Source organism: Vipera ursinii, assembly GCF_947247035.1.
Source record: "Vipera ursinii genome assembly, chromosome: 13".
NCBI lineage: Eukaryota > Metazoa > Chordata > Lepidosauria > Squamata > Viperidae > Vipera > Vipera ursinii.
In genome coordinates, this window is record NC_139526.1 from 19,477,729 (window position 1) to 19,589,471 (window position 111,743).

The following is a 111,743-nucleotide window of genomic DNA, read 5'->3' on the forward strand; positions in this document are numbered from 1 at the left end:
TGAATCACTTTCTTGGTGTTTTCTGTCTTGCCTGCGCCCGATTCTCCCCTGGGGGGGAAGGAGGAGGAGAAAGACTGTTAGGCCCCCTGCCCTTCACAAAGCAGTGGGGGCTCCTGTGGAGCCAACCCCCTCCTCACCCGAAAGCTGTGGGAGGGAGGGGAAAGCAAGGGAGCTTCAGGGGCCCTTAGGCTGCAACCGAAGCGCAGCTCCTCTCAGCCGCCCGGCCACTTCGGGAATCCCCCGGGGCCCTCTGCTCTCCCAAGGAGGCCGGCCGCTGAGGTGGCCTTCCGCTCACGTCTCCCAGGGGGCTGCTGGCCACTCAGGTGCCCCCACGCATGTTCCCACCTTGCCCGTTAGGGGAGCCTTGGTCAGCCCTCCCTGGAGGGGCTAGTGGGCACTTTTAGCTCACCGGGTGGTCGGCAGCCTGACACCCCTGCCCAGCGGAAAACTCTCCCAAGGAGGGAAGGACTCCCTGCACGAAGCCGCCACCCGAGATGCCCCTTGCCAGCCCCTCATTATGCTCCATGTGGACCAGAATGGCGGCAGAAGGACTGAAGCTGGGGGGCTCGTCCCTCTTCTGGCTGCCCACCTACGCCTGGCACTCTGGGCAGGAACAGAGAGGCCCCCAAAGAGGCTGACACCTCTCCCTCTCTGCCTTCCGTGGCGCCATTCTGGAAGTGGAGCGCATCGGTCTTAAGAGAATGCTTTGGGATCTTTTGAGGGGGCAAGTTATGAGTCGGTAACGGAAACATCAAGTCTCCAGTTGAGGAAGGCCGAGTGGCTCAGGTCAAGGAAGGGGCTGGCTTGGCCTGAGGGCCAGAGGAGCTCCTGGGTGGAGGATCCAGCCCCTTGCTAAGGCTGGGGGGGGAGGGACCTCCAGGAGAGGTTTGGCTAAGCAGCCGAGGCCTCCCACTCACACCGCCTTGCCGATTCTTCTTCCTAATTTGGAGGCGCCTTTTCTCCCCCATGATGGATGGGGTGAGTCAGGACAGGCCCAGGTGGAGGGAAGCCTTAAAAGGCCTGGGGCTGCTTCCTGTGGGACTCCTTGTTCTTCCAGATGACCCCCCTCTGATTCTCCCCCCCCCCTGCCGAAGATGCTCAGGCAGCAGTGGAGATTTTGAGGAGCTTTGCTTTGTGTGCAAGTGTTGCAGATCCGCTTGTGCGTGGAGTGGGGGCCCTCCAAGACTGCCCTTTGTCCCCCAGCCCAACCTAGAGCATCCTGAGCTTTGCAGGAAGCTCACGGGGCCAGAGGAAGTCCTTCACTCTGCCACTCGGCACTTGGGTCCTGAGGCTGGGTTGATGGGCTGTCGGTCTGTGCCAGCCGGTCTTTCTCAGCCCCTTCAAAGGATGGGGTGAGCTTCCCTTCCCTGCCAAGGCCAGAGGGCAGATGCTTCTCCTGGGCTCTGGGTGGAGCTGGACCAGCATCTGCGAAGGGCCCCTTTGGCTGCAGGAGGCCGATCCCCGGCTGTGCTTCCCTGCTCAGAAGCCCAAAGAGGGCCGTGATTTGTATAGATAAAAATTAAGTGTTCCGGGAAGAGCTCCAGAACAAACACGTCAGTGGGAGGCCAATGATGGAGAAAGATTTCCCCAAAATTCCAACCCAGCCCTCCCTGCACACTCTTGGGAAAAGAAGAGCTGGCCTTTGGGCTTTCATACCCCCATCCAAAATCCTTTGAACTTTTCTGTCCATCCTCCTCCTGTTGCATTTCTTTTCCCCAATGGCAGGAACAAGCCACCATCTTTCCAAGCATGCCTCTCCTGGATGTGCTGGACTACAGCCCCCATCACTCCCTGCCATCACAGGCTCCTGGGAGCTTTCGTCGCACCTGGGCAGGAGCTGCTGTATCAGATCTGCCCCTTCCAAGGCCAGCTGTTACCTAAGCCCAGTGCAGATGTTCCCGAAAACAAAGGGGCTTTGTCTCCCAAGGTGTTTCACTCTGGGGAGAAGGGATCGGATGGAGAGCAGGGCTGGGCTGGGGCTGGGCGAGGGAAGGTTGCCTTGGCCTGCTGGCATTGCCATGAGGACAGCACCTGGAGGCTGCCCAGTTGTTCTCCACAGCAGGTGGGGGGGGCTGCTGTGATGGGATCTAAAGCAGTCCTTACCCAACTTAGAATGGCCCCCGCCCTGCACACCATCCATCCCCCCTGCCAGCTGGGCAACCTCCAACTCATCAGCAGGATGCCCAGGGCGTGCTTAGAAGTCCTTAAAAGGCCACGAGAAATGGAGCTGCAGGGGCCGACCAGGGAGCATGCCGACTCTTCTGGCTCTACTTACGTGCAGAGGATGGACTGATCCTCCCGGTCTGTGGACAGAAGAGAAAGCCATGAGATCCCGGCCCCCGGAGCCCAGCTTTGTCTCGCCCTGGGAGGGCACCGTCCACCACCAGGCGCCCGCTCCTTTTCGACATTGGCAGCGCTGGGGATGAACTGGGACACTCGGCGTGCCAGGCAGTGGGAGACTCTTCCCATCTGGCACAGACAGACCAGGACTGGCGCCCCTCGTCCCCATGACCCATCACCGCTGTATTTATTTTTATCCCATTTTCCAGACTGGGTGGGCAGTCTCCTGCTTTTATGTCCAGAGGGAAAGAATTGAGGAAATGGGACTGGAGATGCAAACAGTTCTGTTTACAGATGAGATCCCGACAAAGAGTCCCAAGCTGTCCTCTGTGGGCCACTGAGGTGCATTCCAGGCAGAGCTTCAGGGGCTCCAAAGTCCGCAGGGGAAAAGCCAGAGAAAAGGTGGCATTGGAGGCAGCTGGCAAAGGCCGAGGAAGGCAGCAGAGCAGCCCCGGGACAGGAAGGCATCGGTGTCTCTACTTCCTAGCCTCAGCCGCCTCCTGGAACACCAGTGCGCCTAAGCGGAGCATCCATGGGAGACGCTACAGCCCAAAAGCCAGAGGTGAAATTGGAGCAGGAAGCCCAGGACTTCCAACTGATCTGCCACCGTGAAAGAACCACACAGCTGGTGCAGGGGAAGGAGGCAGTTTGGCAATTCCAGTTTTTTCCATGCAAACCCTTAGAGGAATTCACATTTTTGCTGCTCCAACTTTCCCCAAATCCATCCCAATGGCAAGCCACAGAAAAGGCTGTGGGCCCCTTTTTTAATTTCCAGATTGTCAATCAAAGCATTTTAGGACATTCTTGACACCCCTGGTCAGTGACTGCAAGAAACATATCTTTTAGTTTTATTTGTGGAGCTTCCCTTTCACTTAGCTGAAGGTCGTGTAGGCTGGAAGCAACTGGAATTCGGGGTTCCTACTTTAGCACTCCCTCCCTCTTGGGCCTCCTGCAAAGAGAGGCCGACCCCTGTGCCTGTGGAACTGAGACCCCCATCCGCACTTCTTCCCCCGGGAGGAGGGGGCCTCTGCTCCCATCCCAGAGAGCGGCTTGTTCCGCTTCGGCAGTGCTTGTGGCTTTCCTGCCAAGAGCAGCTTGGCCATAAAAGGAGAAAGGGAGAGCGAGGAGAAGCTGGGAAGGAGCCTCGGCAGCTTCCTCGGCTCGGATGGCCAGCTAGTGGCCCCAGGGCTCCTCCCTCCCCAGGTGGGTCTGGAGAGGAGCCGAGGGGGGGGGGAAGGAGAGGGAGCTGCAGAAAAGCCAGAGAGGCCACTCAGCTGTGATGGGCAACTGACCCCCTTCCTTTGCCTCGGCTCCTGGAGCTGCCCTATGGCTGAGTCAGGCAAAGGTTCCTCAACGGCTCTTTAGCCTGCCCGAGGCTGCCAGGAACCACCAGCTCTCCGTACCATACTCTCCTTCCTTCCTCTCTCTCCCTGTTATTTCCAAAGATAAACTTTTAATCAATGCAATTGATTTATAGCAGCAACTGGAAGCCCATAAGTGGAGAACCGACAAATGGGGCGGGAGCCGAACAGTATTATTTGCTGGTAAATCAGCAGGAAGACATTTTCTGGACCTGCTTGAGCAAAGCACGCATTGGCTGGTAAAGGATCTTAACTTATAGGTTGGCTGCCCTTTTGGCATCTGATCAGGCAGGGAGCTCTAACGGAAGACTCTGGCAGTGCTGCAAAGCAGACTAACCTGCAGCAGATTCTCACAAGCCCCAACAAGGCAGCGGTGCCTGGTAGGAACCCTCCCGATGATTCCTTCGCTCCCCATCCACACCAGAAGCCCCCCCCAAGAGCGGAGGCCTCTCCCCATGCTGCTCCTCTAATGGGAGGTCTGGCAGAAAGAGCTCTCTGACGCTCCCCGGACAAACAGGTCAGACTTTGGGCAAAAGCGTTGATGGAGACCCTTCTGACCTTAGACTGGAAGCCAGGACAAAGTAATTCGGAGCATTTGGACCTCCCACCACAGCCCACCACAGATCTGAAGGGAGCTGTTCCTGAGCTCACAAACGTGGCAAGTCTCAACAAAAGCACCTTGGTCCTTTGACACTTTAGAATGATATAAGGCACCCGTACCCTCCCCCACAGAAGCTTTCCCTGCAGAGCCAAGCTCTTCTCCTGCCAGTGGACTTAAGTACTAGATTACTCCATGCATCTCTTCACATCAGCCAGCAAAGGTGCTGCTAAATGATCTGGGCCTGCCAGAGCCGACATGGTCTCCAGCCACGATGCCCAACAGGGAGCTGCGCTTGTCAGAAGGAGCACCCGGAAGGGGAAACCACAGATGCCAGCTATCGCTTCTGCCCAGGGACAGGGGCCCTCCAGCCCCGCTCTCCGTGTGGCTCACCGGCTGGTTAGGACAGAAACCACAAGCCATTGTGCGATGGCCGCATCCTCTCTGTGTCACACAGCAGCCTCCACCACAAAGCCACCCACGAGTCTAACTCCTGTCCAGCCAGCCAGAAGCCCTTTTGCAAAGGACGGAGGTGATTTAGGGGTCCAATTCCAGGCAACCCGCTGCATAAGTCAAAGCATTGGCACAAGCGTGCCACTCGAGCCAGTAGCAGAATGTTTGATTGGGGCAAAGGTTCCAGGAGAAGAAATTCCATCTCCCTGGCGAAGGATGGCGTGGCAGCCCCTTCCTTCCTGCCTGCCCTTCCTTCTCCCTGCCCCTATTTGCCAAACTATGCTCTGGATTTCTCTCTGGCCACATGCCCTGGCACGGGTGGGTGGAAGGAGAGCTTTTCCTTTTTGAGTCACAAGCTGGTGGAGGATGGCAAACGCCGGTGCCAAAGGCCCGCGCGGAATGCTCTGGCATCCCTGCTCCGTGATGGAGGACCCAAGAAGGGCCACCAGCCAGACGGAGCCCCCGGGTGGCAGAAACAGTCGGCCAGTGCCCATTGGAAGGGCATGCAGCCTTACCCTGCAACATGCTGCGGTAGGCGGTATCAGCAATGGCGTAGATGTGGGGCGGCATCTCGTGGCGCTTCTTCCCCTTGTACATGTCCACGATCTTCTCCGAGTAGATGGGCAGCTGCTTGTAGGGGTTGACGACCACACAGAAGAGCCCTGAGTACGTCTGCAAGGAAATCCCCCCCCCAACCAGTCAGACTTGGCCTCCTCGCCTGGGACCACCGTATCTCTGGCGCCTGAAACCTTGGGAGGAGGCTGTCTCTTTGCAGGGAACTCTGGCACTTGACTGGGGGAGGAAGGAAGCCGACATGTCAGAGGGAGCTCTCCTTCCCAGGGTCTGGCATCCAGGGATGGACTGCTTCTGAACAGGGAGGCTCCATCACAGCCTTGATAGCCATAGCTAGAAACCCCTCCCCGACCTGCTCAAGTCTTGGGCACCTTCTCTGCAGCCCCCCCACCTCGTACCCCTCCTATTCACTGGCCTCATAGGAGAAAGAGGGGAATGCCTCAGATTCAAAGTTCCCTCTAGATGGGAACGTTCAGAAAGAGAAGGGCTGGGAAAGTGGGGTGCTTCTGGATCCGTCCGGCCCTTTGCACACTAACACCCCATTTTCAAGGGTGGTGTCAGTCGTCCCCTCCCCCGATGCCTCTGCTCAAGATCTGGGGCCAAGGCATCCGAAGCAGCATCTGTAAGGGTGTTTTCGGCTGCCTGTTCCTCCCCCCCAACCCCCCCCCCCATTTGTTATTAAAGCTCCCAAGTCCACAATTGCAAAGATGCATCCGGGCTGCCCTTCCAATCCAGCCAGGCTTGGAGGCGAAATCTGCAGCCTGATATCTCCTCTTCTTGGCCATGTTAGGAAAGGTCCAAAAGGTTTCACCCCAGGTGGTGCCCAGAGTGTCGCTCAGCCGGCCCAGGGAAGTCAGGGTCCCGGCTGCTCCGGCAATGGGCCTCTTGCGGGGGCTGAGCCGGGCTTTCCAGCAGGGAACTGCTGGCTGGATCGTGGGGTGCCTTTGGGCACCTGGGGGAGCTCATGGGAAGCTTCCCAGGGAGTCCGGCCAGGCAGAGGGCCTCCCTATTTGGGGTCACAGGTGAAGGAGAAGCCCTGAGGACTTGCCACGGTTGGGGGGGCACTTTCTCCTCTTTGCCATCTTGGCTCCCTCGGTCTGCCTCTGCCAACGGGCAGCCCTGCATTCAGCCTCTTGCCCAGGGCTGCCTTTCGAAACTCTGCCAGGGAACTCCCGGAGCCTCACCCATCGTCACGATGAGTGGGAAGAACAGACTTCCTGGCAAGGCCTGCCCAAGGACCATAAATGTGGGGAAGGAGCTTTTACGATGTCCCACTTGTGGATATGTGTTTGTGGCTCACAGATTTACAAGGACATAAACCTTTCTCTCCCTGCACAATCTCACACAGCCCTTCCGCCCTCTCCCTTCCCCTGCCTTCAGCCACAACACCTCGAAAGGGGCTGGGGGGGGGCTGGGGGTGGAAATCAGTGCAGGCGAATTGTTAACAAGAGAAGGCTCAGCCGGGTGTGCTTCCCCAATCTGCACCTAGCAGCCCAGAGCCAAATCTCTGGCTTCTCCAGCCGGGAGACTCACATAAATGAGGCCTGAGAAGTATCTCTCCCGGAGGTTGTGCAGCACGGAGGCTTCATTGAGGCAGGTGAGCTCGGCCATGTCCTCCACCTTGGAGAACTTGGGCGGGTTCATCTTCTGGATGTCGTCCTTGCTGAAAGTCGCTTTCTTCCCATTCTCAGCCAGCTCCACCAGCACCTCGTCCCCCTTCTCGTCCTTGATGCTTGCGGCTTCGAAGCCATGCTTCTCCGAAGGGACCCAGACCAGCTTCTTGGCTGACCAGTCGGCCTGGGCCACCGTGCTGCTGAGGAGGTTCTTGTCCACAAAGAGGAATTTCTCATCGTCGCTTAGTTGGCTCTTCTGTGCCATTTTGGCTCAAAGGGCACCTGGGGGGAGAGAACACCAGTTACTTGAGTGCCACTCTGTTGCCCATGAAGCCCTGAGTTGGCACAATATCTCCCTTTGGATTGGAATGAAGGCTGTGCGCTCACTTGTCGCCCTTTTGAACCACGGCTGGCAGAATAACATACAGCTTACAGTTTGTGCATCACATTAAGCCATCAACAGAAAGCTGGCACCAAAGAAGGCCACACATAGCCCTGTTTCTAAAGCTACTCCTTCCACAAGGATGCAGGACTCAGCCAGCCATCACCCAGGGCCACGTTTTAAGCAAACCCTGGGATAAAAGAGTTGGGGGGGGAGGGACATCTGGCAGAGAGATCAGGATACTGCTTTGATAAACAGGATGGTTGCAAGAATTGCTGCTGATTGGACAAGACAAGCCTCCCGGCAGTTAGGGGAGGGGGCCTTCCAAGCAGACCCACCACTTACAAAAAGCATCACTACCTTTGGGATTTTGTTTTAATTCTTACATCAAGCTATATTAAAGTTCACACTTTTTGCAGTGAAAAATACCTTCAGGACACCTTTTAACAATGAAGTCCAGGATAGGCATCAGGTAATGATCAATATCTCATCTTTTCAAGAGAAACTTTAATTAATTTATTCCTGGCTAAACAAGAAAAAACAGACCGCCTTCTGCCAGCTCCCAGCATCTGGAGTCAAAGATTTGCTGCCTCAGCAGTCCCACTGCTGGCTTCTCACCCAAACAAGCCTCCCTGGCCTATTTGCTGGTGGCTGGTGGCAACTCAAACTTTTCTCCAGGAAAACAGCCTGGAAACTTTTCACAGATTGCACAGAGGGCCTCTTTTTCCCTGCGCTACCAATGGATTAGGGCTACAAACTCTTGTCACTTGTTTGACAAGACTGGCTGGCCTTTGGTCAAGATATTTTAGGACATAATCACAGGTCAGCTGAGTCCACGGAGAAGGCCCTGCTCAGCCACCAATGTCCAGCAGAACTGCAAACGTGGCCTTCTCGGGGTTGGCCCAGCTTTGGCATGCCTCAGGCCTTGTCTCCACACATTGCCTCCTCTTTTGCTGAGCTGATGAAGCATTTTCCTCACTGAGGTTGTTTTGACAGCATCAGTTGAGTTATATTGTTTTTTATTGCTGTGTTTGGAATTGGCATTTCTCAGCTGCTTTGGAGGTCCCGCACTGCCGAGTGGAAGGCAGGATCTAAACATTTGCAGACAATATAAATACTGTTGCCTGCATCTGCCGATGGGCTGCTAAGCTCAAGAGACAGGAATTCATCAACACGATGAAAGCAGAGAGGTTTGGGGCTTTCTGCTCCATTTCCCAATCCTTCCCCTTTTAAGCCAGAGTGCAGATGTTTGAAAACTTCCCAGAATCTTTAAGGGGCAGAAAGGACCGGTTCCAAGCGCCGTTTCATTCACCTGGGACTCTCTGCTCATTTGCTTTTTTAAAAAAAATCCTTAGCTTCCTCTCATTTACAGAATAAAGGGGCGCTTTGGGGAGAAGGCAGAAGAGCTCCCTTGACCTCGTGTAGAGCTTCAAAAGGATCCAAGCCTCCGAAGGCAGAGAGGCTGGCCGTTTGCAAAGCTCTCTGCTTGCACAAATGCAGGCAGGCTACCATATATGGCCACGTTCTTCTCATTATGAGCAGATCCAGCCAAAAAAAAAAGGGAGGCAGAAAAAAATACCCTAATGATAACAAGTTCAAAACAAATACCTTTTAGGGCATAACAGAATCCTTTCCAAAGACAATAATTAAAAGAAGTTGCCATTTACATCCAACGGCTCTGCGAGGAAGGCCAGATCCACCACAATCCCTGCAGAGGAGAGAGGCCGGCAGGAGCTGTCCGCACCAGCCACCTCTGGGCTGAAGGCTGCCTGCGGCTTCTAGGGTGGGAATTTAGCAGCCTGCAATCGAGACCCTCCTACAAAGCCTGCCTTGGCGGGCAGCCTCCCCTGGGCTCCTTGAGAGAGACTTTCTCCTTTCACCTGCATGGGAGGCTCTCTTTGTTTCACAGGAAAAAGAGACGGGGACACAGTCAAGGAGGGGCTGTCAAAACAAATGATTTAGGGAACTTCTAAATATGGAACGTGCAAAGAGGACAGATTTTGGTTCAAAAGCCTGCAGGGCTACTGCTGGTTCTCAGCGCTGAGCTCAGCTGACATCCAGGTTTGCCGGTAAGAAGACCCTTGTTTTGAGTGGTTTACAGCAGGCACTGAACCTCGGGGCTGGGGACCGAAAGAAGGCGCGTGTGTTGCCCTCTGCTGATTTCTCCCTTTACTCACAGCAGCCGAGTCTCCTCTTAAGGCATCCGTGTCTTTTCCAGGAGAATATAAGGCCAAGCTGGGTAACAAAGCTATTGAGGCAGCACCAAGCCAGCTCCCCTCGCTTCTTTTTAAAATCAGGATGTTGCCGCAAGTGGCCCCAAACTTCTCAGCCCTGAGCGGGTGAGCAGCTGGCCCGGCTCTTCCGCCCCAGGATGGACCCTGAGGTTCTTGGGGGGAACAGCGACCGACCGCAGGGAGGCCAGAAAAAGTATTTTAAGTGCCAGCAAGTAATCACATTCAGGAATTCACGGAGGCAAGTTGAAAAGATGCCTTAAAAGTGAGTCTGTTATAGTATATACCAGCAATAAAAAAACGTTTGAAAGAAATGATCTTGGGTCTTTTCATCAGTGGATCGGTCCTATTTGGGATTGTCTTCAGGGCAAATTTATTCTGGTGCTGAAAGCGGCATCGGCTTCTTAGAGGTTTTAGCTCTGCTTTGCCTTTTCACCTCATTTCCATGCTTTCTGGCAGTGAGATCCAAACTGCAGCAGAAGGGGTCCACCTATGGGGGTATCCATCTCCGGAATTACTAAGACGACCCACTTCCCAGGGGAGTGGAATAGGTGCTCCTGCAGAAAGTTGGACTAGCTGATCCTTGGGGTCCCCTCCACCTCAAACGCTGCGATGCACAGCTCCTGCACTGGCCCCTCTCCCCAGGCCTCTGCCTCCTGGGTGCTCAGGCGGCCATCCCAGCAAGGCTGTTCCAAGCCCTCCCTCCCAGCCTGAGGTTACCCAGGCAGTGCTTAGAAGCTGCCACCAGCTCGCCTGTGCCCCAGGGGGGAGCGCCTGCTTCACTGCCTTCCCCAAGAGGGGCAATTAGCCTGCAGGGGGGCAGCTCTTGGCAGGAGGGTCCTCGGCCAGCCAGGGTACTTACAGAAGTCCAGGAGGAAAGCCAAGGATGCAGGCGCGTCCGGATGGGTGCTTGCTAGCAGCTGGGCAGACCGAGCCTGATGCGGTCTGGCCCCTCTATATAGAGATGATGGGCTCAGGGGAGGGGCCACAGATTCCTCCCCCCCCCAGCAGAATCTCCGGGGCTCAGATATGAAGACTTGTGCAAGGGGGGTGAGGAGAGGGAGGGGGCTCAAGCGATGGCTTTGCAGGCAGAGTTCACCCCCAGCTAAGAGGCATTCTCTCCCTCTCCTTTTCTCCCCTAATAATTCTTGTCATGGCATTATGGGGTGGCTCAGAAATTATCTCCCTTCCCATTGCAACACTATTTCCCAAAATGGAGCTTTCTTTCATCTGCTCCAGAGATATGAGCAACTGCTTAGCTCTTCCGGATTTCTCATGCGCTGGAGGGCTAGCAAAGGGGACATGCGTGAGGGGGGGGGGCAGATAAGAGGCAGCTCCCCCATTTCTCCCCAGCCATCAGCAGCTCTTATCTGGCCCCGGCTTTGATGCAGAGCTCAAGCCAGAGGCCCCTCTCTCTGGGGGTGGCCGTTCCCAAGGAGGAAGGCGCTGTGTGGTGTCCCTGGCCTGTTTATGTAACATTTGGGGACCTTGGGCTGTTTTGGGCTGTCCCGTCTCTGGGGAATGGAAGGGCTCGCTTTTTCCCAGCTGATGCCCGGCTGTTTCTGCAGAAACCCTGCCTGGTGCTCCCTTCCTGGGAAGCTCTGCAAATCTCCCCAATGCCTCCCTGTCCTTAAATGGCAAAAAGCAGCTCTTAAAAAGCCCAGGGGCACTGGGGAGAAGGGGCGGAGTGGGTCCCCTCGGCCCAGCAGAGGAGGAGGAGGCAAGAGGTCCCACTGGAGGAGGTTGACCTTCCCCGAGCCCCCTAACATCTCAGGCCCTTCCCTCCCTCCCTGTGCAGCTCCAGCCCCGCATGCTGTCTGGCCCAGGCTTCTCAGACATCCCAAATAGGGAACACCAGGATCCTCCAGCAATTCCTGTCCACATTCCAGATGCAAACATGCCTCTGCAGATGTGCAGCATGACAGCAGCAGCCTAAATATGGAGCCCAAGGCAGGCAGGAAAGGCCAAGCTGAGGGACGCTCACGAGGCCACCTTCCCAAGCAGGAAAGGAGGGGGAGGCAGGAGGTGGGAGGCCGGGCGGCCCACTTACTGCTCTGTGGCCAAGACCCACTCAGGGCCCCTTGCCCTCCAGCTGTGCAACTCGTGCCCCTCCCAAGCTTTGGGCTCTGTCAGGGGAGCAGCCACTCAGCTTTTACAGGACATCAGACTTTGCCCAGTGGGCAGCTTGCCTCTTGCCCACCCTTCACAAAGAAAGGTGGTGCACAGCTGGTAGGGATTATCCTAGAGGGGTGCAAATGCCTGACTGCCCCATGTGTGAACCTGGTTTCTCTTTGTGTCCCACAAGCCAAGCCAGATGTTGTCAGGCAGCGGGCCCCACTGGGCTGAGTTCGGGTCCTACGGTATCCAACCATTCAAGCTTGGCAGTGATGAGCAAGTTCTCTTGATCAGCCAAAGTCTGAGACAGACCCTGCAGGGAAAATCGAGGGATCCAGAGAATCGGCAGCAGCCTCCACCTCGCACGGGCGCTACTTTTGAGGATCTGTGGGCTCACATCACACACCTTTCGGAAGATGGGCAGCCGACCCGGTTGGAAGAGTTGTGAAGCTGTTTTATAAATATCTGCACCTCTCAATGGCAACAGCTTAAAAAGGAGTGGAAATCCTTTCCCTGCCTTTACGGGGCTGGCTGACAAGCAAGAATCCCCAGCAGGGGATGATTTATGGGCAGGAGGGCCAAGCTGGAACGGGGAAAGAAGGGCGGCTTCAGGACACCTTGCAGAAGCTAAGCAGGCCGCTTGGTGGACAGAAACTGCAGTGGGGGCTCCTCCTTGTCTTGAAGGGAAACATACTAAAGAAACCAACATGCATCACAGAAGTCAACCAGACTCTGATTACATCAGGAATAAGCTGAAAACTTGAAGCTATCAAAGGAGACTCTCCTCCAGCTGAAGTAGCAGATCACAAGGCCAAGCCGCTCTGTCCTGTCCTGGAGGCAGTTCTGGACAGGCAGTGACCACTACCTCATGGCCAGAAAGGAAAAGCCAGCTGCTGGTTGTGTTTACTATCCCAGGATAGCTGCAGATTCGCCTTCCTTGCATTGTGAGCGTGCCAGATCTGTTAGTTGAGTTGCAACAGATTAATGCCTGGGAAATCAGTTTGGCCTTGACTGTCACATGCTTCTCAAAAGAAGTCTTACATTGCTGATTGCCAAGGCAGACTGAGGGGTTTCCCCCTCCCTTACAAAGCTTATTTGTGCCTTCCTCTAAAAGGAGGAACTAGCACAGCCTGTTTGAAGGTTTACTGTGCATTGTTATTTTACTGTGCTGTTCAATGCCCAGATTACTTAAGTGCCATTGACTCAACTTTTACCTATTACACAGATCTTCTGTGGGGTGATCTGAAAGAAACATTGAATGTATAAATGATTGTTGCCCTTCTGAATCAACCATTTTTATCGGTCCAAACAGATTACCACAGTAATAAATGTAAACAGCTGCTACTCATAAAAAATGCAGTTAATTTATTTATGAATGCGTCAACCCCATGTATCTTCAAAAGCCTCACACCATGTTCCGAGTCTGCAAGAGTTTCTGAAATTTAAGATAAAGCCGTTAACACATTAGTATCCAAGCACAAACTGCAATATGTCACTCAAAGAAAAACAAGTGCTGTATAAAAGAGCCTTGAAGAAGACTTGGCTCTTCACCCAGGTCTTTTGTGAGGAAGATCCATTGTTTTTTAAATTAGTTTTACAAAAAAAGATTTTACAATACATATCCCCAAAACCCATCCACCCCAAACTACCCCCCTTCCCCCCCACTTCCCAGAGCTAAATACAGGGTTATAGATATAATAATCATATTCTAACTAAAAATTATCCATAATATAAAATTAACCAAATTCATAATGTGCTTTAACTCCCCTTTAAAATAAATACATACAAAGTACTAACACTAAAATTAATAACAATATCCCTCTAAAATCTACTCATAAGCTAAATGGAACTTTTTAGTCCCATATTTATTCTGAATATAATCTATCCATCTCCTCCAAACTGAAATATATCTTTCTTGTGAATGATCCTTCAAATAAGCAGAAATCTTAGACATTTCTGCAAGATTCGATACTTTAAACACCCATTCTTGTATAGTAGGCAAAAGGAAGACCCATTGTTGATTGATTTTTTCTGTGAGCTGCCCAAAGTCACTGGGAGTCAGGCAGCACAGATGTTAGTTATTATCATTATTATATTATTATTATTATATTTTTCACACGTCTGTGGGTGCTGTACCCATTTGGCTGCTTTAATTAGATGGCTTGCTGGTAGTCCACTTTGAAGGTGCCAATGAGGGGGCTCTGGGGAACGTGTGTGTGGGGGGCTTCTCTTCATTGCCTTGCAACAACCGAGTGAGAATTCCATACAAAAGTGGCCTGTTAGAGAGAAAGAAAAAGAACCCGATGCTTAAAACGGAGTGAGCCGGAGTGGAGACTCTGTGAAGGGGTTCCTTTGTAGGTGCCTACTTCAGCGGGGTCTGCAGAGAGGGACCCCAGGAGGGGAAATAAAGGCACAAGATAGAGTCACCGATCAATCGGGCCGAGTTCATTGCACAAGAATGACATTAGGGTGGGTTTAACATCCTCTGCTACCGCCCACCGGGCACTTGCATCAACAAACTTCAGAAATACCGCCTGCAGATGGGAAAAGGGTTACTTTTATCCAAGAGCACAAAAATGGCCACCGCCCGCCTGCAAACGCTTTGGGATTTGGACTGGGAGGCGGCCAACGTTGGGACGAGGGAGCGAAATCTCGGGAGAGCCGGTCGCCTTACACGGATCTGCTGCTGGGGTCCTCAACCACGCGCAGCTCCTTGGCGAGGAACTCCCGGTCCAGGGGCACTTCGGGCTGGCCGGACTCTGCAGCACACAAGGGGGGGGGCTCAGCTGCGCGGGCGGAGGAAGGGGGGACGCCGGGGGTCCCCCAGCCGGAGAAGGACGGGGGGTCCCGCCCGCCAGGCTCTCCCCGGGGCCCCTCTCGGCGAAGGCGGCTCGGGCTTCCGAGCGGACGGCCTCCCGGACCTCCGCTCCCCCGGGCCCCTCACCGGCCAGGAAGACGGAGGCGCTGGCGTTGTGCCGGTGGAAGCGCAGGTACTCGCGGATGAGCTCGTTCAGCAGGAGGGTCTCGCGGGGGGCGGCGGGGCGCGGCTCGCCCGGGTCGTCCAGCGCGGCGAAGACCTCGGCCCGAACGCGGGCCCGCACCTGCTCCAGCGCCCCGCGCCGCGCCAGCGCCTCCTTCAGGGCTGCGCCGAGACAGAGCGGCGCCCATCAACACGGCGGCCCCGGCGCCGACCGACCCCTCCCCCCTCCCAGCGACCCCGGCCAGGAGGGCTCCGGACGCCCCGCCCCGCCCCGCCGCCGTTACCCGCTTTCAGCTCGGCGACGGTCGCCATCTTGGGAGGGGCGGGGCCGGAAACCCGCGAGAGACCGGGACGGCGGCGCCCGGAGCGACCGAAGCCCGCCCTTCGCCCCCATTGGCCCGCACCCGGCCAATCGCAGCGCGGGCTGACTCAGCAGCGGCGGCGGCGGCGGGAACGCTGAGTCAGTGTGCGCGGGCTCGCTGGAGGGCGCCCTCTGGCGGCGCTGCCCGGGCTCTTCGTGCACACGCGCGGCGCTGCCCGTATGGCGGCCGGGGGCTGCTCGGGCGGCGGGAGGGGCGGACCGGTGCCGGGCGCTCCCTCGGCAGGCGAAGCGGCTTCCCACGGGCCCCTCCGGGCCGTCCCCGCAGGGAAGGGGGCGCCCGCGCAGCGCCTCCCCCGCCGGGGTCCGCGGGCGCTCCCGGGCGGGCGGGCGGGGGGCTGCGGGTCCCAGGGCAGCGGGGCGGCAGAGCGGGGCGGCGGGCGAGGAGGCTCGCGCGGGGAAGCCCCGGGAAGAGACGCGGCGGGGCGAGCGGGGCTTCCCGCGCCCCCCGCCGACGTGCCGGGCATCCCTCCCGCCTCTCCGCGGCCGCCGCGCCCAATCAGCGCCCGCCCCCGGCGCCGTCCCCTTCCCGCCCTCCGCCGACCCTCCGCCGCGCTGCCAGCGGCTCGGAGCTGGCCGGGAGCAACCCGCGCGGCCGCCTCGCCGCCCCTGCCGCCCCTGCCGCCCGGCCCCCGCCTCCATGGGCGCCCCCTGGCTCTGCGACGGCCCCGCCGGCTCCGCGCCCTTCTGGGTAAGAGTGGCGGGCGGGCCGGGCCACGCGCCGGGATGCGCTGCCTCGAGCGGGGCCAAGGCGGGCCGGGCTGCGAGCCACCGGAGCCGGTCGGGCTTCCGCTCGGCCGCCGGCGGGAGTGGCGCTGTAGCCGGCACTCCTTTGCTCCGGGCGCGCGGGGCCCCTCGGGGCGGCTTCCTGGGGAGGGCGCGGGGGAGGCCGCCGCCCCGCGCATCCTCCGAGGCGCGCGCAGAGCCCGGGCTGGCCTCCGCGAGCGGGGCGGGTGGGCGCTGTCGGCCGGCGGGGACGCCCTTCGGCGCGCTTAGCCCGTGGCCCGGCCGGGCGCCTCCCGAGAGGTCGCCCGGGCGAGCTGAGCGCGCCCTTCCTCCCCCGCAGAGGCGCTCGTGTAACGGGCGGGCCCCAGGAGAGCCGCGGCCGGAAAAGCCGCTTTCGGGCACCGCTCGGGTTACCAGGGCTGTTTTGGGTGGGAGGGAGAGCGCTTCCCAAGGCGGCCTCTTTCTCTTTGGCCGGGCTGCTTCGCGGGGAGCCCGGTCCTCCCAAGGAGCGGGCCTGTTTCGGCTGGGATCGCTGGGGTGCGTGTGTGAAAGGACGAAGCACCGGCTGGCCTCCCGGTGCAAATGGGGAAGACCCTGCAAGGACGGGGCCAGAGGCTGGGGCCGGATCTGAGACTTGCTCACCAGTTTCCCACCCCCACCCGACCAGTTTGAGGAGTGGGCAGACCCAGCCTGCTTCCCACCCACCCCCTGCAGCCTTGGTGTCCTGTTCAGGTCTGGAAAGGGACCCGGGATGGCGCTTGTGCACCCTGAGTCTGGGGGGAAAGGTGGTCTCTCCCTGCTGCTTCCTGGATGCGGGCATCAAGTCTGGATCCTCCTGTGAGGCCTCCCCCCAGGGCTGCTGCTCTCGTCCCAGGGCCTTCCTTGCCTTCCCACCGCGGCGGCCTTTAAGCTGGTCAGGACTGTTAGCAACTCCTTGATTTGCAGGCAGCCGCGCAATCAATATAAGTTTGGGTGTCTAGCTGCTCGGTTTTCACCTTCAGAGAATGCACCGCTGCATATTTCCCCCTCCAGCAGACCTGTTGCGTCTTTCCAGCCACCCTGACGGTTTTCCCAATGCCCAGTTTCCCCACCCCCATATGGTTAGCCGCTGCTGCGGGCGTTGAATGTAGCACATCTAGCCAGGCCTCTGCAACGGCTCAGAAAGCAGCTGGCATTCACAGTCCTGCATGCCTCGACCTGCAAGGATTCCCTTTGCTTGAAGCAAGAGAGTAGATGGTTGCCAGGGAATTGTGCCCACTCTTTGTTTATGGCAAGAGAGCTAGCGGGAACAAAAAGGTCGCTGCTCCCAGACCACCTTAAAAAGGTCTGCCTGGGCCAGTTTTGGTCCAAGACGTGACCAAATGGCCTGAGAGATGGAAGTGAAAAGGTTTCAGACTGAGGTTTTCTGATGGGAAACGTTGTTTGGAAGTTCTGCTTGCCTGAGGGCTCAGTTTTTCCTCTGGTCCCGGATCCCCATCTCATTGCGGAAGGATCCTTCTTGGTCAAAGTTGCTTTCCTGGGACTTTGAATGGAGAGCCAGGCTGCGGGAGAGAAAATCCTACCCCCCTCTGCGCCCATTTTGCACTGTTCAGAAAAAAAGCAATTTACGGGTTGTGGGAAGGGGTACAGAACAGGTTTCTCTTTCGTGGGCTGTTGAAGATTGTACAGCAAAGAATCTGTGAGACCCTTCCCTTCTCTGCATGGGGCAGCCTAGATGGCTCCAGCCAGGCTCATTGTAGGTTGGACCCTTGTGGAAACGAGAGCTGTTATGTGGTGCTGATTTCTGGACAGAACAGGTTTTCAAGTGTTTTGTTTTGCTTGGCCTCACCTAATGATTGAGCTCCCTGCCTTCTGACTTGCTTGGGAAAACGGTTTCATTTTCAAAGCATCCAAGCAAATACTTTCATGCTTCTGAAGTCTGCCAACAATTGCAGAATCTTGGCTTTGCAGTGTAATAGCCACATTCTGAGTCCCACATTCTGAGAAATCTGGGGAGGGTGGGCAATTGGTTGACTTTCATAGTGGCAGTTGAACTCCCAGTATTAAAAGTGAGAGGTAGAGAAACAGGATCTTGGTTATCAAATAATCAGTGATTCAGAAACGTCGACTGTCCTCAACTTGTAGGCATGTGCTTTATTAAGCGGCACAAAATCGCACATTGTCAATATGAGAAAATGATTTCCATTAATCTCATGCTACTTGAAAAGTTTTGCCAGACGTTCCTGCCTGTTTTTCACACTTAGACTTGTTTTGTCTGCAAAATACGGTATTTCAGTAAATTGTAGCTCTGACTAACCAGAGTTGAATTCCAGCAGCACCACTTTTGTTTAGTACATTTTAAGCAAAACGGTAGAGGACAGGAAGGCCTGGAGGAACGCTGTCCATAGGGTCGCGATGGGTCGGACACGAGTTCGCAGCTAACAACAGCAACAAGCGAAACGGATTCAGGCCAAACAGCCCATGAATGGCCACTGCTTGCTTGGGGCTTTAGTTAAGAGGCTTTTGCAAAACGAAACTGAATTGGCATACGTGGTCAGTAGATCTGATGATTTGTAATATTTTTAGGGATTGCCCATTTGAAACCCGGAGAGCTCTGCAATCAGCAGAATTTGTTTTGTTTGCTTCTCTTGTGTGGCTTTGGAGCTGCCCTCCACTAATTCAGTGGGAGAGGGCCCGCAGGAAGAGCGGTGGAGCTGCTGGTGCTTAAAAGGTGCTGTCAGTCCTGGCTTTGCCACGGGGGGGGGGAGAAACTTGTTGTGCTGTGGGTTTGTTGTGGTCAGGTTGGGGCATGAAAGCTGCTGGAGTGTCCGTGGGTGTTTGTGGCTGGGTGGGCGGAGGGAGTGGCCCCACTGCCTCCTGACTCATCTTTGCCTTAACTTTGAAGCAGGAGCCGGGCAGGGCGAGGAGCAGCTGGGTGCAAAATGCTTTGCTAAATTTGGCAGCTGGAAAGTTAAGCGAGTCACCTCAGGTCATCCCCGAAAAGCCGGCCAGTGTAACAACGCACTTTCTCCTTGTTATGGTCGATTTCTCCAAGCATTTCCTCCCTTCGCACTGTGCAGACCCCGGGTTGGGCCGAGGTTCCTTGGCATTCCTGCTCTGCCCTTCTGTGCTTCGACCTATCTTTAAAATCTCTCTCCTTTAAAGACATTTTGGTCATCATCCCCACCAGCCTCAGTTTTGGGATGAAGAATCACGCAAGGTCCCCAGGATGGCTCAGGGCTTTTCCCAAAGAGTCTGACTTCGGCCCCTTCCCCGTCGCTTGACTTGGTTGGTGGGCGATTCCAAATCGTGTGAAAGGCCCCCAGCCAGACATGATGCTCAGAACAGCCATGTTTTGGCTTAGAAACATTTTTTAGTTCGGGGGGGCTTTCATAAGGCCCCCTTGACAGGCCTCCCCCTTCCCTTGGCTGATTCCTAAGTTGGTGGGAACTTTTGCCACTATAGTAGCTCCCCCATTGCCACCCTCCTTTCCCAATTAAAAATAGCCGTTAATCTCTCTGCTGGGGATCTGGAGAGGCCACCAAGAGAAAGCTGAGTTAATCTTCTTACCGCATTTTTGGGATTGCTGAAAAGAAAAGGAAGAAGTGGGAGTGTTAAAAATGCAGGTGATGCTTTTGAACGGAGGCAACAAGGAGGCGTCCTCCACCCCCACCCCTGCACACCAAGCTTTTTCCCTCCCCTCCTGTGGGGGGGGGCACAACCTGGCCCTTTGAAAGGGGCGGCCCTGCAGGATGCACCTGTGGAATTGCCCGGGCATTGGGTGAGCCGGTATTTCTTCGGAAGTGAAGCTAGGTGGGAGAGATCCTGAGTGACCCTCTAGTCAGGACCCCCCCAAAAAAGGTTTGGGCTTCTGGAACAAGGCGGACTTCAAGGCTGCCGCATGAGTTTCTCCTTGACGGTGGGGCTGAATTGATTTGCATTCCCGGCTGGAGGGGTCTAATTGAAATACGTTTGAGAATGCATTAACCCCCTCCCCAAAATCTAGGCAAAGCGAGCAAGTCCTCCAGATGAAAAAGGGAAATCGGTGAGCCAGCCTGGCCTCACCTCCCTTCCCCACCCGATCTCTCCACTTCTGCACAGGACTGGAACCTGACGTGGCACACGGAGCGCCCGGACTTCACACCCTGCTTCCAGAACACGGTCCTTGCCTGGACCCCCTGCCTTTACCTCTGGGTGGGCTTCCCCATCTACTTCGCCTACCTCCGCTGCCATGATCGGGGCTACATCCAAATGTCTCACCTCAATAAAGCCAAAACGGTGAGTCGGGGCTGGGCCAGCCCGTTGCAGCTGGAAAGCCAGACCACCACCCCCTCCCAGCCCTGTGGCTTGGCCCACCGGCTTCTTCTTCTTCTCTAGTGCTGGTGGCGGGGGGGGGGGTTTCTGGAGGAGGTGGGGCTTCAGGGGAGTGAGGGTGGCTCACTCACACATCCTTCCTCAGCCCATGGAAGCCTGCAAAGAGGGGCCTCTCCCGTGAGACTGTGTTGCCCAGGGGAATGTGGGAAGGGTGGATTTTAATGCAGGTTTTTCCTTTCTCCGTTTTTTAGACTCGGTTTGCCTGCAATTCTGTTGGCCTCTGCATCCTTGCTTGGGGATTTCAGCAGATAAATAGTCTGTCCCTTGAAAAACGCCTCTCTTGTCTTGCAGACCTTGGGCCTCGTCCTGTGGCTGGTCTGCTGGACAGACCTTTTCTACTCTTTCTGGGAAAGGAATCATCACGTAGTACGAGCTCCAGTTTTTCTAATTAGCCCCACCATTTTGGGCATAACAATGGTAAGCGAGAGTAACTTGGATTATTGGTCTTTGTGCATTTTTTTATCCATCAGACTTTCTCTCTTACAACCGCTAGTGTGGCCAATGGCGACTGCGATGCCCAGAATAGCACCTGGGAAGCAGATCCCGCCTTGCAAACCTTGGGTCTCGCCTGTTCCAGGGCGGAGTGAGCAGCTGTGATCCCGGGAGAGCTCTGGCTCTGCGAGCCTCCATTGGCAGTAACAGTCTATCCTTTTGACTTCCCTATCTGTAGCTGCTTGCCACGTTTTTGATACAGTACGAGAGGATCAAAGGAGTCCAGTCCTCAGGAGCGATGCTGCTTTTCTGGCTGATTGCATTGCTGTGTGCGGTCATCGTGTTCAGATCCAAAACGATGCACGTCTTGTGCCCGGTGAGCGCCAGCTTCTTGTGGGCAGATTCCTTGGGGAGCTGGAGGGACAGATGAACGAGGGGGCCTGCGGTTAACGGGGTGTCGAATGCCTGATGGTCTTGTGGCTTTAGAGGCCCTGAATGGACCTCTTGGGGTGTCATTGGAGGCCAACCCAAGCCTTGCTTTGAGCTGACCTGTCCTCTGGGAAGAAAGACCCCTATGCCCACCCTGTGGCCGGGTTTGAGGGCAGAGCTCGGGGTGGGGGTCCTTCCTTGGTGATCTTTCGAAGACTTTCCCTTGGGGCTTCTCCAATTGAAACGCTCAGTGTGGTGAGGCAAGCACAATTTGCATCTCGTAGCAGTGAGTTTCCTCCGTTAATTCAGTCCCGGGGCAGGTCCAACCGGAATTTCCTCTTGGACAACGGTGAGCCCTCTTATTAGGAAAAAAGGTGCTGATATTCCCAAATCAGGGCAACTTCATGAACTTCACTAAGTGGCATTTTGATTCCCAGGATGCGGAAATTGACGTCTTTCGCTATTCCACTTTCTGCATCTACTTCGCTTTGGTGCTAATTCAGTTTATTCTGTCCTGTTTCCCGGAACGTCCACCTTTATTTTCCGAAAACGTTTGTGGCCCGGTAAGTGTTATCGCAGCAATCGACCAAGTGAGTCATACTTGGGTGTTTAAGTAATGTGTTTGCTTAACTAAACTCCTTTTAATCTTTTGCTCAATTGCACATAAACAACTTTTAGCTATTCACGATCGCTTGTCCAACCTCAGTTGCTTGAATTTCCAGCCTGCACTACCATTGTTGACTGTGGTTTGTGTTAGTGACTTGTTTTTTAAAAGATTGTTCTGTTCCTTTTCATTTGTGCACATAGTCAAAGTTTTGTATTGAGTATGAATGAGGCTCCCAAATTAGAGAGACGATTTTGGGGAAGAGTCAAGAATTTTATTTTATTTTATTTTATTTATTTTAATTCCATTTATATCCCGTCCTTCTCCGAAGACTCAGGGCGGCTTACAAGCTTAGCAGTAGGGTTGTTTAGTGACTTTTCTGTGCAAAAGTGATCTCTTCCTCCCATTGTGAAGTATTTGGAGAGAGTGGATGCCTGTCTTGAGGAATGCTACAAAGGCAGGAGGGTCTGGCCAACCTCCTTGCATAATCTCTCAGATTGTGGCCTTGAACCCCTAATTCTGCTCCCAGTTGTGGACTATTTTTAGAGTGTGATGCAGCTGGTGGCTATTCGGCCCTGAATTCTGCCTTTGCTGTGCTGGGCTCCAACTGCAGCTGCAAAACCAGAAGGGAGATGGATAACTGGCTGAACGTGGCCCCACTGGGATCATACCTTGACAATAAACAAATCGTGGGCAGAATTTGTCCCAGGGTCTCTGAGGGCACGTTCCCTTCTTGGGATAACCAGCTTTCTGCTTCATGAACCAGTTACGTTTTTTGATCTTGTTGACTCCTTCAAGCAGTTAAAGAGTTAGCCACGTCTCTGCAGCAGGGGCAGAAAAAATCCCCTTTCCCATTTTTTATGTTCCCCCACCTCCCGCTCAAGCAGTTGACTGGATCAGCTCCCATACCAGAGATTTGCAGAGAGACTCACAAAGCTTGGTTTGCTGCTGAGCAGGTCAAGGAAGAGGATTCTGGGGAATTCTCCGCAGCGGGTGGAGAAACTATTTTTGCAAAGGGGCATTTTTAAGGACTGCCTGAAGCAGGATTAGCATGGCAGGGGCTTCAGAGAGTTGTAGTCCTACCAGGGTGCAGAAGGCTGGTCTGAATGAGGAAAGTGTGTGGTCTCTTGCAGTGCCCCCACCCCACCCCGAGTCTCCTTCGCATCTGGAGGGGAGGGGTTGAACCTTGAATCTGATTCTGCTTTAAATGGGCTCTGAGAGACTGAGCTGGGGATGTGGACACGGCTGCCCTGCTTTGTGCTTGCAAAAGCACCCCCTCAGCTGTCTGAAGGCCATTAGAGAGCCGGTGACTCGATAACCAGCTGAATCCTTTCTCTCCTCCCCCCCACCCCCGCAGAATCCCTGCCCGGAGTCCGGGGCTTCCTTCCTCTCCAGGATCACGTTTTGGTGGATCTCAGGGTAAGGAAACAGTTGTTTCTATAGACATGAGATGCTTCTTGATTCTTCAGTCATGGCAGGGGCTGAGAGGGGACTACACCTCCTCATTGGCTGGAGATTCTGTGGGTAGGTCCCACTTACCTGAAGGGCACCAGGCCGGAGAAACCTGGCTGAGCCGACTAGCCCCTTGGAAGGCAAAGCCGTGCGCAGCTCAGTGGCCCTCTGGATCCGTGGGGAGTCTCGGGGTGCCCTGATGCGGTTTCTCTGAATGGGTGCCCTTGCTGCGGGTGGTCAGAGCACCCAGCCCAGTGGGGGGGGGGTTGCAGCCCTTCTGTGTGACTCTGACGGCAGAACTTCCTCTTCCCCTCAGGCTGATGATTCACGGGTACCGGCAGCCGCTGGAAGCCAAAGATTTATGGTCTCTAAACAAGGAAGACTCCTCGGAGGAGGTGGTGCCCGGCTTGGTTGCCAACTGGGCCCGGGAGTATGCCCGGGCCAGGAGGTGCGTGTTGGTTACAGTGCTTGGCGCTGGTTTGAAAATGCTGGGGCTTCGGGAGGGACCCCTTTTGTGCGATGCTAGTCAAACGTTCACAAAAGCATTTTTGGTTTGTTACCTTACTCCTTTCACGGAGAAGGCAAACGTGGGAGGCGGGAATGAATCCTGCCTCTGCCCGTCATTTGGTTTGGGGCCTTTAAATAAAGTTGGTGATGTCCGACAGCTCTCCGGCTCTCCCAATGCTAACTGGGGGCAAGGGGGTCCCTCATCCTTCCACAGCACAAACAAACTTGTGGCTGCTTTTCCCAGCCGACGCTTTCGGGGTGCCTTGAGATGCAGCTCCTGTCCCGGCTGGCCATTCTGAGAGTTCTTGCTCTGATCAGCCGGGCTGTGATGTGCTGGCTCTGCTCCAGAAGTGTGGTGGTGCTGAAGGGGTCCGGATCCTAAATCCACCCCGAGGACCACTTTTGGAGGCTGAGGATGACACGAGTGGGTGTTTGGGTAATGATCCCGAAGAAGCCTCCACGCCCGCGTCCTTCTGCCCCCGCAGGCTTCCGAGCCCCATTCTCTACTCACCCAAGAAGCCGGCCAGAGGGAGCGGTTCCAGCTCGGACGTGGCGGAGGAGGCAGAGGCTCTGATCCTCGGACCCCCCACCAGGAGCAGGGATCCCTCGCTCTTCCGGGTCCTCTACAAGACCTTCGGCCCCTATTTCCTGATGAGCTTCCTCTTCAAGGCCTTCCATGACCTCATGATGTTCACAGGACCCGAACTCTTGAAGTGAGTGCTGGACCCCCGCCCTGCCCTTCACCTCTTGGTCGCTTGTCAGTTGGTCCACGGCTTGACTGCTTCGTCGCTCCCTTGCCGGGGCTCCTCCTGGGTGACAAGGCTGAGCCTGGGATTCCAGCCATTGAATCCCCTCCCCCCGGTGTTACAGACTTCTCTGGCCTTTGATGTCGTGAATTGGAAGCTGTTTTCTGTTGTGTTTCCTTTGCTGCTTTGAACCTTGCAGGTGTGTTTGTTTTCGTCTCAAGAGGTTCTCAGCGCCCAGCAGTCTCCCAGCTTGGGGGGGAGAGGAGGAGTTCTGGGCCGGCAAGTCCCGGCCTGTGGTTCCTTCCTCCAACCCCTCCGCCTTCTCCTTCCTAGGCTGCTCATTAATTTTGTCAATGACAAAAGCGCCCCCATCTGGCAGGGCCTCCTCTACACCGCCCTCCTCTTCGTCGCCGCCTGCCTGCAGACGCTGGTCCTGCACCAGTACTTCCACATCTGCTTTGTGACGGGCATGAGGCTCAAGACCGCCGTCATCGGGGCCATCTACCGAAAGGTGCGGGGACGATAGGGACACACGCCTTGCCTTCTGCTTGGGGTGGGGCCGCCTTGGTCCTTGGCCGGACGAGGGGATGGGGAGCTGCAGCCTGCAACGACCGTCCCTCGTGCGATTGCCGCCCCAGAAGTAAAGGGGCAGCCACTTGCCTGCCGAGACGGGAATGCTCAAGCGACCAAGTGCCGGAAGGAGGAAGCGCAAGGCGGGGGCTTTCCTCCCTCTTCTATTTGCAGCTATTTTAAAAGACGCCTTTCCTGAAACAGAGAAGGGGGGTTGTTTGGAGGACGGGGGGCATTTCATAGTCGTGGCTTGCCCAAATCACTGGGAGCTGAGCTGGCAACTCATTAGCTGCAGAAGCGTTTGATGACTGTCTCTTAAAGGCTCTGTGGGCATCAGACTCTTTCTCCGATGCTCACAGTGGGCCCGATTGGCACATAACTGGGTTGTGACCTCCCCAAAGAGAGACCCCCGGCTCTGTCTGCCCTCTCCCCGTCTCCTCTAGGCTGGCCCTGAGACGAAGCTGAGGGAATTTCATCATATCCAAGCCACAACTCACGGTTAATGTTAACTCTGTTGAAAATGTAGCAAAATTTAATTAGGATGAAATGTCACACTTGCCCCAATTTCCCCCCCCCAAAAGAGCAAAGGGAATTTGGTGTAGCCCTCACAGGGATTATAAGATGCCCTCCTAAGGCTTGTTTTGGCTAATAGGGCCTCCAACTCAAAATCCACATTAGGCTTCCGAGTTCTCATTCTTGTTGTGGGGAACTGCCTTGATGCTTAAGCCTACCCCCACACACATACACCCTTGTCTGCTGTCTCTGCTGCCAAGGCCCTGGTCATCACCAATTCAGCACGGAAGACCTCTACGGTGGGGGAGATCGTCAATCTGATGTCAGTGGATGCTCAGCGCTTCATGGACCTGGCGACGTACATCAACATGGTGTGGTCGGCCCCCTTTCAAGTGATGCTCGCTCTCTATTTGCTCTGGCAGGTACGAAGAGCCCCCAGGTCCCTGTGGAAGGAGCTCCCCGAGGTCTGGGAGGGGCATCCCACAAGGCCCTTCTGGTTTGTGAGGCCTGTTGATCCTCTGATGGTCTCTTCAGAATTTAGGTCCCTCCGTGTTGGCTGGTGTGGCAATCATGCTGCTTCTGGTGCCCGTGAATGCTGTGATAGCAATGAAGACCAAGACCTACCAGGTGGGGGGCCCTGCCATAACTGTCGAGTGGACTCTGCCTCACTGCACTGAAGGTGTGGCCGTCTCTCCCCAACCTGGCCACAGTCCTTGGCCAAGAGGTGGCATTGCCTGTTTCCCCTTAGGTTTTGATCTGTCTAGGTCAGTGTTCCTCAACCTTGGCAAGGTTAAGATGGCTGGAATTCCCCAGCCAGCAGTTGAAGTACACTTCCATTAAAGTTGCTGAAGTTGAGAAATGCTGGCTTAGATCGCTCAAAGCTGCCCTTTTAAATGCAAGAACAGCCAAATCGCCAAACGCCAATGGAATGCAGCCATCCCCCGACTGAGCTGATTGAAAATCGGCTCCCAGAATCCCAGTTAACTGCACCGAGGTTATGGGGATTGGAATCTAGCCCGGCCCAAAGATCGTGGTCCAGGCTTCTCAGTGGTCCAGCCCAGAGCTGCACAACTGCAGCTGCAGTCAAACCAGGATTTGGGCCACTGTGAGGCGTGTCCTGACAGACCTCCATGGCCACCACCGGTTCCAGGTGGCTCACATGAAGAGCAAGGACAGCCGGATCAAGCTGATGAACGAAATCCTCAACGGCATCAAAGTGCTGAAGCTTTACGCCTGGGAGCTGGCCTTCAAGCGGAAAGTCCTGGAGATCCGGCAGGATGAGCTGAAGGTCCTCAAGAAATCTGCATACCTGGCGGCCATGGGCACCTTCACCTGGGTGTGCGCCCCGTTCCTGGTGAGTGTTTCCAGGATTCCTTAGCAGCTTCCCGGCTCCCGTCGGGTGCATCTCCCTCTGTACGTGACTCCCCCTGGCCTGCTTATTCCTAGGTTGCTTTGTCCACCTTCGCTGTTTATGTGTCCACTTCGGAAAAGAACATCCTGGATGCCCAGAAAGCATTTGTGTCTCTGGCACTGTTCAACATCCTGCGGTTCCCCCTCAACATCCTTCCAATGGTCGTCAGCAGCATTGTGCAAGTGAGAGTCTTTGGGCTCTGCCATCTGTGAGGGTGGGGGCCAACCAGGGCTTGAGACTCAGCGGGGGCAGGAGCTTCCTGGGGGGGGGGAAACGAATGTCAACCAGCAGAACAGGCTGAGTCCTCCTTGGTTGGAGGTCTCTAGTGAGTGAGCCCTGCACTGAGCAGGGGGGCATTAAAATCTCCAAATCCCTCCCAACTCTGCAATTCTAGGACTCGGCCTTTCTGGGGTGGGCAGCCCACTGCGCCCCTTCCTTGTTGGCCTCAGAATTTCAGGGCTCAGGATGTACCTATCTATTGGGTTGTGCCTGATGGGGGAGGAAAAGAGACACTGAAGGGTTGGCTTGCAGTTGGCCTTCTGTAAGGCTGAGCTTCGGTGGCCGCTGGGAATGGGGTGGGGCCTTCATTGGGCAGACCGGCCTCCTGCTTCCAAGCAGGCAGAGCAGAGGGCAAACCCTCAGATCTCCTGGGGCACAGCAAGCGCTGAATTTCGCACTTGAGTTTAGGCACTTTGTGGGAAGGGGGAAGGATTGGATGGAGGGGGGGCAGGGACATTTGTCTGCTCTCACCATCATGGGATCGACCATCCAGGCTAGCGTGTCCCTGAAGCGTCTCCGGGTCTTCCTGTCCCACGAAGAGCTGGATCCTGACAGTGTCGTCCGGGGCACCCTCAAGAATGGTGAGTTTGGCATTATCAGCAAAGGGGTCACTCGGGATCCAGAGCAGCTGCCAGATTCCCCCCCCCTTTAAATTCAGCATTGCTCATTGGAAACTTCAACATCTGCACCGTCACCAAAGTTCCCAGTTTGTGATGTTCAGCTAGGTTGGCCTTGTAGAGTCTGGAGGTGGAAGGTGGGCAGGGAAGCCCAGAAAAGCACCCCTTGGGCAGGGCTGGGGGGGTCCCCACCTCTGGCAGCTGCCACCCTCGGCCATCTCCATCCCGCTCAAGGGCCCCTTTCCTTTTGTAACCCACTAGCGGGCAGTAACAGCATCAGCGTGAAGAGCGCCTCCTTCAGCTGGTCACGAACGGAGCCCCCCGTGCTGAGCAAGTAAGGCTCCGGATTGCACCCCCTGCCCGCCCCCCTTTTTGGCTTTTGGCTGTCCGGCTGCTCTCCCAGAGATGGGCCTCTCGGGGGCCCTGGAAGTGTCTGCCCTTTCTGAGCTCCCCCTTTTGCCCCAGCGGTCAAGGCTGCCCTGGCCTTCCGGGGGTCGAAGCTGAACTGGCCGCTCATTTCTTCCAGCATCAGCTTTGCCATCCCGGACCCTTCTCTGGTGGCTGTGGTGGGCCAGGTGGGGTGTGGCAAATCTTCCCTCCTGTCGGCTCTTCTGGGAGAAATGGAGAAGCAGGACGGACACGTCTCTCTTAGGGTGCGTGGGATCGGTGGGGCGCCCCCAGGCAGGCAGAAGAGCTTGGGGGCGCTGTCTGATGCTCCGGCAGAGGGAGGGGCAACTCTGACACGTGGCCCATCGGCAGCCCGTTGGCCCCCTCCTGCCTTGAATGGAGTGGCTCCCTCCCTCGCGGCGGCCAAAGGGAATTCTGGAGGAGGGGTGGGCAAACAGAGTTCTCCTGCAGGGGCTTCCCGTGGGGCTGCAGCCGCTCTCCCCTGGTGGAAGATGTGGGATTTCGGGGCAGCAGCATCGGGCCAGCTGTGGGCTGCCTGGAAGGGAAATTTAAGGGGGGATTTCTCCTCTCGGCAGGGCTCCGTGGCTTTCGTCCCTCAGCAAGCCTGGATCCAGAACGCGACCTTGCAGGAGAACATCCTGTTTGGGCGGGAGCTGAACGGGAGGCACTACCGGCGGGTGGTCGAGGCCTGCGCGTTGCTGCCCGACCTGGAGTTGTTCCCTTCGGGAGACCAGACAGAGATTGGAGAGAAGGTACTTGACGGGGCACCACTCGTGGGCGCTCACACAAAGCCTAAAATCTCTGTGTGGTGCCATTTCTTCCACACGTCCTCTTCTGTGGCTCCCGCCTGGCCCTGAGAACGCTGCTCTCTCTTCCTCAGGGGGTAAACCTGTCGGGTGGGCAGAAGCAGAGAGTCAGCCTGGCCCGGGCCGTCTATGCCGACGCTGACGTTTACCTGCTGGATGACCCCTTGTCGGCCGTGGATGCCCATGTCGGGAAGCACATTTTCGACAAAGTCCTCGGGCCAAAGGGCCTCCTGAAAAACAAAGTAGGTGTTCAGAAAGCTTGTGCCTCATCTTTTTGCACCCTCTGGGAACTCGAGGGCAGTGGGGAGGTCGTCACCGACCTTTTCGCCGTCTCTTGGATATTAAATTGCATTTTCTGCCTTCGATGGGTACAGCAGACCCTTTGACCTCCCTGGTTTTGCTTCTTCCTTCCTGCCCCAGACTCGGATTCTGGTGACCCACGGGGTCAGCTACCTGCCACTGATGGACACCATCATTGTGCTGTCCGAAGGGAAAATATCTGAGATGGGGTCGTACCAAGAGCTGCTGAAGCAAGACCGGGCCTTTGCAGAGTTCCTGCGCACATATGCCGGGGCGGATCACAACCTGGCTGGCGAAGGCACGGAAGGGGCACTGGCGGATGTAGATGTAGCCACTGTCCCACTATTGTATTGGTGGTCTCTCCCCCCCCCCCCCGCCCTCCGTTAGCACCTTTTGCCCTCTGGGTTTCTAAGGTTGGAAAGATCTCGGCAGATGTTGCTGTTCTCTAATTCCTGCAGAAACACCTGGTCTGGTCACAAAGGAAGAGAAGCTGCTGGAGAATGGGGTACTTGCCAGCGAAAACTCGGTCCCAGTGAAGAGGTGGGCAAGGCAGGCGGCCACTGGGGCATGTCTGCTTCCTTTGCTCCCAGAGACTTTGAGTTCCACCTAAGCCAGGAACAATGCCCCCCCCCCCGCATCTGCTGCTCCCCTCCTCTCCTGGCCTCAGCAGGTGCCTCACCTCCAGCTGGGGCCCCTGTTCAGTTGCTGGCTGTGGGGGCTCCCACAGGGAGGGCAGGGGGTGTTCTGTGTCCTGGAGGCAGACTCTGCTCCAGCACAGGGAGGAGATGCCTGATCGGCCTGGATCTTTGGCCCGGTTTTTCCTGCCCTCCCTGCTGCCAGAGATGCAGGGAAGCCTTTGGGGGAAGCCCCCTTCCGTGGGCAGGGGTGGCTTCTCAGCGGCCTCTGCTCTTGGAGGGGCAGAGCGCGCAGCCCAGAGGCCCCCGCCACGGTCCCAGGCCTTTGCAAGCAGACTCTTGGATTGGAGCCAAAGTGATGCCTGCATGATGGGGGTCTTTGCAGGCTGGGGGAGGGGGGGACCTGTGGAAGCCGGTCTGGGTTCAAGAGCGGTGTGTGGACCTTCCAGGCAGCTCAGCAACTCCTCGACCTACAGCAGTGAGACAGAGACGCCCCTGGTGCAGAACAGCCTGGCCCAGAGCCAGAAGGCGTCGGATGGAAAGAACGCCTGGAAGCTAACCGAAGCGGACACTGCCCAGACGGGGAAGGTAAGGACCCAGCTACCGCCTGCTCTGTCTTTCCCTGTTTGTTCCCAGTTAGCCCAGTAAAATTGGCTCCCCTGACAGCAGCAGCGGCAGAAGGCCACAAAAGAGGAGCTGTTCCCCTTGAAAAGCCCCTTGGTGGGAACAGTGAGGGCTGACCCTGGTGAACGGGGAACTGCCTTCCGCCCCCAGAGAAGGAGACTCAGACGGCCCTGCCGTAAACCGGGGCAGAGAGGCCCTTCCAAGGTTCAGCTAATGTGTCCGAGAGCGGTCCAGGGGCCTTGCTGCCATCCCTGGCCGGCCCTTTATTGGGCGATTCAGTTCAGGGATTAAATGCATTCCTTTATTCAGGGATAAAGTTTTTCCATCGGTATTTATGTCAACAATAACTTGGCGCTGTTGGCTACCTGCTGATCAGAAGCGCTTCACAGTTGAACGCAGCTGGCTGGGTGTAAACAGTGAATTGCTGGGGGTTGAATTGGCTGTTTTCTCTCTGGAAAAGGCTCCCGGCTGGAATTCGGACAGCTGGCCCCAGGCCAGGTTCCAGTGTCAAGTTCAGGCCTTAATTCCTCCCTGCCAAGGTCGCGTTTGTTTGCCTTTCCTCACTGGGAGATTGTGAAGTGGCCAGCGGGAGCAGCAACTCGCGGCTGCCCTCGCCCTGCCCGGCCCCGTCTCGAGCCCCCCCCCCCGGTCAGGGACATTGGCACTCGTCGCAGACATGGTTGCCGCCAGGGGCAGCGCTGCCTTTGTCCTCCGATCAGCCGCCACAGAGTGTGGGCCAGGCGTCGCCTCCTTGGTTGAGTCAGGATCTTTTGGGGGACCCAAAAGGAGGGGAGGCTGTGAGAGCGGCAACCGCCTCTTGTGCTGGCCGTCCAGGAGGGAGCCTGGATGGGCCGAGGACGACAGTGGGAATTACGGGGGGGGGGGGGGTGGAGCAGCAGGAAACCCCTCCCTCCAAGCCTTCTGTGACCAGAGAAGAGGGGAGCCACTTGTTGGGGATTGCAGAATACTTGCAGATTCCCAGGCTTGGGGGCTGGAAGGGCCCTGGTGGAGCCAGGGGTCCTCCCTGTGATGGCCACTCGTGTGTCGCAGGTGAAGACGACCGTCTACGGGGAGTACATGAAGGCCATCGGGCTGGGCATCTCCTTCCTGAGCATCTTCCTCTTCCTCTGCAATCACGTGGCCTCCCTGGCGTCCAACTACTGGCTCAGCCTGTGGACCGACGACCCCGTCCTCAACGGGACGCAGCAGCACACCAGACTGCGCCTGGGGGTGTATGGTGCCCTGGGAATCTCTCAAGGTTGCCCCTCCCCCCCCCGATCCCTGGCCTGTCTGACAGGGCTCCAATGTGGCCCTGGGGTTTGGTTCCCTCCTGGCCTGCAGCTCCTCTGGGCACATCCCCGGGAGGGAGGGAGGGGCTCCCCTCCCCCCAGGTGGGAAACCTGTATTTTGCTGGCACAGAACTCACGAGACTTCCAGATCTGTATCATCTTTCGAAAGGGAAGGTCTGTTGTGGAGCACGATGAGATGGACGGGACGGGGGCAGAATTGAGGGGAGGCTGCTACGTGCCAGGCGCTTGCCTCGTCTTCTCTGCTCCAGGCTCCTTGCAGCCTGTCCAGCGAGTAATTTCTGTGGGCCCTGATCTGGGGCTGGCGGTGCAGCATCCTCACAGCTGGCACAGGGCTGGGTGCCCAAAGCTGATATGTGCCTTTCGCCCTGCATGGGGTATTTCTATGGTTGGGAAGCAGGTCTGAGGCACATCGGCAATGCTGGGGCAAGAGGCTGGCGCTCTTAAAGGCATCCTCTGCAGGCCAGATGGCCAGGGCAGCCTCTTTCGTTGGGATGGGCGACAACGTGCAGCCGTGGGAACTTTCCAGAATGCTCTTGGGCCCCGAGATCTCATTGTTAGGCCGGGTTGACCTTCATGGGTGCTTTGGCCTCTCGCTTCCCACAGGCGTGGCTGTGTTTGGCTACTCCATGGCGGTTTCTGTGGGAGGGATCTTTGCTTCCCGACGCCTCCACCTCGACCTGCTGCACAACATCCTGCGGTGCCCTGTGAGCTTCTTCGAGCAGACGCCCAGCGGGAACCTGGTCAACCGCTTCTCCAAGGAGATGGACATCATCGACTCCACCCTGCCGCAGATCATCAAGATGTTCATGGGCTCACTCTTCAACGTTCTGGGCGCCTGCGTCATCATCCTGCTGGCCACGCCAGTTGCCGCCGTGGTCATCCCTCCCCTGGGACTCATCTACTTCTTCGTGCAGGTAGGGGCTGCTCCTGGCCCTTCCTGGGGCTCCTTTCCTGCTTCCGGGGTCCCTTCTGACCGCCGGACCTGTTTGTGCGTCCCCAGCGGTTCTACGTTGCCACCTCGCGCCAGCTGAAGCGCCTGGAGTCGGTCAGCCGCTCTCCAGTCTACTCGCACTTCAACGAGACGCTCCTGGGTGTCAGCGTCATCCGCGCCTTTGGCGAGCAGCAACGGTTCATTGGGCAGAGTGACCTGAAAGTGGACGAAAACCAGAAGGCCTACTACCCAAGCATCGTGGCCAACCGGTAATCCTGATGCGGGCAGGACTGGAAAGCGGTGGACACGGTGTTCTCTGCCGGGCTTTGACCCCGCCCTCTCTGGCCCGCGCAGGTGGCTGGCCGTCCGGCTGGAGTCGGTGGGCAACTGCATCGTACTCTTTGCAGCCCTGTTTGCCGTCATCGCTCGCCACGACCTGAGTCCGGGGCTGGTGGGCCTCTCCATCTCCTACTCGCTGCAGGTGGGATGGCTGTGGGGTGCCTTTTCGTGAGCCGAACCTCCTCGGGTGGGAAAATGCATCCTGCTTTGGGAGAGATTCTGGAAAAGGGGGGAATGTCACAAATATAATCGCACGTAGGTGCCTCTCGCACAAGTGATGGGGGGGTCCTCCTAGGATTGGCTGACCAGGAGGAGGGAGCCCCTGCGCCGAAGGAGCAGCCTGGTTCTTCTGGCCCCTGAGAACCTGTCCGGCCATCGTCTGGTCTGGAGGTCTGCCTTGGGCCAGGAGCCCTTCCCTGCAATCTTGCGGGGCTGCGTTCACCTTAAATTCCGGCCCTTGTCCACGAACCCCTGCTGGCGGCTGGCTCAAAGATGGAGCTTCTCGCGCCTCCCCGAAGGTGCTGCCTGCTTCTGCCCTTCGGGGGATCAGACTCCTCTGGGGTTGAGGGGTTCACCAGCAGCGGCGCCCTTCTTTTGCAGATCACCACTTACTTAAACTGGCTGGTCCGTATGTCATCCGAGATGGAGACCAACATTGTAGCTGTGGAAAGAGTCAAGGAATACTCGGAGAAGGAAAAAGAGGCAAGTCTCTGCTCACAGCCGGGATTGTGTTCTTTGGGCACAGAAACCTGAAGGGCCCCCCTGGGACATGCCAGTGTTGGCATTCCTCATTCTCCCAGGAGCAGCTGCAAAGGGGTGGGGGGCAAATGCAGCCTCACAGAGCTGCTCAAATGCTGGTCAGCCCCCTGAGGCGAGCACCTCTAATTGGCTGGACTTCAACCTCCATCATTGCAACTCCAGCCAAGCTGAAGGCCAGATGAGCGGTCCACGACCCCCTCAGTCTTAGGCCAGTCCAGGAACAGATTCTGTGCCCCCCCACTCTCTGTGGTCCCCAACTAAGAAAGACCTGCACCCTTTCCCATCCTCACTTCCTGGTAGATGGTTCCTTGAGATAGATTGCCCCTAAAGAGGAAGGTTCCATTTGGCTGATGCTTAGGAACCATCTGCAGTTGGCGGAATCCTCTCTTTCAAAGTCTCTCAAAATAAAACCTCAGACTCCCGTGGCTTTGTCACTCAGCATGAGCCTGGGCCACGTCCACGCAGGAGTAAAGGAGCCGCATCCCAAGTCTCCCCTGCATGCAACTTGCAGAGCAGCAGCACGCTCTGGTGGCCAAGAGAGGCAGCACTGTGCCTTGGTCCATTTGTTGGGAAACCCCTGTCATTTCATTTGCATCCTCCAGAAAAATATCCAGTGGGTGGTGAGAGGCCGAGTGTTGGGCAGGGGGATTGGGACTGTGGTTTGAGCCAGTGGGTGGTCTTGGGAAAGCCCCTGGACCGCAGAATGGCTGGGGCGCGTGAGAGCCTGATTGCTCCCTCTTTCAGGCCGAGTGGACCTCTGAGCGAGCTGCTGCCTGGCCTGGCTGGCCTCAGAAAGGACGGGTGGAGTTCCGGGGCTACAGCCTTCGCTACCGGAGTGACATGGACCCCGTGCTGCGGGACGTCTCCATCGTGGTGCACGGTGGGGAGAAAGTGAGTCCCAGGCAGCTGTGTCTCTGCAGTATGGAGGGTGGGGGAGAAGGCGCCTCCTGGCACGTGCGAGGGAGAGGGCAGCAGAGGAGCTGGTGGAGGCAGGAGCTCCTTCCGCACTCACCTGGACCATGGGAAGCAGCATAGATAGCATGCCCCCCCGAGGGGCTCCTATGTGGCAAGACATTGTCTCTGCCTGCAGGGGTTGGGATGGTCCGTCCCGTGCTGCCCAAAAATGTGCTTAATTCATCTTGGGAAGGGCTGGGCCCCGTTTCTGCCCCAGCTCCAGCCGTTGTAGCTGCTTCTGCTGCAGCCATTCTGACTGCTTTCTGGCCCCGACAGGTGGGCATCGTCGGAAGGACCGGGGCCGGGAAGTCCTCCCTGATGCTTGGCTTGTTTCGGATCAAAGAGGCAGCAGAAGGAGAGATCCTCATTGACGGGGTTAACATTGCCAAAATCGGACTCCACGACCTTCGCTTCAAGATCACCATCATCCCCCAGGTTTGGAGTTGCTGCCATGGGACCTGACCTTCTCTGCAAGGTCCCTTCCCCCCCCTCCCCAAATTGGAGTCCCATTTAATGGAATCAGTTAGGAGCAGTGAATGCATCCAAGCAAAGACTTGATTTGAGCCGGTGGAAAATGCAAAATCCAGCTGTCCCTTAGTGGTGCTTTTGCAGCGTCAGACCGCTTTGAAGATTTTAAGCTTGGGCCAGTTTTAGAAAGAGGGGAGGAGCTGCCCCATGAAACAGCTGAGGAGCTTTGAAGGAGCGATGACCCCTGGAACACGGTCTGTACTCCACGATGTCCTCCAGAACCATTCCTGGGGTGGGAGGGTTCTCTGCTGCTGCAAAACTCTGCTGTCCTCTCTCGCCTACCTAGGATCCCATCCTGTTTTCTGGCTCCTTGCGCATGAATCTTGACCCTTTTGACCAGTATTCTGATGACGACGTCTGGATGTCATTGGAACTTGCTCACCTGAAAGCCTTCGTCTCCTCCCTTCCTGATAAGCTCCTCCACGAGTGTTCAGAAGGTGGAGAAAACCTCAGGTAAGCTGAGCAACAAGGCTCCAAAGCCCCCAGGGATTTTTCCACGCACAAGGACGCGGGTGTGTTAGGCGTGTGTTTAAGAGCACGGTGCTGAGCTTGGCGAAGTTTGTTTGCCTCCAAACTCTGGCTCTGCCAGCCGTTCGTTAAACTGGCAGTGCCAAGAAAGGATCTGCTCGCATTGCTCGTTTTAGCTGGTCTCTGGCCGTGTGCCCAGCCCTCCACCCAGGACTGATTTACAGGCTGAAGAATCAGGTGAGATTCTGGCTGTTTGAGAAGCTAGGAAGAAGCAGGCGGCCTTGCCTGCTGGCGAGAAGCTTAGCCTTCCAAAGCAGCCTTGTCTTGACACGGCGCCAGGAGGAAAACAGTGCCTGGTGCTTACCTGGTTGAGTCTCTTTCCTGAGGGGAGGGGAGGCGCGCAGTCCTCCACCCACTTGAGTTTCAACTCAAGGACAGGCTGACTCAAGAGTCGTTAGAGACAGTTGTGTTCTCTTCATCGTGTTGTTATGGAGGATCTCACACCACACTGATAAAAGATAACCTTTATATATTGTACCAATTTAATACTTCTGGTAGGATAACAGAATGCTTTACTTTTTTTTCTTAAGATATTTAGTTCTCTTTTTTCTTTGATGCTCCTTTTTTCCAGGGGATCTTTTTCTGGTTTTTTTGGTCCCATTCTGAAATTTAATTGCCAAAAGGGGGACAGAGAGAAATGGAGTTGCCCATTTCTGGCTGCAGCCTTTTTGTAAATGGAGGATGCAGTGAATGTCTTAAGTATTCCAGGAAATTGATGAGCTGTAATCGGGGGCAATTTTTGCTACTGCCCGGAAAATGCCAACTTGAGCTGTGCCTTACAGCTGAAATGATCTGAGTGCAGCAGATCCAGGCAAACATCCCCACCCTTTTAGGAGCAGCTGTGAAAAGCCACTTTTGAGATAAACAGAAGCCATTTTCTGAACACACATACACACACACACACACACACACACACACAGAGATAGCACCATATCTCGACCTGTGACTGGGAGAGAGGCACAAGGACGCACTCGGCCTCTGTTTACAAAACCCTTCTTGTGTCTAAAAGGGCGGAGCACGCGGCAGGTGGGTCCTTTGGCCTCTAATGTGGCCTTCTCTGTCTCCCAGCGTGGGTCAGCGGCAGCTGGTGTGCCTCGCTCGGGCCCTGCTGCGCAAATCCAAAATCCTGGTTTTGGACGAAGCCACCGCAGCGGTAGACCTCGAGACGGACAGCCTGATCCAGTCGACCATACGGACGCAGTTTGAGGGCTGCACTGTCCTGACAATCGCACATCGCTTGAACACCATCATGGACTATACAAGGTAAGGCTCCACGGATTGGCCCGGGGCGGCCCTTGTGGAGGGAAGGGAAGAGCAGCACCAGGTGATGGACAGGCTGTTGTCCTTTTAGGGTGATCGTCCTTGAGAAAGGCAGAATCGTGGAGTGCGGAGCTCCTGCTGACCTCATTGAGAGCAGAGGCCTCTTCTACGACATGGCCAAAGATGCCGGCTTGGTTTGACCAGGTGAAGCCGGCCTTCTTCACACACACACACACACACACACACACACACACACACACACACACGGCCAGGGAGAAACACAGGCAGGCTGGCAACATCTGCCAGGAGCCGAGATGTCCCCATTTTGCACAAAGAGTGGCCCCTGGACAGTAAAGCAGCTGCTCCCTCTCCCTCCTCCTCCTTCGAAGGGGAGGGGCAGGGCTGCCTGCCGCGCAGAAAGGGCTCCCCTGATTTGAAGGACCATCTTGCCTGATTTATCTGTATTTTCTTTTATTCTGGTGATGGGAGAATGGATCAGAGAAGCTGAGATTTTCAGAAGCAGCCTTTCAGTTTTTTAACAGCTTCATTCAAGAGTTGCAGCAGGTTAGATACTGTTATAATGCAAAAAAGCAAAATTGTTATTTCCTCCTTAGGGCTGGTTCAGCCCCAGGCGCTGCTCATCTCTCCTGATGTTGCCTTGTCACATTTTAAGTGAAGGAAAGTCCTTCGCCAGCTCTGGAGTTCAGAACCATCCATTTGAATAATGTGGAACTTTTTTTAAGGGAAAACAGCCCAGACATCTCTTTTCATAGAAGATATTTAATTTTTGTAAATAAATTTCTCTAAAATTGAGCAGACTGAAACTTTCTTTGGTACTTTTGTAGTAAATTCTTTTTGGTTGGAGAGTGGCCCTTTCTGTTCCTTCTCAAGCAGCTTGGTGGTCGCGGGGGGGGGGGCACATTTCCAGCCGTTTGTTTGCAGGCAAAGTTGTGCGCCAGAACTGGAGGCCCACCCAGCTGGAAAATGCTTTAAACTTTCAACAACCACAACTCTCCAGGCCTGCAAAGCCCTTCCTCACTTCAAGCTGAGAGAGGAAGGCAGATGGGCTTTGTGTTGCGAATCGTGGATTGGATCACAATTTCCATAACACCTGTTGCGTGGGCTCTGGTGCTGCAGGTTGCAGCCTCCTCGTCTTGGCAGTGCCCCTCTTGATGGGCGGACAATGGCCAAGAAGTGCGGCTGCCACCACAGCTGGCCTTGCCGCCACCCAAGGAAGGCCACGTGCCTCAGAGGCCACGTTGGCTGGCCCCGAGGGACGACCGTGGGCCTGCCCTGCCAGGATGGACCACCTTTTCCCCAACGCAGGTCAGCCCAGCCCTGGTTGTCTGCAGGCTCCCCCATCTAGGGGCACCTCTGTCGCTGCTGAGGAAGGCTGCCTGGCCCCGGTTCCTCCCTGAAGGGCCCTGGCCCCACAGATGCCCCGAGAGCTGGGCCAGGCTCCCGGGAGAGACCCCTGCCCCTCCTGGCGGTCACCCTGGCATTTTTCCCACAGGAAAAAGGAGGGCTGGGCCGGATCGCTCCCTTTGGAAAAACTAGGATGGCCTCCAGCTCTTTTTGAAAGACAGTTTTATTTCGAAGGCTGAAAAAGAATTAAGTTCAGAAGCAAATCAGAATAAAGTTGGACTTGCAAAGCCAACAACTTCAAAGGGCTGTAGAGATTCACCTCCCTCTCCAGCTACTCTGGCCCCTGTTTCCCCCCCCCAATCCGCGGGACAAAAGTCCCTTCTTCCGGGGGGCAGAAAGCCCCTTGAACGCCCAAGTACGCAGCTGAGCCTCGGCCGTGGTGCCCTGTGCCAGCAGCACCGGCTCTGCTTTTCAAGGCACAGGGCCTCTCTTCCCCCGTTGAGAGCTGGGGGAGAGGGATGAGGCTCCCCAAACTGGGAACCCTCAGATCGGGGGAACATCCCGCTCTGCCCTCACAGCAGACGCTTCTGCTGCCCACCTCGGCGGCTCTGTTAGCGGGCATGTGCCACGGTGGAAAAGATGGGAGACAGCTAGAGCCCTGAAGAGCTTGGGTCAAATACTGGAAGTTGCCTCCTTTCAGCCTTCGTACGTTGTGCCGCAAACTCCCCCTGCAGAGGAGGCCTGGCACCGAGGGGCAGCAGGAGCAGCAGCCTCCGTGTGGGTCTTTCGCTCCTTCGCAAGAAGCCGGGACCCACTCTTCCCCCAGGCAGCGGTGCAGGTCACAGCAGGCCGAAGTTTGGGAGAAAGACTCCAGAAGTGGTCGGCACTGTTCCAAAGGGTGAGTCTTGAAGAGGCACTGGACGGGCACCGCAAGGCATGGCCCAGAAGGACTTGAGCATACAAAAGGGGACCTTGCACTTCCCGGCATCGGGGCCCAGATCCGCTCAGAGGCGCTTGTGGACCCCCAGGAAGGCGTTGCAGCAGGGGCAGAAGTGTTGGACGTCCTGCATGGCATCCACGCAGAAGGGGATCAGGCAGCAGCCCAGCCAGCACCTGCGAGAGACAGCAAAGCTGCAGCGGGTGCAAGCAGAGCACGGCCGGTTCATTCCAGCTGCGCAAGGGAGGAGGAGCTGCCCTGGGCAGGCTGGGACCAACTTACCCCACCAGGGCGAGGCCCCCACAGGAGAGCCAGGCCAGAGCTCCAGGCTGGTATGAGATCCGGGTCACAATCATCTGGTTGCAGGAAGGACAGTGGATCTGCATGGGGTGCTCAAGAAAAATCAGCGGGCCCGGGATGTAAACGGTGTGGACGGGCACTGGCGAGAGAGGGAGAGGCCGGAGGTTCTGAGGTGCCCATTACAGACACCCCGAGAGCAGCTCCCAAGACCAGCCCAGCTGCAGCCGGACCTCGTCCTGGGGGAAGGTGTCCCCACCCCAGGCTGGGACTCACCTGGAGGTATCGCTGGAGCTGGCTGGGGTTGCATGCCATAGGACTGGGGTGGGAATGGAGGCTGGGCCTGGACTGGGCAAGGGGCCGGTGCCCCCTTCACAGGAATTCCCCCTGCAGGAGGGTAGGGACACGGAGCTGGATTACTGGTGCTGGTTGATTCTTCGTAAGATGGAGGAGGAGCTGAGAAAGGAGCAGCCATGTTTCTAGGAGAGAGGCCAAAAGGAGGCTGAGGGACTTGGCCAGCTCCTTGGAGAAGCAGCCCTGCCAGGAAGAGGAGCTGGCATCTGCTCTTGGACCAACAGTGCTGCCCGAAAGGGGAAAGGAGCTGGCAGTTGCCCAGAGGAGCTCCACTCTCGGACGTCTCCCTCTGGCCCACTTCCTCTCTGGGGCTCTTTGCCTGCTTGCCCAGAAAACGGAAGTTTCCTCCTGCAGGGCTGTTCCTGGAATTAAACTTCTCCCCCCTCCCCCCCAGCAATACTCACAGATCAGGTCCTTGGGGAGGCTGTGAGTCAGCTGTTAAGATTACACAGCCAAGAGATGCGGGGAAGGGGTGTGTGAGAAAGACACTCAAGGTAACTCCACCTTGAGCTCCTTTAGTACCAGATGGGAGAGAGCAGGGAATTGGGACTGGCTTTAAGAGTCTGTTTTCACAACCTACAACAATCAGTTGGCTTTCCTGGAATCTCTGCACTGCCAGTTTCTAAGCCTGGCTAAGAGATCTTAACCCTTAACCCTTAACCCGAGATCTCAGGAGAAGGCTGGTGAAACCAGGTGAGGTCACCAGGTGCGTGTCACTCAGACCAGGGTCCCCACTAGGACCCCACTAGTGCTCCTTGGGGGTTTTTCTAATGACTCAGAAGAGAGAGGAAGAGCTTCAGAGAAAGATACACACAGACACACACAAACACACCATCTTGGTCTCAAACGTTTCAAAACCACATTTGGGGAAATGGATTCTGTAATGTCTGAACAGCGATAACAAATCCCAAATAGCTAGGGGTGGGTAACAGGAGACTCCTTGCTTGACTTCCTTCCCTGGCAGGATGGGGGCAAGCTCAGAGCAATGCCCTTGCCGGCTCAGACCCCACCAGCCCTGGAAGGGGCTCCAGGAGGAGTTTGCGAAGAGTGTGCAAACATGCCCGGTCCAAGCAGCCTGCTCTCAGCAAGGGGCAGCCCCCCAACTGCACTGCCTTCCTCTTAGTGACTGACCTTGGCTGCCCCCCTCGTGCAGGGCTTCGCAGGCTTCCCAGGCGTCAGAGAGCCAGGCAGGGGCCGAGGGACAAATGGTCAAGACCTACCAAACCGGACCTTTGGCCAGGCAGCCCTAGCCTCTCTGTTTTCCAAGGCTCCTTAGGAAAAGCTGTTTTCTGACTGCCTCTTTTTATGACTTCCGTCACACTGCCAAGAAGACGGCAGGGCTTCCAGCTCCAGCTCCCTACAGCTGTGAACTCACTACCAAGCCCCCACCTTCGACAAAGCCAGGAACTGCCTCTCCCCAGGCTGCTAATCTGCAATGTTTCTGGTTGCACAACTTTCAGCCTAATTTTCAACACTTCCACGAATGAAGGAAGGAAAGCCACTGCCCCTCCCTGCTCCCACTGACAGTGCAGTTGCCTGCAGCCATGGCCTCCTCTGCCCGCCCCCCCCACACCTCTTTCTCTTCTGGGGGACTTAAAGCCTCTCCCTTCCCCAGCAAAGAGGCCTGGCAGAGAGAAGGAAGTTGCAGGCAGGGAGGGGAGGGAAGGGCAGGGCTCCCGCTCTTTGCAAGGGGAGCAGCCAGGACCCAGGAGGAAGGGGGTGGCATTTCCACCATAGCTAAGCCAGTTGCTGGCAGAATTCCTCAAGGGGAAGCAACAACACACCCACCTGATGAGGTCCCAGAGTGGCTCTGGAGACCCCCCAGCCCCTGAGAAGCTGGGGGAGGGGCACAGCTAGCCTTTGTGAGGTCAGCAGGAGCCACAGCTATGCCAGCCCCTTTGCCCACCTGTGGGCAAAGCAGCTCATCTGCCTTGGGTCACAACGCTGCCCTGCAGTGTGAGCACCTTCACCTCCCGTGTGAGTAATGGCCCCCCACCATGACCGCTTGTCCCATCCGAGCTTATGGGAAAGTGGCTGAGTGCAAGGACTGGCGGGGGGGGGGGGCGTAGCAACGCAGCCTGGAAAGGGAGGACAGGAACCCACTAAGCACATTGATTTGTGCTTAGATTGTAAGCCGCCCTGAGTCTTTGGAGAAGGGCGGGGTATAAATGGGATTAAAAAAAAATGAGAAACTGCCTTTGGCTTGTTGGTTTCTTTACCAGGGAGATATCATACCCGGCAGAACGGGCCTGTGATTTGCCAAGGAGTCTCACCTGTGCAGCCATTTTCAGGATGCCGGGGTGACAATGAAACGCTGCCAACAGAGTCACTTCTGGTGAGACAGGCAGCTATATAAATGTGATGACTAAATAAATAAGCAAACCCAGCAGAAGGGAATGAATGGAAAGTTTCAGGGCCTCTCCAGGAAACCGGATGCTGGCTCAGAAGAAACTACTTCAAAAGGAAAGCCCGGGATATCTGGGACAGAGGTCAGACCTCCCAACTGATGGTCCAACTGAAAGTGTGAAAAGGCCTTTTTCTCTTCTCCTTATGGGCCAGGGGGCTGGACTAGATGATCTTTAATATCCTTCAGTCCTTGCACTCTGTGATTCTAACCAAGCTCCTGGAACATTTAATGTGGCCTTCAATCTGCATGGCCCCCTGCCCTCTCTCCTGCCGCATTGATCCTCCATTGTCTTCATCACTCAGCCCCAAAAGCGCAAGGCCCAAGTGTGGAAAGACGGGGGGGGGGGGGCACAGCTGGGCCAAGAGGCTGCCTTTGCCTGCTGCCTGCCCAGAGCAGCTTCCTCTTTCTCCCCACAGAAGCCCAGCAGGGGCTCCCTGGGTGGAGGGAGGTGATCCCTCGGCCTCCTTTTGCAAACCAGCCCCCCCCCATTCCAGGTGATGCGTGCTTCCTTTCCTGTGGCCAGTTGGGGGAACACGACCCTCTATTACCACTGACTTTTAGGGGTTCTGTATGTCGTTTTGTGCCTTCCTCCAAAAAGCACCTTCCAAATGAATTGTACTACAACTCCCATCATCTACACGGTACATTTTGGATTTGGATCAAACTGCAGCCCATGCCAAGATCGTTTTTTTTATGGCTGTAATGGTTTGTGATGAGTTGTCTTGAATTGATTTTTACACAAAATGTTTCAGCTATTTGGTTTTAGCAGGAAGTTCGGCTAAAGCAAGTTTTAAGGTCTACCCCACCCCCACCCCCAAACTATCAGCCCCAATTCTCCACTGAGCAGAGCCCGACTTTTGCCCAGGCGTAGAGCCAGAAGTGGCGAGCGCTGACTCGCGTGTAACTAGAGGGAGGGGACGAGGCCGAAGGGTTTGTTCGCGCTGCACCCAGGCAAGATCCAGGTGATTTCCGCAGGGCGAAAATACAATTTGTTTCCTGCAGCCGGAGCGGCGACCTCAGCCAACCCCGAGCCGCCAGCCAGCCCCGTCAAGGGGAGCAGCGGAGCAGGAGGGCGGACGGGTCCCCGGCCAGGCGCCCCAGCCCTGCAGCCCCGCCGCCCCGTCCCCCCAGGGCCCCGCTTGGGCTCCTGAGCCGGGAAGCGGGCGGGGGAGCAGCGGACCCAGTCTCCCCTCTGCTCCCCCCCCGCAGGAGGAGCCCGAAGCGCCGGGCGCCCCGCGACTGCTCACCGGCCACCCGGAAAGGAGAGCCTAGAGCCCGCAGAAGCAGCCCGCCGTCTCCGCTCCGGACCGGCCCTGCGGCCGCCGCCCTTCCGCGCGGGGCTGCTTCGGGGCTGCTTCGGGGCGCTGCGGCGGAGGCAGCACCCCGACCGCGGTGGGGCTCGGAGAAGCCGGCAGGCAAAAGTCGGCCCGAGGAAAGCCATCGAGGACGAGCAGCGCCCGCGGCCCGGGAAGAGGGCGGGAGGGCGAGCGAGAGAGCCGCCTTACCTGCCGGTCGCCAGGCACGCGCTTCACCTGCTCGCCGTCGGGCTCTTCCGCTTCGCCCGACCACGTCCCGTCCCGCCGCTCCGGCGCCCCACCCGCTCTTCAAGGCCCGCCCCGGCCGAGGGCGCAGGGCGGGCTTGGCGGGGCGCCGTCCCGGGCGGGAAGCCGAGAAAGAGCCCGCTTTGCCGGAGCGCCGAGCCGCGGAGCCCTCCTGACCCGCGCGGCGCTTCTCGAAGTGTTCCCGCAGCCCTGAGCGGGCCCGACGGTTCCTCCGCCGCCCGAGCAGCCCGCCGAGGGCGTCCGCTTGGGGACCGGGCTGCGTTGCCGAGAGGGAGGGGCGCGCTGGGTCGGGGTGGGGGAGGGGCAGAGCAGTGGCTGTTTGGGTCGGCCATTCTGCCTCCCGCCGCCCTTCGCGGCAATGTCACCCCCCATTGTGAGATAAACCAGGGCTTGGCCGAAGGAGATGCCCACAGGTGGCAGCCTTCTTATTTCTGACCTGGGCCTGATCCCTTGGAGGGACAGGCGGATCTCTGGCCTGGCGCAATCAAGGCTTTGCCTGCAGCCTTTGCTCAGGAAGGCTCCCAGGCCTCTTCACCCATGGCCACAAAGCTCAGCAGCCTTGGCCTCCTGTTGCTACAGGAAAGGGAGTCTTGGTGCCAGGGTGTGCCAGACCCTGGCATGACCAAGGGGCCAGGAGTGGAGCCATTGCTTTGCTTAGGGTGCCTTTTGGAGCCAAACACGTCCTCCTCCGCTTGGGATACGTGCAGACGCGCTCACCTATTTTGACCTGGCCTGACCTGAATAGGCCGTCGGGGGGGGGGGGGGGGTGTTGCTGGCTTCCTTTGGTTGCTCCTGGAGATGCGTTGGAGACACATGGTGGGCCTCTCTGCTTTGGCAGCCATCAACAACCGAGGCTCAACTGGGCAAACGGGGAGGGTCTCTTCACGGGCGGGATTGCACAGCCATGCAAGTGACCTGCAGCCTCCTGAGGACCAGCAGATTTCTGAATGCGCCGTGTCTCCTGAAACATGTCACCCTACGGGAGGGTGCGGGGGAGTGAGAGCATCTCATTGTAATTGTGTGGCTTAAAATGGGGCAAGCTGGATGGTGCCCCACAATTAAGGGCTCCTTGCCGCCTGCATTCCTCTGCCTTCATTTCCCCACCCCCACTTTGTTCCTCACACAGTCCTTCCATTTATACTCCCCCCTCCCCACCCTCTTCTCCTCTCACCCCCTCTGCTTTGCTGAGCTCAGACTTCCATAAAAAGATTATCCTGCTAATTAAAGCGCCTGCATTCCTCCTTCCTTCCTTTCCTGACAACTGACCCGTTTTTTCCTAGCTGGAGCTAGGAGCCTGGAGCCAACCCTGCCCCCCCCATCACAAGCTGTTTCACAGGCTCCCTCTTGGAAGAAGGCTGGGGAAGGTGAGTGTGGGTCATCCCCACTTCCCCTTCTGCAGGTTGCACTCCCAGAGACGATGCTGAACTGGGGAGAATCCTCAAGCCCCTCCTCTCTGAAGCCGGAAACAAGGAACTGCTCCCCAAACGCTTGGTGCTCGGTGGGACATCTAAAGAACATTTAGTCCATCTTCCATTGAACACAAGGACGCGGTCCTTCTGCCACTGTCTTTGCTTAATTCTACTCCAGATGGTGGCCAGATGGTCTTTGCTTCTCCAGCAGAGGCTGGAAGGGCTGCTATGATGTGGGCTGAAGTTCCTTTCCCAACCTGCCTTAAAAGCCAGCTGGGCCCGTCTTCCAGGACAGCCGCAATCTTTTGGAGTAGCCGATCAATCCACCTGTGCTCCTGCAGCTCTCTGAAGTTGCCACTCAATCCTTTTCCATCCTGACAAGACCCAGTAGAAAGCAGTGATGCTGAGGCCTCCATTCTGAGTCAGGGAGCGCTTCCCCTAATGATGCTGCAGAAACGCACATGGGCCAAGAGGGTAGCCCCCCCCCCCTCCGGTCAAGCACTGAGCTCTGCCACCCAAGGGCCCTGGGGGCTCAGGGGATTAGTCCAGGAGAGCTGCCCCCAGCTGACATAAGCACTCAGGTAAATGCTTGGCAGGAGCTTGATCAAAAGCATGGCAGAAGTGGTGGCTTTTATTCCCAGATCTTCCCTTGGGGTGCTTGAAATTCACTCCAGTCAGTGAAATTGACTTCCTTGGCTTCTGATATTCTCTTCCTGTTTGCTAAAGAGCATATATTTGCTAAGAACCTGTGGGGTCTTCTTGCTGTCCATTGCATTTCCTGCAGATAAAATACCTTTGGTCTCTCTGTGAGCCCTTTGGGGCCAGGAGCAGCTTCCTTGCCCCCCCTCCCAAAGGAAGACTGCCCCCCCCCCAGTCATGTTGCCTTCCCAGCTGTGCCAAGAAGTTGGTTGCAGAGAGGGAATTCTTCCCAGCCTGTTCTGCTGGAGAGAAAAGATAAATAATTTAAGCTTCCATTATGTGAAAAAGCAAAGAGGCCAGGAAGCGTCTCCAATGAAGCCTGTGTCTATGTGAGCAAGTGTGTCCAAGTTCATCATTTATCTGAGGCTGTAATGTGCAAAACCAGATTTTGCATGACTCCCTTTCTCTCCACGGCTGCCTGGTGTTCTCTGCTGAGAGTGGAGACATGGGCACTTTTAGTCTTTATTTTTTTATCTTTTGTTTGTTTGAAATAATATGCCACACTGAACTTCTTCCATAGTAGCAGTACACACAAAAATAGCGTAGTATAACAGTACAATACAATCCAACATTAACAGAAAAGCATTTTTAAAAATCTTCCTATAGAAGCAAATAATCCAATCCTTTAAGGAAGATTGAGGAGACGTTGGCAAAACCCCCACAGTCTTTGATTGGGCACCCCAAAGAAGGCCATCCAGGCAATGAGTCTCAAAACGGAGTGGCTCTAGGGGACTCTCGTGCAGATCTCTTTCTTAGGTGGGTTTGCAGAAGCTCTGAGCGTGCAGGCAGGGCATAGTGCTCCTCCTGGAACTTGCCGGTGTAAAAGTTGGGTGAGCAGCGATGGCTCCTCTTCCCGTGGGAAGCAGAGTTGTGGCACAAGCTGCATGTTCCTTCAAAACAGCATCAAAAGGCCTTAATGGAGGTACATGTATGGAAGGGAAGCTAGTGAGCACGGCTTCCCTGGGCAGAAGGCCACTTTTGTTAACAGCCAGTCCCGCCATGGGCAAAACCCAAGATTACATAACGGCAGTTCCATCAGTGTAGAGTTTGCAATAACATCTTTCCAGATTTAGAGGCTTTGCTTGACCAGTTTTAGAATGACCACCTACAGTCCTTATTTGAAGGAAGCAGGGAGAACAGTCGGTCAGCTGAGGCTCTCCTCTCTGTTTCTTAGAAACAAGAAATATGGATGAGGTATCCTGTTGAAGCAAAACCCAAGGTGTCTCCCCTTCCTTCCCAAAGCAGAAGCCGACTCCCCTCCTTGCCAGGGATAAGGACCAAGGACAGCACCAAGTCACCCTCCCACTGGCACCTCCTGGAGCAATGTTCTCTCTGTGGCCTTGTCAGAGGCATCCAAGGCCTGAGCCCCCCCCCCCCCCCCCCACCACTTTTTGCAGACTTCAGGGGCATTGACTTGGAGTTCTGGCAATTGCTGTAAAGGGTGGAAATGCTTTAAGCTTTAAGCCTGGTCTACTATAGAGAGCGTCCTCTCGTATGGTATTGTGGTTTGGTATGCTGGTCTGACAGCCGCGGACAGGAAAGTATTACACAGGGTAGTGAGCACAGCACAAGACATTGTGGGCTGTTCCCTGACACCACTGGATGACCTCGCCAGGGCCCGCTGCCTTGGAAGAGTGAGGAAAATCCTCAGGGATGACTCACACCCTGGACGGTATCTCTTTACTCTCCTACCATCCGGTAGGAGATATAGGAATATAGCCAGCCGTACCAACAGGCTGAAAAATAGCTTTTATCCGTGGGCTGTTAGGCTTTTAAATGGGACGTAATCTTATGCAGAATTGACTTGGGAGGCCGGTGTGTGGTGTAGTGGGTTCACATGGTGTGGTGGGATGGAGGGTTTGTTGTCACTGTGTGTTGGGGGGAGAGAGCACGGGGGGGGGGGAGGCTCAGTAATCTCAATGTACACATGTTGTACTTTGACAATAAAGGTTTATTATTTATTATTACAGAAGGGAGCAGAATCTGCAAGGAGGGAGTCAGCTGTCCACTCCGAAAGGGGGTGGAGGAGACCCAGGATTTGAACCTTTGGAATAACTTCCAAAGGGGGCACAATTCCGGGGTGTTGAATTCTGGGCAGACGCTGCTTTGTCTTGTGACTTCCTAATCTTGGGCAGTAAACCTGCTCAGATCTGCTCTGGGAAAGCAGACGGGGATGAAAGTCTAATCACTGACTTGCTCTGTTGACCATGGCAGCCCTGACACACTTGGGGTGCCCAGTGAATCAGAGAGAGATAAATGTCAGTGCTTGCTGATTAAGAGTATTCTCCTGAAACCTGTGAGACAAATCCTCTTTCTGCACTGCAGACTCGGTTCCTCATCAGGCATTTTCTAAATATAAAGCTGCTAAAAGCAGTCAAATCTCTCTTGGTCACAAGGCAGAGAAATTAAAATACAGTTCCTGTTTAAAATTAGCTATGTTAAATCACTCTAAAGAGAAAACTGTCAACATTGATTCTAAGTCAAGCAGGGACCAGTTAACGGCTCTCTCCAAACAAGCCGCTAATAAGTACCCCCCAGAAGGTGCCTTGATCACCTCTAGCTAAATACATGTGAGGTTGGCGAGTTCTTTATGGTCTCTCTCCGCCTTTGGGTTTGTCTTGGTCCCTCACTAATGCAATGTGCAGCCTTTACCAGAGCCAGTGAGTCTTCTGAGGTCACCTGGTGCAAACCAGTAGAACAAGGAAGCAACCTTTCTCCAATGTTCAACAGAGCCTCACCGGGCAGAGACTGTCGTAGCCAGGAAGACAAACGGTTGAGCATGGAAAGGTAAGAAGCGGAGTCATAGCTATGAAGCTGGACGGTCGGGCCCAGCGGCCATCATCTTGGAAAGGGGGTCGACTAGCATGATGGTCAGCTCTGACTGCACCTCCCAGCTCTGAGGTTCTTTCCGGCACGGGAAGCTTGGTCAGGAGAATTCCAAGGGGAGCCGAGGCAGGTTGGCCTTCTTGCGTCCCTCCTGCTCGCGGTTAGCTCAGAATACCAGAAGGAGCCTTTGCCTTCGTCCGTGGGACCTCCGGAGAAGCTCCGGTTTCTGCGGCAGAGGAAGGAGAGGTGCCACAGCCAGCCGGTTTTCTTGCCTGGTTCAAATTATTTCAAAACCCTTGAAAAGTGAAACCCAGGGAGGAAGGGAGGAGGGAGGACCTCGGCCTCCGAGCTGGCTCTGGGCCTGTGGAAGCCCCCGCCCCTTCCCCAGGGGCTGGGTGGGGGGCTGCCCGCGGTCCTCAGGCTTTCTTCTCATTGGAGGCAGCTGAGGATGTGCAGGAAGCTCTGGACTTCGCCAGATCGAGAAGATCCTGGAGAGACCGTGGATGCTGGTGGAACCACGCGCGGGAGATCCACAAAAAGGATCCACCGAAGGAAGAGGCACCGGAAAAGCCTCAAAGCGCCAAAGCCGCAGCCGTCGGCTGGGGCGGCTGCACGGAGAGAGAGCGGCGGCGCCGTCCCGGGACGCCCCCCGCCCCGCCCCCGCCGTCAGCTGTTGCCAAGCGGGCTCCGGCGCCCGCGCCCATTGGCCGCCGACGCTGCTCGTTAGGCGGCGCCGAGGCGGCGGACGGCAGTGCGGGCTCTCGGCGGCTCCGGCATGCTGGCTGCGCGGGGGCCGCGGCGCGCGAGGGGCCGGGCCGGGAGGAGGAGGAGGAGGAGAGCGGCGGACCGCGGCTCCAGCTCGACGCCTCCCCGGGCGGAAGCGCGCCCTCCCTGGTGAGCCGCGGGGCGGGAAGGGCGGACGGGGGGCGGCAGGGGGGCTTCCCGTCCCCGCGCTGGGCGAACAAAGGGCGGCTGCTGCGCCGAGCCCGCCTCTCGGCTGCGCCCGCCCGGAGCGCCCGCGGAGGCCGGGTCGGGCCGGCCCTCTGCCCCACGCGCCACCGGTCGCCGCTTCGCCCGGCAGCCGCACGGGCGGGCGGGCGCGCCGCGGGATCCTTTGTTCGGCTGCGGCGAGCGCGCGCCTTTCCCCGGAGCGCCGTGACGCACTCGGCTCGGCCGGGCCGGCGCAGCTGCTCCCGGGCTCGGGGGGGGGGGGTTGCCCGGGCCTGCGAGCGCACGTGCGCTCCGCCCTCCGCCGGGGACCGAGACCCGCCGCCGCCCCGCCTTCCAGGGCCCGCCCCGCCGCCCCCGCCTTGCAAGGGGAGGGGGCGAGCCGTCCTCGGGGGGCCGCGTTGGGGGTGGGGTCGTTGGAGCCCCCGGGCGCGGGGCTGTCCTTGAGGGGGCCCTGCGGCCCTTCGTGGCTTAACCGGTCTCTGCCTCTGCAGGCACTGAGCCCCCCCTCCTCTGGCGAGGGACCAGCTGCCAGCCAGGAGAGGGCCGAGGCGCCTTTGCAGCCGCTCGCCATGTCCATCGTGGACCACAGCCCCACCACGGGGGTGGTGACGGTCATCGTCATCCTCATCGCCATCGCGGCCCTGGGCGCCCTGATTCTGGGCTGCTGGTGCTACCTGCGCCTCCAGAGGATCAGCCAGTCGGAGGATGAGGAGAGCATCGTGGGTGAAGGCGAATCCAAGGAGCCCTTCCTCTTGGTCCAGTATTCTGCACGGGGACCTTGCACAGAGAGTAAGGCCAAGCTGAGCCCTGGTGGCCCCAAGGCACACGGCTAGCGGGATTTCCACAGGCTGCAAATCCCACGGGGACTGTGAAGGACCACGCAGGGCTGCACCCACCACTCTGCCGAACGCTTGGCCGCTCGCAGCCATGCATGCGTGGGGAAGACGACCCTCCTTGCTCCGTGACATGCCTCTCCTTCTCTGGCACAAGGCCGGCAATGCACAGGTGGGACGCAGCGTGAGTCCCATTCAACCTGCTACTTGAATTGCCCACTGAGCCCTGACATAATGTGAGCAGCTGCGGAGTGTGTGAGGAAGCCGGTGTCACTTTTCCAGGAACTGGGAAGAAGCAACACGCTGGGCGTGAGCCATGCTTAGATTTAGGCGATGCTGCATGACCCCTACAGGGATTTCTCCAAAACCAACCCGGGGTGGGGGGGATGTTGGACTTGTGTCTTGTGTTCTAGGACAGATGAACAGTGCTTGTATTGGCAGCTGTGGCTGCAAAGCTGTTTCGTTTGTGTGCTTTAATAGGGGCCCAAATGTGCAGACGGGACCTACTTCCATGAGGACCTGCTAATGCTGCCTGGCAATGATGGGAATTATAATCAAATGAAGGGAGCCTACTCTCCCTGAGGTGAAGGTGTTCTTGGGGGAACAGCCCCCCCCCCCGTGGCCAGTGATGACTGCTTTTCTTTTGGGGTGCAGTCAGAAGGCTGCTGGGAGGCCGGGATTGGGGTATGTGCAGCAAAAGGGTAGAAAGCCCCCCCCCTTGCCTGTGGATGCACCGAGTTCCACTCTCGGTTGTGGGGTGGGGGAAGCTTAGCACTTGTTCCCAGTGAGTGTATTTTTGCAGCTAAACCCGGCCTCTTCAAGGGGGTTCTTTGAGTACCCAGCCAAGCACCCAGGGGAGAGAACTGCCCTCCTCCCAGTATCTTTGACCTTTCGCTCATTTCCATTTGTGCTTTTATGGCCCGAGGGAGACCCTGATGCTTCACAGAACAAGGGCCCCCCTTCCTCTCTCTCTCTGGCCTAAGCAACACACTGCAAGGGGAAGAATCCCCCATTTTGGCCCCTCTGACCAGCTGCCAAAATGCAGTAAATATAAAAGCTGGAGACCCCTGGGGGGGCATTTTGCACAGCCTTTGCCTGTAGCTCCCCCTCCTTTGTTCATGGCTAGCATTTTGGTGACCCCATCCTGTTACCCCCAACTGCCTAAGTATTGCTTGCCACTGACAGCCTCTTATGAAATCTCCCCCCAACACACACTACCTATTTCATTCTCCCAGAGCAAGTCGGAGGCTTCTTCAGCCAGAAGAGGCAGAGCCACTGTGCCAGGCACAGAGTAAGGGGACACGATGGGGTGGAAGCCCTTGCTCTTCCCACTCCTTAAATGTGTAATTAACACTCCTGGAAGTTCTCTAAAAAGAAATCCTGAAGGTAACTAGGTTGAACATTTTGTGTAAATCTGGTACCAATTTTGAGCAGAGGAAGGAAAAACACTTATGGAGTAATCTTACCTTGTTTGTGGGTAGGAAAAGAGAAGCCTCATTTGGGCACCCTCCAAATTGTTTAATTTAGGTTAAATTGATACAAAAGCTAACAAATTAGTGCAATTTTAAAGTGCAAAGAACAATCCCTGCAATTTGACAATTTCACAGATCCCGAGACCTGCCACTTGGGGTCCATGACTCATTAAAAAAATACTCTCATTTTTCTAGTCCAGCAAAAGAAGGGAGGTTAACAACATTTCAATAAAGTTTGCGTAAAGGTCTCTGCTCCAGATTTGGCTGGCTTGTCATTCCAGGCTCAGCAGAGCTACTCCGTCCAGTTCTCCTTGCTGTGCTCTGCGGGGGCCCTGGAGTCCAGCGGGCCAGCCCCCTCCTTTTCCACCTGGGGAAAGGGGTCCTGCCCAGAGGGGGGGAGGCTTGCGGCATCCTCGGGGGGGAGGCTGTGTCCCAGGCCCGATTCTGCTGCCCGATGCTTCTCTGCAATGGCGAGCAGGACTTTCAGGAAGGCGTTCTCGGTCAGGAGGGTCTCTGAGGCCTCGGCCAGCTTCCGCAGCTTCTCAGCCAGGTCTTCCAGCTGCCAGCTCCTCTGGCTGCACAGCCCCTGCAGCTGCTCCCGGTGGCTCTGCTGCTGCTTCAGGATGTGGGTTTCTCGCTGCAGCCGCTGGCTCTCGCTCCGGGTTTCGGACAGCTGCCCCTGCAGCTGCCCCTGGGCCTGGTGGAGGGCCCGGATCTCTGCCTTCAGCAGCCTGATCTCCTTTTCCAGATGGGCGATGTGTGCCTGCTGGAGGTCGGTCTCTTGCCAGAGTCCGGGCCCCCAACCCGCAGCCAGGAAGGGGGGGCTGGAGTGGCGGAGGATGAATTTCAGGAGGTTGGGCACACTAACCAGGGAAGTCATGGGAAACTTGGAAGTCTGGTCCTTCCTAGGAGAGCAAAGAGAGGGGTGAGCCTGGCTGGCACCAAGGGTCAAGGGTGGAATAATGGAGTGAGTTGTTAGGGACCTTGGAGGTCTTCTGGTGCAATCCCACAATCAAGCAGGAAACGCTGTACCCTTTCAGACAAATGCTTGTCCGATCTCTTCTGGATAACCTTCTGCTGATGAGTGCCTGGGTTGAGAAAGTGGCCCAACACCCCCCCCCCCGGCACGTCCCTCCCTTGGCTTTGAATGTGCTAAGCTAGGAGGGCAGTGCGGATGGGATCCCCAGTTTGGGGCGAGTCTGGCTTCTGGTGCTGATCTCTGAGGCCATTGTAGGACTCCCAAGAATCCACCTGAGGATTTGAAGATGGCAGGGAGGGAGGGAGCTGCTCTGCCGGTTTCTATTCCAGGAGCAGAAGGGCAGGAAATGAGGGCTCTGGGTGGTGACGGCAGCAGCTGTGGAATCCTGAGAAAACCACCAGAGCAGCAGCTGTTTATTCATCCTGCCCAACATCAGGCCAAGATCCCAGCTGGCAAGTCCTGGATCCCTCCAATTTGCAGGTCCAAGCCACAATCCTGCTGGGCCAGCGCTCCTCGCAACTTTGCAACAGGTGACATTCCAGGCGAGCAGCGTTTGCCACAAGCAACAATTAAGTTAATTGTGGCTGAACTTGTCAGTGTTCCCAGCCCCCAGCATTTCAGGTGACTGTAAGGGGTGGGGGCAGAAGCAGCCTCTGGCCCCCAGTTTTGCTCTCCTGTGCTCTCTGCAACCACCCCTTAAAATGCTGCTGTTTAATCACAAAGCCCAGGGTGGGAAGACAGTGAGCAGGAAGTCCGCACTTTGGGTTTCACCTCGGGCAACCTGTCATCCACTTAATCACCGCGTTGCCTGGCTGGAGAAAGCAACTCTGGCCGACTTTCTATGCACAATGGCACCTGTGGGGTGTCCCAGGGACGGCCGTGTGGCTTTGGCAGCCAGATTGGTTAAGACTAGAAACTGGGGACTACGAGTTCTGATTCTTCCTAGCTAGGTGACTTGGGCCAGTTCCTCTCTCAACCCTAGGAAGCAGGCAATGGTCAGCCTTGCCAAGAAAACTGCTCATCCAGGCAGTTAAAGGTAAAGGTAAAAGTTCCCCCGCACATGCGTGCTAGTCGTTTCCAACTCTAAGGGCTGGTGCTCACCTCTGTTTCAAAGCCAAAGAGCCAGCGCTTGTCCGAGGACGTCTCCGTGGTCATGTGGCCGGCATGACTAGACGCCAAAGGCGCACGGAACGCTGTTACCTTCCCACCTTAGTGGTCCCTATTTTTCTACTTGCATTTTTACGTGCTTTCGAACTGCTAGGTGGGCAGAAGCTGGGACGAGTAACAGGCACTCACTCTGTTACGCGGCACTCAGGATTCAACCCGCCAAACTGCCAACGTTCTGATCGACAAGCTCAGCATCCTAACCCACTGAGCCACCGCGTCCCTTCCGGACAGTTACCAGGAATTAATTCAGAGGTAACGGCAACAAAAATATTGCTTTTAAGCAGACAGCCCTTTCAGATACAAATTGGTTTCTTGTTGCACTGAAATTCTGCTTTCTAAAAAAAGCAGTATTTTATGCTAATAATTTACAAGACTAGGTTGTGAACTAGAGAGTTTTCATGAATTTTCAAAAAGCCTGGGAATCTGCTTGCTATTTTATCTTGTTATCTGCTTGTACAATTGCAATACATTTTTCTCTCTGATAATCAAGGCTTTTACTCAATCTAACATACTAAGTTTCTTTCCCATATTATACGTATATCCTATGAAAACCTCACAATCCAGATGCAAAATGTGCTACTTGCCGGTCATGAGGAAAAAACAGGATGTTGGGTAGGTGGTCCGTCATGAATTCCCAGGGGAGATCGTTCTGAGAAACGTCAATCCTGTTAAAACAGAGAAGTATGCAGGCTTCGGCACCCTCGTTTCCAAGGAACAGCAACTGGCCGGGGGTGCAAACCTTTGGGCAGAACCGGTGCAGCTAAGTCAAGCATCAGCAAGCTCTGCTCAAAATATCTGACAGACAAAAAACTAAAATGGCTTCATTTGGATTTAAACAATTGGGATTTTTCCTGCAGTATGCAAATCACACCTGGCAAAAATGAGCAAAGCAACAGGAGAAACAACCTTTAGACAGCACCTCTCCTCCTTTAGGAGCCCCACAGAGCACCTACCAATTAGGGGTCACACCTGATGGCTTCCCCCTTCTCTCTGTAGAAGGGCAGGAGAGGAAAGGGGACGGAGGGAGATCCTTTGTGCCCCAGTTTTCCTCACTTTCCTAGCAGGGACTTGGCCAGGAATAGGCAGGAGGGGTCCCGGCTGTAGACAGGAAAGTCAGGCAGGTGCCCAGACACACTGGCCCCCTCAGAGGTTACAGCTCCCTCTAAATGGCACCAAGAGCCCCAAGGCAGAGGGGGTGAGGTAGCCGCCTTTCCCTCTTTGGCACCAGGAAACGATCCCCTCGGATTCCAGGAGCACGAAGGCGACGCCTGCCTACCTGGCCACCATGAAGCGTGATGGGGGCAGAATCCGAGCCAGCTGGATGAAGATGTGGCTGAGAGATGCGCAGAAGCCGCACCAGGGGGCATAATAGAGCAGCAGGACAGCCTGGGGGGGGGGGAGGAGGGAAGGCAGGTCAGGAGGTGACACAGGCAGCAGTGGAAGGAGACCCCATGTTCCCCAGCCTGGGAAGGAAGCCCCTCCTTTCATGGGAGAGCGGAGACCGTCTCAGGGACAGCTCCTCCCAAGTGCTTTGGCCAAACTCTTCCCCAAGTGCAAATCCCTGAACTGGAAGGTCCTGGCGGTGGGAGGGGGGAGCTGGGGTGCAAAGCAGCCCCCAGAAGGAGCTCTGGGCACCGCGCCAGCATCACCTTTGGGCTCCTCAGGATCAGCTCGTGGAAAGTGCTGGTGGTGATTTCCTGAACCAGGTGCTGCTGCGGGTGGGCCTGGCTGGGCCGAGGGTCACCAACTAGATGCCTTTTCAAGGGGCTGTACAGGATCGTGTAGTTTCGGATGAAGGTTTCTGCAAGGAGTAGGCAGGAGATCAGGGGGACGTCCCAGTCCTCCCGGCGGGTCAAGGAAGCAAGATCTGCTCCGGATCTCCTTGGGATCGAGCACGGCATAAAAGGTTTGCGGGAAAGGAGGGAAGGCGCTGAAGAGAAACTGCAGCATTCCCTGGGCAAAGTTTCTCGGCTGCCGTCCTCCTCCCGCCCCTGCCGCGAAGATGGAGCCCACGGAGGGGCAGCAGCAGGCCGTACCAAGGCTGGCTCTCAAGAGGGCCGGTCTCTGGCCCAGGACGTAATGCACCTCTTCCTTCAGGTCCACGATGGCAGCAAATTCCTTCGCCAGGGGAGAACCAGCAGCCCCCAGTCTCTCCGCGTACATCCAGAAGAGGTTGGAGTCCAGCAGGTAGAGGTTGAGGGTCTTGTTGGTCCTGCAGCTGAGACCGGCCATGGCAGAGCCAGAGGGGCCGGCCTGCTCCTCGACAAGAGGAAGAGGCTCGGAGGCGTCCTCCTTCCGGCTTTTTCCATGGGAAGCAGAGGAGACTTCCAGCGGGTGGAAAGAGGCCCCTTCGGCCCTGACCAGGTCCAGCAGGTCCCTGTTCACTGTCCTGCAGCAGGCAGTGTAGGAGCTGAAAGGGCTGTAGAAGCTGAGGAAGTCGTTGCACCAGGAAACGGTCTTGGACACGACGTGGAAGAAGGTCCGTTCCTTGAGGTAGAAGGAGTCCACGGCTGCCTTGATGGCCATGAAGCTGCAGTGAAGGCGCACCAGGGGGCTGGGCTGCACCCCACCCGTCTGATTGATGCACAGCTCACAGACGTTGTGGGTCCGGGAGAGGCTGTGCCACTGGGCGGGCAGCAACACTGTGTTGCAGCAAGGGGGGCTGGAGCCGCTTTCAGCTGTGGGGAGGTGGAGGCCCGCAGCCACCGAGGGGCCCCCTCCCTGCAGGAACTGGGGGTGGTCTCGCTTGCAGCTCTTGTACTCCAAGGCCAGTTGGGAGATCTGGACAACAGAAGAGGAAACCGTGACTCTGCTCCTACCAGGGAACCCCACGGCCTCAAGAGGCAGCTCTGGGAGCAGAGGCGGCTTCTTCCTGGCCTAGGCTGACCAGCAGCCATCCCAAGCCTCCTCTCCTCCCTTGGGCTTGTTCTGGGATGACTGGCCAAAAAATGGCTTGGACCCCAAATTTCTGAACTGCAGATTCTCCGCGGGTGACACTGCTTGGGGCCAGCACAGGACCAAGAAGGGGCAGCTGTGCCACCAAGGGCCAGTCCAGCACAGCCAGTGGCCTGCGGGCAATGCCAGGCCATCCCTCTCACTCACCTCATCCAGGAGGGGGTGGCTCTCGGCCAGGGGGTCAAAGGGCAGGAAGAGAAAAAGGGCCGGCCCCTTCTTCAGCTCATTGTACAGCAGGAGGCTCTTCCCCCCATGAGGTCTCAGCCAGTTGAGGAAGGTCTCCCGGTTCTCCAGGGCCCACTTCCAAACGTTTTCAGCAGTGAAATTCAGGGTTTCATGGGGATAGAGCTGAAAGGAGGGGAGAGTTGGTTCTCAGGTAATGCAAGCAAGTCACTGAACGAGCAGCTGGACCAATCATCTGACGGGATGCAGACCACCCTCAGCAGATGCTCCTACCCACCCAGCTATTGCACCCCAGGACTGTGCACGAAACCCCTGCAAGGGTTCCAAAGAAGCTGATCCAGGAAGGAAGGTTTCCTGTGCCCGACAGAAGGAACTGGCAGCATAGCTCATAGGAGCAGAGCCCACCGGCAAGCAGGATCACCCAAGAAATTCCACCCGGCACAGGAGGTCACAGGGAAGGGCAGCCGGCACAGCTCTGAGCCTGGGAACTGCTGAGCAGAACAGGATTATGGGCTGATTGAAACAACGTCGGCCACTCCATACCCTCCAGCAATGAGGGTGTCTTTACCTTTAATTTTTTGTTCAAAAGCTGCTCCTGCCTGGACCCCCTTCAGAGGAACAGTTTTGTTTCTTTACAGATGCTTCCTCTGCCCAGCAAATCTGCTGTTGAGCCCAGAAACAGCTGCTGGGCTGTTCTTGGGGGAAGATGAGGCTCTGCTGGCTCCCAGGCTGCGAACTGGGATGGCATTACTCACAAGGGATGCGTTGACGTGTCTATGCAAGTAGATGGTGCCTGAGTCGGTCAGCGCAATTTCCTTGGCAAGCAGCCTATCCGTGATCACCCCAAAGTGAATGGTTCCCAGGTGATCTGTCAGAATACATCAGGGATCCCATAAAGAAAACAACAACTGCGCCACAGCTGGCTTTCCCCAGGAGCCCGCTCAGCAGGCAGGGTTGCTTGTCCACCTTCTCTGACTACTACCCAGATCTGCGACTGGTGCAGAGGCCTCCAGCCTGATCTAGCCACTTCAGCAGCCAACTGAAGAGCACGGGAGACGCCATAAAAACCATTCCTACCCCGACTCCTCTGAAAGTGAAAAGCCAGGAAGACCACAAGCCAAAAGGGGAGCCCCGTCACTCACCTTTATTTAAGGAGTGCAGTGCTGAAGCAAAGAAGGTCAGGTAGCCGGGGGGCTGGGGAGAAGCGTTGAACTCAAAGTAGCCCAAGACGCCGGGCTGCAACAGGCACAGGAAAGGCAGGACAATATGAAGGTGGCAAGTCCCTTTGCAGGCAGACGGCCGGACTCTCTGCTGCCGGCCAGAGTGGGCAAGGGGAGGCAGACTACAAACACCCAATTTACGAAAAGGAATTGCACCGGGCGCAAGATCCATCAACTGCCCAAATGCTGCAAGAGCTGGGAAAATAAAAATCTGACTTGGGCAAATTTTGGGGAGGGAAGCAGCTAAAAAGACCTGGCAGAAAAGCCAGCCCGTCTGCTCAGAGGCGTGTGTCTTTCCAGCTGGCTCCCTCTGGTGACTGGGAGCAACAGAGAAAAGCCGCAAACCACAATCAGACCACAAACTCAGCTTAGGCAGGCAGACACCAGAAATATAAGCAGTAACTGGAACGCCAGGTGATATTTGCTTCCTGTTCCTCTCCCTTACCCTAATCTACTTGGTCTATCTGGAGAAGCACAAAAACACAATTTCAAAACTGGGGAGAGCAGGGGGGGAAGGCAGGCACTGCCTGCAAAGAAATCCTTCGCTTCACTGCCCAGAGATGGGCTGCTTCTGAGACGCTGCCAGCTGTGACGTGCCCAACCTCCCCTCCCCCATCCCTTAAACAGAAATACATCCTTGGGTTTAAAGCAGGGGTGTCAAACTCAATTTCATTGAGGGCCACATCAGCATTGCGGTTGCCCTCATGGGGCCGGGTGGGTATGGCCTGGGTGGGCGTGGCCTACTGGGTGGGCGTGGCTAGAGTGCGTATGGCCTACTGGGTGGGCGTGGCCAGCTCTACATCGTTTGCATCAAGGGTGCCTATGGGGGCCTGGTCAGGAGTGGGACAGATCTGAGGGTCTCTGGCAGGAGGAGGGTCTCTGGGCCAGGGCCAAGGCAGTGGGGGCCGTTCCCTCACTGTTTCCAGGATGGCTTCGCGGGCCACATGAAACCACTTTGCGGGCCGGATCCGGCCCCCGGGCCTTGTGTTTGACATGTCTGGTTTAAAGCCTCTGCTCTGAAAATGCAGAGGTGATAATTTCCTCCAATGATTACCTCAGTTCACGTGGGTTTCTGACTTTGGGAGGGATGCAGAGATTTCAGAATGTTATCGTGCTGACACCCCCCCCTCCCCCGGACCCATGGCCCTCTTTCCCAACATTGTGAAATGGACCCGGCCAATTAGGGAAGATGCCAGCCAGTTTCTATTTTTAGGAGCCTCAAAAGAAACGGCTGTGCTATTTGCAGTGAAGGATGGTAGGACTGCCTTTGAAAGCAGCCAGGCCCAACATTAGAGGCCTGGCACTGTCACCCCCAGAGCAGAGTAAGTTACCTCGTAACTGGAGAGGAACCGTTGCAGTCTGGACTGAGATGAGATGTAAAGGAGGGGAGTCATCACTCGGCGGACAAATTTCTCAATGTAAACAGCATTCATCGGCCCTTTGTATTCGATGGGCCCAAAGCTGCCATTGAAGAAAACAAAAACCGTGTCAGAATCTGCCAATATCCTACGCCGAGAATGGCTGGAACTGGCAAAGGCAGAACCTCAACATTAAAGGCCAGGAGGGTCTGCCAAGGAAGAATTTAACATAGATTAATATTAGTTAATACAGTTTCTTCAGATTGAAGATGCAGCCAACTCCTGGCTGGGCAAGAGGTTGCTGGGCATCCCAGAGAGGAGAGGAGCTCAGTGTCAACCTGATGGCCTTCTCAGCCTGCAGAAACTCCCTGCCTGGCCCCAAAGAGCCGCCTGAGCGTCTGGAAAGGCCCAAACAGCAGTGAAGAAAAGGCTGGCAACAGCCAAAGGAAGCAGCAAGTGAAACCAGAATTGGAAAGAGCCTCGCTGGAGCTACCCTCAAGTCCCACCTCCTCCTTTCGCTCAGGCCTCTGGGATTACGGGATGGTCAGTCGTTTTTCCTCCCATTACAGCTCCGATATCCATTACACAGAAGCTCTCACCTCTGATGGTACAAGTATATCACAGGAAAGTAGAAGAAATGCTTCTGCTTTCGGCATTTCCCTTGGTTCCACCAGCAGTTGATGGCTATAAACAACACCTATGGGGGGAAGAACATAAAGCAGGCAAGCGCAAAAGGCTTGGCTGATTCAGAAAGCATTTTTGAGACACACACGGCAATCGGTGAGATCCTGAGCTGCAGGCCGTGCCTTAAAGGATCTGCACCGGACCAAAATTGGCGACCCCTCCGAGGCCTGGCGTTGCACTGACCACAGCCACCCTCCTTTACCTGATCTGCCAGGCTCTTTGCCACTTGCTCGATCTCTTCCCGCACGGCGGCTGACTGGCCACACCACGGGGCGTAAAAAAAAACCAGCGAGATCTCCGAACTGCGACGGATGTCCTCCGCTTGGTCCAGCTGCCCAAGAAAGAGATCGTGGACTGGTGACGTCGAAGGGAAGAAGCTGACAGGAGGCTTGGCAGGCCTTGTCACATCTTTCGCACGGCTGTGGGAGGGGAGAAGGGGGCTCAGAAACCAAGATCAGCAGAACCGCACCCTCTCCATACTAGTAGACAAAGCGGGAAAAACAATGACAGCTCTTCAGCTCACGGCCCGTTTGCAGGAAGAGTCCTTTGAGCTCAGCCCACACTGAACACCGGAGCGAGGCCAGCCCCGCCATCAGGGAGCCGTAGGGGTGCCTCCTTCGCCCACCTCACTCTCCACCCCGGCCTGTGAGAAGGGAGCTTCCAAAGGCTGCAGAAGAAATGCTCCATCCCGGTCTCCGGCCTGGGAAAGGCGGGAGGGCAGGAGGGTGAGGCAAGCGGCCAGCAGCTTTCCCTGGCTCTCTGACCTTTCTGCCCCTCGATTCCCAAAATGCCAAGAGAAAGTTTTCAAACACGTGTTTAACGCGGAGGGCAGAAAGGGTGAAGAAAACGGAGGGGCAGGCCCCGAGGATCCCGCAGGGTTATTTCCAAAGGCAGCTGCTGCGCTGGAGGGTCGCCTTCACGCCCCCCCCCGCCCCGTTAGCCGCATCCAAACGGCTCTCCCGGGCCAGGCAGCGCTTCCTTCCTTCCTTCCCCACTCGGGAAAAGACGGCTCGCCCCGAGGCCCCACGCGGCGCCTCCACCGGCCCCTGCCCGCGAAGGAGGAGGCGGAGTGACGTGGCGGGGGCCCCGCAGCCTCTCCCGGCCGCCTCCGCGCGCGTCCCTCGCCCCCCGGGCCCCGAGACCCCCGCAGGGCTCCCTCGGCTCACCCGCACGAGGCCCGCAGCGCCAGCAGGCAGGCGCAGCCCAGCACCAGGGCGGCGCCGCACAGCACCTCGGGCCGCCGGGCCATGCGGGGGGCGGCGGGCGCTCCGCTGCTCTCCTGCGCGGGCGGCGGGGCGGCGGCGGCGGCGGCGGGGCCTTCGCTGGCCGGCGACATCCCCTCCCCGGCGGCCGGGCCTGCCTGCCCGAGGCGGGGCCGAGCGCGCCTCCGGGTCGGGCCCACGCCGGGAAGCCGAACGGGGCGCCGCCACGTCTCCCGGCCCGCCCGATGACGGCGCGACGGGGCGGGGGCGTGCGACGCCCGGCCTCCTCCTGCTCCTCCTGCTCGGGCCCGCCCTCCGCTGCCCTGGCCCGCGACGAGCCTCCGCCCCGGGAGAAGCCTACCGCGGTAGGGGCGCCCGCCTCCTCGGCGTCCCGTGCTTGCGCCGACCCAGGCCGGGCGGAGCGTGAGAAGGGAGCGCCCTGGGGGGAGGGGGCCCGTCCGGATACCCCGGAAGGCAGCGGGGAGGCCTGGCGCCGGGCCGCCACGGGAGCGGAGCGCCCCGGCCGCCGCGTTTGACACGGGTGGGCCGGCTCCTCTCGGCCAATAGGAAGGCGCCTGCGCGGGCCTCGATTGGCCCCTCCGCGGGCCGACGGAAGGGGCAGCGCCCCCATCTCCCCAGCGACGCCCGGCCAGGTGGGCCCCCCTCCCGGCTGGCAGGCAGGTGCCGACCTCTGGGTCTCCCTTCAGGTGGGATTCCTTATCAACGATCCTTTTAGGAGACGGAGATGGGTTTAGGAAAGTCTTTATGTAAAATTTTTTTATTACAGGCAATATTGGTCCATACAATACACAATACTGACATACAACCCGAATCTTTCAAAGTCATCATTTAACAGTAAAGACCAAGAAACAAAGTTCTTAACTACTTGATTCTCAAAAAAGTAATACGCATCTCTCTTCCAAGATCCTTTTTGGTAAGTTATATTGAAACATACAAATAGAGAAAAATACCCCATTCGACATATAGTCGTTAAATGGTTATTTTGCTTAAAATCTTTTTAATAAGAAAATCCTTTTATTAAGCAACCTACATAGAGATAAATAGCAAACGTTTTTAAAGAAATCTTCTCCGTTAAAACATCTGAAGAATTTCATCCATCATTTTCTTCTGAGCTCAAACCCTCTGTTTTTAAGAAGCTTACCTTAAAAGGTTTCAGCTGAAAGGCCAGCCGGAGGGGGCTCCCTTGCCATTACAACACCCTCCTCTGGCCATTTTCCAACTTTCTTCTGTCCAACAGAAGGCGAATAAGCACGTAAGACTTCAGGCTGTGGTTTTTATTATAACTTCACCGTTCTGTTTCATGAGAGCACAGACAGACCCGCCAACTTACTCCCCCTAACACATCTACTACATTTTGTTCTTCAGGAGGAACAATACGGGCCAATAAAAGCAGAAAATCTGCAGCTTCTGTCACATGCTTTTGATTATTGTCAAATTCTGATTTTATGCTTCCATCTGGCAACACAATGCATCGTTATCATATCAGTTTAAATCTTTAAACAAAAAACTATATTTTCCAAAGTCATTATCGTTGGGAGCAATCAAGTGGTCCTTCTGGGCTTTGTTGAACTTCATCCTTAAGACGTGTCTCCGCTCCTCCCATTCGCGGAGTTCAGCCGGTCCGTGTGCAAATTTACAGTTATTTCCCTCGAGACATGCCCCAGCGATAAACCTGCACAACAGAAACAAGCGAGTCACCCCTTCTTCGAATACAGCCTCAGTGCACGGCACCCACGGTCAGACACAACCCCAGACACAAGGCAAGGCCTTTTGCCATCCATGCCAGCTTCCAACCTCGCTGAGCCTCTCTAAGCGGGCAGTGAAAGAGGGGGGAGGGGAGGGGCGGCTTATTTACTGTGGTTTGGCCTTGCTGCCAAACTTAACATCAGTTCTGCTCGCTACTGAAAAGGCAAAGTAGAGACTTTTTGGCATGTACGGACAGTGAAATGGATTAACAGTTTTACTCCAACTCTGCTAAACTGGGAATCATAACCCATCACTGCCGCCTTTTTGTTGATGTAATAAGCAGATCCCAGATTTTCAGAAGGAGCCTACCTATCACAAATGCTGAAACACCCAGTTGGAAAGCGATGCTGCCAGCGATTTTGGTCATCTTCGGTGTGGAAAACTTTCTCTTTATGTTTTTCAGAAGAAATATGGCCTTGCCACTGTTTCTCACTGTTGCAGTTTTTGCCACACATCCAGCAATGGAAGTCCACCTGTTGATACAACCCAAAGGAAAACTGTAGGGCAGCCACACGGGTAAATCTAAGTAATTTGCACAGAGCCAAACTTGCAGCTTTCCAGAAATGAAACGTGTTCAGAGGGGCTGAGAGGGCCTCGGTGTACCTGCTGGCTCCTCCCGCAAAGCCACATAAGCATGTAAGGCGGAGGGCGCTGCTACTAGCCTCCAGGGCTGGCTTCAGGCATGCTTAGGTTGCACCCAGAACAGGAGATTCTGGACATCCTGACCTCTTGCACTTCAGCCCCTCAGAAAGCTCACTCTCGCTCTGCTAAAAGGCCACACAATCATCAAGCATGCATTGCGTAGCAAGAAGGCCGAATCCAGGCTAATTGCTCCGTCTCTGTGACTTACTGTGACTTCAGCATAATCGGTTGGCATATGAATTTGTTTCCCATTTTCTCTGTGTGCTTGAGGGACTGGATCCTCTCCTTTTTCTGGCTTTTGACTCTTCAGCCACATTTCATACAGCTGCTCCATGTCTTGAACTGAAGGAAAGGAGCTCATGTAAGTCCACAGCAAGTGACATCTGAGCAAGGAAACTCTGAGTGGGCTTTAACTAAGAAGCGAGTTATTACTAATGGAATAAACTCAAGGACTCTTATTAACACACCTTAATTCTGTCACAGAAACCTGGGGTTATTCTCTCAGATCTTTAAGGTAATGCTTCCCTCTAGGAACTAGACTACCGGAAGCCCAATGTTAACCAGATCATCCCCAGAAAGAGAGACCCATCTACTAGGAAGAGCCTGTGAATTTGCTTCCTGCTTTCAGCAATGATTTACTTACTGCCATTCTCTTTCATGTAGGTCCACATTTCTCTCTCTTCCTGACTGTGAGCAAAGGAGCAGTTCCCAACATACAAACACTTCTTGCCTGATGCAATGTGATTGCACAGCTAGACAAAGGACAGGGACAAGTCAGTTCTACCTGGGAGTGAGGGGAAAGAGGAAGAGCTTTGGGCAATCAAGGGCTTGGATGGGAGGAGGAGGAGGAGACAAAGGAACCAAAGTTTGGCCTGCCAGTGATTTTGATGGCACAGAGGGCTTGGCAGGGACCCCTGTGAATAAATCTGGGCCGCTCTCTCAGTCCACCTGACTCAAGGGCTGCAGAGTATCCCTTGCAACCACCTTCAGAGAAAAATGAGAGCCAAATAAATTACCTCCATTCCCTTAAGGTAAATTTTATCCTTACTTTCTTACTCTAGGATTTTTGTTAATATTCAAATGGTTGGAAAACATGCAAAGTTGCTTCTCTAATGAAGAACAAATTAGGAAAGGGGAAAAAAGCAAGTTATAGAGACATGCTCACATCAAACTGCAAAGGCACTTGCTTCTTTGTGGGAAGGGGGCGAATTGTATTCCACTTCTTGCGCTCATTTGACATCACCAGCATGACACGGCGATCTTTGGTCCACCTGTACAGGAAAGGCCCACTCAGCTACATCACTGCCTCAAGATGGCTGCCTCAAAACAAAATGGAACTCCCACAAATGGAAATGTCTCACCTTGTGGCTCTGGAAAAAACTCTGAGGACACCACTGACAATCCCCTCCAAAACAGGTATCACCCAGTTGCAAGTTGGTGTCCAACAACTATTTACTGCCTCGCTCCAGGAGGGCCTGGCAGCACCTGGGCATCATCCTGGGACAAGCGTGCCTACCTAAAGTCTCCTCCCTGAGTCCATCTTAACTGCAGATTCTGGGGCTTTTAACGGTGCCCCACTTTCAGGTGAGAGCTCAGCATTTCTCAACCTTGGCAACTGTAAGATGTGTAGATTGCAACTCCCAGAATTCCCCTGCCAGCAATGCTTGAAGACGTTGCCAAAGTTGAGAAGCACCGATGCAGGCTGCTGAAGAGCTGCAGAGAACTCAAAAGCTTTGCACCTTTTATAACTCTTTCGTGGCTCTGAAGCCCTGTGTAGAGCTGGAGACTTTATTCGGGCCTAGCACAGCAGCTTTTGAGATCAGACAGCAGAAGGAAAGACCCATGGCTTGGTCTCACAGCTTGAAGCTCTGCTGTCAGCCAAGTCAGGGGCAGACAGGCAACCTGATCGGACCAGTGGTGGAGAAAAGGAGAGTAGCTACTTGAACAGGAAACTATATAACTCAGGTAAACCCACTCGCTGCCCCCCTGCGCCTTTGAAAAGCGGAAAAGACTTACGGGTGCCTGGCTTTTGCACTGCAGTATTTTCTGTTTTTGTCTGGCTCATTAACTTGGCCATGTCTCCAACACTGAGCACAGACAAACTTCATTTTCAAATTCAGGGAACCGTGCTTCACCTGGTTGCTGAGAATCTTGAGAGACACAACAGAACACAAGGCATTTTAGATTGATCAAAATGATTCTTTGGGCCATTAACTACCCACGAAGAAAGGACAAAGCCATAGAGGCCACTTTCCCATAGGTGGCTCTATCTGAAACTTAGGATTTGGTTCAGGAACTTTTCCCCCCCAAGTGAAAGCAACTGCAGGAGCAGGGGGGGGGGTGGCAATCATGGACAGCGCTCTGTGGCAGCACCTGTGGAATATCTTCCCCAGCGAGCAACGAAGGGACCGATACAGTGAAGACATCATTTTAAGCTTTTAGAGTGCTTGTTAGCTTCTGGTATTCCTCTTTAAGTATACTCTTCTCTGAGAGGCAAGAGAGACTACAACATCTACAGGAATTGAACCTAAAGCAACTTTTAGGAGGGGATTTTTTCTTTTGTTTTGCAAGTCAGTACAGTATTTCGATCCCTTTGTGAGGCAGTCTAAGAGAAATACCTGTGCTCCGTGTGCAACAGAGTCCAGATTCTGCCAATATTTTTTTGATTCTTGAACAATAGCCTCATGAGTAATACCTGCAAGAAGGGAAAGAGCCAAGGAGGAAGACTACTTTACAGACAGTTCGAAATTGTGATGCAGGGTTTCTAAATAGCTTCGAGTGGGATGATCTTGCCCAGGCATACGAGCAATGCTTACTTTCAGATAAGACAAGCAAAAGATTGCACATCAGCTTACACACAAATTATTTTCTGCTTTCATAGTACTGCACAAAGTATTATTGCCAAAGAACACCAAAAACAGAAGAAAAGATTGGGCTCTTAAAACATTTCTGCTTAAACAGCAATCACATTTTAGAGAAGCGTTTTACAGCATGTGGATGGCTGGATGAGGAACTATCTGCCTAATTCCCAGGGGGCTGAGAGCTTTATAAAAGCAGAGTCTCACCTGTCTTACTCTGCATCATCCACACTTGGAGCTCGACAAGACTGTGAGCGTAGAAACACTCATCATCCCGTGAACAGCCATAGCGAGCTTCATGCCTGCACAGGTCTAGCTGACCTTGAGGGTGAAAGGGTCGAATCTTAGAATACTTCACGGTCGTTTCTCGCAAAATGTGGACAAGGCACCTAGGTTGCGTGGTTGGGGAGTTTTAGAGAAAGGTCAAGGGTAAGTAAAGAATGTCCTTGAAAATCATGTAAGCCATTTTAATTAGGAACTTAAGAAACACACTTGCACTCTTTTTCTTACTAAAGCCATCCTCTCCTGCGCACTCACATTCTCAATGGGGAAAGGGACACAATGGGAGTCTTGGAGAAGGGGCACACGTGCACACCAGAAACAAAGCTGCACATTTTATCGTTCGAACTACAAGGCAGAAAAGGGACATACTTGTTCTCCTCAAAGTCGTGCATAGCAGGGTGAGAGCAGGAAGAGGAGTTATCCTTATTCCTCTTGCTGATTATTCTGGGTTTATGCTCAAAACATTTCTGGAATGCAAAACCAAGGCACTTCAACAAAACAAGCAATCCACTCCTGACCAATTCTGCTTGCAAGGGACAACCCAACGGCAGTCAAGACCAGAAAACTGGGAAGGAGGAGTAACTCTGGGGATGAAATAACAGTCCTGGAGAGAGGAGCAAGCTGGCTCTGCAGCCCAAGAGATGCTGAAACAGAAAAGGCAGCTAAAAGACGAGCCTCCTTGGCCTTTTGCGCTGCTGCTGGTGGGAGGTGGGAAGCAAAGTGCAGCTTTCCTTTTCTTAGGCTTATTTGAGTAGCTGGTTTGGTAAATCAGAAGAAAAACAACTAGAATTTATGAGGAGCAGATAGCTGACACCTATGCTTTCCATTCCCAGAAGCCTACACGAGGTCCTTGTGGAGGCCACGTTGCTGCCAGGACAAATTGGTCTGATGGGGCTAAAAGGCTAATGACAAAACAACAACCCAGGAAGAGGAGACACTGGCAGCCTAAGCCAGAACCATCGGCCCACCCTTAATGAGGCCGTTCCCTAAAGCGACAGGGGGCTCTATGGTAAAATTCCCTCGTGTGGCCTAAGAAGAAATGCACCTCGCACAGAAACATGAAGAGTCCGTGATGCTCCTGAAGAAGCCGGGAAACTGTCAAGCTGATCTCTCCGCTGCCTTCAAAGAGGACTTCACGGCTGAAGGCCCCTTTCCGCTCCAGGGTCCACACGTCAATCTCCTCTTGACAATAGGCAAAAGTGCAGTGGCCAGAATATCTGCATTCCTCTCCCGCGGCCACATCTGCAGCACCATCAGACAGCAAGTGAGGCAGAGAGGAGGCTGGTGGAGCCTCTGGCTGGTCCTAGTTGGGTCTCCCCTGTGTGAAATGGGGAAACCACGGGCCCCCCAGGGAACCTCCTTTCAAAGTCAATAAGGAAATCCTGCTCCCCGCCCCAGACCTCTGGGGAAAGGGGGCTCCCAAACAAGCATCCAAGAAAGGGCACCCTTACCTTTACATATATAATATGGTCCCACATACTGGGTTTTTGTGGGTCTTGGCCTTATTTTTTTCCAGGATTTATCTTCAGAGTTCTTTATTCTACCAATCAGGATGTCCTTCTTACATATGTGCTCTAAGTTCAGATGGTAAGTGTGCTCCAATGATTTGGGATCTAAGGGAAACAGCAGAGAGATTACAAAGCTTGACCCATTTTTCCCCAGCCCATTTGATTCTCTCTAGCTTCTAAATGCTGGAATGGGGCAATTTGGAAGCTAACATTATCAGGGCTCGACAGGTAGAAGCTGAGCTGAGCACAACGAGGTCCATATGAAGTGTGATCTCCATTGATGCAGGCTGTTCTCTTGTTCTCTTTTGTTTTCAGAAACAGTAAATTTTTACATTCTACATTCTTGCTCTTGAAATGCTCTGAAACTAACATATGGGAAAGGCAGGCAGGGTAATCTCTACTAGTTATATATACTGAAAATCAAACAAAGGGGAAAAACCAGGTTATATGACCGAGTTATAAAACCTAAAAAGGCAGGTTTCATGCGTAGAAAGCAAATGTCGTACACACAGCTGCATATGCTGACCAAAACATCCTCTTGTCCAGTCAGCCTGTATTTTAGGGAGGCTTTCAGGAAGCAAAAGAAGGAGCGGTTAAGAGCTCAAGCTAAAGCAGAAAGGGAAGAAGGGCAGAAAGGATAATGGCCCTTCTCAGAAAAGGCTGAAAGGCTAAAATGTGGGGCGCTGCCTTCCCCCCCCATCAAAGCCCAGGTTGCCCCAGAGGCCCCCTCCCAGCTCCTCACCCTTCTTGATAAAACAAGCCTGGCAGGCCTGCCTGAGCTCATGGGTGCCTTCCAGGGGGTTTCTCGCCACCAAAGAGGCTGCCGTCGGCACAGGCACGTTGGCAGGTGTGCTGCTGAACACGCCAGAATAGTCACTGCGAGCTGGACTTGCAATCCCCATGTAGGTCTCAGACCCAAACAAACATGTGGGACCATTCATCTGTTGGAGGAAACAGGTGCGTTGTTGCTGGAAAACCGTCTCACTACAGCCGTGGGATCCATTTTTGCCCTGCACTCTTCCAGGAACCCAGGGAATTCTTTAGGGATCTTTTCCTCTGCTCCTTATCATTACCACCACCTTGCGGCTGACCCCAAGGCCATCCTGGGGCCTGACAGAGATTTGAATCCAGGCCTCAAATGTTTTAAAATGTCTCCTAGCTTGTTTTAAAATGTACCGAGATTACGATTCCAATAAAAAAAGACATGACCAAAACAAACCCATCTAAAATTTGCACTAAACTGTATTAGAACTGCAAAGTGTTTGCGAAAGATACTTACAAGCCGAAGAGGAGAATTACTGCTTAATGCTGCGTTGACATCTCTAGAAAGAGAATTGGGTATATCTATTGGAATTAAGAACACCACGTTAGTCTGGTACATATTAGTTATGCACACAAAGCAAAATGGGCAATGGTCTCACTCAGAGGACAAGGATGGGCATTTTTCTGTGAGAATCCAGTCCCCTTTAAAGACCACCTTTGATTTCAGGTGGGAAAGTCGGGACTTCTGACTCTTGCCCCCTGAAACTGCTGCCCCGATGTGGCGCTGCCTTCCTGAGGCCCACGTCTCAACAGAGGGCTGCAACCCTGGACAGGAGCACGTCTCCTTTTCGGCTCTGCTTAAGACTGACCTTACCTTTCTTAGAGTCGCTGATTGAGAAACTATTTAAAGAGGAACAAAAGTTGTCCAGGGCAGAAACCAGGGGCTGGGAATACATTTCAGAAAGAGAGGCAGCAGGAACAAATCGAGCCCCAACTGACAACGTCCCAAGCAGAGGGGCAGAGAATGGGATGCTGGGAGCCATGGTGGCGGTTGGCATGGCTCCTCGGACGACGGCACTTGGCTAAGGAAGAGAAAAAGACCGCAGCCTACAACACGAGTCAATTCTGCCCAGGTCCCTGCCAAAATTTCACTCCCTCCGAGATTGATTCGGCTTCATGAGAAAGCCGCAGGACAGACGAGGACTCGGGCTGTGCAGAAATGCAGCTCCAACCTCCCCCTTCCCAAAGGAAGGAGCCGCACAGAAGACCCCGGGGAGCTTGTGAGAAGCACTGGAGGACGAGGCAGCCCCTCCCCCTCAGCCCTATTCTGCAAAGCGAGGGGACTGACCATTCCACCATCCCCAGGATCAGACACTGAATCAAGCAACTCATCCAGCTCATCTCCAATAATGTCATCCCCATCCTCGCAGTCCAAGCAGCCGTCCGGGATAGAGAAGGGCCCTCCGTTGGCCAGCGGAGGGGCGGAGAGAGCAGTCTTCTCCGCCGGCAGAGCCATGCGGGACACAGCTGCTAACGGAGGCAGGTCACTTGGCAATTCAGGAGCAAAACTGGAAGGGGAAGAGGAAGTGGAGGAGGAAGAAAGAATCTTTTCCGTCCAACTGGAAAAATCTGAAAGAGATATTGGTTCGGGAAGAGAGCTCTTAGCAGAGATTCTCAAAGGACAAGGAGCTTGGAGGCTGCCACATCCTCTCTCAGCCCCCACTGATAAAGAAAGTACCAATGGATGCTTTCCCCAGAAGAGAGGCAAGGCTCCTGCAACAGATCCAGAGACGTGTGACTGTCTGGCACATAAGCAAACGTTACCCCTTACATTTACGAAGAAATAAATAAGCACAGGTTCTTAAGCAGCGTGTGTTGAATGGCAAGGAGAAGGCTGCAGACAAAACCTCACAGAGGGACCTTCAGCTGTTCCAGTTCTTGGATACCATTCATCCCTGACTCTCTCTTGCCCACTTAGAAGCCAAGGGAACCCAACGTAGACTTTGGGAGGGGAGAAATGTATCTCCGTCCCACAGAAATTCAAACCAGCAAGAACGGACAGAGCCACCTCCAGCTGACCCACACAAAGTGATGCGGTTGTTTACCCGTCCTCCCGTTAAGTCCAGGAGGCCTCACCTGATTCAATGTCTTCCACAGAAGAATTTGAGCTCTGAAAGCAAGCAAAAGATTTGTCATCCAGAGGTATAAACAGCAAAAAACTTAGGCCAGCTGCTTTATAAAATGTGTCAGACCCGGCTAAGTAAAAGACAAGATGCTCCTGCAATTTTGATACCAGATATCCTTTTAATTAACCACTAAATTTGCTGGGAGTCAGGAGGCATATATACTTTCAATAAACTGCCAATTGCTTTTGGCAAAGTGGCCACTGAAGCAGGACTCCAGTGCTGTTCACGTGGGAAGCTTGAAATCAGCAAGCTGGCCTCCTCCTTTCAAAAGCAAATCTTACTTTTATCTTCAGTTATGAAAGGGGAATACTGGCTAAAAATCCTAAGCGAGAAAAGCACACAGACCATTCAAACGTAAGAGCTAGTTATTCTAAATATTTAAATTAAACCAACCTCTAGCAGACAGAGGTTCCAAATGGAATATTTAAAAATTGAGAAAGCCATGTTTCTTTTAACCATGCCACATTTTTACTTCACTAACAGGATTTAAAAAGAAAGCAGAACAAAACCTTACCTTTGCCACTTCTCCAGAAACAGAGTTGGGGGAAGGCTGCAAGGAAGCAGATCCTTGTAAGTAACAGACGCATTAGGCGAAAACTTCAGAAGTACACAACTATTTGCACTTACTTTTGCCCTAACGTAGGCTTTCCTTATTTTCAATCCAAGCTTCTGAGCAAGCTCTTGAGTTAATTTTATTACATTTTCATCCTAGAAATTAAATAAAAAGAGGATCTAATGCAAATTATTCACAAAAGATTTGTTAGAAATTTCACACAACGGCATCAGGTACATCGATGCCACCTACACCTGATCTGGGTCCTGCAGGGAGCTACTCTGAGTCGGGACTGTGCACCAACAGGCGCCTGGAGGCCACTGGAGGGGGATGCCGGTAAATCTACATTAACCATCCTTGCAGAGTCTCCAGGCAAAGTAATGATGTACATTTATGCATCCTTGAGGTTCATTTATCACCTCAGTCAGCTACAATTCTAGGCCACATGCAACGTTCCAATAAAATAATACAGCAATACCTAGTAATTGCACATGTATTCACTCCCTCCCCAGCCAAGGGATTGCTAGCACAAAGAAGATAGGGACAATCAAGCTTCTCCAGCAACTTTTTATTTTAGAGGAATTTTCTATTCTCTGTTGTTTTGAAACCACATGCAGGTAAACCCTATTAATGCCCCCCCCTCCCCGACTAGCTGTCAGGACATGCGCACCTGGGGCACTGCGAGGGAGCATTTTGCCACAGCATCGTAAGCCTCTTTGTATCTTCCCAGTTCTTTTAAAGCTTTGGATTTCCGGTAAAGGGCTCTGAAATTATTTTCATTCAACTTTAAAACTATCCCACATTCTTCTAGAACTCTATCATACGACCCCTGTAAGAATGAAGGACAGAACAGTGTCAACCATTTTGTGAATTGAATCTCAGGCTGCAAGCATATCCCAAGACAGCACATGGCACACACGCAAACACAAAATGTACATCAGGGAGCTCAGGCCAGGTACTTTTTAAGCTCTTATGATCTTAGAATGCTCATTGCCAAGACTGCTATTATTACTGCCATTTTATGGTGATGAAACTGTTCTATTTTGCTATATCTGTGTTAAGAATCATATAGTGTTTGTTTTTACTACTATACTGTTAACTGCCTGGGATGACAAAATGCTGATTCCACCACACCCACCAGTGTTACAGAATGGAAACCTAGTTCTTGATAAGCCATGAGCATTTTTAGGAAGCACCTACCTTCTTGGAGTAACAGGCTATACGATTAACATGCAGTTTCTCTAATATTTCATCAGAAATGTTGATTCCTTCAGAATTGGCATAATCGGCTATGTTCAAAGCCTCAGAATAATGGTTCAGTGACCCTTCCCAATCACCTTCTCGGTATGCATCGTTTCCTTCATTAAACAGGTTTTTAACAAGTTCTCGTATGAAGATCTGAAACATAAATCCTCGGGTAAGTCACGCAGGCAGTTCTGCAGCTCTTTGCTATTGTCAGTAACTTGTTCTGGAGTGGCTCCAGACAGAGGGGCAAAGAGGTGCATCTCATAGCAAACCTTTATATCAGTCTGGAGTAATGTTCCATCTAACAAAAACAGCAAGGAAGTCCTGAAACCTATAGCCCTTCTGCTACCTCCACACAACCACTACTAACAATCACTAATTAGACAATGCTGACATGGTCAGTAAGGTAAGAGAAATCATCACATCCTACAACAGCCAAGATTCTAGAAGTTTCTACCTACTGCTGAGACCACAATGCCTCAGGTAAAGAAGTTCAGAAAGGAAGGCCACTTACCTCATATTGTTCTTGAGACCCAGGGTATGGTAGAGTAGACCTAGAAACCACAAAGATAAAGTATCAGATCACCTTCAAGGATCTCGCACACCCGACACTTGCCACTGAAATTCTCGATCTTGGCTTCTACCCCCACTATACACTTGCCACATGAATGAACTTTGCAATCCAGACTATCTCCAAAAACACCAAGGAGGAAATATGATTGGAGTATATAATATTTATTTATTTATTTATTGATGGGATTTATATCCCGCCCTATCTCCCGAAGGACTCAGGGCGGCTAACAATAAAACATATAATAAGTACATAAATCAAGATAAAATGAAATTGAGAACATCAGTGCAATAAAAAATTAGAGAATTTAAAAATGAATTAAAAATACTAAATATAAATTAATTAAAATGCCTGTCAGTCTAGGTCAGCTTGGTGGAACAGGTGTGTTTTGAGGCCGCGGCGAAAGGATTGGAGGTTTTGGGCTATCCGAAGCTCAGGGGGGAGCTGATTCCATAGGGTTGGTGCTCCCACAGAGAAGGCCCTCCCCCTGGGGGTCGCCAGCCGACATTGCCTAGCTGACGGTACCCTGAGGAGGCCTTCTCTGTGTGAGCGTACTGGACGATGGGAATTTGTTCCCGGCAGCAGATGGTCCTGCAAGTATCCCGGACCTAAGCCATGTAGGGCTTTAAAGGTAAGTACCAGCACCTTAAATCTCATATTGCTAACAGGGCGGAATGTGCAGTTCCATATATAGTAGATATTCCAAAATAAAGACGCAATCAAATGCGAATTAAAGAGTACTATGCAACACAACATATGAGAAACGGTGCATCAAGAGAATTTTTTGCCCAGGTTTTATTTTGTAACAGCAAAGCTAGCTAATAATTAATATAAACTTAGCACAAGGTATATAAGAAGAAAAAATGTTGTCACGTTTTAAGCAGAGGTTCAGCAGTTCTCAGACACAGCTGTCCAGTTATCAAAGTTCTTACTGTATAAACTGCAGCCCTTTCTTAATGTCCTGCAGCCTGATGCTTCTGTCCACTGGAACACTGGACATGTTATCCTGAGCACGCTCGTCTTCAGTGCACAGCTTCTGAAACAAAAGTCACAGCCTGTTGGTGGCTTGCAAAACAATTTGTGAGTAGTTACGGAAATACTCAATTCCAATATCAGTCCTAAATTATTGAACATCAACTCTAAAAAAATAAAATCCATGTTTACAAAAGAAGTTTGTTTATATTAATTATTTTGATAAAAAATCTTTAGTTGTTTTCACCTGAAGTGATCCATACGTTAATTAGCTTTGTTAATTTAGACCAAGAAAATAAATTAGGCAATATTGCCTGTGTTCTATCATACCCTCTGAAACTGGGATCTATACAAATATAATAACCTGCAGAATCTCATTTTTTTTAAAAAACAACCATATTTCTAATTCCAAGGGGGGGGGAAAGCTACAACGCACCTTTACTAAGTTCTTTTCCCAATACTTGGGACTACACTCCCCCAAGGTATCCACCCAGCAAGGTTGTTGCAATATATTTTAAACCAATCCAGCGAACAGCAATAAACCCTTTCATTTATCTGACAAAATCAAGTCTATTTCACAAAAAACATGGTGCACATTAAGATGTTATAAAAATTTTGGCTGTTTTAGCTCATTCCAAATATTGCAACATAAATCCTAAACTATTACACAACAAAAGTAAATGCAAATAAATACAGCCATATTTTAAAGAAATTTATCAAGACAAGCCTCACCATCTAGAGCAAAACAAAATACTTCAAACAGTGCAGGACTTTTTATTTGAGTTTACTGAAGCTAACAATTTCAAATATTTCTGAAATATTCCAGACAACTGGTCTACCTCAACATATTTTAAGAAAATCTATTCTACAATACGATTAAGAGACTCACCATTAATCAAGAGTCCGTTTTAACACGTAATCCATTTTAACAGAGACAGTAACACCAAAAATGGAAAGGAAAGCCAAACCAAAGAACAAGGCTACTATACAGGCAGTCCTCGAGTTACAACAGTTCATTTAGTGACTGTTCAAAGTTACAACAGCACTGAAAAACGTGACTTATGACTTTCTCACACTTATGACTATTGCAGCAACCCCATGGTCCTGTGATCCAGCTGCTTGTCAACTGACTCATATTTATGACAGTTGCAGCCTCTTGGGGTCGCGTGATCCCCTTTTGCAACCTTCAGACAAGCAAAGTCAACGGGGAAGCCGGGTTCACATAAAACAACCGTGTTACTTAACAACTGCAGTGATTCACTTAACAAATGTGGCAAGAAAGGTCGCAAAATGGGGTAAAACTCACTTAACAACTTAGGTTTGGTTCAACTAATCTTTCTACCGAATTACCGGTTGGGGCTCCAAGCCTCTGAAAGGAACCACACCAGAAAATCACCATTTGAAGATTTACAATAAGAAATTATTATAAATCATCCCAAGTGCCTTAAGATGGTCTCGATCCTGTAGATAATCTGAATACTCTGCAAATATGATTTTAGTCCACACATCCCATTTATAAGTTGCTTTCCTGCCCACAAGCTCTCCAGGGCAGCAGGGAACAAACCAGGACCCCCTTTCCCCCTCCCAGCCCACCTGTAGCACAAGCTCCCCATTCAAACACGAAAAAGACTCTGATAGAACGAGGGACGAAACTCGAACTGCGCCAGAATCGCTCCCAAACCGAAAGGCGGATCACAAAGAAGCAAATGCGACGACGGTCCCGGGAAGATGTGCCGGGAGCTCCTCGGGGGGGGGGGGCGGGCAAGCCCCGGGCCGGCGGGGGGTGGGGAGTCAGCGGGGGGAGGCTACTTTTCGCCAGCGGCCGAGGGGGCGACGCGGCCCAGGGGAGCCTCCAGCGCCGGGCACAGGCCAGGGCCTCCGCGGCCCGGCAGGAGGGGGAGCAGAGGCGCTGTCGGACCGGGCCCGTCCCCGCTTCCAGAAGGGCGCCTCCCCCTCCGCCCGGAAGCCCAGCAGGCCGGCCGCCTGCCTCTCGGCCGGGGTCGGCGCGGGGGAAGCGGCCGTTCCCCTCCCGGGGGAGCCGGGCGGCCCAGAGCGAGCTCACCTCCGTCGTCGCGCCCGCGTCCGCTCTGGCTGCGGCCTCTCCGGCTCCCTCAGGCCGGGGCCGCGTCGCGTCGGCGGAGGAATCGGCGTCGGCAGCTTTCGAGGAGCGTCGCGGCCAGCCAGGCCCTCCGCCTCTCTCCCCCCCTCCGCTGCTTCCGCCTCGCCGGCGTCCCCTTCCGGCCTGGGCCTCTGGCCACGGGAGCTAGAGCGCCCCCTCTGGACCGGAGGCCCCCTGCAGGCGCCACCACGCGAAACGGTGGTGGAAGCGGGCAGTCGCTTCGGGGGAGGGGCCACGGACGACTCGGGCAAAGGGCCGGGCCGAGATTGCTCTCCCTCTCGTTCTCATTGGTCGGAAGAAAACGCTGCTCCCTGCCCATTGGTTACTTTGCGTGGATGGACGCTTGTGATAGGTCAATCATTTCGATCCTACGGTCCCGCACTATCTGAGCTCCCCCTTTAAAGGGCAAACGGGAGATCCTTCAACTCAGGAAGGAGGGTGGCTAAAGAGGGACAGTGCTTGTCCGAAATTGCCCCCCCCGCCCTATAGGCAGAGCCGTTTGCAGTCCGGACGCTAACGAGAGAGGGAGGCGTGGAATGCCCTGCTTGCGGAGGGCGGGGGGGGACTTGCCCCTCCGCTAGGGGATGGAGATGTGCGCCTGCGCGCGGCTTTCCGCCAAGCGAGAAGTATCCCCCCGTGGGCGGTGCGAAGTGGAGGCGGGGTTCGAAGTCGCGACGTCACAGAGGGGCTCCCTTTGAGGCAATGCACCTTCTGGGGAAGCCCGCCAGCTGGGCGGGGGTCTCGGCTGCGAGGCAGATTCTGCTCCGGGGGACCGGCGCGGAACGCGGCAGGAGGTTTGGCGCCTGTTCTGACGACCTCAGGGGAAGACTCGCGTCGCTGCCAAAGACCCGAAGTAGAGTTGTAAAATGCCCGGCCGCGCCTTTGACTCGCTTACTCGGCCGCTGCTGCTCTTCGCGTTGGGGATCTTGCTCGGCCTGGCCCGTCGCGTCTCCCCGCTGGACAACGGGCTGCTGAGGACGCCCCCGATGGGGTGGGAGCCCTGGGTGCGCTTCAAGTGCAACACGGACTGCGCGAAGGACCCCGAGAACTGCATCAGGTGCGGGAGCGCGAGGGTCGCAACTTGCATGCTGGTGAAGCTGGTGCCGGAGACCGTCGGAACGCCTTTTCAGAAATCGCGAGGGCTTAGATGGGTTTTGCGCAGGGAAGAGATTCCCACGATCCGCTCCACCTGCCCCCTCCTCCTGGGATGAAGGAAGCTTCCTAGGAGACCAAGGCTGCCTTTCCTTTGCCAACAGCGAGAAGCTGATCAAGGCCATGGCTGACCGGCTGGCCGCAGACGGGTGGAAGAAACTGGGCTACGAGTACGTCACCCTGGATGACTGCTGGGCAGCTGGCAAGCGGGATGCCCTCGGGAGGCTCCAGGCAGACCCCCAGAGGTTCCCCAGCGGGATGAAGGCTCTGGCTGACTATGTGAGTGCAGGGGAGGGCCTGCCCTAAAACGGCCAAAAGCTTTCCAGTGGATAAGAAAACATCTCTTACGGGTTGGCTACCTTGAAGTCTAATTTTAAGCCCCAGTATGGAACATCAAGTACCTGTGTTTTATGATTCATTAGTGATCAAGCAAGGCTGCACATAAATAGAACCGCTTGACCTCTTTAACCCAGCACAGTCGGACATGCTGTATTGCATCCATCTGAAAACGGAGCCCAGGCCAGGCCTTAAGAGCCGTATCCAGGAAGGGTCTCACAATGCAGCAACCCGGCTCAGCTCCGGCTGCCAGTTGGGCCCCTCAGATCCTCCTCCCTTATGCACTGGGCATCCTCAGCCCCCTTTTCCCCCCCTCCTCCTCCAGGTTCATTCCAAAGGCTTGAAATTTGGCATCTACAGTGACTTGGGCAATGCCACCTGTGCGGGTTATCCGGGCACCACCCTGGATACTGTAGAAACGGATGCAAACACCTTTGCAGAGTGGGGTGTCGACATGCTAAAGCTGGACGGCTGCTTCTCCAACTCCTCCCTCAAGGCCACAGGTCAGCTGTCCCGTGACGGAAGAGTGGCTGGGGGAGCAGACGAGGGAGTGGGGAGTCTGGGGGTCAGGTGGAAAAGAGCAAACCAGCTCATTCCTGATGCTGCCAACACTTCATGCCTGCCTCCACCCGCCAGGGAGGGGCAGAGTTTGCACGAGGTTGTTGCTGCTCATTATGGCAACATTGCAATTTGTTGGGAACATTCGGTGGGGGGTTTCCCCTTCAGAGCATGAAAATCAGAACACATCTTTTGAGGGAGGCCAGTCGAGTTGGGGTTCTCAAAGTGGCTTCCAAGACAGCTCCCTGCCGTGCAAGGAATGGAGGCTGATGGCTTCTGGGGACCCCCCGGTGGGGGGAGGTGGCTGAAGTAACTTAAGCCGCCTCTGCCTGTGCAACTGACGGTCTCTTGCCACCCTCTCTGGGCGTTTTTCAGGCTACCCCAAAATGAGCCGAGCGCTGAACCAAACTGGGAGGCCCATCGCCTTGTCTTGCAGTTGGCCAGCTTACGAAGGGGGTCTTCCGCCAAAGGTAATCTCAGGCCCCGACTCCCACTTTTTCCAGCAAAGGGCCTTTCTGCAGCAGACCACTTTCACAGGCATGTTTCTCTGAAGTCCGTGGAAAGAAGGAAATACACCTTGTGAACCTAGGATGAAACTCTGGGCTGTGGTTTGTTAAGGAGACAAAAGCGTGTGGCAAGGATGACAGCCAGGGGGGCAGAGGAGTAGGAGTCAGTACCTCTCTCAGGTTTTGGATAAGCCTCTTTCCAGTGGCTGTTTGAGGTCACTTCCTCCTATTCTTCCTGAAAGCATAAAATGGCAAATCAAATCAAAATCAAATCTGTATTCCAGTCATAAACCCCATTTAGTTTTCCTCTGATGTACTAAGCAGTTTTGAGGATAGCAGTAGTTATAATTGCTTCTCTCCAATTCGTAGTAGTCCTGCCTTTCATTTCAGAACCATAAATCTGCTTGTTTTAATTAAGGTGAATTACACCTTACTGGGCCAGATTTGTAACTCATGGAGAAATTACGCTGATATTGAAGATACTTGGGACAGCCTCTTCCACATCATCGAATGGTACGGAGACAATCAGGATATCCTGCAGCCAGCCTCAGGGCCTGGAAGGTGGAATGACCCCGACATGGTGAGACCCTCTTCCTTACCTCTAACCGAGGCCCTGAGCCCGGGGAAGGGTTTGAGATTTGATGGCCATTCCTCAGGGACCCTGAAGGTCAATTGGCAGGAAAGGTGAAGGGAAAATGTGCAGAGGTGGGCTGTGAAATGCACAACTAGAAATTCTGCTTTCAGTGCCCAACTCTACAGTTCTGAAACAGCTCTGCTTCCGGGGTGTGCGGGATCCCAAAGGGGGACTTCCTTTGATTTCTCTTCCCGGCTGCCTGGCATCCTGTCTCCTTCCAGCTGATTGTCAGTGACTTTGGGCTGAGCCACGAGCAGTCGAAGGTGCAGGCGGCGCTATGGGCAATCCTGGCAGCCCCCTTCTTCATCTCCTGCAACCTGAGGAACATCTCAGAGGAGGCCAAAGACATGCTGCAGAATCCGCTCCTGATCTACATTAACCAGGACCCGAGGGGAGTTCAAGGCAGACTCCTTGCCAGGGTGTGTGTGGGGGAAATCTCTTCAGCAGAGCAGAGCTGTCTTGTGCCTGGGAAAACGGCTCCCTTGCCCTGGCACTTCTGCCACTGGGTGGCAGCCTTTCTCTGGGTGCAGGGAGCTGTTGTGAGTCTTTGAGCAAGTTGGGTGAAAGAAAAAAAATGTATCTGTGCCCTGAGCAAGGCTGGTCACTGCTCTGTGCCCCGGCTTGTCTCTCAAACAGAAGCAGAACTTTGAAGTATGGAAGAGGCCCCTGGTCAATGGCCAGTATGCGGTCGCAGTCCTGAACAACAGAACTGATGGGGCCCCACGGTCATTTGCCACAACCCCGAGCCTTCTGGGAATCTCAGGCTGCAGAGCAGGCTATAGGCTTTATGATGTGCTGGGCAAGCTGTCAATGGGTGTTTACGCCCCAAATGACACCATCAGTGCCAAGGTGACGCCCACTGGAGTGCTGCTGCTCTTCCTGAACCCGCTGTGCTAATCCTTTCATTGCGGAGGGCGAGGGAGCCCAGGGTGCATATCTGGAAAGGACTGGCTGCTTCCTCCTTGCAGTGAAGCTGAAGGTAAAGTGAACCCCCCACTTCCTATCTGTCCTGCGGCTGCTGCTTCTCAATCTCTGAAGACCTACTTTCTGAGGCAGAGCCCTTGATGTCACAAAGCGCAAAGGACGGAGAGCTCACTGCAACTGCAGGCCTGCACCAAAGCTCGTCTGTAGCCAGTGCTCCTGGCTGGGACTCGGTGACTGTCACGAGGGAGGGACCTGCTTGGATGCCGGCTGCATTCCCTCTCAACGGGGTTGGATCCAGAAACTGCTCATCTTCCCTGGAATTAAATGGTTTTCATGTCAGTTGCTCCAGTAATCCAGTATTTGTGGCCTTCCAAAAACCAGGAGAGGCAGAGGGGGGATGGGGCTGCTCACCTGCTCTCCAATGTGTCTCATATGCTGGTGCACCCAGCATCTGCTGGGCCAAACGAGGGGAAGCCGAGGAACCAATTAAGTCTGTGTGCGGGGGCAGGATGTGCAGGTTGCTGATGCTGGTCTAGTTCAGAAAGGAGGGGAGACTTCTCCGATTGGCCGGTTTTCCTTCACTCAGCCCCAAATCTCTTTCCCCCCCCCCCACAGAAATCTTCTCTGAAAGCCCACATCCAGCTTCCGCTTGGAGATTCGGAGGGAGGCAGCCAGCAGAACCAGCAAAAGGGTCCAAAAAGCAGCCACGGCGTGCAAGGCGAGTAAAGCAGAGGCAGCAGCCAGTTTGGGCACCGGCCTAACCCCCCTTGAAAGGCTCTCGAATGTGATGGCCTTCCTGGAGAGACTTTCCATGCCCCCCCACTCTTTTCCCCTCAGAGGGCTGCGAGAGCAACCCCTTGGTCTGGGAAGATTGCAGTCCTCTGTTCTGAATCCTGATAGGGTACGTGTGTATTATTTTTCAATATTTTGAGTTTTAGAATGTATCTCTTATTTATGTGGAGAAATGCCATAGTAATAAATAACCCTGAAGATCTCCCTCCTCCAATGTCCATGTTTGTGGCTACCACTTCAGTCTTCAGAAACTGCCAATTTGGAGTCTCAATGCGCCATTTTGCAGTTGCCCATCAAAATGTGGAAGATCAAGAGTAGCAACCCTGAGCATCAGTGAAAGACACATTGCCACATGACTGGCATGAGCATCTTCTGAGGAGCATCGCAGTTTTATGGGAATTTGACGTGTCCCAGAATTCTTTACGGCAAACTGCGTTTCCACAGGGAAGGAGGTCAAAATGAAAAACCACCTTTTGCATACAGTATCAGAAGGATTGGTACATAAAGTAGTCAAGAGTATGATTAGCCTTTTGATTAATGTCTGCTGGCTAAATGGCGAAAGTCCAAATGGTGTAGGAAATTATAGGTTGTCTTCTGCTGAACCGAGTTATTAATTTTGTGGTTATATTTAAATGAGACACCCAAAATCAGTTTGGAAATGATGACTAATATATTAATGATAACCAAATATATAATTGCAAAATGTATCCGGTTTAAATTATTTGTTAATTGGATTTATGCATGTGACTGTTACAATGAAACTCACACCAGTTTTTGTAATCAAACTGGGAGATCTGTTGTTAGTGAGTGCAGGGCTTCCTGTTCATCAGTGATACCTGTGGCGGCTCCCCCTTCCCCCCCCCCAGCCTTCCAGAGGGCAATCAAGATGCGCTTTTCACCCAGGCACTGGGGCATCCCTAGGGGATGAAGGTGGTGGCAGGTTTGGGTTATGTTTTACGATTTTATGGTTTGGGGGTTTTATTGTTGGAGCTGTCCAGAGTTCTGTTTTTAAGATGATCAGACATGTGACTCTTTAAAATAAATTAAAATCAATGCACTCGCACATGATTTGGCGGAGGGGATTACAACATTACGAGCTGTGTCAGTGACTCCCAGCTAAGACCCAGAGGGCGCACATTGAAAGAAGCCACCGTACATCCTGTTTCAGCTAGGACACGTGGAAAGGGATTTTACTGGATTGCAACTGGAGTGTCAGCCGGCAGGGTGATGCATCTCTAAGCTTTCACCATGCTGTTTAGACACTCAGGATTTTGCAAGGTCCTTGAATCCCAGATGGCAACATCTCAGCAAGAAACAGTTATGAGGAATATCACCTCAGGCTCAGATTAACGGGAGCGGTCCTGGGACCAGGGTGACTTTTGGGGCTTCTGCACAGGAAGAGGGATAATTCACACACACACTGTTTGCACTCATGCTGGTTCCTGCAGCTGTGGGAACACAATTAATAGTGTCTGGAATGCAGTAACAGAACCTGCTGATTTCCTGACTCCTGCTGCTAAAGTGCCTTGTTGTGATGCCAGCTGGACAAATATTGTAAAACAGATTCTGTTTACTGGGTCTCCTTCAGAGCCAGGTGAAAAGGAGGGCAAGAGAGTAACCAGCCCCAGGGCTGTCTGCGGAAAGGAGGTGGTGGTGAAAATCCTGGAACCAAGTCACGGCCAACTTTCCTTGTGTGCAGGCAGCAGACGCTGCACTGGCATCTTGTGCAAGTCGGTCTGTTTTCAGTGCAAGTCACCTGCCCACAGCTGCAATTAGCTGGATGTTCATGGTGCCACTTCTGGGAAATACAGGAGGAGAAAAAAAAGCTTGAGAAAGTTTCAGTGTGCCTGTTGGTGCTCAGGTTGTCTCCTGCAGCAGTCTTGGTGGTGTGCCTGGAGCCTGACTTCCATTGCAAGGGGGGGGGGAAACAGTGCCCCCCCATGAAAGGGGCTGTCATCGTAATTTCTTGTCTTTCTTTGCAAAGAGGCCATGAGACGAAGCGCATCAGCCACCATTAGGTTAAATAGCAAGCTAAAAGGGTGAGAGAGAACTTTAGCTGGCTGGGAGAAGGCCTCCTCCTAGGGAGCAGGAAAGCAGCGGGAAGAGGATCCTAGAGGGCCTGGGGGGCGTGCCACGGGCAGGCTGGAGGAAGGAAGACGTTGGGGGGGCGAGCCAGCCCCACCTGATTGTCCAACCAGTCCATCCTGCTTTGGTGCTGCTGGTCAGACACGATAAGGTGACCCAAAAGAATGGGCTCCCCCTTTCTGAAGAGAGAAGCTGAGCCTGGGATTTATAAGCCCTGCCACAGCAGGAAGGGTCCGGCCAATGGGCAGGTGACCTTTGGGGAGACCAGGTGCAGGAAGTCCAAGGCCATGCGGGACTGGGTGCTGGGAGTGTGGAATTCATTTTGCAGCAGGTGATTTGCACACACACACACACACACACCGCTTTCTTTTACCCAGAGAGAGCAGGAAGAGGGGCTGTGGGCGTCTTCAGCCACAATCACTTTGGAAAGCCAGAGTGAGTGACAAGAATGCCAGGGAGTGCTTGTGCCAGGAACACCCACAATGCTCACCACCCGTGTTATCTAGAACAAACTGAGTCTTAATTAGAGACAAGGGCACCTGGTCAGGGAGAGGGACAGGTGGCCTTTCTCCCTCATTCACCGCACTCTGGCTGTCCTTGAGCTCTTTCATTTTTAGACGGGCCTGGGGGGTGGGGAGAGAGCTTTCCAAGGGGACCCAATCCTGCCCGGCCCGGCCGGCCATTAGCTGAACCCCACGGCGAGGCGCGGGACCCCCAAGCCAGGGCAGGCGACTTTCTCGCTCCCCACCACCGGGAGCCCGGGAATCCCAGCTCTGGGCGGGCGGGGGAGGAGCGCTCGCGGGGCCCTTCAGGTGGGGCTGGGGGCTCCCCCGCCCCTCGCTCCGGCTTGCCACGCTCGCCCCTCTCGCGCGCGCGGCGGGCCCGGCAGTTGCGCAGGGACGCCCGCGAACAGCCTCGCGGCGACGCCGGCAGGAGCCCCGGAGGGCCCCGAGCAGCCGCCGCTGCGCCCGAGCTGCGTGGCGCGTGCGGGGCGGGCGCGTGGGCGGAGAAGGGGATGGAGACCGGCGGGCGGCGGCGGCGGCGGCAGAAGCGCACCGCCCGGCCGGCCGGGGAGAAGCAGAGGTTCCCGCGGCGGCGCCTGAACTGGACGGACGGGCAGAGCGCGGGACCGGTCGTCTCCCCGGATTGTCGCTGATGGCCCCGCCGCCGCCGCTGCTGCTGCTGCTGCTGCTGCTGCTGGGGCTGGTGCGGAGCGGTGAGTTGGCGGCGAGCCCTCTTTCCTCGCGGGGTGCCCTCCCCGGGGGTGCTGGCGAGGGACCTTGGGCTTGTATGAACGCGTTCGTGGGATGAATTCAGAGTGTGGGTTAATTCGGTAACCAGGTTAAGGGGAGTCTGGAGGGCGCCGAGTTCCCTTTCCCTGCACTGATCTCGCTGGATGCTACTTAGTGGAGCAAAGAAACTGGGAGCAGTAGACTTCACCCTTCACATAATTGGGGGGGGGGGCATTTCCAGGCACAGCTTAAGGGTGTGACGACCTGCCCAAACGGAGATCCCAGAGAAAGGGACCCTGCCGCTTTTCAAGGGGCATGTTGGGGGAATTGCCTTGGACTCCTCTCTGTGATGGGCAGGTGTCATTTGAGGTATTGGGGTTCCTATGGATAAGATTGGTGTCAGCCTGTGAGGTAGACCAGACAGGAAACACCACCAGAGGATCTATTTCTACTTTATCCTAATATAAATCGACAGGATCTTTTCTCCCATCACCCCTGGCCCCCTTGCAGGCTGCACCCGGCCTTCCCAGGGAGGTGGCTCCCCTTTTTGTGCTGTTTACCTGATGCCGTAAATGTAAAGCAAAGAGGGAGATGGGAAGAGGCTGTTACAGCTTCCAAACGCCCAGCGAGAAGGCTGATGGCAGAGGGTTTCTGTTAGTGCCCCAGGAAGCTGGGGGTGTTTGAACCCCAGCAACCCACCTTTAAAACAGCCCTGGGCGTCTCTTGGGACCTCTGCTGCTGCTGCTGCTACCGGAGGTGGGGCTCCTTGGGGATCAGAGCTTTGGGTGGGTCCTGCTTTGGGGCACCTCCATGAATGAGAGGCTCTCGTGTGTGCATCTTCTTCCCTTGCCTTTCAAGTGGGTTGCTGGGGGCTGCTAGGCAGATTTATTGGAATTGCCCCCCCACCCCACTTAACCAGGAGCAGAATCAGATGGGAATGACAGCAGAGGACAGGCAAGACCGCCCCCCCTGCCCCAAAGCTGCCCTCCTGATGCTTTTTTTCCTCCTGCATGTCAGGATGCCCTTTGGGCAAAGCCCCTTCTCGGCCCCGCAGAGGAATCCTCCAGCTGGCCGGGATGATCCAGTGCACCACGGGGCGAACTCCCCTGGCCTACATTCGCTACGGATGTTACTGCGGCTGGGGAGGCCGTGGCTGGCCCAAGGACCAAGTCGACTGGTAAGTGCTCCCGTCGGCCTCTTGCCCCATGGCCGGCGAGAGCTCCCGCTGGGCACCAAGCAACCTCCCTCCCGTCTGCTTCCTAGGCTTGGAATCCTGAGGCAGAGGAACTGGGGGTTTCCTTCCTGGGAAGCTGGATTAAAAAGAGAAACTGCCAGATGCCTTTGCTTTTAAGATATCCTGGATGGGCACAGCTGGAGGGATTCTGGGAAGTGGCTGAGCTCACGCCTGCTTCTGAAAGTGCAAACGTGGAAGGCACACCATCCTGAGAAGGCCCAGGCGATGCCAAGCCACCCTCCTTACACCACATCCTGCCATCGCTATAAACTCAGAATAGAAGCTGCCCCAAAGAGTCATATTTAGCTGTAGTGTATTTTAAGCACTTGGAAACGCATGTTCTTTTGCTTCCACTAGTTTGGCAGAATGAGACCTTTGCTTCAGTTGTGAAGGTCAAGTCCAGCCATTTTGGCCAGGAAACATGTTTTCTTTTGTTCATATTTTACCCCACATCCTGGCTGATGTGGGCCAGCTGCCCAGCTTCATTTTTAAAGGCAGGGGTAGAGGCAAGCTGGGCACCGGTGTCACATCAAATTAAGCTGCCACAGCACCATCACCTCGCGTAGAACTAGGGGCTTTGGATGGCCTCTGGACTCCCGGGACTGGCCCTTGAACGGGGTGCCTCCAAATCCAGCTCAACTATAAATTATTCAGGATTATTGGGGGAAACTAAAATGAAGTCGAAAGTGATAGCACTGGGCCATTGGGGAAACAGCCCTCCTTGGCTTTCTGCACAGAAGCTGCTTCAGGTGAGAGGACGCAACATGAGGAAGGAGCAGCTCTCCTGGAGGCCCAGAGCTCCAACTGTCCAAAAGAGCAATAATTAATTCTTTACCCACACCATCTATCTACATTATAGATATAAAAATGATCACCCACCTGAGTAAGCACCGTGACCTTTTGCAGGAAGCACAGTGCCCCCCCCCAAACAGGCTGAGAAGGGTTGGGTGAGGGGGTTCACCTGAGCTTGGCTCAGCGGGTCTCCTCTGGTTCTGCCAGGTGCTGCTTTAAGCATGACTGTTGCTATGGAAGAGCCGAGGAGGACAGCTGCACCCCCAAAACGTGGTGGTACCCCTGGGAGTGCCAGGACGGCAAAGCCAAGTGTGGTGAGTTGCTTCTTGGCAGGACAGGCCGGAGCCTCCACCCTTCCAGCCCACTTGGAAAGCTTCGTGTGGCAACTCCTCCTGTGGCTTCAGTGCTTGTTGGTCTCTTTCCTTTTGCAGACGACATCGAAGACAAGTGCCAAAAGATGGCTTGTGAGTGTGACCACAGCGCAGCCAAGTGCCTGGCAAAAGCCCCCTACAACGTGACCTATTTGTTCTGGCCAGACACCCAGTGTGGAGAGAAGGGCCCCACCTGCCCAGACGACTGACGCTCCCTTGCATGGCTTCTCTGCTTGTCCGCCTTCCGATTCAGGACCTGAACGGCTACTCCCCCTCGGAGGGCCCGGCCTCGTCCTGCTGCACTGGGAGAGTCTGCAGGCAGCGCTGGGGTCTCACTTCCAGGATGTCACCCAGCGCAAGCCCAACTCCTTTGGGATGCAAAATTTTGCACTAGCGAGTAATGGCGTGTGGGAATGAGACTGGGCAGAGGCAGCCAGGGATGGTCAGAGAAAAGGCAACTTAGCCCTCAGCAGGAAAGTGGGGGGAGCAAGAGGGTTAGAAGACCCCTTTCCTAGTTTTGTGGTTGTAATGGAGAAGGAGATAGGAGAGAAATTTTAGGACTTACAAGATTGGTGTCAGCCACAGGGGGTAGACCAGAAAGGAAAGACAACCAGATGGACCGTTTCTACTTTTTTGTAAAGCTTTACATTAACAGAATCTTGCAAGTCTGAAAGTCCAAATCTCTCCCCATCTCCTTCACAGCTCAAGAAGCTTGGGAGGGGCTTTCTGACCTTCTTCCGCCTCCCCTGGTCATTCCCACATTCCATTACTGTACAGAAAGAAAGAGCACCCAGGGCGGCCAGGGAGGGCATAGAGCAGAGCTAGTTTAATGAGCATAGCAAGGTTCAACTCCCGTCATCGCAGCCTGGACATTGATGGTCACCAGGCAGCCATGAGACCAGCCATTGTTCAGTCCCGCCTACCTCACAATCTAAACAAGAAAGGGAAGGAGGGAATACTGGGTGAAAAGAGAAATATTGCTGCTTTTAGAAAATATTATTTAATTTGTAAAAATGTTCTATGCAAATTTAAAGATCATGTTAACACAAATGCAGAGTCAAATTTCATTCATAGGGACATCACATTTAACATAAAGATTGTTTTAGTTTCACCAGAGATTTAACACAAAGCAACACAGAGGAAATTTAGACACACAGATAAACCAATTCACCTACTTACACGCAAGGTATCCTTTCCCAAAGAGTTTGCAACCCTGCTTCAGTCGGCTCAAAGTAAGAGTTTGGATTATGCAAACATTTCATCTTCTCTGCTCCAAGGAGAAAGTGCCTCTTGCTCCTGAAAAGAAAGTGGGGCACGCAAAGAGCTGCAAAACTAGACTGTTCAGTTACCCATGGAGGAAGTATCAGCTGATTTAGAAGTGCAGAAGGACGGAGCTGATCCCTCAGCATCCTGCCCCAGACGATGGAGGGTCCGGCCGTCCCAAGGCCAGAGCCCTCACAGCACTTGGGTTTCCAGCCGACGGACTTCCTTCACTACAAGGTCAATATTAATGATTGGGTTGAAGTACAAAGCCCAGTAAAAGAGGCAATTGCAGGCAAACTGGGGAATAACTGGCCAGAAAATGGCCATCAGGAATCCCTGGGTTGACATTTTCCAGAAGTGGCTCCACATCCAGTAGGGAATTCTCCTGAAAAGAAGGAGGGGAAGAGAGAGAACGGTTAACATCTGGGCTTGGCAGCTTTTAGATTCACCCCGACGATGTCCCGGGTCTTTTACAGGCCCTGCTTGTCCTTGCAATAGTGGCCAGACCAGGCTATCCCGAGACAGAAAGGAGGGTGGGGATGAGCTTGAAAGGAAACGAACGGCATGAACACCGAGCCCTGGGGGGGGGGGACTTTTTGTGAAGGGCAGAGCCTAAAGATGGACAGTTTTCAAGTAGGTCCCTCTGAGCCAGCTGCCTCTGTGCTAGAGCAGGAAAAACTAGGAAAGTCTTTCTTTGAGATGGACCAATGTAACTGTGGCCAATAATTTAAGTCTGTCCTTAAGAAGACACACACACCCCGCCCAGGAGGGAGGCAAGGGACTCACTTCAGCTCCCGCCTCGACCAGAGCCGCCAGAAGGAGAGCAGCTCCAGCACGGAGAGCAGCATGGCATTCACGATGATGAAGCGGGAGGTCCAATAATGGACCTCCAGCCAGTCCCAAGCAAACTCGGCAAGCAGCTGATAGGGCAGAAAAGCAAACTTCACCAGGAATTCCCGCCACTGTTTCCACACCGGGTCCTTGTGGTCCTGCAGAGACAGAAGACGAGCAACAGCTGGAGGCGCAGACACCCCTTGCTTCTTGCCAGGGTCAAAGGCCAAACTGCCCGGGACTCCACACTTACGTGCAGTTTTGCAATAACGTCTGCAAGCTCCTTGTCCTCCGGCACCGGGCAGACGGTGTGAATGAAGGGCAGGAAGGTGTTGCTGTAATCCGACAGGTACAAGTAGAGCAGGGTGAGCCGAGGGGAGCTCTTCAAGGCGTAGAGCAGGAACAGCGATTTTCCAGGCTGCACCGCCTGCAAGGCCAGGGATATTTGTGGACAAAATGGCCAGGGGCTTTGCTCCGCCACCGGCCGGGCTCCCCCAGGCACGATGCTGCTTGCTAGGCCTGGGACGTGAGATGTGGGAGAAGACCCCCTCTAGGCCCCATCAGCCAGGAGGGTGAAGAGGCCAGGGCCGCTGGCCTTGGGTTTTCATCCTCTGGATCAGAACGGTCTGAGCGGCTCCACTTGACTCACTTTGTACTCCCAGAGGTTCTGTGGCGGCTTCAGCCCCCGCATCTTCACCCACTCGAGTTCCATTGTGATGGCTTTTCTGTGGCTGCTGTTCTCCACCTGGTAAGGAGCCTGTCTGAGTTCTTCATCGGTCAGCATCAGAAGCAGCCTGCAAGATGAACCATTCAGGCCCGGCTCCAGCACTGCAAAGCCCCAAAGTCTCCATGGAGACTTTTAAGAAGTCATAGACATTTTCACCCAGAGCAAAATGAAACTCTAAAGGGAGCTGAAATCCTTGGCCAGGCAGCAGCCAATCGCCTACGACTCCCAAGCAGGCCATGAACATCATACGTTTGTCCCCATTTGCACGTCCCCTGAGAATGACAGGCAAGGCTTTGTGTTCAAATCCTCCCATCTTCCCTCTGCCCAAACAATCTGACTCACCGTCCATTCACCCTCTCCTGCAGGAACCTCTCCTTGTAGAGGGATGTCCAAGGCCCCAGCTGCCCAAGCCAGTGGGCCACCTCCTCTGCCGTCCATTTGGCGACAGGCTTGTGGACCAGCAGGCCGTCCTCTGACTCCCGGCTGCTCCAGTGGTAGCCCAGCAAAACCACCTAAGAGACCAATCGAGAGCATCTGAGGCTGGGCCGGGGAGGGGCTGTGGGTGCTTAAAGCAACTACAATAAGCATCATGTTCAAAGTCTGATCTAGACAAGCCATCCATGCTTGTGGCAAGCAACTTTAAATTATAGCTTAATGTCTTAGGAACACTGTTTTCAATAAGCCACATGTGGCCAGTTCTCTGGGATAAGGCGGCACAAGAGGCCAGCCAACCACAGCCACTGCCCTTCAGCCTCGCTTCCTGAGCGCCAAAGAGAAAGTGGCAGCAACAGGGGGGCACAGCTCTTAGAAACTGGGCGGGCAGCCAAGCCCACTCCCTGGTTTCCATGCAGGCAGTCAGAGAACCACACCAGAAGCTCAGCCCCCCTTGCAGAGCCTGCTCGGCTGCACTGCTCAAACGGTGCCCTGCAAAGCCTCCCCTCGCCCCCGTCATGGCAGTGCTTGTGAAAAATGTCCTCGGGGAGCCGTACCGCCACACAGGTCAACGCGGTCAGGACACCGGAGAAAAAGCCTCCTCCGGGCGGGTTCACCCTCCCGGCACTGGGGGCTGCCGTGAGCTGGTCGCTCCCATACTTCTGAAAAGCAGCCAGACTTTGCGTTGCCTCGTGGTTTTGCAAGATGTCGTCTTTGCGCTGCTCAATGGCAGCCGGGAACAACTTTTCAACAGCATTCCTGGAAGGGGAAAAACTCCTTGAGCCGACTTTGCTGGTCACGAGCCAGCTTGTTAATTTCTGGAAAAGCCTTTTCTAACTTGCAGTGAGAGACACGTCCAGAGCATCCCCTGACTCAGGCCTGCCCAAATCCTTCAACAGGAATCACTTGCTGGTTCTCCCAGTAATCTTTGTTTGGCTCTGCCCACCTTGCAGTCGGCTGGGGAAGGAAGACCCGTCTGCCTTTAGAGGAAGCAATGCAACCTCAGGCTTGCTTCTTACCAAGGGCGCACCCTGCTAAGAGGAGCAGAGGTAACTAGGCCAAAGGAAAGCATTCAGTCACTCCCTCCTGATGTGCCCCAAGGCGCAGTTGGGGAGGCACCAAGGCTCCTGGCCAGGGCAGAGAAACGAGCCCCAGGGCAGCTCGCCTCTCCCCAGGCGCTCGCCTCTGGACGTCTTGGGACCACTGCTTGGTTCTCAGCCTGGCAACTGGGGTGGGCGAAGCTGGCAGGCAATGGTCACCTGAGGAGGATGTTGACCTTTGGGAACCCTTCCCATTTTTCCCGGCACTCCGGACACTCGTTCTTCTTGGAAGACGTCCACCATAATGCCAGGCAGTGCCGGCAGAAGCTGTGCCCGCAGTTCAAGGTGGTGGGGTTGATGAGAATGTCGTAGCAGCAGTGGCAGGAGAACTCGCTGACGGAGACCCGCCGGCTGATCCCTGGAGCGTCCAGCCTCTCTGCTGGCAAAGGAAGGCCCTCCTCCTCCATGTCTGTGGCTGACAAGAGACGGCAGCGGCCTCACATTCTCCAGCCCCGAGGGCAACTGGAAGATGGCAAAAGAGGCCCCTTTAGTTTCTACACGCCTCAGAGACAGGAATTGTTTGTCTCATGCAAAAATTCTTAGCAGCTCCTGAAATGCTTTCTAGATTATAATGGCTCAAGTTAATAAGGACCATCATTTGTGGCAATTTTGATTCATTTTACATTTTGACTATTACCAGTTTTGAATTCCTTCTAAGTAGAAATGGAAAAATATCAATTAACTATGCAACATAAGCATTATAACACATGAACAACATTATAACACTGTTCCTGGAGGAAGTGGATTATCTGGACCCCTACCAATCGGGTTTGAGGCCCGGGTACAGCACGGAGACAGCATTGGTCATGCTGGTGAATGATCTCTGGCGGGCTCGGGACAGGGGTTGTTCCTCTGTCCTAGTCCTATTAGAGCTCTCAGCGGCTTTTGATATTATCGACCATGGTACCTTACTGCGGCACCTCAGGGGGTTGGGACTGTTTTACGGTGGTTCTCCTCCTACCTCCTGGGTCGTTCGCAGTTGGTGTTGGCAGGGGGGCAGAGGTCGGCCTCGAGGCCTCTCGTTTGTGGAGTCCCTCAGGGGTCGGTCCTCTCGCCCCTCCTGTTCAACATCTATATGAAGCCGCTGGGTGAGATCATTTGTGGTTTTGGGGTAGGGTATCATCAGTATGCTGATGATACCCAACTTTTTATTTCCACCCCAAATCAACCCAGTGATGCCCTCGCCGTGATGTCCCGGTGCCTGGAGGCGGGGAGGGTCTGGATGGGGAGGAACAGGCTTTGTCTTAATCCCGACAAGACCGAGTGGCTGTACATACTGGCATCTCGGGTTACCCAGTTTATTCCATCTTTAACTATGGGGGGTAAGGTGTTACCCCCCCCCCCGTAGATAGGGCTCACAACTTGGGTGTCCTCCTTGATTCACAGCTCAGTTTAAAAGATCATATAGGAGCTGTGACCAGGGGGGCTTTTGCCCAGGTTCGCCTGGTGCGCCAGTTGTGGCCCTATTTGGACCGAGATGCCCTACGTACAGTCACTCATGCGCTCGTGACCTCTCGGATTCACTACTGCAATGCTCTCTACATGGAGCTGCCCTTGAGGTCCACTCGGAGGCTCCAACTGGTGCAGAATGCAGCCGCGCGAGTGGTGATGGGGGTCTCCCGATACTCCCATATAACACCTCTGCTCCGCGAGCTGCATTGGCTTCCAGTTGTCCTCCGGGTGAGATTCAAGGTGCTGGTGATGACCTATAAAGCCCTAAATGGCATGGGTCTGGATTATTTACGGGAGCACCTTCTGCCGGCGTTAACTTCCCATCGTCCTGTGTGCTCCCACAGAGAGGGCCTCCTCAGGGTGCCCTCGGTCAAGGAATGCCAACTGGCGGCCCCCAGGGGGAGAGCATTCTCTGTGGGCGCGCCTGCCCTCTGGAACCAGCTCCCTGTTGAGCTCCGGACGGCTCCCGACCTTCGCTCCTTTCGCCACGACCTGAAAACTTGGTTATTTGAGCTTGCCGGCCTGGACTGAGGGATTGGAATTTTAAATTTTTAGAATGTGATTTATTTGTTGGGGCTAATTTAATTTATTTTTTAACTTTGTATATTGTGTTTTAACTGCCCTGTACACCGCCCCAAGTCCTTCAGGAGAAGGGCGGTATATAAATCCAATAAAATAAATAAATAAATAAACAATGTCCCCATAGTACTGTGTCTTACGCACATCTAGATTTTTAAGTGGGTCAAACAGGTGGTTTGATTTAAACCAACAAAATAAAAAAACAAAGTGAGGATATTGCTAATACCCTGAGCGTGTAAAGAAAAGGTGGAATTGCTTTGTAATAAATCCCCAATTCTGACCATCATTAAACACGTGGCTGTTTTTCTTACTGAAGTGCAAACATCCTATATCCTAAAAGAACACACTGTGCACCTCTGTGTTGCTACTTCAGCGCAAATCAGCCTCTGAAAGTAGCTCCTCTCAATCTGCAATCAGTTATTTATCCTCACCTTAGCAAAGCAGACTATTGAGAACAGAATTCCTTTCGAACAGAGAAACTGACCTCAAAGAGAAGCTGGGTTTGACTCTTTTTCCTACAAAGCAGAATTAAAGCAAAGCTCCTTTCTCACCCACCCTGGCTCACCTGGAACAGGAGAGAATATTCGGGTCCTGCAGCATTTCAGGAGGGAAGTGGGAAAGAATTGCCCTCGTTTGTTGTCGAGGCAGAGAGAAAATTCTATTTTGTTTATGCTGGAGCATTGTAACACACACACACACACACAAGCGTGGAAGGCTTTGCCGGAGCAGCGGCCGTGGAGGAAGCGGGCAGGCACTCTAGGGCTTCATCCAACAGGACATAAAGCGTTTTTTACTTACTCTCCAGCGGGAACAAGAACCACCATCTAGGTATTCATCGAAGGAGCCTCCCGCTTCAGAGGCAGTCTACACCTCCCCCGGCTTGCAGCCCCCTCCGCCCGGGACGATGACCACTCGGACCCGCCCGTCGGCCTGAGGGCAGCTGCTCCCGCCCGCAAGGCGGGAAAGCCCTTCCGCACCGCAGGACCCCCTGGCAAGGCGGCCCGGGCGATCCGGGCTGCCGGGCACCCGGCGTTGCGGGAAGGGGGGGCAGTCCGGAGAGAGCCTCCGGAGGCAGGGGCAGTCTACCTGGGGATGCCAGCGGTGGGGGAGGGAGGGGCGCAGCGACGCGAAGCCACGGGGCCGGGGCAAATTGGCGTCGAGAACACCGAGAACGGCCGCTGCCGCCGCCAGGAGGGCGACGAAACCCCGGGGCGCCGCTCACTCACCGGGGGCCGCGGAGCCCCTCTGACAGCCACTTCCGGCCGCGCATGCGTGCCGCCGTGCCGTCTGAACCGGGAGCGCGCCTGCGCGAAAGGGGGCGCTCTGCCGAACGCGGAGCCGCCACAGTGCCCCCTGCCGCTCATTCCTGTGCGGCGGGGCGAGGGGCGGGCGAGGAAGAGCTGCTAACAGCCCTGCGAGGTAGTCCAGCCTCAGAAGGGCCGCGGCTGCCCACCAGGGGCGTCTTTCGGGGCGGCGTCTGGCGCTTGCGCCACGGAGAGGAGTCTTTCCGCCGCTTTCCTCCCTGCGGACAGCTGCCTCCTGCGGCCCCGGGGGTCTTTCCTGGGATGGGGTGTCCCCCGCCCCGTCCGAACCGACTCGTTCCGCCTGTCTCCTGCCCGCCCCCAACAGCCCTCGGCGCGTCGCAGCACCGCGTGGCCTCCCGTCCTGTCCCCGCGGGCTGGGATCGCGCTCCCTCTGCCCCTCCCTCCCTCCCCCCTCCCTCCCGCGGCGCAGCGAAAGGGGGCTCCGGGGTCCCGGCGGGCCTGGTCTATTCCGGGCACGGCCAGGCGATCGTGCCAGCCAAGCTCGTCTCTCTGGGATGCGCAGCGGCTTCGGGATGCGGGCGGCGGCGGGGTTCGTGCCCGTGGCGCTGGTCCTGGCGGCCGCCTGTCTGCGGGGCGCCCTGCTGCAGCCCCCGGGGGCAGCTGAGCTGCGGCGGCCCCTCTTCGAGAAGCTCCGGCGCCTGGAAGCGCAGGTGAGCCGCGCCGCTCCGCTCCCTCCTTCCCTTCCCTGTCTGCGGTCGGAGCGGGCGCCGGTCCTTTTCCCGCCCCGACGCGTATATTCTGCTTCTGACCCCAGAAGTGCGGACGGGCCGGGCAGCCGCATCCCCTTTCCCCCGGGGGAGGACGCGGTGCCCGGTCTCCACGGCTGGCCTCCTCCTGAAACGCGGCGGCGCCTCCTCCCGGGGATTCCTGCTCTCCCCTTCGAAGCTCCCGTTTGTGCGTTGAGGGTCACTTTTTCCAGGGGGCGTTTTCGGCTAGTTCGCTATACAAAAAAACCAGCAAAATCGGGCCAGAATGATGGACTCGGGAGCAGGAAAAGGGGGCCTGTTGAACTAGGCTGCCAGCTTTGACCCGAGCTTATTATGTGGTACTTATTCTGCTATTCTCCTTTTCTTAAACGGCAACAAGTAAGCGATCCAAGCACATTGAATTCCTTAAGGAGGCTGCTTCTGTTCTTGAGCCCCAACAACCGCCAGCTTGGGGGGGGGGCTGTTTCCAGCCAGATCCAACTGGATGGGGGGTACCCAGAGGGGAAAAGGGAGCCTGGCGATGTCTGCTTGACAACCGGCTATAATCGCCAAGAATAAATAAAGTGATGGAACCGTTTCAGGGAAAATAAAGAAGGAACTGCAGCTCAGATAAGCTCCCAATTTTATAGGTCCCAACAGGCAATAATGGGAGGGAGGCGGGGGGGGGGAGTTGCCAATCCTCCTTCTTATTACAGTTCCCTTGGGTTCCCGCAGCCTGGGAGACTGCTGGGGGATGCTCGAAAGCTCACACGACATTGTGGCTCCAGCTCCCTCCCTCCCTTGCTCAGACCCAGGTCATGTTTCCTGCAAAAGTTAGTGACAACAACTGGTGGTGTGATATATAAGCCTTTCGGGTTTTGCCAGAGGCCATTTTAGGCTAAGATTGGCCGCAGATACTGGCCCAGCAAATTGTATTTCTGCATTTTTGGATGGATTTAAAGATAAGGTTATTTTGTGAAAGTCTCCTGGGTTTGGGCTTTCTTGCCAGCCTGGGCCTCCAGAGTCTTGTACTGCAAATCCCATCAAGCACAGCCAGAGTCTCCACTTGCCGTGATAGTTGGGGGTAAGAGGAATGGTGGTCCACATTTAGAAGAGCTGGCTAAAGAAGAGTAGCCGGGGCACATGAACTAATACAGTTTGCCACAAATAGCCCGACCATTTCAGGAGAAGACAAGAAAACGATCTCAGAACATCTCAAAACTTCAAAACAATGAAATATTTGCCACCCAAAATAGCAAAATTAGCACATTGATCGTTACACTCATCAACCATTTTCAGTTAGTGCTATAAATAATTGTACTTGTTATTGTAAAAATACAACTTCCTAAATATAGATGAGATTACTCAGTAGCTCCAACGAAGCTGGTGGAAAAATATGATGTATTTTGGTCCAAATATCTGGCCGCTGGCCGGTGTCCTTATGCAGTGAAATGTATAAAGGCTTCATAGAAACTTTCTATATTAGTTCAACACCAATGGAATGTATTGGAAGGGGAACACACACACGCACACACACACCATTTTGTTCTTGTTTTGGGAACCTGACTTGGTCCTTTTGCTTTGCTCTCAGAGGGCATCTTGAGCAGCACTTGAAGCCATATTCTTAGTCCCATCTCTGGACACATTCAGAAATGCAGATTTCTAATGCTGTGGGGTGCCCTAGAGTGAGGCTGCAAAGTCAGGCAGGAAAAGGAGCCTTCAGTCCTGGGCTTTTGCCCCCTTGCTCTCTGGTGGGCGTTTGTCACAGAGAAGCCAGGAACACCAAATGAAGGGCCCTGAGGCTCTCGGTGCTGTCATGCCTGTGCCTGCCCTGGGAAGGAGCGGATCCCACTTTTCTTGCCCCCACCCATTTCCCGATGCTATTGTCCTGGGCCTCCCCTCTGCCCTGGGCTTCGAGGGGCCTGACCAGACTCCTGTTTCCCAGTTCCGATGGTTTCAGGAGGTCACCCTGGCGCGCCTTCAGGAGATGGCAGAGAACTACAACCTTTCTCACAATCTGCACACCAAGATGGACCAGCTGCTGCAGAAGCAGGAGAGCCTGGAGCTGGTGGCCAACGGGTCCCGGGCCTCCAGCCAGGAGGAGCTGCATCGCTTACAGGCTTGGGTGAAGAAGCTGGAAAGGAGTGGCAAGAAACAAGTGCTGAGGATCCGAGCCCTGGAAGAGGCCTGGCAGGAGACGCTGCAACAGCAGCTGAGGCCGCAGCAGGAGAGCCGCCTGTCCAACCTTAGCCAGGAATTCAAGAGCCACCGGCAGGACCTCTGGCACATGGCTGTCCAGCAGCAGAGCCTGCAGAAGGCCTTGGAGAGCCTGCAGGATGCCCTCCGGAGCCAGGGAAGCAAGCTGGGCAGCATCAAGCGGAGGCTGGAGAGTCTTAAGCAGAGGGAGGCGCTGCCCAGTCCTTGGACTGCAGCCCAGGCGGCTGGAGGGCAGAGCCCCACCTCCAAGAAGCTGCGTGCCAGGCATCGCCAACAGGAGGGCCACCTGGAGGCCCTGGCCAAGAGCCCAGCAGCACTGCAGAGTGGCTCCCTTCTGAGCCAGGAGGCTTCCCCGCTTCAGGTGGATCCAGGTCCAGCCTCTTCACCTGAGCAGCAGATCCTGGAACAACCGCCTCCTGGCCCAGCCAAAGCCCCTGCAAAGGAGAAGCCTCCAGGAAGGCCTCGGAAACCAGGGACAAGTAGGTATAGAGGGGAGGGTGTGCTGATGCATGAATGCTGCGAGACTCCTTAAGCTTTGATGCAGCGGCCCTTCTCGGCCTTAAAATGTGCTGGCGGCTTATCTGGCCAAATGCCACCCTTCAGCCCTCTGCCTCAGGAGGCCAAGTTGTTTCCACAGGTGGAACTTTCCTTTTGGGGAGACACTTGTGTGGACTTAGAAGCTGCTGCTGCTTCTGCCTGCTTCTAACCTGGAGGTGCTTTGGCATTGTACTTTGCTTTTTGTATTTTATCTGCTGTAGGTATTTTAAACATTGTCCGGGCCCCGAGTGACATGCACGCTTTAGATTGGAAATGTTCAATGTAACTGTCACCACCTGAAATAAAATTCCAAACTGGAGCCCCAAGCTGTGGTGACCCAGAGCTGCAACCGGCTGTGCCGCCCCATCGCTCTTTCTTCCCTGCAGGGTGCAACGTGGACGCCATGCTGGTCTTCCCCAACGCTTCCACCGAGAACTTCGCAGCCTTCCAGCCTGGCCTGCAGACCAGCTTGCTGGAACTGAGCCTCTGCAGCTGGGTGAGGACCAGTGCCCGTTACCTAGGCACTATCCTGTCTTATGCCACAGAGGAGAACGACAACAAGCTGGTGCTCCACGGCAGGGATGCTGCTCCCCGAAACTCCATCCATTTTGTGATTGGTGACCCCGCTTTCCGGGAACTGCCAGTGGGGGCCGTCTTGGACGGCAGGTGGCACCATGTCTGCGTCATCTGGTCCTCCCTCCAGGGGCGCTACTGGTTCTACCTGGACCGACGTCTGGCCTCCCTGGGCTCCAACTTCCAGAAGGACTATGAGATTCCGCCCCATGGGTCGCTGCTTCTTGGCCAGGAGCAAGACACGCTTGGCGGAGGGTTCGAATCCTCTGAATCATTTGTGGGGCTCCTGGCGGGCTTTGCCATGTGGGGCCGAGTGCTGCTGCCTGGGGAGGTCTCCAACATTGCCCTCGGAGAAGGCCTGCCCCACGGGACGGTGCTCACCTTGGCCAACGTCTCCACGCTCAGTGGTTCTGTGCGAAAGGTAGACTGCCCCTGCCTTGAGCACTGCCTGTGACACAAGCACTGCCTGTGTAATGCATTGGAGAGAACCAATTCATTTCATGGTGGAAAACGGGTTTTGACTTCAGCAATAAATATTTATTCAAGACCTGGGACATCCCACTCTTTCCATCAGATAAATAAAAAATATTCAGTGTGACGGAGCTTAAAAACTGCATTTCCCTATTTTTTTCAATAAGGAAAAGGCCAGACTGAATGCTAGAGAACAGGGAGCAGCCCCGCCAGCGCTCCGTCTGAGGGGCGCTGCAGCCGGGGAGCTCGCGGGAGGAGGAGGAGGGCCAGCTTTGGAAACTGCCCCGCCAGGGAGTTGCCGGCTGCTGGAGCCTCCATCGGATCCTTCCAAAATGCTCATTCCTCATCTTGTCGCCCCGTAAAAAGCACCCTCGGGAAAGGGGCATCGCCGTCCTCCCCGTCCATTTAGAAGAGCGCCGGGCGGGCGAGCGAGCAGACGGAACCCGGGCGATCGCCGCCCCTCCCCGGCAAAAGCTGCGGCGAGGACGCCGGGAGGCCCCCACCCGGCCCCGGAGGGAAAGGAAAGGGGAAGTGGCTCCTCCGGGCCCGGAAAACCCCGGTCCGGCGTGGCCGTGAGCAAGCAGCGCCCTGCCCCCGAGTTAGCCCGCCGCCAGTGCGCTCTCCCCGCCTGGCTCGGGCTCCCCGGCAAGGGCGCTGCGCCCCCAGCTGTAAGCGCGGAGCGGCGGAGGGCGCCCCGGTGGCGGCCCGGCCGGGCGCTGGCTCAGGAACGGCGGCGGGTCCAGCGGGGAACGAGCATGCCGAGCAGAGGGGCGCGAGGCAGGGCGAGGTGGACGCCAGCGGCACCGGGACTCCATCCCCCGTGATGCTCCGGGGCGGGCGAGGCGGGCGGATCACGTGCCTCGCCAGCTGCGGAAGGTCACATGATCGCCGCTCGCTCGCTCGCTCGCTCGCTCTGGAGTCGACCGGCCTGCGGAGCGGCGATGGCGAACGTGGCGACCCGGGTGTCGTGGTCTGGCCGGGAGGGAGAGGCCGAGGGCCGGGGCGAGACCACGCCGCTGCTGAACGGCTCGAGCGGGCAGGTGAGGCTGGCGGAGCCTCCGTGGCCAGGAGAAGTCTAGCGCTGGGCGGGGAGAAGCCTAAGGCGCGGCCAGCCGGGCTCCTGACCCCGGGACAAGCGGGGCTGGGGGATCTGAGCCTTCAGGAGCGTTTCATAAGATTTCTGAGCGTGTGTAGAATGCCTTTCCCACCCCTACAGTGAATGGCGCACGCCTGGGCTTCCAAGCAACCTTGGCCCGGGGTCCCTGGGCTCAGCAAAGACTAGCCTCTTGCCCATAGCTAAAGGGACAGCCGTCCTCCAAGCCCTGGCATCCAAAACTGGTGGCAGGGACATTCTTCAGCCAGAAGAGGGAAGCGGCCTGAGAAGTGCGCCAAACAGCCTCTGGGAGCGAGGGCCTGGGAGAGGCTGCCGTGGTCCTGTCGTGATGCCCGGTGGCGATCCAGTGGCGCTCCTGGAATCCCTCCCAGACCTGTTTCCTGTGCCCAGTCACGCAACGCTTGGGGCATTGGAATCCCGGCCATTCCTGGGGAGCCTTTGTACCACTCTTTGTACTCTCTGGGATGAGGGGTTTGTTTCTGGAGGGGCCCCAAGTGGCACAGACAATCCTTTGCCCATCAGCTTGTGGCGATCCATAGGCAGTTTCCGAAAGCTGGCTAGCTCTGGTTATTTTTCAGCATGTTGACACTACCAATGTACAACAGTTTACACGAAACAGCCCTTCTATTACCTAAAATATTGCTCTAAATTGAAAACATTTCAATCTGCCTGTCCTGCATCCTTCGGTCATAGCCAAAGCAGGCTAGTTATTGGAAACTGCCACAGATTGCCACAAAGCTGACAGGCAAAAGGTTGTCTGTGTCAGTCACCATTTGAGGCCTCTCCAGAAACAAACCCCTCATCCAAGAAGGCAGAGAGGGGCACAAAGGGGATGGCCGGGATTCCAATGCCCCAAGCGCAGTCTGATTGGGCACAGGCAACAGGCTTGCAGTGGCTTTGTGAATCCGTTTCCCGTGACTTTTCTGCTCTTCCTTCCTCTTCCCCCCCCACCCTTCCCCCAGTGCAGCAGAATGAGGCTTTTCATTCCCTGCTGGGTCACACACTCAGGGCTGAAAAGGGAAATGTAATAATTGTTCGTGCAACCCACATGCTGTTGATAAAACAGCCCTGCTGCCTGCAGAGCTGTTGGGTTTCCCAGGGATAAAGTGTGTTTGCCCTGGATCCTTTCACCCCGAAAGGAGCTGGGCAGCTCAAGCAAGACAGATGTGTTTTGCCTCTGCAGCTGAGCCCTTCTTCGTCTTCCTTGCGATTTGGGCGCCTCAGCAACGTGGATCTCGGGGACCACGAGAGCACGGTGAGCAAGCCATCTGGTGGGAGGGAGGGGGCAACAGAATGTGGCTAAATCCAGAGTCTTGATTGATTTGAATTCTGGGTCCTTGCAGGAAATGGAGGCCCCTCGGTGCCTCCCCAGCGAGATTCCACACAACGACAAGCTTCTCTCCCTCAAGTACGAAGTGAGTGCCCCTGTTCTTCCCGAGAAGGGCCTGGGGCGGGGTTGCGGTCACCCTGGAAAGGGAGCCGTTCTTCCAGTGAGCCGGAGGCAAAGCTGGCGCTTTGTAGCTGGGCTGGGGGTGTCCGCTTCTCCTGAAGGGGTTCTCCACCTTTTGGCCCCCTGCAGAGCTTGGACTATGACAACTGTGAGAACCAGCTCTTCTTGGAAGAGGAGAAGAGAATTAACCACACGGTGAGCCCGCCTCTCCTGGGCATCCCTTGGGCAAACCATCGGCTACGTTCCTTGGATCTGTGCACCTGAAGAACCTCAAGGGGAAACCAGTGGACGCTCTCCCTGCTGCAGCCCCAGCTCTGGGATCCTCTCCCCCTTCTTTCGGGGTGATCCTCCCTGGCTTCCCAGCTGCTCCTGTGGCCGAGACTGGAAAGGGACTTCTGGCAGCGAAAGTTAGCTTTGAATTCTGGGTCCCCAGTCCTAATCAGCTCTGCCAGGAATGAGGGAGGGTGCGGAGGGCTGGGCTGAGCCTTGAAAGTGGGGGAGGGAGAAGCCCACCCGCATAGAAAAAGGAGGGAGACCTGGGCTTGCCCACGTTAATGGCTTGCAGGTAAAGGTAACGTCAGATCTAGAACCTTATTTTGTCAGTGGCCATGCTGCCTTCTGGACCGCTGTGCAGCAAACATCAAAGACTGTCTGAGAAGCGGGGGCTGGACTCTGATCACTGCCCCCCCCAACTATACAGGCATTCCAGACAGTGGAAATTCAGCGCTGGTTCATCTGTGCCATGATCGGCATCCTGACCGGGCTGGTTGCCTGCTTCATCGACATCATGGTGGAGACCTTAGCTGGACTCAAGTACAAACTGGTGAAGGGCAGTATCCTTGAGGGGTGCAAGGGGGCAAGTGGGTGGGGGGGTCTAGCTGTGGGGGAATTCCTCCTCTTCCAAGACATTTTCCTTCTCCTCCCCCTCCATACCTCCCCCCAGATCTATAAACATGGATGCCAAACTAAAAAAAAACTCACCCCAATCGGCATCTGTCTGCTTTTCCTTTAAGCTTATTTTTGCTCAGATATTGACAAATTCACTGAGACGGGACGCCTCTCCTTCTCTCTGCTCCTCTGGGCCACTGTGAACGCAGGCTTTGTGATGGCCGGTTCCATCATTGTCGCATTTCTGGAGGTGAGGCCTCGCTCGGCTTGCATACACCTTCTGTGGTGGCAGCCGGGCCGCCGTGACCGAGTGCTTTGTCTCTGCAGCCCGTGGCCGCCGGCAGTGGAATTCCACAGATCAAGTGCTACCTGAATGGAGTCAAGATCCCCCACGTGGTTCGGCTGAAGGTCAGGAGCATAGAGTTTTGTTGTGTTGTAGTTCTCCGCAAGAACACAAACCAACCGACTCTGCTTTGATGAGGAAGAGTTGTCACGTGGCGTTCCAAGTTTGGGGGCTTTGGCAGCCAAGCCGCAGCGAGTCAGGGAGGACCATCCCTTCTGGCAAGGGTTGGGGTTGGGCTCTTGTCGAGTCTGGACCTGCTCGGCCCTGTGGCTGCCTAACACGGGAAGGAGAGAGCGCCGCCCTGACCCACGGCATCCTGTGTGCTCCCCTTGCAGACCCTGATGGTTAAAGTCTGTGGCGTGATCCTCTCCGTGGTTGGAGGCCTGGCAGTGGGGAAGGTAAAGGACGAGCTGCCCTATTGATTTGATGCCAGGGGGTGCTGGGAAAGAGTCCTCTTGCCGCTTCCCCCCAGCAACCCTGGATGACCGGATGCCTGCCTTTGGCGCAGAGAGTCCCACGAGGGAGGGGGAAATGGCTAAGAGGAGCGTGATGGATGCCAGGCTGCTGGCTCGGGTGGAGCAGTAAGTGAGGATGGGTGTTCCCAACTGGAGAGAGAGCATTCCTCTGCCCAGGCTCCGTCTCCCAGGGCTCCCCCTTGTCCAAAAGCCTCTCTAACCCCTCTGCGTTCCACTCCAGGAAGGGCCGATGATCCACTCGGGGGCTGTCATTGCAGCTGGCGTTTCTCAGGGGCGCTCGACTTCCTTGAAGAGGGACTTTAGGGTCAGTAGCTTCGCCCCCCAAGATCTGGGTGTGGTGTGGGAGCTGCTAGGTCTGGGCTGAAGAAGCCGGCCTTGGGGGGGCCGCCTGGGAGCTTCATTGGGCGGGAGAGGCCAGGCGTGTCCTACCTGGACACAAACTCCTCCCTTTGTTGGCCTGCAGATCTTTGAGTATTTCCGGAGGGACACGGAGAAGCGGGATTTTGTCTCGGCCGGAGCTGCTGCCGGTGTCTCAGCGGCCTTTGGGGCCCCTGTTGGTAAAGAGCTTTTCTTCTCCCTCCCTAAGCCTCCATTTGGCAAAGACGGGGCCCCTCTCCGGATGCCTAGGAAGAGAGGAGCTGGGCAGAGTGAGGGCCACAGGGGCCCTGCCCTGGGGAACGGGTGCCTGCTCACCTGTGCCCCCTCCCCTCCTTGACAGGTGGGGTCCTCTTCAGCTTGGAAGAAGGCGCTTCCTTCTGGAACCAGTTCCTGACCTGGCGGATTGTAAGTGCCGAGGAGGGGAAGGGGCTGTGCCCAGGGGCCCAGCTCCCCCGAGGGCCTCACTGCTGCCCGCCTCCTCTCCTCTCTCCCCCCGCAGTTCTTTGCCTCCATGATCTCCACCTTCACCCTGAACTCCATTCTCAGCGTCTACAAGGGCAACCCGCTGGACCTCTCCAGTCCCGGCCTCATCAACTTTGGCAGGTTCGATTCCGAGGTAGGGCCAACATCCCATCCTTCCCAGCTGGCCTTTCCCAGCAAGACTCCAGGCCCAGCCGGAGCTATCTGGCCTCCCTTTGTTCCGGGGGGAGAGAAGCCTGGGCACTGCCGGGGGGTTGTGGGTTGGTGTTGTGAGTTTGTGAAACGGAGCAAGTGGTGGAGCCCTCGAGCTGCTTTGGCTGCTGCTGCCCCTCAGGTGGGCGGATGGTGGGCGGCGGGTCTGCTGCTGGGGGTAGAAGGGCAGTGCCAGGCAGTTGCTGGGTCCTTGGCCACAGGCTCTCTCCAGCGTTCCTGGCATTCATATCTTTCTGTTCCTTGTTTCAGAAAATGGGGTACACGTTCCAAGAAATCCCCATCTTCATCTTCATTGGTGTGTTGGGTAAGCAGCCCTTTTGGCCTGGAGAACTGACTTGGCTGACTCCGCGGCTGGCCTCACTTGTCCACCGGCCTTTTGGGGAAGAGCCCCCACTGGCGATGCGGCTGTGCCCTCCTTGACAGCCTGTGAAGTCTCCAGCAAATACGGGGGCCATTTGTTAGGGGTGCTTTCTCACCTCCGGCCTCCTCCCCTGCTGCTCACGAGCAAGCCGTCCTCCGCAAGCCTGCATGGCTGAGGCCTGTAGACGTAACGTGGGCCAAGCCGGGATGATGAAAGCAGGAGAGGTGGGGGGGATTCTGGGCTCTCCAGATCCTGCAGGGGTGCGTTGAGCCCTAGAGGCAGAGCTCTGGGGCCCATGCTGGGGCCCTTTCTGACCTGCCTCCGTCTCGTTCCTACTGCAGGGGGGATCCTTGGTGCCATGTTCAATGCTCTGAACTACTGGCTGACGATGTTCCGGATCAGGTGAGACCTTGGCAGGGCTCAGCCTCTGATTCTGGCCTCTCCCATCCAGCCTCCGGTTTACCTGCCTTTCTCCCCGGGTTCCCCAGGTACATCCACCACCCGTGCCTGCAGGTGGTCGAGTCCGTGCTGGTGGGGGCCGTGACGGCAGCGATTGCCTTTGTCCTCATCTACAGCTCCACAGACTGCCAGCCTCTCCAGGACAACAGCATGGCCTACCCCCTGCAGGTAGGGGCTTGCGGGGGGGGGGGGGGTGTTGCGCTGGATGGAGTTGTTGCTGAAGGGCCCCAGGCTTAGGGTCAACAGATGGGCAAACAGCTCAGCAAGCAGGATTGGAGTTTTAAATGCAGAGGGGCGGGCGGGGGAGAGGAGTTGCCAGACTGGCCATGGGTTCAAAGCGTCCTCTTCAGTTTTGAGGCTCCACTAGAATTTCATGCTTCTGCTTTTCCCCGTTACGAGAGTAACAAGCTTCTTCTCTTCCTCCCCTTTTCACCAGCTCTTCTGCCCTGATGGGCAGTACAACTCGATGGCCGCTGCCTTCTTCAACACCCCCGAGAAGAGCGTGGTCCGTCTCTTCCACGACCCTCCAGGTCAGCCGCCTCTGCCGCAACAGAGGTGGACAGGGCTGAGCAGGGATCGTCTTAACTAGGGCATGAGGAGCTGCCTTGATGCCTTGGGTTGCGTCAACCCTGAGGCACAATTTGCCAGCCACGATGGCCGCTAAGCAGAACCGGCCTTCTCAGTCTTCTGCAATTGAGCAGCCATCAGGGTTTTACCGGGGCCCAGCTCACCCCCCCCCCTTCTCTTGGAAGGGAGAGGAGTGAGGGCCTTCTGTTTCCCCCTAGGCACTTATGACCCCATGACTTTGGGCTTGTTCACCCTGGTGTATTTCTTCCTGGCCTGCTGGACCTACGGGTTGACGGTGTCTGCGGGCGTCTTCATCCCTTCCCTGCTGATCGGTGCTGCCTGGGGACGCCTCTTTGGCATTTCCTTGTCCTACATTCCCAACAGTTTGGTAAGCCTGGGGATCTTTTCCACACAGGCCTGGGAGAATCCTGAGACTCTGGGTCTTGGGGGTGGGGGTCAGAAAGGCCAGCTTCATTGCAGGGGCTGGCTGGAGCCCAGGATGTGTATCTGGGCTGCTTTGATCTTGGGGTCAGTTCCCTCCATCTGCACTGTGGGGACTCAAGGGGTAAAGGAGACGCCCATCTGCTCCACTGCCTGCTTTTTCTCTGGCTTCCAGATCAGGGCTGACCCAGGGAAGTACGCACTGATGGGAGCAGCAGCACAGCTGGGTGAGTGCAGAAGCGGTGGGCCCCTTTCCAAGGCCTCCACAGGGGAGGGAGGGGCCCGGCTCTGCTTGCGCAGAGCCCAGTTCAGATGTGCATGTGCGGGTGGGGGTGTTAAGTTTGGCTCCTTTGGGAGGAGCAGAGCCAGAACGAGGGGGGGCCCTCAGTCTGGGCCTTCTGTCGCTCTGGCGGGATCAAGAGCTGGGTCCAGTTGGGTGGGAAAATAGCTCTGGACAAGTCGGGACCTTCCTGGCTGTTTGGGCTCCTGGTGGCCAAAATGCCCATCATGCCTGACGAGGCAGCAGGGCCTGGGGGAGGAAGGAGAAGTGCCAGCGGGGGCTCTTTTCCAGGTGGGATCGTGAGGATGACGCTGAGCTTGACTGTGATCATGATGGAGGCCACGGGCAACGTCACCTATGGGTTCCCCATCATGCTGGTCCTGATGACGGCCAAGATCGTGGGGGACTTCTTTGCAGAGGTGAGGGGCTGCACCCCTGAAGAGCTCAGGCGGGAGGTCAAGAGACCCAGAAGCATTTTATCCCAGGGAATCCCATGGCGCCAACCTCCAGGCCACATTGGCATGACTCAGCCAGATGGGACCTTCTGTGACTCAGTTTCCCCTCCCGACTGTCGGCACAGACTTTCCAGCATCTGCCTGGCAGGACTGTCAATTCCCCAAAAAGAATTATTTTGGAAAGCTTGGAGAATGTCGGCCAGAAACACCCGGGGGCTCGTTCTGCTTGTGGCCCCCAACCCACTGCCCTTCGTGGCCTCAAGGTCTTCTCCCCCTCCCCCCATTCCAGGGCTTGTATGATATGCACATCCAGCTCCAGAGCGTCCCCTTCTTACACTGGGAGGCACCAGTCACTTCACACTCGTTCACTGCCACGTAAGTTGACCAGCTGGCACTCGCTGGGCTCCCTGAGGTCTGGCTGGAGAGGTCAGTGTGGTGGAAGGAGGCCCCTCCCATCCCTGTGATGGGTGAGGGCCACTTCCCAGGGTTCCCGGTGGGAAAAACAGTCCTCTGGCTGAGAGCCTTTCCCACTTGGACCCCAATGGCTCCCCTTGGGTCAAGTCTGAGTCTGGGCTTTCCTCCCTACAGCCAGGTGATGAGCACCCCAGTCACTTGCCTGCGGCAGAGCGAGAAAGTGGGGACCATCGTGGATATCCTCAGCGACACGGCTTCCAATCACAACGGCTTCCCCGTAGTCGAGAGCACCCCTGGCAGCGACCAGGTGGGCAAGTGGCCGGCATGGGCTGGCACCCCAATTGGGCAGAGGAGCTTCTGGGGGCGATGCTGGGGTTGGGGCCCTCTCTGAAACCCCAGGGGGCTGTTCCTGCCGTGACAGGTGGGGCTTGCTGATGGCAGGACAGTTTGGATACCTTTTATTCCCAGATTTGGAGATTTGTCTCCTCAAGGCCTTCTCGGATATTTTAACCCAAATCAGCACTTGGGATAAAAAGTGCAGGGGTGTGGGTGTGTGAGGGAACCCTCAGCACCACATGGCATCCAGCATCTGCGGAGGGTTGGGCCAGGATGGGCCTCCCTTCTCTCCGGACCTCCCCATTGTCCGGGTGGGAACAACCCCAATTTCTGCAGTGACCAGGAAAGCCTCTCTTGTTGCAGACGATGGGGCTGCGAGGCCTGATCCTGCGCTCTCAGCTGATTGTGCTCCTGAAGCACAAGGTAGGTGTGCGCCAGATTGGGGCAGCAGGGGGTCTGGCCGATGGGTGCAGCGGGAGCTGGCGGGGCTTGGGAAGCGCAGATGCTGTGGCAGAGAAGGGCCTTCCTGACCAGCCGCCCGAGCCAGGCCTTCAGGGGAGCTCAGGGCCAGGATTAGGAGGGGAAGCAGTCTGCTCCCTCCGGCCTGGGCCAAGTGGGCTGCCCCCAGGAATGCTTCCTGTTTTCCTGCAGGTCTTTGTGGAACGGGCCAGCCTGTCTCTGCGGCAGCGTCGGCTGAAGCTGAAGGACTTCCGGGACGCCTACCCCCGCTTCCCCCCCATCCAGTCCATCCACGTCTCCCAGGATGAGCGCGAGTGCATGATGGACCTGAGCGAGTTCATGAACCCCTCGCCATACGCCGTGCCACAGGTGAAGGGGCCTGGAGCGCAGCGTGGGCTTTCCCAGTGGGCAGGCTATGGCCACGCGTGGCAGGGGGCTGGAGGGGCATCTCGCTTCTGGGCCTGTCTGGCTGCAGGGGAGAGGGCCCACCTCTGGGTGGCCACAGGCCGCTGGAGGGAAGGAGTTGGATGGACGCTGCTGGCCTCCACGCCGGCTTCCCTCCACCTGACCGGCCTGGGTTCTGGTTGCAGGAGGCCTCCCTCCCAAGGGTCTTCAAGCTCTTCCGAGCGCTGGGCTTGCGCCACCTGGTGGTCGTGGACAATCAGAACCAGGTAGGCCCCCAGCTCTGGTCCTTTGGGTGTGGGAAGGAGCAGGGGGAGGGGTGTCTCTTGCAGGGAGCTGCTCCTCCAGTTGCTGGGCCCATGGCCTTGCCCTGAGATGGGGGGGGGCTGCTTGCCCAGCCTGAGCACGTGTGCCCCTCTTGACTTGCAGGTGGTGGGGCTGGTCACCCGGAAGGACCTGGCCCGCTATCGGCTGGGGAAGAAGGGCATCGAGGAGATGCTTCTGGCCAAGACGTGACTTTGCTGGGCTGCTCAGGACTCAAGCGGTGCACTGGAGCCCTCCGGCTCTTCTCTTGCAGGGCGGCCGGCACAGAGGCCCCATCGGGGGCTCCCGCTTCAAGCTGCGCCCCTGGCTGCCCCCTCTTCCCCACGACACTTCTCACTGCTCTGTGCAGGGTGGGGGATGCTCTGGGCTCCCCAGAGAGCGGCAACAGCAGGCAGACTTGCAGCAACCTGGGCTTGGTGTGGCTTCCGTGTGTCTTTCACACATTCACAGGTTCTCAGCCTGCTTTCCTTAGCCCATCACTCACCGACTGTGCCTTCCAAGTCCCTCGTCAGGCAGGAACCGCCCCAAGCGCTTGGCCCAGGGTGGGGCGTCACCCAGGCTTGCTCTTCTCCAGCTTTCCCCTCTGTGGTGGAAAGAGACCGAGCGAGGCTGGCCTGCACCCTCGTGCTCAGAGCTTTGAAACTAGCGGTTTCCGCCCTTGAAGGGTGCAGACGGCACTGTAGGCACTTGGTGTCCCCTCTTGTGTTCACTTCTGTCCCCAGAACGGCCTCCCTCCCCAAAGTGTCCGGAGACCATTCGGTTGGAGGAGGCAGGCTTGGTCCATTGGGCTGACCAGCAGCCCTTTTCCCAAGGCTTTGATTTTATTCATTTTTCTGCCCTGCGAGGCCTTGGATGTTTGCTGTCTTCTACAGCATGCGCAGCTGTACCTCAAAAGTCCCTTTTTTGTGCTGAAATAAAAATGAATTAGGTTTTTCTCCCTTCTGATATTGGTTCTTATTGCCCTGGCTGTGCCAACCATGGACTGAAGAGGGGTTGGGGCACGAGAGAAATTGTGCCAGAACAAAAATGGAGTCTGGTGTGGAAGTTGGTGGCAAGGAGGGTGTGTGAACCTTCATCCATTCCCACTGCCAAGCAGCAGGTTCCCAGCACCAAAGCCAGGTCTCTTAGCAACCGCTCCCAGAGGGGACCTATTGTGATCCATCAGGCAGGAGCCTTGGCCCCTGTCTGGCGCACTGGCCACCCCACAACTATAGAGATGGAGAGAGGACGCAGCTTCCCGGGGGGGCCATGAGGTCTGCGTATGCAGCCTTGGTGCTCGGTTCCCTGATGCTGCAGAAGGACCTCAGTGGGGGACCCCCCCTCCGGAGCCGGAATGCTCGGGAAGCAGATGGAAAAGAGGGCCCTGCTGGGCCGTGCCCGGAGGGAAGCCTGCTGTCCCCGTTCCAGCACATGTTGTGCTCACGAGGCTTCTGCTGGATCTCAGAAACGACTTGGGGGTTTCCCCTGGCCTGGGCAGTCCTGCTGCTGCTCTGGCTGGGCTTCGAAATCTGGACCTCGTCCTGCCTGGCCAGGTGGCAAGCCCAGCGTAGGCGGCCTGTCGCAACGGAGAGCCACGCAGCTGCACAGCCCAGCTCTCCTTCCTTGGTAAAGAGAGGGCCTTACTTAAGTACATTGCAGTCCCTGGTGTGGTCCTGGGCAGCTTGTGCACACCCACCAGCCCAGGGCTCGGCTGACCAAAAGCACCCCTGAGCCGCTTTTCCCC

General features: G+C 55.3%; 12 protein-coding genes across 24 annotated transcripts in view; 6 read left to right on the forward strand and 6 right to left on the reverse strand.

The window, feature by feature from the left end:
• Window positions 1-10,600, reverse strand: part of LOC310646202 (myosin-11) — a 29,172-nt gene extending 18,572 nt beyond the window's left edge. Inside the window, exons 1-5 of the mRNA XM_083372462.1 lie at window positions 10,414-10,600; window positions 6,859-7,220; window positions 5,268-5,424; window positions 2,276-2,303; window positions 1-48 (exon numbers count right to left, since the gene is read on the reverse strand). The exon at window positions 1-48 is cut by the window's left edge and continues 55 nt beyond it. Coding sequence (XP_083228588.1) covers window positions 1-48; window positions 2,276-2,303; window positions 5,268-5,424; window positions 6,859-7,203 — 578 coding nt within the window. The 5' untranslated portion in view covers window positions 7,204-7,220; window positions 10,414-10,600. The remainder of the gene's footprint in view (window positions 49-2,275; window positions 2,304-5,267; window positions 5,425-6,858; window positions 7,221-10,413) is intronic.
• A 2,404-nt stretch (window positions 10,601-13,004) lies between these two features.
• On the reverse strand, window positions 13,005-15,173 carry CEP20 (centrosomal protein 20). Its single transcript, XM_083372959.1, has 5 exons — window positions 14,931-15,173; window positions 14,611-14,808; window positions 14,341-14,425; window positions 13,803-13,942; window positions 13,005-13,101 (listed from the first exon to the last, which is right to left on the reverse strand). Exons 1-4 carry the CDS (start codon window positions 14,956-14,958, stop codon window positions 13,816-13,818), a joined length of 438 nt encoding a protein of 145 aa, XP_083229085.1. The 5' UTR covers window positions 14,959-15,173; the 3' UTR covers window positions 13,005-13,101; window positions 13,803-13,815.
• A 391-nt stretch (window positions 15,174-15,564) lies between these two features.
• Window positions 15,565-37,859, forward strand: LOC310646470 (multidrug resistance-associated protein 1-like). 2 transcript variants are annotated; one of them, XM_083372956.1, is made up of 32 exons: window positions 15,565-15,716; window positions 19,832-20,008; window positions 20,396-20,521; window positions 20,775-20,912; window positions 21,403-21,528; window positions 22,927-22,988; window positions 23,338-23,469; window positions 24,014-24,241; window positions 24,608-24,785; window positions 25,618-25,779; window positions 25,892-25,984; window positions 26,508-26,711; window positions 26,804-26,950; window positions 27,541-27,628; window positions 27,926-27,998; window positions 28,191-28,317; window positions 28,648-28,824; window positions 28,953-29,120; window positions 29,299-29,476; window positions 29,637-29,718; window positions 30,263-30,401; window positions 31,488-31,695; window positions 32,351-32,661; window positions 32,748-32,947; window positions 33,033-33,159; window positions 33,618-33,719; window positions 34,521-34,667; window positions 35,007-35,165; window positions 35,545-35,711; window positions 36,855-37,049; window positions 37,138-37,250; window positions 37,661-37,859. In XM_083372956.1, exons 1-31 carry the CDS (start codon window positions 15,666-15,668, stop codon window positions 37,244-37,246), a joined length of 4,581 nt encoding a protein of 1,526 aa, XP_083229082.1. In that variant the 5' UTR covers window positions 15,565-15,665; the 3' UTR covers window positions 37,247-37,250; window positions 37,661-37,859. The 2 variants fall into 2 exon arrangements, with proteins under 2 accessions (XP_083229082.1, XP_083229083.1); XM_083372957.1 differs by lacking the exons at window positions 36,855-37,049; window positions 37,138-37,250.
• A 32-nt stretch (window positions 37,860-37,891) lies between these two features.
• Window positions 37,892-43,878, reverse strand: LITAF (lipopolysaccharide induced TNF factor). The gene is made up of 4 exons (XM_083372958.1): window positions 43,654-43,878; window positions 39,922-40,124; window positions 39,631-39,787; window positions 37,892-39,524 (listed from the first exon to the last, which is right to left on the reverse strand). The coding sequence occupies exons 1-4, from the start codon at window positions 43,845-43,847 to the stop codon at window positions 39,416-39,418; spliced, it is 663 nt and encodes a 220-aa protein (XP_083229084.1). The 5' UTR covers window positions 43,848-43,878; the 3' UTR covers window positions 37,892-39,415.
• A 5,352-nt stretch (window positions 43,879-49,230) lies between these two features.
• On the forward strand, window positions 49,231-51,941 carry SNN (stannin). Its single transcript, XM_083372631.1, has 2 exons — window positions 49,231-49,796; window positions 50,345-51,941. Exon 2 carries the CDS (start codon window positions 50,423-50,425, stop codon window positions 50,684-50,686), a length of 264 nt encoding a protein of 87 aa, XP_083228757.1. The 5' UTR covers window positions 49,231-49,796; window positions 50,345-50,422; the 3' UTR covers window positions 50,687-51,941.
• A 248-nt stretch (window positions 51,942-52,189) lies between these two features.
• On the reverse strand, window positions 52,190-62,088 carry TXNDC11 (thioredoxin domain containing 11). Of its 2 annotated transcripts, none has more exons than XM_083372629.1 (12): window positions 61,871-62,088; window positions 60,907-61,123; window positions 60,620-60,717; window positions 59,994-60,123; window positions 58,585-58,678; window positions 58,198-58,310; window positions 57,407-57,607; window positions 56,341-57,085; window positions 55,954-56,105; window positions 55,581-55,690; window positions 54,889-54,969; window positions 52,190-53,063 (listed from the first exon to the last, which is right to left on the reverse strand). In XM_083372629.1, exons 1-12 carry the CDS (start codon window positions 62,038-62,040, stop codon window positions 52,451-52,453), a joined length of 2,724 nt encoding a protein of 907 aa, XP_083228755.1. In that variant the 5' UTR covers window positions 62,041-62,088; the 3' UTR covers window positions 52,190-52,450. The 2 variants fall into 2 exon arrangements, with proteins under 2 accessions (XP_083228755.1, XP_083228756.1); XM_083372630.1 differs by having other exon boundaries at window positions 52,190-53,059; window positions 54,885-54,969.
• Window positions 62,089-62,652: 564 nt separating this feature from the next.
• Window positions 62,653-77,690, reverse strand: ZC3H7A (zinc finger CCCH-type containing 7A; the record flags this gene model as incomplete). Its single annotated transcript, XM_083373173.1, is given in 24 exon segments — window positions 62,653-63,599; window positions 63,983-64,146; window positions 64,524-64,657; window positions 64,959-65,067; window positions 65,481-65,586; window positions 66,332-66,465; window positions 66,934-67,010; window positions 67,381-67,562; window positions 67,825-67,922; window positions 68,501-68,697; window positions 68,907-69,068; window positions 69,706-69,904; window positions 70,243-70,307; window positions 70,600-70,807; window positions 71,074-71,354; window positions 71,862-71,895; window positions 72,426-72,461; window positions 72,539-72,619; window positions 73,135-73,293; window positions 73,665-73,862; window positions 74,224-74,263; window positions 75,213-75,316; window positions 77,315-77,455; window positions 77,457-77,690. Coding segments are annotated over 24 exon segments (3,333 nt in total). The 3' UTR covers window positions 62,653-63,409.
• A 130-nt stretch (window positions 77,691-77,820) lies between these two features.
• LOC310646489 (alpha-N-acetylgalactosaminidase-like) lies at window positions 77,821-82,355 on the forward strand. Its single transcript, XM_083372981.1, has 7 exons — window positions 77,821-78,428; window positions 78,628-78,802; window positions 79,185-79,362; window positions 79,793-79,887; window positions 80,342-80,503; window positions 80,779-80,976; window positions 81,194-82,355. The coding sequence occupies exons 1-7, from the start codon at window positions 78,238-78,240 to the stop codon at window positions 81,452-81,454; spliced, it is 1,260 nt and encodes a 419-aa protein (XP_083229107.1). The 5' UTR covers window positions 77,821-78,237; the 3' UTR covers window positions 81,455-82,355.
• A 3,158-nt stretch (window positions 82,356-85,513) lies between these two features.
• PLA2G10 (phospholipase A2 group X) lies at window positions 85,514-88,613 on the forward strand (the record flags this gene model as incomplete). The annotated part of the gene is made up of 4 exons (XM_083372463.1): window positions 85,514-85,574; window positions 86,608-86,767; window positions 87,824-87,930; window positions 88,048-88,613. 4 exons carry the CDS (start codon window positions 85,514-85,516, stop codon window positions 88,194-88,196), a joined length of 477 nt encoding a protein of 158 aa, XP_083228589.1. The 3' UTR covers window positions 88,197-88,613.
• A 178-nt stretch (window positions 88,614-88,791) lies between these two features.
• BFAR (bifunctional apoptosis regulator) lies at window positions 88,792-95,665 on the reverse strand. Of its 7 annotated transcripts, none has more exons than XR_014493668.1 (9): window positions 95,170-95,569; window positions 92,500-92,802; window positions 91,798-91,999; window positions 91,151-91,320; window positions 90,731-90,875; window positions 90,335-90,508; window positions 90,037-90,239; window positions 89,337-89,635; window positions 88,792-88,918 (listed from the first exon to the last, which is right to left on the reverse strand). XR_014493668.1 is itself a non-coding variant. In XM_083372686.1 (8 exons), the coding sequence occupies exons 2-8, from the start codon at window positions 92,745-92,747 to the stop codon at window positions 89,443-89,445; spliced, it is 1,335 nt and encodes a 444-aa protein (XP_083228812.1). In that variant the 5' UTR covers window positions 92,748-92,802; window positions 95,598-95,665; the 3' UTR covers window positions 88,958-89,442. The 7 variants fall into 7 exon arrangements, 4 of the variants coding, with proteins under 4 accessions (XP_083228812.1, XP_083228809.1, XP_083228811.1 ...); XR_014493669.1 differs by having other exon boundaries at window positions 89,167-89,635; XR_014493670.1 differs by having other exon boundaries at window positions 88,792-88,945; window positions 89,167-89,635.
• A 441-nt stretch (window positions 95,666-96,106) lies between these two features.
• PTX4 (pentraxin 4) lies at window positions 96,107-100,776 on the forward strand. 2 transcript variants are annotated; one of them, XM_083372483.1, is made up of 3 exons: window positions 96,107-96,346; window positions 98,328-99,078; window positions 99,523-100,776. In XM_083372483.1, exons 1-3 carry the CDS (start codon window positions 96,191-96,193, stop codon window positions 100,161-100,163), a joined length of 1,548 nt encoding a protein of 515 aa, XP_083228609.1. In that variant the 5' UTR covers window positions 96,107-96,190; the 3' UTR covers window positions 100,164-100,776. The 2 variants fall into 2 exon arrangements, with proteins under 2 accessions (XP_083228609.1, XP_083228608.1); XM_083372482.1 differs by lacking the exon at window positions 96,107-96,346 and having other exon boundaries at window positions 98,056-99,078.
• Window positions 100,777-101,075: 299 nt separating this feature from the next.
• On the forward strand, window positions 101,076-110,955 carry CLCN7 (chloride voltage-gated channel 7). 4 transcript variants are annotated; one of them, XM_083373080.1, is made up of 25 exons: window positions 101,076-101,220; window positions 102,478-102,549; window positions 102,638-102,709; window positions 102,874-102,939; window positions 103,445-103,577; window positions 103,773-103,882; window positions 103,960-104,040; window positions 104,311-104,373; window positions 104,672-104,755; window positions 104,915-105,008; window positions 105,170-105,234; window positions 105,329-105,445; window positions 105,772-105,826; window positions 106,225-106,285; window positions 106,372-106,510; window positions 106,779-106,872; window positions 107,095-107,297; window positions 107,526-107,577; window positions 107,922-108,049; window positions 108,375-108,460; window positions 108,674-108,806; window positions 109,199-109,258; window positions 109,487-109,663; window positions 109,885-109,965; window positions 110,126-110,955. In XM_083373080.1, exons 1-25 carry the CDS (start codon window positions 101,122-101,124, stop codon window positions 110,210-110,212), a joined length of 2,412 nt encoding a protein of 803 aa, XP_083229206.1. In that variant the 5' UTR covers window positions 101,076-101,121; the 3' UTR covers window positions 110,213-110,955. The 4 variants fall into 4 exon arrangements, with proteins under 4 accessions (XP_083229206.1, XP_083229207.1, XP_083229208.1 ...); XM_083373081.1 differs by having other exon boundaries at window positions 107,128-107,297; XM_083373082.1 differs by having other exon boundaries at window positions 106,459-106,510.
• The last annotated feature ends 788 nt before the right edge of the window (window positions 110,956-111,743 follow it).

Coding starts and splice junctions, on each gene's coding strand:
- PTX4 (XM_083372482.1), top strand. CDS start 98,169: ATGAAGGGCCCTGAGGCTCTCGGTGCTGTCATGCCTGTGCCTGCCCTG. Junction 99,079..99,522: donor GCCTCGGAAACCAGGGACAA/GTAGGTATAGAG, acceptor TCTTCCCTGCAG/GGTGCAACGTGGACGCCATG.
- SNN (XM_083372631.1), top strand. CDS start 50,423: ATGTCCATCGTGGACCACAGCCCCACCACGGGGGTGGTGACGGTCATC.
- LOC310646489 (XM_083372981.1), top strand. CDS start 78,238: ATGCCCGGCCGCGCCTTTGACTCGCTTACTCGGCCGCTGCTGCTCTTC. Junction 78,429..78,627: donor GACCCCGAGAACTGCATCAG/GTGCGGGAGCGC, acceptor CTTTGCCAACAG/CGAGAAGCTGATCAAGGCCA. Junction 80,977..81,193: donor AAGGCAGACTCCTTGCCAGG/GTGTGTGTGGGG, acceptor TCTCTCAAACAG/AAGCAGAACTTTGAAGTATG.
- LOC310646470 (XM_083372956.1), top strand. CDS start 15,666: ATGGGCGCCCCCTGGCTCTGCGACGGCCCCGCCGGCTCCGCGCCCTTC. Junction 20,009..20,395: donor ACCTCAATAAAGCCAAAACG/GTGAGTCGGGGC, acceptor CTTGTCTTGCAG/ACCTTGGGCCTCGTCCTGTG. Junction 20,913..21,402: donor CGATGCACGTCTTGTGCCCG/GTGAGCGCCAGC, acceptor TTTGATTCCCAG/GATGCGGAAATTGACGTCTT.
- CEP20 (XM_083372959.1), bottom strand. CDS start 14,958: ATGGCGACCGTCGCCGAGCTGAAAGCGG. Junction 14,426..14,610: donor CGCCTCCGTCTTCCTGGCCG/GTGAGGGGCCCG, acceptor TGTGTGCTGCAG/AGTCCGGCCAGCCCGAAGTG. Junction 13,943..14,340: donor GACCCCAGCAGCAGATCCGT/GTAAGGCGACCG, acceptor TCTCTCTAACAG/GCCACTTTTGTATGGAATTC.
- LITAF (XM_083372958.1), bottom strand. CDS start 43,847: ATGGCTTTCCTCGGGCCGACTTTTGCCTGCCGGCTTCTCCGAGCCCCA. Junction 40,125..43,653: donor CTCTCCTTTCCGGGTGGCCG/GTGAGCAGTCGC, acceptor CCTCTCTCCTAG/AAACATGGCTGCTCCTTTCT. Junction 39,525..39,630: donor GGGGGCCTCGCCCTGGTGGG/GTAAGTTGGTCC, acceptor TGTCTCTCGCAG/GTGCTGGCTGGGCTGCTGCC.
- TXNDC11 (XM_083372629.1), bottom strand. CDS start 62,040: ATGTCGCCGGCCAGCGAAGGCCCCGCCGCCGCCGCCGCCGCCCCGCCG. Junction 57,608..58,197: donor GACACGTCAACGCATCCCTT/GTGAGTAATGCC, acceptor CCCTCCTTTCAG/CTCTATCCCCATGAAACCCT. Junction 54,970..55,580: donor TCACGCTTCATGGTGGCCAG/GTAGGCAGGCGT, acceptor CTGTTTTAACAG/GATTGACGTTTCTCAGAACG.
- BFAR (XM_083372686.1), bottom strand. CDS start 92,747: ATGGAGGAGGAGGGCCTTCCTTTGCCAGCAGAGAGGCTGGACGCTCCA. Junction 92,000..92,499: donor AAGGTCAACATCCTCCTCAG/GTGACCATTGCC, acceptor TTCCCCTTCCAG/GAATGCTGTTGAAAAGTTGT. Junction 89,636..90,036: donor TGGTCGAGGCGGGAGCTGAA/GTGAGTCCCTTG, acceptor CCTTCTTTTCAG/GAGAATTCCCTACTGGATGT.
- CLCN7 (XM_083373080.1), top strand. CDS start 101,122: ATGGCGAACGTGGCGACCCGGGTGTCGTGGTCTGGCCGGGAGGGAGAG. Junction 103,883..103,959: donor TCATTGTCGCATTTCTGGAG/GTGAGGCCTCGC, acceptor TTGTCTCTGCAG/CCCGTGGCCGCCGGCAGTGG. Junction 106,286..106,371: donor CTGACGATGTTCCGGATCAG/GTGAGACCTTGG, acceptor CGGGTTCCCCAG/GTACATCCACCACCCGTGCC.